This window comes from Stegostoma tigrinum, chromosome 4 (assembly GCF_030684315.1).
Source record: "Stegostoma tigrinum isolate sSteTig4 chromosome 4, sSteTig4.hap1, whole genome shotgun sequence".
In the NCBI taxonomy this organism is placed as follows: Eukaryota; Metazoa; Chordata; class Chondrichthyes; order Orectolobiformes; family Stegostomatidae; genus Stegostoma; species Stegostoma tigrinum.
The window spans coordinates 90,460,889-90,589,518 of NC_081357.1; the positions used below are offsets into that span (position 1 = coordinate 90,460,889).

At 41.7% G+C, this 128,630-nt stretch overlaps 1 protein-coding gene across 1 annotated transcript; it reads left to right on the forward strand.

The window, feature by feature from the left end:
* Positions 1-1,307: 1,307 nt before the first annotated feature.
* Positions 1,308-74,320, forward strand: lgsn (lengsin, lens protein with glutamine synthetase domain). Its single transcript, XM_059645526.1, has 4 exons — positions 1,308-1,349; positions 64,270-64,999; positions 67,710-67,882; positions 71,429-74,320. The coding sequence occupies exons 2-4, from the start codon at positions 64,357-64,359 to the stop codon at positions 72,605-72,607; spliced, it is 1,995 nt and encodes a 664-aa protein (XP_059501509.1). The 5' UTR covers positions 1,308-1,349; positions 64,270-64,356; the 3' UTR covers positions 72,608-74,320.
* The last annotated feature ends 54,310 nt before the right edge of the window (positions 74,321-128,630 follow it).

Consider the following 128,630-nt stretch of genomic DNA (forward strand, 5'->3'; position numbering starts at 1 on the left):
TCAGAGTTAGAGTGAGTGGTAGCCCTGTGAGTGTGATAAAGCAGAGAGGCAATAGATGCACTGATCAAAAGATCATTATCTTTCTTCCTTCAATGCTGAGCATCCTGCTTCATCCAGAACAAAGCACAAACCTGGACACTATCTGGATCCAGAATATTTGAGTGGTATGGCTTCCAGTGGCAGTTCAAAGAACAAAGAACAGTACGGCACAGGAACAAGCCCTTCAGCCAACCAAGACTGCTGGTACATGATGACTATCTAACCTAAAAACCTTTTGCCTGTATGCAATCCGTATCCCTCTACTCCTGCCTAATTATATATCTGTCAAGATGCCTTTCAAACATTGCAATTTTATCCCCATTTCCATCTCCTCTTCGCAGCCATTTACCACCCTCTGTATGAAAAACTTGCCTGTTGCATTTCCTTCAAACCTAGTAACTGACATTTCTCACCTGAGAAAAAAACTCTTTCTATCCATCCTATGCATGCATCTCATAATTTTGTAAACTTCTTTCAGGTCGTCCCACATCCATCGACATTCAAGTGAAAACAAAAACCATGTCTATTCAATCTCTCCTCATTGCTTATTCCCTCCAAACCAGGCAACATCCAGGCAACATTCATTTCTATACCATCTCCAAAGCAGGCAACATCCTTTTGGTAATGTGGTGACCAGAACTGCACAATATTCCAAATGTGGCCTCACTGAAGTTCTATTCAGCTGCAACGTGACTGACTAATTTTTAATCTCCGTGATTTGACCATCTTGCCATGTTGACTAGCTTATCTACATGTGTTACTACTTTCAAGGAACTGGACCTGCACACCTAATCCCTCTGTATTTTGATGCTACTAAGAGTTCTGCCATTTACTTCCCTCCCACATTAGAACTTCCAAAAAGCATCACCTCACATTTGCCTGGTTTAAATGCTTTTTGCCATGTCTCCAGCCTGTCTATATCCTGGTGCATCCTCTGGCACTCCTCACTATCCACACTCCTTCAATCTTTGTGTAATCTGCAAATTACTAGTCAGATCACCTACTTTCTCCTCCAAATCACTTTTTACATAGGTAGGGTTCCAGCACTGATCCCTGCAGAACACCACTGGTCACAGATCTCCAGTCAGAAAAACACCCTTTCCTCACTACTCACTGTTTTCTATCACTAAGTCAGTTCTGTATCCATGTTACACACTTACTATGGAGCTTGGAGCAGGGGCCTGTCGGGAAGCTGGTGAGTCACTGTTTTTAAATCTATAAAAAGCTTACCTCGAGTGTCAGTGCCTTCCATTTCTGGTTGCAGCAGCAGCACGAGCGGGAGCTTGGAGCAGGGGCCTGTTGGGAAGCCGGTGAGTCACTGTTTTTGAATCTATAAAAAGCTTACCTCGGAGCTATATAACTGATCGTTGTGTAAACCCGAGACCCTACCCCTGTAGGGCCTCCCACCCATCCACCTCCTCTAACCTTATACACCAGGGACAAATCAAGGTAAGCTTCTCTTTTTTTTTACCTTCTGTTTAGGGGATTAGCAGTGCAGGTAGAGGAATGTTCCACCTGCATGATGTATGAGGTGAGGGACGCCATTAGTGTCCCATCCAAATACATCTGCAGGAAGTGCACCCAACTCTTGCTCCTCCAAGGCTGCATTAGGGAACTGGAGCGGGAGCTGGATGAACTTCGGAGCATTCGGGAGGCAGAGTCAGTGATAGACAAGAGTTTCAGGAAAGTAGTACCTCCTAAGCGTGAAGAAAGCTGGGTAACTGTTAGAAGGGGGAAGAAGCAGTCAGTGCAGAGATCCCCTGTGGTCATTCCCCTGAAAAACAAGTATACCATTTTGGATACTGTTGGGGGGATGACTTACCAGGAGCATGCAGTAGGGTGCAGGTTTCTGGCACAGAGTCTGTCCCTCTTGCATAGAAGGGAAGGGGGGATAGGAAGAGAGTCATAGTCATTGGGGACTCAATAGTTAGAGAGACTGATAGAAGGTTTGCTGGGAACAAAAGAAACTCACGATTGGTGTGTTGCCTCCCAGGTGCCACGGTCTGTGATGTCTCAGATCGTGTCTTTGGGGTCCTGAAGGGAGAGGGTGACCAGCCCCAAGTCGTGGTCCACGTAGGCACCAATGACATAGGTAGAAAGAGGGATTGGGATGTCAGGCAGGATTTCAGGGAGCTAGGGTGGAAGTTGAGAGCGAGAACAAACAAAGTGGTCATCTCTGGTTTGTTACCCGTGCCACGTGATAGCAAGGCAAAGAACAGGGAGAGATTTCAGCTGAACACGTGGCTGCAGGGATGGTGCAGGAGGGAGGGCTTCAGGTACATGGACAATTGGGGCTCATTCTGGGGAAGGTGGGACCTCTACAAACAGGACGGTCTCCACTTGAACCAGTGGGGCACTAATATCCTGGGTGGGAAATTCGCTAGTGCTATTCGGGTGGGTTTAAACTAGCTAAGAAGGAGGATGGGAAACTGAGGTGTAGTCCTAGTACACAGGAGGTTGAGCATAGGGAGGACATGGTCAGGACCTCACTGTCACAGGAGTGTGCTGGCAGACAGCAAACTGGATTGAAGTGTGTCTACTTTAATGCCAGGAGTATCTGGAATAAGGTAGGTGAGCTTGCAGCTTGGATAGGTACCTGGGACTTCGATGTTGTGGCCATTTTGGAGACATGGATAGAGCAGTGTCAGAAATGGATGTTGCAGGTTCCAGGGTTTAGATCTTTCATTAAGGTCAGGGAAGGTGGTAAAAGAGGGGGAGGTGTGGCTTTGTTGGTCAAGGACAGTATAACGACGGCTGAAAGAACCTTTGAGGACTCATCTACTGAAGTGGTATGGGCTGAGGTTGCCGAGGAAGGTTTGTCGACTGAGTCAGTATGGGTGGAAGTTAGGAACAGCAAGGGAGCAGTCACCTCACTGAGGGTTTTCTACAGACCCCCAAATAGCAGTAGGGAGATCAAAGAACTCATTGGCCGGCAGATTGCTGAAAAGTGCAAACATAGTAGGGTTGTTGTTATGGGTGACTTCAACTTTCCCAATATAGATTGGAACTTCCTAGTGCCGATGGTTTGGATGGAGCCGTTTTTGTCAGGTGTGTTCAGGAGGGTTTCCTTACTCAGTATGTGGACAGGCCGATGAGGGGGAGGGCCATTTTGGATTTGGTGCTTGGCAATGAGCCAAGACAGGTGTCAGATCTCGTGGTGGGAGAACACTTTGGCGACAGTGACCACAACAGCCTCACATTTACCATAGCCATGGAAAGGGAAAGGAACAGTTACCAGGGGAAGATATTTAACTGGGGTAAAGGAAACTGTGATGCTATCAGACAGGAGTTGGAAAGTACAGATTGGGAGCAGTTGTTCCACAGAAAGGGCACAGCAGACATGTGGAGGCTGTTTAAGGAGCAGTTGTTGCGAGTGATGTATAGATTTGTTCCTCTGAGACAGGTAAGAAGGGGTAAGATTAAGGAGCCTTGGATGACGGGTACAGAGGTGCTTCTTGTCAAAAAGAAAAAGGCAGCGTACGTAAGGTGGAGGAAGCAAGGGTCTAGCACAGCTTTAGAGGATTACAGGCTTGCTCGGAAGGAGCTCAAAAGTGGACTGAGGAGGGCCAGGAAGGGGCATGAAAAAGGCTTGGCAGGAAGGATTAGGGAGAACCCGAAGGCATTTTACTTATAGGTGAGGAATAAGAGAATGATCAGGGACAAGGTAGGGCTGATCAGGGATAGCGTAGGGAACTTGTGTGTGGAGTCTGAACAGATAGAGGAAGCCCTAAATGAGTTTTTTGCTTTGGTTTTCACTAAGGAAAGGGACCTTGTTGTGAATGAGAACTTTGAGGAGCAGGAAAGCAGGCTTGAACAGATCAAGATTGAGGAAGTTGATGTGCTGGCAATTTTGGCAAACATTAAGATTGATAAGTCCCCAGGGCCAGACCAGATTTATCCTAGGTTGGTCCGGGAAGCGAGAAAGGAGGTTGCTAAGCCGCTGGCGAAGATCTTTGCTTCCTCACTCTCCACGGGAGTGGTACCGGAAGATTGGAGGGAGGCAAATGTTGTTCCTCTTTTCAAGAAAGGGAATAGGGAAATCCCTGGAAATTACAGACCAGTCAGTCTTACGTCTGTGGTTAGCAAGGTTTTGGAAAGAATTCTGAGGGATAGGATTTATGACTATTTGGAAAAGCATAGCGTGATTAAAGGGAGTCAGCATGGCTTTGTGAGGGGCAGGTCATGCTTTACAGATCTTATTGAGTTCTTTGAGCAAGTCACGAGACAGGTTGACGAGGGTCGAGCACAGGATGTGGTGTACATGGACTTCAGCAAGGCATTTGATAAGGTTCCCCACGGCAGACACATTCATAAAGCCAGGAGGTATGGGATACAGGGTGATTTGGCTGTCTGGATTCAGAATTGGTTGGCAGACAGGAGGCAGAGAGTGGTTGTAGATGGTAAGTATTCTGCTTGGAGGTCAGTGCTGAGTGGTGTCCCTCAGGGCTCTGTTCTTGGGCCTCTGCTCTTTGTAGTTTTTATAAATGACTTGGATGAGGAGGTTGAGGGGTGGGTTAGTATGTTTGCTGATGACACAAAGGTTGGAGGTGCCGTTGATAGTATCGAGGGCTATTGCAGGCTTCAACGACACATTGACAGAATGCAGAGCTGGGCTGAGAAATGGCAGATGGAGTTCAACCTGGATAAATGTGAAGTGATGCATTTTGTAAGGTCGAACTTAAATGCTGAATATAGGATTAAAGGCAGGATTCTCGGCAGTGTGGAGGAACAGCAGGATCTTGGTGTTCAAGTGCATAGCTCCCTCAAAGTTGCCACCCAGGTGGATAAGGTTGTTTAGAAAGCACATGGTGTTTTGGCTTTCATTAACAGGGGGATCGAGTTTAAGAGCCGCGAGGTTATGCTGCAGCTCTACAAAACCCTGGTGAGACCACACTTGGAATATCATGTCCAGTTCTGGTCGCCCTATTATAGAAAAGATGTGGAGGCTTTGGAGAGGGTGCAAAGGAGGTTTACCAGGATGCTGCCTGGACTGGAGGGCTTGTCTTACGAGGAGAGTTGACTGAGCTTGGACTTTTCTCTCTGGAGAGAAGGAGGAAGAGAGGTGACCTGATCGAGGTGTACAAGGTAATGAGAGGCATGCATAGAGTCGATAGCCACTTTTCCTCTGGGCAGGATTGACTGCCACGAGGGGTCATAGTTTTAAGGTGTTAGGAGGAAGGTATAGAGGAGACGTCAGAGGGAGGTTCTTCACCCAGAGAGCTGTGAGTGCATGGAATAGTTTACCGGTGGTAGTTGTGGAATCAGAGTCATTAGTGACATTTAAGCGACTGCTGGACATGCACATGGACAGCAGTGAATTGAGGGGAATGTAGGTTAAGTTATTTCATATTTGGATTAGGAATATTCCACAGCACAACATTGTGGGCCGAAGGGCCTGTACTGTGCTGTACTGTTCTATGTTCTATGTATGGATCCCATGTGACTTCTCCTTTTGTATCAGCTGCCATGATGGACTTTGTCTTTAGCCTTGCTGACATCTATTGCCCTGCCTTATCAATCATCTTTGTTACTTCCTCCAAAAACTCAGTCAGATTTGTGAGACATGACCTCCACGCTCAAGGACATAGTGCCTTTTTCCCAAATGTGAGTAAATCCTATTCCTATGAATCCTTTCCAACAATTTCCATATCACTGAAATAAGGCTCACTTACCCTTTCCCTAGCATCCCTCTTGCTCCTTATATTTGTATAAAACCCGAGAGATTTTCCTTAATCTTGTTTACTAAATAGCCTTTTTGGCCATTGTAATTCCTTGTATGACTTCATACCTGCTGTCACTGTATTCTTTGAGGGCTCTGTCTGTCTTCCTAAACCTTATGCATGCCTCCTTTATCGTTTTGATAAACTCTCAACTTTTCTTGTCATCCAAGATTCCCGACTCCTGCCATCCTTATCCTTCATTTTCACTGGAACATGCTGGTCCTGAACTGTAATCTACTGGCCTTTAAAAGATTCCCACATGCTGCTCTCTTTTTATAACATACTACAATTATAGACACCAATTTACCTTCAAACAACTGCTCCAATCTATATTCCCCAATTCCTGTTTAATATTGTAGTCATTAACCTTCCCCGAATTCAGTTTTTTTCACCCGAGGACTGCACTTACTTTTATGCATAAGTAACTTAAAACTTACAGAATTATGGTCACTGTTCCTGAAATGCTGTCTCAATGAAATTTTGATGACATGTCTGGGCTCATTCCCAAAACCGACTCTAGTATGGCCTCTTCCCTAGTTGGACAATTCAGATATTGTTACAAAAAAATGTTCTGAACACCTAACAAATAGTACTCCCCATCCAAGCCCCGGCACTAAGTGATTTCCAGGCCGTATGGGGGAAGTTAAAATCACTCACCACAACAACCCCATGGTTTTCAATTTTTGTCCACAATCTGTACACACATCTGTTCCTCTATCACATTCTGGCTTTTGGGAGACTTGTAGTACAATCCCATCAAAGCAATGGAAGGTCTACTCATATGGTCTCTCTGGATGACTCCTTGATGTGTTCTCCCTCGTCAGTAACTCAACTCCCTCACCTCTTTTTCATCCCTCAATATCTCACCTGAAACATTAAGCTGCCAGACCTGTCGGTGTCTCCACTGAGCTACAACATCATAGCTGTTTGTATTAATCCAAACTCTAAGTTCACCTGCCTTACCTGTCAAACTCCTTGCATTAGAAGAAAACTCTTCAAACCACCAGTCTCATTGTGTCCAATTAACCCTCCCCTGAGAGGCCATTCCTCTTGGTATCTAAAATAATACACCTGTTTGAGAGGGGATGGGCACAGGTGACTCCTGCACTGTTTGCCATGCTTGCTCATCTTCCTGGTGGTCACCTAACTCTTCTCTGTCTGTGTAGGCCTTACTGGTTTGTGACCAGTTCAGTAATTGTGCTACCAATGACATTCTCACCTCAAGGACACTCCATAGTGAGTCCGTCTGCAGCTCCATGCAACAAATCAGGAACTGCAGCTGATCATATTTCCTGCATACATAGTCATATAGTTGGGAAGTGTCCCTGATTTCCACATATTGCAGGAGAAGCATTCAACAGGGATGAGTTCTCCTGCCATTCCAAACCTAACTGACTAAATCAACGTTATTAACCACAGACAATAATCCAGGAATTGATCACACAATATTACCCACTCATCACCAAAATCAGGTCTGTCACTGCTGCTGCCTATTCCTAGCAGACCACAACTACAAAAATTATGTAAATAGGAACATAGGGAGTTGGAGTAGACAATTCACTTTTTGAGTCATGATGTCACCTTCAGAGCTTCACTCCTGGATTCAGTTCCGTGCTGTCACTGCTTGGACTGACCTTAGGACAATGAACTGCCTTCCTCTTTATCACCCCATCTGTCAGGCCTTCCAGGCCTCTGTCTGTGAAGCAGGGAGCAAGCTTCCCTTTCCTTTGGGTTGATCCTCACAGGGTGAGGGCCGGATCTTGGCTTGCAGCATCTAAAGTGATACAGCTGGACTTTAAACATGGCACCACTGGCGCACTTGCCAGATATTCCTGGCAGGAGTGGGTATTTCTGCCATTCCTGCTATATGATTCCATGCAAAGGGTGCCAAAGAGCCATGTTGCATGATTAAAGACATGAAGAAAAGAAAATCATATGAGAAAAGTCATTCTGTGCCATGGCAAATTGAGCTCCAGATCGAACATGTTAATTGCAAAGGAGAAAATTCTGCCCTTGTGTTTTGTTACCTCTTTGCAAAAAGATGGACAGTCCGTTCTATGATCCTCATACAGCCATATACCCAGCCTAACAAGATCAATATAGTATAATCAAGAAGGCAGCCAACAAAGTAAATGGGATATTTAAGGTGTGGAAAGACCAAAGTTTAGAAAAAAAAGATATTATGTAAAATGAATTACATCAGAAAACAAAACAATTTTCACCAAATATTTCATGTTATTAGCATTAAAGAGATATTGTTTAAATTTTAACCAGAACCAGTTTCGTGGTTCTACCATGTTAAAGGTTGACATTTTAAAGCATAATTCAATCATATAATGTCTTTATCCCTGAATGACATGAAAAACAGGTCAAGATGGCACACAGTATAGTGCATGTCTCTGCAAGACAATTAATGCTTTAATAATTCTAAAACTCTTCCTTGTAGCTTTTCATTATTATCTGTGACAAAAATACTGAAAGAAGAAATCTTTTTTATTAAGTGCTTCTATCTTACTGAGAGGCTTCAGGCTAATCCCTAATTAACAACCTGCTTTGAAAACTTAGCTTTCATTTTGAAAGCGGTGAATTCCACCAGAGATCTGTCTGAGACAATCCACAACATTCTGAAACAATCAGATATCTTCTTTAGAAAAAAATATCAATTTTACCTATCCCCCAAACTTAATGGGCGAAAACACTTCCAGGATTTGGATCTGGATCTGCATATTTACCAAAACTGAACAGTTCTTCCTTGAGCCGTATCCTGTCTGTGTACCATGTTTCATTGAATTTTATCCACCAGTTTTTGAAATATATTGTTTACACACTAATAGACTAGCAGAGGTAAATGCACTGTCTTTGCCCAGCTTCAGTAACAGAGGTAATGTCTGACAGAAAAAAGATGTACTGGACCAACTAACACTCCCACTCTGCTATGCTATAATGCCATTCCTGCCTTAGTGGGTAATGCTCTTGTTTCTTTACTTCAAGCTCAAGTCTCATCCCAGAGACTTGAACACATAATTCATGCTGACACTTCAATGCAGTGCAAAGGAAGTGCTACACTACCTGAAGTGACATGTTCCAGATGAGGCATTAAACCAAGGCTCTCTCACGTGAATGTGAAAACTATGCATTTATTTCAAAGAAAAATAAAAGGCAGGGAGTTTACCTGGCTAATGATTATCCCTCAAGCAATATCACTAAAATCAAATTAAATGGTTCAATTAAGTCTTTGCTGTACATCACATCTTAAAGTGTATACTGTATTTGCTGTGTTTCCTATTGTACAATAGTGACTGTAGTTCTGAAAATGTTTAACTGTTGGTAAAGAGTTTAGTATGAGCTGAGTTAAGGAAAGTGTTTTCTGAATCAACCTATTTTGTTCTTTGGCACATAATGGCATGTACACTCAAAAATAAATTGCTTTTGTTTTGCACCTAACATAGCAATATTTTCCATGTACTTCAGACAACAAGGTGCAGAGCTCGATGAACACAGCAGGCCAAGCAGCATCAGAGGTGCAGGAAAGCTGATGTTTCGGGTCCAGACCCTTCTTCAGAAATGGGGGAGGGGAACAGGTTCTGAAATAAATAGGGAGAAAGGGGGAGGCAGGTAGGAGATGGATAAAGGAGAAGATAGATGGAAAGAAGACAGACAGGTCAAGGCGGCAGGGTTGGAGCTAGTAAAGGTGAGTATAGGCGGGAAGTTGGGGAGGGGATAGGTCAATCCCAGGAGGACAGACAGGTCAAGAAGGTGGGATGAGGATAGTCGGTAGGAGATGGGGGTAGGGCTTGAGGTGGTAAGAGTGGATAGGTGGGAGGACAGGTTAGGGAGGCAGGTACAAGCTCGGCTGGTTTTGGGATGCGGTCGGTTGGGGGGATATTTTTGAAGCTTGTGAAGTCCACATTGATACCATTGGGCTGCAGGGTCCCCAAGCGAAATTTGAGCTGATGTTCCTGCAACCTTTGGGTGGCATTGGTTTTGTGGAACCAAGCGGAGGCTTGGGGATGACTTTGTGGAACATCTACACTCGGTTCGCACCAAACAACTGCACCTTCCAGTTGCGAAACATTTCAATTCCCCCTCCCACTCCTTGGATGACATGTCCATCCTGGGCCTCCTGCAGTGCCTCAATGATGCCACCCAAAATTTGCAGGAACAGCACCTCATATTTTGCTGGGAAGCCTGCAGCCCAATCGTGTCAATGTGGACTTCACAAGCTTCAAAATCTCCCCTCCCCCCGAACGCATCCCAAAACCAGCCCAGCTTGGACCCACCTCCCTAACCTGTCTTCCCACCTATCCACTCCTCCCACCCCCATCTCCTACCTACTAGCCTCATCCTGCCCCCTTGACCTGTCCGTCCTTGCCGAACTGACCTATCCCCTCCTCACCTACACTCATCTTTACTAGCTCCTGCCTCCTTGATCTGTCTGTCTCCTCTCTACATGTCTTCTCCTTTGTCCACCTCCTGTCCACCTCCCCCTTTCTCCCTATTTATTTCAGAATCCCCTTCTTCTTCCCCATTCCTGAAGAAGGGTCTGGACCCGAAACATCAGCTTTCCTGCTCCTTTAATGCTGCTTGGCCTGCTGTTTTCATCCAGGTCTACACCTTGTTGTATTAGATTCTCTAGCATTGGCAGTTCCTACTATCTCTGTTCCATGTACTTTACAGGACAGCAGTCAAAAAAAAGTTTGGTGCTGAATTACAAGATTAGAATCTTAGAATCAAAAACTGGCCAAAACCATACATTTGAAGAAGCTTTATAAAAGAAATATAGGAACACAGGAACTCAGCCCCTCAAGTCTTTTCTTTCATTCATTGACAATATGGCTGATCTGAGTTCGAACTCAATATACCTGCCTTTGCCTCATATCCCTTAATATCTGTGTTTAACAAAAAATAATCTATCTCAGATTTTAAATTGATATTAAGATGTGGAGAGATTTCCAGAAAGAACTACAGTGTTTTAGGACCAAACAGCTAAAAGTATGGAGCAATGAAAATCAGGAATGTACAAGAAGCCAAAATTGGAGGAACACAGAGACCTGAAACAGATGTAGGACCAGAGGAATTTACTGAGATAGGGAGGAGCAGAGGCTATGGAGGGATTTAGAGATAAAGATGTGAATTTTAAAATTGAGGCATTGCCTAACTGGTAGACAAATATAGAAGTGATCATGAATAGAATACTTTATTGCATAGAGGAATAAGAAGGTAATTTGTAAGTATAAGTTAATACAAATGTGTTAGTTTTGTTGGTGAAGTATGCCAATTGATTCAATTAACAGTGACTAAATTGTAGTTCAGTACGAGGAAGATTAAGGTACAGAATTTAGCTCAGATCTAAAAACTACACAGAATCAACCAAATACAAGAATATCTTCCTCAATAATAATTATTTTATTTTACTGTTACAATTCTATCATTGCTTGTAGTCAAAATTTTCATCATTAACAGAACAGTAACTTGATTTCAGAATTTGCATTAAATGGGTTATTGAATTGAATTAGCTTTATTATTTTAGAGCCGTAGAGTCATAGAGTTATATAGCCCTTTGGCCCAAACTAGTCCATGCTGACCATGGTGCCCACTGAGCTAGTCCCAGTTGCTTGGATTTGGTCCATATCCCTCTAAACCCTTCCCATCCTTGTACCTATCCAAATGTTTTTTCAATGTTGCTATTGTACTTCTCTGCCAGCTTATTCTGTATACGCAGTACTCTCTGCATGAAGAAGTTGCTTCTCAGGTCCTTCTTAAATTTTTCCGATCTCATCTTAAATCTATGACCTTTAATTTTCAATTCCCCATCCCTAGGAAAAAGTCTATATGCATTTGTCCTATCTATGCCCCTCATGATTTTATACACCTAATAAGGTTACCCTTCATTCTCCTACTTTCCAAGGAATAAAGTTCAATACTGGCTAACCTCGCCCTATAATTCAGGTTTACTAATCCTGGAAACATCCTCGTAAATCTCCTTTTCACACTTTCTTGTTTACCTATGTCTTTCTTATAACAGGATGACAAAAACTGTCCACAATACTCCAAGTGCGGCCTCACCAATGATAGTAATATAACATCCCAACTCCTATATTCAATGCTCCAACTGATGAAGGCCAGCATGAAAAAATGCCTTCTTCACCACCCTGTTTACCTGAAACGACACTTACAACAATCTATGTACTTGTACTCCTAGATCCCTCTGTTCCAAACGCTCGTCAGGACCTTACCATTTACTGTATAAGTCCTTCTTGATTTGACTTTCCATAGTGCAACACCTCACACCTCTGTGCTATCAACGATGCCTCCTAGTTTTGTATCATTGGCAAACTTACTAATCATGCCTTGTGTATTCACGTCCAGATCATTTATGTAAGTAACAAATAACAAAGGTCCCAGCACCGACCCCTGTGGCACACCACTACTCATAGGCCTCCTGTCCGAGAAACAACCTTCAACAGTCATCCTCTGCTTCATACTATCAAGCCAATTTTAAATTCAATTGCCTAGAACTCCCTGGATACCATGCAACCTAACATGTATAACTAGCCTGCCATGAAGGACCTTGTAGAAGGCCTTACTAAAGTCCATTTGGACAAAATCCACTGCCCTACCCTCATCCATCCTCTTGGTTATCTCTTCGAAAAACTCTAAAAAAATTGTCAGACATGACTTTTGACAATCCTTAATTAGATCTTGATGATCCAAATGTTGGTCGATCCTGTCCCTCGGTATCCTGTCAAATAATTTGCGTCCTACTGATGTCAGGTTCACTGGTCTGTCATTCTTTGGCTTGTCTTTGCTACCTTTCTTAAACAATAGAACAACGTTAGCCATCCTTCAGTCTTCCAGAATGTCACCAGTGGCTAAAGATCTCTGCACGGGCCTCTGCAATTTCTTACCTAGCCTCAAGTATGGACATGATCAGGCCCAGGCATTTATCCACCTGAATTCATAGAATCCATAGAAACCCTACAGTGTGGTAGCAAGCCATTTGGCCTATCAAGTCTACATCAAACTTCTGGAGACAATCCCACCCATACCCATCCCCTACCCTATCACTGCAGTTCTCACCATAGATGCAGTGGGCAATTTAGCATAGCCAATGCACCTAACCTGCACATGTTTGGACTGTTGGAGGAAACCGGAGCATTTGGAGGAAACCCATGCAGACACAGGGAGAACGTGCAAACTCCACACAGACAGTCACACTTTAAGGCTGCAAACGCCTTTCTAGTTCCGGCTGTGAACATTTAATTCTTTTTGTTTACTAGTGATTTAGAAAGTCAAAAAGTTTGCTAGTTTTCTTGGCATTTTTGTGGAAAATCTGTTTTATTGAGTTCAATTCAGTATTACAAGAACACAGCCTTTGTTGAACTCAATTGACTGAACACTAATATGCAACTTCAAAGATTAAAATATGTCCATTTGTTTTTTAATCAGCTTTTGAGTAGTATGGCAGTATGGGTTCCTATTTTCTTGACATTTTAGATGTGGTAATGTAAATATAATGTACAACATAATGTACACCTGGTTAGCAACTAGGATTAAAGCAGTTCACTCTTGCTCTGTACTTTGCTGGGTCTGCCTCTGGGTCATGTAATCTTTCTTTCCTTTTCCTATTGTTAACACGCTTTGTACATGTTTAAACAGTTAACATCCTGCCCTTGACATTATGCCATGTAATATCACATGCAAATACTTTCATCTGCTATTTGCAGTGGATGTGCCCACACAGTTGAGACAAACAGGTTTGGTGTCTGCACTTGTTAAACAAACTTACAGTCATACTGCACCATAAATTAACTGAAATATGGCAAGACCTTTCACAGGAGCGTTACATTAAAAAATTGACAACATGTCATACAAGACGATATTAGGTTAGATGACCCAAAGTTGTATCAATAGTTATGTCAATTAAGACAAATCTTCAAGGAAGAAAATGAGATAGAGAAGTCTAGGGAGGGTATTCTGGAGTTTAGGGCAATTGAATGCATAGACCCCAAAGGTGAGGTGATTAAAATCAAGGATGCTGAAGATGCTGACATTAGAGCGAGCACAAGTACTTCAGTGTTTGTGGGTCTAGAGGAAATTACGGAGAAAGGGAAGGGTGAAGCCCTTGGAGGGATTTGATGCATGGATGAGAATTTCAAAATCAAGACATTACTTAACTGTAAACCAACATGAGCGCGTAATGTTGTCTGACAGTTTGAAGGATGAAGTGCTACAGAGTTGGAAGTGCTGCCTTTTGATGCAATTTTACACTGAGGGCCCACTTGCCTTCACAGGTAGAAGTGAAAAAAATTCCATGCGCCATTTCAAAGAAGAGTACGTGCATTTTCTCTGTTGCTTTCACTATTAGATCCGTTTTAACAAACATTACAGGTATTTTCAAATCAACCTGCTCAGAGATGTTATTATGCACTTCTAAAGCAGGTAGTACTTAAGCCTGGACCTCTTGGTTCATAGGAAGGAACATTACCACAGCGTCTTACCAGTTATATTGTTGGCTGTGGGGGCTTGCTAGCTATCACATAAATTGGCAGCTGTATTTTCAACACTGCAACAATGACTATACTTCAAAAGCACATTATTATCGCACTGCAAGGCATCCTCAGCTCATGCAAAATATGTTTTTTCTTCTTAAACTGTGAGGTAAGACAAGGTAACCCATGTTTAAACAAGTTTAAATTATACTTTTAGGCTTTCATTTTGGGATCTTGTCCAGTAGTAGATTTCCGTTAGACAATCCTTTTTTACACAAAGTCTGATCAGCATCTCGTAAATTATTATAGAGGAAAATGAACAATTTCTATGTTTTCTGTGGCTTTTCTGTAAAATCCCTGCATGAATATACCCTGTCTGATTTTGAGGCGGGAGGAAATGCTAAAATTGAGTGCTCTTTTAAACCAAAGCAAGCAAGGTCTAATTATGATGCAAGCTACTTTACTCAGGAGTGACCTTGTTTGCTGAAATGATTAAATGTCACAGATCCAACTAAACTCAACGTAACCAGACTGAAAGTTACTGGCAAACCACCTTCGTTTGCACGTGGTCCATTGCATATTGATTGCTTCATGTTTTTACTGACCTAAACATCAAAGATTTGCCATTCTGTAAGCTTTCCTTGATGTGTGGGACTCTGTTACATGAAAAAGGAATGACTTTCATTTTATAACATTGAAGGATCCTTAAGTATTTCATTGTCAATGAAGTACTTCTTGAAGCGCACTCACTGTTGTGGTTTTGGAAACATGGAAGCCAGTTAAGTACAGCAAACTTCCACAAACTGCAGAAGTACAGTTAAGGTGTATCTCAGTACATGTGACAATAATGAATCAGATCAAATCAAGATCTCCCTCAAAATTGAGGCTAAGTGCCAAGTTTTTTAATGCGTTTGAACAATTTCAGTATTTGAAGAAAGGGACTGGAGGCCTTTTTACATTTCACTGTGAAATGAAATGGCCTATGGAAAGCTGGACACTGCTAATGCAGAACACAATACCAGCTAAAGCTATGAGGTTTATGCCATGTTTTTGGAGGAGAATTTCACAGATTAGGAAGTGACTATTCTCATTGGTTATGATTTGGTCCTGAAGCTTACAGACAGCCATTTTAAAACCTTTGTAAGCAGCTCAAGCAGACTTACAAGAGTTTGAGAGGGCAAAACGACTGATGGCTGCAGACACTTAAAGTAAATACCATGTACAAAAGTCTCATGAAGATAATTCACCTTGAATAATGTCAATTTTTTTCCTATTATGATATGTGCAGAAAACCAAAAGTTTTTATAACCTAGATAAGTAACTCATGTGACTGTTGATTACAAGCTTGTCCAGAAATCCTTATCTGAATGAAAACCCTTTTACCTTCACTTCCACAAAGCTAAGGAGGACAGAATTGGAGGCTGAAAGCAAGGTGAACATCTAGGGTCAAGAATTGATGCTGGGAACACTGTCGACTTAACCACATCAAGCTCTCATAAACTGTGTTGTATTAATGACCAGAAAGTATAGTTTTAGTGATGTGAGTCAACAGATAAATGTTGGCACGGACACTGGAGAGAACATCCATGCTGTTCTTTCAAATAGAACTACTGCACCACACTAGAATACTAGTCTTAATTCTGTCTGTTTGTTTCTGGAGTGGCATTTGAATGTAATTTCTTTTATTTGAATTAAGAATAGTATGCATTGGGCCAAAGCTGACGCCACTAGAGAATCGATAGTGTAAAACTTGGCACCAAATAAACTCCTGAGCTTTTTTTTAAGCATTTTTTTTTCTCAACTTAAGGTGTGGAAATTCCAGATTCGCTTTGTGCTTGCAAAATTTAGTCACCCTCGTAATTTACCATGAAGCCAGTTGATTTAAATTCCTCTAAATGTTTAAAATTTTGCTGCATCATCCATGAAAGTGAAAATTTGTGCAAAATTTATTGATTATGTTCTGTTTACAATCTTGTGTGAGAATCAGTGGATAGAAAATGAAACAAAAACAACAGCTGTAATCAAAGGACTAGAAATTTCAGTTTATTTCAAAGGATAAGTTAATAATTATTTCAGAGGATTAGTTAATAATTATTTCTAGCAGTATTAATGTAATGGGATCTCAGTTATCTGTAAGAATAATAGGGTGGTAATGGTAAGGCATTTCAACTTTCCAAACATAGACTGGGACTCCTATAGTGTTAAGGGATTGGATGGAAAGGTACTTGTGAAGTGTGTACAAGAATATTTTCTTATTCAGTATGTGAACGTACCTACGAGAGAATGAGCAAAATCTGACCTTATCTTGGGAAATAAGGCAAGGCAAGTGGGGGCACTTAGGGGAAAATGATCACAATGCTATTATTTTACAAATAATTATGGAAAAGGATAGACTTCTTTTGGAGAAGTCCAAAAGTTAAAAGCTCTAAATTGGAGGAAGGCCAGTTTTGACGGTATTAAGCAAGAACTTTCAAATGTTGATTGGGGCAGATATTCACAGGTAAAGGGATTGCTGGAAAGTGGGAAGCCTTCAAAAATGATATAATGGAAGTCCAAAGACACTGAGTTCCTGTTAGAATGAAGGGGCCTCCTATCTGTAGAACTGCAGGAGATGGGTGAGATACCAAACAAATATTTTGCATCAGTGTTTACTGTAGAGAAGGATATGGAAGCTAGAGAATTTGAGGAAATAAGCGGTGATATCTTGAAAGGTGTCCATTTTACAGAGGAGGAGGTGCTAAATGTTTTAAAATGCATAAACATGGGAACCTAAGGAATTGATTGTTGGGCCCGTTGCTGAGATATTGATAGTCATGGGTAAGGTGCTGGAAGACCTGCTGCCATTATTTAAGAAACGAAAAGCCTTTCCTTTCTGGCTTGCAAGGTCAGGTTATTATTGTGCCTGCGTAATAGGATCCAGAGTGTTGGACATAATGCAAGTTGACTTGTGTCAGCTAGTATATAAAGTTGTGGCATGGTGACTCAGTGGATAGCTCTGCTGTCTCACAGCGCTGGGGACCTGGATTTGATTTCAGCATTGGGCAGCTGCCTGTGTGGAGTTTGTATGTTCTCCTTGTGTCTGTGTGGGTTTCCTCTGGGTGCTCTGCACTCTTCCCACAGTCTAAAGATGTGCAGGTTAGGTGGTTTGCCTATGCTAAATTGCCCATGGTATCTAGGGTGGGAAATGCTGAGACAGGATAGGGTGTGGGCCTGGGTGGGAAGGTCTTCAGAAGGTTGTTGTGGACTCGATGGCCTGATTCTACACTGTAGGAATTCTATAGACTGATGAGCCTCACATCAACGGTGAGTAAGTTGTTGGAAAGGATTCTAAGGGATAGCATTTACATGTATTTGGAAAGGTAAGGACTAATTTGGGATAGTCAACATGGCCTTGTGTGTGGGAAATTGTGCCTCACTAACTTGACTGAGTTTTCTGAAGATGTGACAAAGAGGATTGATGAAGGTTAAGCAGCAGACATGGTCTATATGGACTTAATAAGGCTTTTGACAAGGTTCCACGTGGTAGACTGGTTATCAAGGTTAGATCACATAGAATACAGGGAGAACTAGCCATTTAGATACAAAATTGCCCAGAATGTAGGAAACAAGGGGAGGTGTTGGAGGGTTGCTTTTCGAACCAGAACCTTGTGACTTCGTACTGCACAATAAGGATTTGTGCTGGGTCCACTGCTGTTTGTAGTGGTGGAAGAGTGTTTTTTAGGCTGGAGATCCATGACTAATTGTGTTCTGCTGGGATCCTGTAGTATGACTTCTGCTGTTTATGATAAATATAAATGTCTTGAATGAAAAGGTAGATGTGTGGTTAGTAAGCATGCAGCTGATACAAAGATTGGTGAAGTTGTGGATAGTGTAGAAGTTTATTAAGGGATACATTGGGATATAGATCGGTTGCAGAAATGGGCTGAGAAATTCCAGATAGATTTAATCTGGATAAGTGTAAGGTGCTGAAGCTTGGGAGATAAAATGTTAAGGAAAAGTGTACAATTAATGGCAAGACACTGACAGAGGGATCTTGGATTCGAGTCCATAGATCCCTGAAAGTGGCCATGCAGGCAGATAGGGTGGTAAAGAATGCATGTGGCATGCTTGCCTTTATTGGTCAGGGAATTGAGTACAAGAGTCAGGTTGTCATGTTGCAGCTTTATAAGACTCTGCAATGTGGAAACAGGCCATTCGGCACAACAAGTCCACGCTGACCATGACAGCATCCCATCCAGACCCATCCCCCTATAACCCACCTAATTTACACATTCCTGAATACTAGGGGCAATTTAGCATGGCCAATCCATGGCAGCAGCTATGTCAACATTGATAGTATCATGGAGAGATGTGGCTGCTGCTCAGGTTGATGTGCTTTCAAAGGGTGTGTCATTCTTTCTCGTTTTGGTGCACCAGAGCCATCTAGATAGGTGTCAGTAATTGGTGGATTGAACCCTCTAATAGTGGAGGATAGTCAGAGGTTGTCAGAGAGACACCCCCACCATGGACCATTGAGCAACCATTAAGCTTCCTCTGCCACTTCCCACACCCAAGAGAATTGCTGAGAGGGAGCCTGGCTGTATTCTGGGAAGTTTAGCCATTGGGTTGGGGGTACAATCTGATGGTAGTAGAAGACCAATGGGATTTTGTGTATCCAACGTTAACTCTACGCAAGCAGGCATTCGGCTCAAACCAGGATTGAAGAGAAGTGTGGATAGCAGAATTTGACTGAACTCTGGGAAATTCCAATGGATTTCTAAACCATTGCCTGAACCTTTCAGCCGTATCCACAGACCAAAGAATGTCAGCAGGGATATGGTAAGTGATTGTTTAGTAGCTAGTCAATCTACTCTGTCTTTGATCATTCAGAATATTCCATGGCAACAGGAAGACATCACATTTCCAAAGTGGCCTTTGTCTGCCACTTTAAAAGGTCTCCTGTTTCTCAACTTGTTTCCAGAGGGCTGGTGAAACCCAGCTCGACATGCTTAAAAAATATTTAATTAGCCTAATTAGATGTATATGAAAGGTACAGCATAAATAACTCTTTAGATAGATTTCTTGATATAAGTTAGGAAATAATTGTGATATATAAGAAAGACATGTCAATTGCCATCCATTCTTGGCTCCTCCTCTTCCAGACTAACATTCTAATTACTTTCAAAATCATCCATGCAAGTTCTGACTTGTGCACCAATGACTCCTTGTTGTATCAAAGATAATGGGAACTGCAGATGCTGGAGAATCCAAGATAACAAAGTGTGGAGCTGGATGAACACAACAGGCCAAGCAGCATCTTAAGAGCATAAAAGCTGAGGTTTCGGGCCTAGACCCTTCATCAGAAAAGGGGGAGGGGGAGAGGGTTCTGAACTAAATAGGGAGAGAGTGGTATGCGGATCGAAGATGGATAGAGGAGAAGATAGGTGGAGAGAAGACAGAGAAGTTGAAGAGGTGGGGCTGGAGCCAGTAGCGGGGCTGGAACCAGTAGCGGGGATGGAGCCAGTAGAGGTGAGTCTCCTCTCCACCTGTCTTCTCCTCTATCCTTCTTCAATCCACCTCCCCCTCTCTCCCTATTTATTTCAGAACCCTCTCCCCCTCCCCCTTTTCTGATGAAGGGTCTAGGCCCGAAACGTCAGCTTTTGTGCTTCTAAGATGCTGCTTGGCCTGCTGTGTTCATCCAGCTCCACACTTTGCTATCTCACTCCTTGTTGGATCTCTCTACTAGTTCTCTTCAAACTCCTTTGCCACCACCCCAACGCCAACCCAACCCCCATCTCCCCACGAATTCACTACTGGATCATTGGATTGTTTTTCTGATCATCCAGTCCTACATATAATGTCTGCCACTAAAGCATTAGGAAAAACTACCCCTTCAGTCCTCAACCCAAATATCATATATTGGTCACCAACTCCAACTTTATTCACTCTTGGTCGTAATTTAGGTTGACTCAGACAAGTTGTACTGTTGACTTCCCAGTTTGGCTCCAGTCTTACATATTCTCTTATCACAATGACCACTTACTTTGTACACATCAGCATAATGAGTGTATGTCAGACCATTTTATTGGTGGAGTAACATTTTTGAACATTATAAAGTTGTGAAAGATTCCATGTAAATGCAAGTTATTTCTTTTTTAGATTCCAAAAATTGCTGGGAATTTTGTTTGCTTTTAAAGGTTAACTTGCTGGCCAATCAGCACTTATTCCTTTTGTAGTGTAAATTCATGTGATTATTTGAAACTTGGCATCCTTGCATTTGTTCTGATGGATGCAACAATAAAGTCTTCAGCAGTGTGTCTCTCTTTTCAGCAATGTCTGAGTTCTGTACCACTAAATAATTACTTTAATGATATTTTAGGAAAGGAAATGTTTCTTAGTTATGAAATGTTGGAAGGGGGAAGGTGTGATTTTAAATTACTCATCATTGAAAGATTGCATTTAAACAACCTGGAAAATAAAATTCACTATTTGTTTCTGAACCATTATAAAATGGGAAATGCCTATAATGGTTATGGGATATCCACACAGCAGGACCAGCTAGGAAGCATGCATTTTTACACTAATGTGAGAGGAGAATTTAAGGAATACGGCGGGGGGGGCGGGGGGGGGGGGGGGTGGTGGTGGTGGTGGTGGTGGTGGTGGTGGTGGTGGTGAAGGGAGTTGTGCATAAGGTGAAATTGAATTTGAAGATCAGCCACAACTTTTTTGAATGGTGGAGCAGTCTCAAAGGTCTGAATGGTCTGCTGTGATGTTTATTTTTTATGTTCTTGTGCAGGGATCAAGGATAATCATTTATTTTGAAGTACTGACAGGGCGAGAATGGTGATTAAGTAGATCCTTGGTCTCAGAGCCATGTGGACATTTTTGACCACTTCTTGGAGCCATGTGGACATTTTTGTCCACTTGACTGCCACAAGATGTGGGTTTCTCAGAGGACTGTAGCAAGCAAGCATGTGTTCAAATGCCTTTGCCAGTGGCTTTAGTGCCCAAGAGAACTTGAGTTTGCTGGAATCTTTGGAAACAGAGTTGTTTTTGTTTCTTTGGCACTATCTGATACCACAGCTACACTTCTACTGTTAATGGCTCATTATTAAAAGAGCAGAAAAATCTTTAACTGGAATTTTAAAAATTAAACCTAAACATTTCTATTGCAGACTAGCATGAGTATGCTAATCAGTCTCTGAAGCCTGTTACACTGGTTGATATGATCAACGCTATTTAGTATCTTAAGTCCATTTGCTCACCTTGGTTCCCTACTCCTTAATACACTTACCAAACAAAGGTTGTGTATTTCAGTTTATAACTTTCCAATTGACCTCCAAATTCAACAACATTTTACAGGATTGCTCTTCTAAAGTAGTCCAACATTCAATAGATACAATGAAAAACAGAAGTGTCAAACATCTGCGTGGGCCATCAATTTTCAACCTTTGTAATAAGCTGTTAAAGCATGCAACCACTTGTGAGATGCTGACCAAACCGGTTCTGTGGTGAACTCTATTAACCCACTGGGAATTATTTATTGCTTACTTTCCAAAGGCACACTGTTTATTCGCTTCACAGTTACTTATGGATTAACTATCTCCAACAACGGAAAATCTTGTTTGGAATAGAGCCCTATACCTTGCAGTCTGTGACTGTGCCTAAATAGCTATTAGGAAAAATAATACAAAATGTACAGGGAATTGGAAAGAGAGTGAGAAAACAGAACTGAGGCAAAATATGACAATTTTATTTCTTAAAGCGTGCTTGAATGCCCGTTTGCCTTTGCTAATCTTATGTGAACTACAGCCATCACTGTAACTCTGCACCACCAGTCCCAGATCTCCCAGGATCCTCCATTTCTCTGACAATGTCCTTCATGACCCAATTACATTCACCTCCTCATCGATCAATATGCTCTTTTTCTGTAGATTCTCTGTCTAAACCCCACCCACACCATTCCATTTTCCTCTCCCTCACTTTGGACCCCCTGAATATCCCAGTTCTTCAATCATGCCTTTAACTACTGGCATTTGGTTGGCTTTTCAGATTCTCACTTAGATATCCCTTTGAAGAACATTGGGACATTTTTCTGACTCAAGGGGTCTGGAGATATGAAAGTTATTCTTGTGAAAGTATTTTTCATACGTACAGGAGTTCCTCATGCCTGTTCATACTATCAGGTCTGACCAGGTCTTGATATCATTTATTCTGGTGGTTTATTGGCCTTCCTTCCTCAATTTAGTGGTGCCAGCTAATTAAGTGTCTAGCACTGGAGTTTCCTTCCTATTCAGTTAAATTAATCTGGTGGGCTGTTGACATTGTAGCTTTTAAACCATGTCAGCCTAATAAAATGGTTCTCAGTAGGGCCTTGGCATATTTAAATTGTCCATAAGCTACCAATCCTTCTGTTGATATGGGGAGTCACAACTCCCTGCAATTTTGCATCTGCCCTACAACTTCAGCTTCATTCTTGCTGCCTAGGGGGCAGTAAAAGTAGTCCAACATTCAATAGATGCAACTAGAAACAGGAGTGTCAAACATCTGCATGGACCATCAATGTTTAACCTTTGTACCAAACTGTTAAAGCATGCAAACACTCATGAGATGTAAAATTGTCTCCAAAGAGTGGGAAGGAAGAGGTATATTCTCACAGGAAGAAAAAAGTCATCAAGGAAATGACTAGATGTTAGTTTTTCACCCCCCCCCCCCCATGGAATGAATTACACATTTGATTTCAGTATGTCTAGATGGCTGCGCCTTTGTCCTTGAGGCTGAAGAAGCTAACTTTCTCTTAAGCTTCAGGAAAATGATTCCAAACTCAATGAAATGGTAATCCTAAATTTGCAGACACACATATAGTATGCTCTTTCAAGATCACATTGGTAACGAAAAGTCTTTTTTCACAGAATCCCTACAGTGTGAAAACAGGCAATTTGGCTCAACAAGCCCACACCGCCCCTCCAAACAGCATCCCACCCACCCCATTCCCCAACATTTCCCATGTCTAACCCACCTAACCTACATATCCCTAGGCACTATGGGCAATTTAGCACGGCCAATCCACCTACCCTGCACATCTTTGGACTGTGGGAGGAAACCAGAGCACCCAGATGAAACCCATGCAGACATGGGGAGAATGTGCAAACTCTACACAGACAGTTACCCGAGGGTGGATTTGAACCCATGTGCCTAGTGCTGTGAGGCAGCAATGCTAACCACCATGCATATCAAAGATTAGAATTTTCTCCTCCCTGATGTGGTGTGAGTAACAGCGTGACAGGTGAGAGAATGCAGTCATGGAATCATATAGTACAGAATTAGCTACTACTACCTAGATGACTCCTACTTTCCTGCAATAGGCCTACAGTCTTGAATGTTTCAACACTTCAGAAACTCATACAAGGACATTTTAACGATTGTCATGTTTGCAACCTCAACTATCCTTTCAGGCAGTGCATTCCAGACCCCTACCACCTTCTGGAAGAAAAAGATTTTCTCCAATCCCCTCCAAATTTCCTACCTTTCATTTTAAAATTGTGCTATAGTGGGAGTGAAAAGTTCTGATTCTTGACATGGAAACAAAAGTTTCCCGAATTTTCCTCGAGTCTTAATTAGTGACTCCATCATCTCAATATTGAGTGTCAACTAGCTTATTTCCATTAATGTGCATTTCATTAAGGCCCCAACTCATCTTATTTATAAGCCACTTCCAATTCTCCTCTCCATAAGGAATTATATGGTGCAAATTCCTGAATGTATGCCCTAGCAGGCAGTAATGACTGTGGCTTGCCAAATCTTTGTACTGGACAACATGCAACCACTGGTTCACAGCACATCCCTAGAAACTCCATGAATACCATCCTCCCTGAACTTTTATCTTTGCAAGTCAATAGTGGCAATCCACCAGTTTCACCACATCATAACTGCTCTCATACTAACCCACACAGCACTTCAGCCTTTCAACACTTGATCTGGAGTTCAGGAGCACCTATGAGTTGGGATTTGCATGCATTTGTAAGATTGCATTCTGTGCAAGGACAGATATGTATTTCATGAATCTGCACAAGATGCATCTTATGACTGTTACTTTGATTTCTTAACAGTCATTTGCTTTATGCTGATTTAGGGCCTGTCATCATCTGTCTACAACATATTGATTTCTTAGTGCGCACTCATGGACTTCAGAACTGACCTAGACTGCCAGTCATTGAGTGGCTCACACTGCTTTCTCAGTCCATTGTACTCAGTTGAAGGCTGCTAGTCTTCACGGTTAGCATTGCCTTTTAGGACAGAGGGTTGGTCAGACAGCTTGCGATAGTGCATCTCAATGAAGCAGTGCTTGTCAAACTGAAATTGAGTCATAGCAGACAATATCCTAGATTCTGGAAGCCATTGTCACAAACAAAAAGACACTTCAACTCACCACAGCTAGAAGTCCTCTTTTCTGTAGCCACTGTATGATGAAGATAATCCTGTGAAGCCACATGGATAATAGCAGTTTGAATGTGGCTTGACCACATCAAATAGTTGAGGCAAATAATGTAGGTGCATTTAAGATGAAGCTAGATACATCCATGAGAGAGGAATGAATAGAAGAATATGCTGATCGGGTGAGATGAAGAGCAACATGAGGAGCATAAATAGTAACACATGCCTATTGGCCCAAGTGGCCTGTTCTTCATTGTAAATTTTGTACATTTCTACATACATCAGGCAGCTGGTGATGGTATGAAGTGCTGAGCAATCAATTTACTAGTTTGAAAGGGGATAGACATGTCACTGTGTGGCTTTGTAGAACATCAATGTCAGACAGCAACATTTTTGTTTGAAAATTGTGTGCCAAACACCTCTCCTCCATCCTGTCCACAAATATCTCTGGGTCTGTCACAAAACAAAGAATGAGCTTTTCTCAACGACGTGTGTTTGGTAAGAATACTGGAGCACTACAGAGTCAAGGCCAGTTCCTTCCTTAGAGCAAATGAAGTTATGTGAGATTGGATTTAAAATATGACACCTCTGATGTGAACATCAGATGACACTGCAGCTGCGGGCACTTCTGCCGCACCTGTTGTAAAAATTCCTTGAGAAGGGCACCCAAGGACAAAACTGTATAATGAATGAGGTGAAGACAAAAAGATTGTGAAAGAAACATCACTCCAAACCATGGTGAATTGGGTGCCATGATTCTCACTTGATGAAACACTAACTGCAGATGGAAAGATTATACTCATCTATCTGCTTTTGGGATGTGCATAGACATGTGTAAAATGTACAACAAGGAACAGGCCACTTGGGTCAACTGGCACATGCTACAATTCATGCTCCAACTCTGTGTCCTCATGTTGCTCTTCATCTCACCCTATCATCATATCCTTCTATTCTTTTCTCTCTCATGCATTTATGTAACTTCATCTGAAATGTATCTACATTATTCGCCTCAACTACTTGAACTGGTCCAGCCACATTCAAACTATTATTATCCATATGACTTGCACAGGATAATCCTAATCACACAGTGGCTACAGAAAAGAAGATTCTTAGCTCTGTTGAGTTAGAATGCTTTTGCAACAGTGGTTTCCATGAGCTGGGAATATTGTCTACGATGACTTAATTTCAGTTTGAAAAGCACTGCTTCATACAAACCTCCAATGAAATAGTAGCTGAACATCTTTGAGGAGATATGTAGTAAAATTTTGTATAATGATCTGATTCTCTGGCAATAAAAACAAATGTCTAGACATTTTGTTGTACATTAGATTTATTTGCCAGACAAGCCTTTATAAGTTCAAACATTAATAGCTGTGGCCCATGTTTTGTACAAAACATATTACAAGAAGAATGTTAAAAAGACAGACTTTAATACAGGATGTAGGTGATATATACTGCTTGAGTTTTAATTTAGCTTCATGACATAGTTCAAACCCTTGATTGAATTACAGATTGTATCGTGGTTTAAAGCAGCTGTTACTCTATACTTTATTCTATATTTAATCGTTAACTTGTAGTTTACTTCTGACTGTTCTTTACGAGCAGGCCAAGACTCAGACAGTGCCACCCAACAGTTTGATTGACATTTTAATATATTTGTGGTATTTTTTATGGGAAGGAAAACTAGGAGGCTAGGAGGCTAGGAGGAGGTTTCAGGAGAGGAATTAAAAGCTTAGGATGGAGAAATCAAAAAGTTGCATTGTAAAATGCCTCAGATGGGCTCAGAACAGCTCAAAGAAATTTCCAACCAAGTAAGGATCTTTTGAAGTATAGTCATTTGTATTGTAATGTAGAAAATGCAGCAGCCAATTTGCACATAGCAATATACAGTGAACAGAACTGGGCTAGTCAGCTGAACACCTATCGTAGGGAAAACATTTAAATTTCTTATTAAGACTATAGGAAAGCAGTTAACCAGAGTCAGCATGGTTTTGTGAAAGGTTAATTGTACATGATAAAATTATTAGAGTTCTTTGGGAAAGTAACAAACAACATGAATGAAGAGGAACCTGTGAATGTTCTTGAATTTCCAGAAGGCATTTGACAAGGTGCCGCATTAAATATTATAAAATACAATGAGAGCTTGTGGTGTAGTAAGTAATGTATTGGTGTGAGTAGATGATTGGATGGTTAATAGAATACAATCGGCATAAATGGGTTATTTTTGGATTGGCATGCTTTCATGAGTGGTGCATTGAAGGGATTGATGCTGGGATTTTAACTATTTACAATTTATATCAATTACTTGAATGAAGGAACTGACTGAATGGTGGCTAAGTATATGATAACACAAAGTTAAATAAGAAGGAAGAGACGTAGAAGTCTACACAGGATATAGAATTGATATGTAATTGCATGTAAGGTTGTCAGATCGAATATATTGTGGAAAAATGTGAACTTGTCTTCTTTGGTAGGAAGAATAGAAAAGGACCATGATATAAAAAGGGAGGGAGACTACAGAACTCTGAGGAAGAGAGGGATCCAAGTATCTTGGTAGGTGAATTACAAAATTAGTATGCAGATGTAGCAAGGGATTAGGGAGGAAAAAGGGATACTTTTTCTTTTCCTTTATTGCAAGGGAATGGAATATGAACAGTCTTTAAAAATAAATGGTTATTATGGTTGTACAAGGCATAGGCATATAATTTTGTTACAGAGATAGTAGGAATTGCCATGCTTGAGAATCTGAGATAACTCAGTGTGAAGCTGGATGAACACAACAGGCCAAGCAGCATCAGAAGAGCAGGAAAGTTTGACGTTTCGGGTCAGGACCCTTCTTCAGAAAAGAATATAATTTTGGTTGCTTTTCTAAGAAAGGGTATAAAAACAATCTGGAGGAGGTTTATTTGTCTGATTCCTCCGATGAGGGAGCTATCTTACGAAGAAAGGTGAGGCATATTGGGTCTTATTCATGGATAATGGGAACTGCAGATGCTGGAGAATCCAAGACAACAAAATGTGAGGCTGGATGAACACAGCAGGCCAAGCAGCATCTCAGGAACACAAAAGCTGACGTTTCGGGCCTAGACCCTGCTCTCTGATGAAGGGTCTAGGCCCAAAACGTCAGCTTTTGTGCTCCTGAGATGCTGCTTGGCCTGCTGTGTTCATCCAGCCTCACATTTTGTTGTCTTGGGTCTTATTCATTGCAGTTTTGAACAATGAGGGATGATTTTATTGAAACATGTAAGATTCTGATGGCATTTAACAGGGTTGCAGCTGAAAGGATGTCATTAAACACCCTCACCCCTTGTAGAAGAGATTAAAACTAGGGGAAATAGCTTAAAAAGAAAAATTTACCTATTCAAGATGGAATTGAAGAGAATTTTACTTTCTGTCAGACAATCATGAGCCTTTATAATTCACGTTTCCAGAAAACAGTGGAGAGGGAGTTATTGAATATACTTAAAGCAAAAATAGATTTTGAACTAAAGGGAGAATCAAAGGGTATTAACGGTTATGCAGGAAAGTGGAGTTAAGGCTACATTCAGATCAGCTGTGATCTTATTAAATGATAGTTTAGGCTCAAGGGCTGACTCCTGTGCTAAATTATATGTTCATGTCTGTTAATGACTGGATAAGCAGCAGTTGATGTATAAACATTGGCTAGGGCATCAAAGAGACTTCCAGCACTCCACTCTTTGTGTTCAAAATGCTGCAGAATCATTTCAAGCCATCTGCAAGGGCAGAAAGCACTTAGCTGTAAGGTGGCACATCCAACAGTGCAGCATTTTCCCACTGGGCACTGACTCACTTAAAAGGAACCATTAAGGTAGATGAACAATAGCTTGTTCAAAAGATGGGTTTTAAAAGTGCCTTAAGGAAGGAAAGAGAATGGAAAGCAGAAGAAGTTTAGAAAAAGTAGAAGAAGTGAAGAAATTCCAGAGCTTAGTAACTTGGCAGTTACTGAGGGCATTAGTGGCAGAGCTGTAAAAAGTAACGAATGATGCACAAGATCCCAGAAGTGGAAGAGCGCAACCCTCCAAGACATGTAGGATGCAACATGTTCTAGAGATAGGGAGGGGGCAAGAATAGATTAGACTTTGAAAACAAAACTAAGGACTTTAAAATTGAAGCTGTTAGATGGGAACCAATGTAGGTCCGCAAACACATAGATGATGGGCGAATGGTCTGAATTTATATGTGGCATCTCAAGTTTATGGAAGGTAGAATGTAGGTCGTCTGTCCAAAACACTAGATCTGATATGCTTGCAGGTGACAAAGGCACAGATAAAAGTTTTAGCAGCAGCTGAGCGAGATGCAAAACTAAAGTTGAGTAATGTTATGGAGTTAGAAATAGGTAGTCTTTGTGCTGGCATGAATATATGATCAGAAGGTCATCTTAGAGTCAAATTTGACACCGATGCTGTGAATAGTTTAGTTTAGTCTCAGTCAGACAGCCGGCGGGGAGAAAGATTGAGCCAGTGACTATGGGTCAAACTTCACAGCAGATACCAGAAACAATGGGTTCAGTTTTCCTAATATTTAGTTGGAGGAAATGTCTGCTAGCCCAGTGTGGAATGTCAGGTAAACAGTCAGATAACCTAAAGAGAATGCAGGATTCAAGAGAGATGCTTCTCAGGTAGAGCTGGGTACCATCAGTATACATGTGAAAATGAACCCAGTTCTTTCAGGAGATGTTACTAAGTGGTAGTAGTCAGGTGCAAAAGAGGAAATGACCAAGGTTAGATCCTTCGGGTACTCCAGAGGTAATGATGTAGGAGCATGAAGAGATGCCATGGCTTGGACATGGTAGATAAAAGTGAAACCAGGCGGATGGTAGTGTTATGACCGATGACTATGAGAAAGGATTGGAAGAGGAGGTATCATTTGTTTCAGAGTCTGAAGAAAGGTTGTGAAGAGCTCATAGGCTGCAATCTGTGACTTGGGTAAGTGTTGTTTCAGTAGAGTATCAGGGATGGAAACCTAATTGGAATAATTCAAAATACAATTCCAGGAAAGATATATGTGGATTTGGGAGATGGTGATACATTCAAGAGCTTCCTAGAGAAAAGGAAATGTTGGAGATCAGGAGGTCAGAACATAAAAATGACAACAAGAGTATATTATTTGGCCAATTAAGCCTACTCTGACATTCAATGATCATGCTGGTGTACTTCTCCACCTGCTTTCCTCTCAATAAAAAAAATCTGCCAATCCCACCTTGAGTGTACTCCTAATGATCCATTTGGGTTCACAAATATTTGATTCCAAAGATTCACAACAATTTGAGTGAAGAAATGTCTTCTTATTTTAATCCTAATTTGTTGTCTTCTTAACTGGAGACTGTGCCCACCTGTTCTGGATAAGGCTGAAGAAACAACCTCTCAGTGTCTACTGGATGAAGCCCTGAATTTTCTTTAATATTTCAATGAGATCATCTCTCATTTTTAAAATCTAAAGAATACAGGTGCAATTCTCATAGCCTTTCACCATATGAGAGTCCTCCCCACCCAGGCCTAATTTAGTGAACTACTTCCAGTGATGTATATCCTTCCTTAGATATGGAGATAAAACTGCCCACAGTAATCTGAGAAAGGTCTCATCAAAGGCCTGATAAACTTCTTACTTTTAAATTGCATGCCCTTTGTAATATAGGGTAAAATGCCACCTACCTTCCTAATTGCTTTTTGTTTCACATGATAACGTTGTGTTCCTTACAGTTGTACCCCAACACCCAAATCTTTCTGAACATTAATATTTCTAATTTGTGTCTTTTAAAAACTATTCTGCCTGTCCAGTATCGTTACTGAAGCCCATAATCTCACAGTCAAAAACAGAAGTTGCCAGAAAAGCTCAGCAGGTCTGGCAGCAAATGGACCTGAAACATTAACTCTGATTTCTCTTCACAGATGCTGCCATACTTGCTGAGCTTTTCCGGCAACTTCTGTTTCTGACTTATAGCATCTGCAATTGTTTCAGGTTTTTATAATCTCACAACTCTTGACATTGTACTCCACCTTTTGCTTTGTTACATAATTACTTATGCTGTCTATATCTCTTTGAAATTTCTGCGTGCCCTCTTCACATTAGCACCCTTACTGAACAAAAATCTATCAAAGATAACGGGAACTGCAGATGCTGGAGAATTCCAAGATAATAAAACGTGAGGCTGGATGAACACAGCAGGCCAAGCAGCATCTCAGGAGCACAAAAGCTGACGTTTCGGGCCTAGACCCTTCATCAGAGAGGGGGATGGGAACAGGGTTCTGGAATAAATAGGGAGAGAGGGGGAGGCGGACCGAAGATGGAGAGAAAAGAAGATAGGTGGAGAGGAGAGAATAGGTGGGGAGGTAGGGAGGGGATAGGTCAGTCCTCCCACTTCCTACAGACAAAGGGGGTGGCCATGGGTACCCGCGTGGGCCCAAGCTATGCCTACCTCTTTGTAGGTCATGTGGAACAGTCCCTCTTCCGCACCTACACAGGCCCCAAACCACACCTCTTCCTCCGTTACATTGATGACTGTATCAGCGCCACCTCTTGCTCCCCAGATGAGCTCGAACAGTTCATCCACTTCACCAACACCTTCCACCCCAACCTCAAGTTCACCTGGGCCATCTCCAACACATCCCTCACCTTCCTGGACCTCTCAGTCTCCATCTCAGGTAACCAGCTAGAAACTGATGTGCATTTCAAGCCCACCAAGTCCCACAGCTACTTAGAATACACCTCGTCCCACCCACCCTCCTGCAAAAATTCCATCCCCTATTCCCAATTCCTCCGCCTCCACCGCATCTGCTCCCAGGATGAGGCATTCCCGTACATCCCAGATGTCCCAGTTCTTCAAGGACCACAACTTTCCCCCCACAGTGATCGAAGACGCCCTTGACAGCGTCTCCCGCATTTCCCGCAACACATCTATCACAGCCCGCCCCCGCCACAACCGCCCCAAGAGGATCCCCCTCTTCTCACACACCACCCCACCAACCTCCGGATACAACCTCCAACACTTCCGCCATCTACAATCTGACCCCACCACTCAGGACATTTTTCCATCCCCACCCTTGTCTGCCTTCCGGAGAGACTACTCTCTTCGTGACTCCCTTGTTCGTTCCACACTCCCCTCCAACCCCACCACACCCGGCACCTTCCCCTGCAACTGCAGGAAGTGCTACACTTGTCCCCACACCTCCTCCCTCACCCCATCCCAGGCCCCAAGATGACTTTCCATATTAAGCAGATGTTCACCTGCACATCTGTCAATGTGGTATATTGTATCCATTGTACCCGTTGTGGCTACCTCTACATTGGGGAAACCAAGCGGAGGCTTGGGGACCGCTTTGCAGAACACCTCCGCTTGGTTCGCAGTAAACAACTGCACCTCCCAGTCGCGAACCATTTTAACTCCCCCTCCCATTCCTTAGACGACATGTCCATCATGGGCCTCCTGCAGTGCCACAATGATGCCACCCGAAGGTTGCAGGAACAGCAACTCATATTCCGCTTGGGAACCCTGCAGCCCAATGGTATCAATGTGGACTTCACAAGCTTCAAAATCTCCCCTTCCCCAACCGCATCCCAAAACCAGCCCAGTTCGTCCCCTCCCCCCACTGCATCACACAACCAGCCCAGCTTGTCCCCTCCCCCCACTGCATCCCAAAACCAGCCCAGCCTGTCTCCGCCTCCCTCATCTGTTCTTCCTCTCACCCATCCCTTCCTCCCACCTCAAGCCGCACCTCCATTTCCTACCTACTAACCTCATCCCACCTCCTTGACCTGTCTGTCTTCCCTGGACTGACCTATCCCCTCCCTACCTCCCCACCTATACTCTCCTCTCCACCTGTCTTCTTTTCTCTCCATCTTCGGTCCGCCTCCCCCTCTCTCCCTATTTATTCCAGAACCCTCTACCCATTCCCCTCTCTGATGAAGGGTCTCGGCCCGAAACGTCAGCTTTTGTGCTCCTGTGATCTGGCTTGGCCTGCTATGTTCATCCAGCTTCACACTTTGTTATCAAAAATCTATCAACTTCAGTTTTGTCATTTTCAAATAACCGCCAGCCTCAACTGCCTTTTCAAAAAGGGAGGTTGAGAATTCCACTCATATGAAGAAGTGCTTCTGGAACAGTCCAGTTCCAGTTTCTTGTTCTGGACTCACCACAAAGAATAGTGTCTTTCCATTCACATTGCTTGAGTGTTACTTTACCAAAGGGCAAGGTGGGGATGCAAAGCCAACAACTGCCTCATTCAGTACAGGGATGGTATAATGTTGGCATTAATCTACACCACACCCAAACCAATTGAGCTAACCAACTATTTATCTGTGATGAAGCAAATTTCACCACAGTTCTTCAGATATATCATCCTTTTTCGTCAGCCAAGGATTTCCCCATGGACGAAACCCTGAACTACTTCCAACACATCTCTTACATTTCTACTCTCACTCTTTCATACCAGCTTGGATCATGACAGGGTTTGCCTTGCCCTTTAGCTCTAGCACAATGCTATCAACCAAACACAACATACACTTTCTTCCCCTACTAGCATTCTGAAGGGACCATTCTCTATGCAACACACTGGTCCACTCTCAATCACCCCAGATGCCTTATCCACTTCCCAGGTACTTTCTGACACACACAGAAGAAGTTTAACATTTGTGTCGCATTATGGTCTAGTTTATCAGCCATGAGCATTTTGTGATTCGATAGAATGACACCATCAATCCTCCTTTCTACTCAGAGTCGTAGAGTCATAGAGCTGTACAGTATGGAAACAAACACTTCAGTCCAACTTGTCCATGCTGACCTGATATCCTAAAAAAATCTAATCCCATTTGTCAGCCTTTGGCCCATACCCCTCTTAAACCCTTCCTCTTCATATACCCATCCAGATGCCTGTTAAATGTTGTAACTGTACAAGCCTCCACCGCTGCCTCTCGCAGATCATTCCATACATGCAACACCCTCGACGTGAAAAAGTTGCACTTTAGTCCCCTTTAAATCATTCCCCTCTCACCTTAAACCTATGCCTTATAGTTCTGGACTCCCTACCCTAGCCCCAGCATATTCCGTCTCCTCCACCCCTGACAACATGCTTGTAAATCTTTTCTGAACCCTTTCAAGTTTCACAACATTCTTCCGATAGCAGAGAGACCAGAATTACTTGCAGTATTCCAAAAGTGGCCTAACAAATGTCCTATATAGCTTCAACATGACCTCCCAACTCCTATACTCAGTGCACTTACCAATAAAGACAAGTATACAAAACACCTTCACTATCCTATTTTCCTGTGACTCTACTTTCAAGGAACTATGAACCTGCACTCCAGGCTCTCTCCCAGGACCTTAGCATTTAGTGTATAAGTCCTGCCCTGATTTACCTTTCCAAAATGCAGCACCTCATATTTATCTAAATTAAACTTCATCTGCCACTCCTCGTCCCGTTGGCCCATCTGATCAAGGTCCAGTTGTACTCTGAGGAAATCTTCTTGGCATTCACTACGCCATCAATTTTGGTGTCATCTGCAAACTTGCGAACCCTCCCAATCCTTGTAGTGCACCTCTGGTCACAGTTCTCCAGGCTCAAAAGCAACTCTCCACCATCACCCTCTTTCTCCTATCTTCGAGCCAGTTCTATATTCAAATGAATATTTTTTCTTTAAATAAACATTAAACATGTTAAATAGCTACTCATGGACACCAAGTCAAACTGTTAATGGAAACTTACAGAAGCATATCAAAATGCCTTTTGCTGAGTTGACGATACAGCTCAATCCTCTTTTCTATGCTGGGACAAAATGCCTGTCTAATTATCTGTGAGACAGAGTAGACCACTGCAGGCGCTTATTGCATGATAGGTAGGTATACATTACATTAACTAATTGGGCAGAATTACTTAAAACTATCAGGAGCCGGAGATGGCACATCTGTTGCCAATGAGACCTCACACAAGATTGCCCAACCTCCACCCCATGACTATGTGATGTGATCAGATTTGGTGAAGCTTAATGCAACTTCATAATACCTCTTTCAAAACTATTATCATATATAAAATCCCTGTTACCTCCTGTCTCCACATCTTCCAAGGCTATAAACAATCCTTCCAAGTAAAGCAATGTTGCAGGTTACATGAAACAATCCCTCTTCCGTACCTACACTGGCCGTAAACCCCACCTCTTCCTCCGTTACATTGATGACTGTGTCGGCATCGCCTCGTGTTCCCATGAGGTGCTTGAACAGTTCATCCACTTCACCAACACCTTCTACCCCACCTCAAGTTCACCTGGACCATCTCCGACACATCCCTCACCTTCTTGGACCTTTCTGTTTCCATCTCAGGCAACCACCTAGAAACTGATATTGATTTCAAGCCTACTGTCACCCATAGCTACCTAGAATACACCTCCTCCCACCCACCTTCTGCAAAAATTCTATCCCCATTCCCAATTCCTCTGCCTCCGCCGCATCTGCTCCCAAGATGAGGCATTCCACTTCCTTACGTCTCAGATGTCCTAATTTTTCAAGGACCGCAATCCCCCCCCCCCTCCCCCCCCCAACCCCGCAGTGGTTGAGAACACCGCTGACCGTGTCTCCTGCATTTCCCAGCAACTCATCCCTCACACCCTGTCCCCATAATAACCGCCAAAAGAGAATCCCCCTTGGCCTCACATACCACCCCACCAACCTCCGGATCCTCCGACACTTCGGCCATCTGCAATCCGACCCCACCACCAAAGACATTTCTCCATCCCCACGCTTGTCTGCTTTCCGGAGAGACCACTCTCTCCGTGACTCCCTTGTCCACTCCACACACCCCTCCAACCCCACCACACCCGGCACTATCCCCTGCAACCACAGGAAGTGCTACACTTGCCCCCATACCTCCTGCCCCACCTCTATCCCAGGCCGCAAGAAAACTTTCCACATCAAGCAGATGTTCACCTGTAAATCTGCCAATGTGGTAAACGGCATCCGCTGTACCCATTGAGGCCTCCTCTACGTTGGGGAAACCAAGCAGAGGCTTGGGGACCGCTTTGCAGAACACCTCCGCTCGGTTCGCAATAAACAACTGCAACTCCCAGTCAAAGAACAAAGAAAATTACAGCACAGGAACAGGCCCTTCGGCCCTCCAAGCCTGCGCCGATCAAGATCCTCTGTCTAACCTGTCATCTATTTTCTAACGGTCTGTGTCCATTTGCTCCCTGCCCATCCATGTACCTGTCCAAATATATCTTAAAAGATGCTAATGTGTCTGCGCCTACCACCTCCGCTGGCAACACGTTCCAGGCACGCACCACTCTCTATGTAAAGAACTTTCCACGCATATCTCCCTAAAACTTTCCTCCTCTCACTTTGAACTCATGACCCGTAGTAATTGAGTCCCCCACTCTGGGAAAAAGCTTTTTGCTATCCACCCTGTCTATACCCCTCATGATTTTGTAGACCTCAATCAGGTCCCCCCTCAATCTCCGTCTTTCTAATGAAAATAATCCTAATCTACTCAACCTCTCTTCATAGCTGGCACCCTCCATACCAGGCAACATTCTGGTGAACCTCCTCTGCACCCTCTCCAAAGCATACACATCCTTTTGATAATGTGGCGACCAGAACTGTACACAGTACTCCAAACGTAGCCGAACCAAAGTCCTATACAACTACAACATGACCTGCCAACTCTTGTACTCAATACCCCGCCCAATGAAGGAAAGCATGCCATATGCCTTCTTGACCACCCTATTGAACTGCGTTGTCACCTTCAGGGAACAATGGACCTGAACACCCAGATCTCTCTGTTCATCAATTATCCCTAGGACTTTTCCATTTACTGTATTGAATTTGATCATCCAAAATGCATCACTGTGCATTTGCCCAGATTGAACTCCATCTGCCATTTATCTTCCCAACTCTCCAGCCTATCTGTATTCTGCTGTAATCTCTGACAGTCCCCTTCACACAGTCGTGAACGATTTCAACTCCCCGTCCCATTCCTTAGACGACATGTCGATCCTGGGCCTCCTGCAGTGCTACAACAATGCCACCCGAAGGTTGCAGGAACAGCAACTCATATTCTGCTTGGGAACCCTGCAGCCAAATGGTATCAATATGGATTTCACAAGCTTCAAAATCTCCCCTCCCCCCACTGCATCCCAAAACCAGCACAGCACGTCTCCGCTTCCCTAACCTGTCCTTCCTCTCAGCCATCCCCTCCTCCCACCTCAAGTCGCACCTCCATTTCCTACCTACTAACCTCATCCCGCCCCCTTGACCTGCCTGTCCTCCCCCGACTGACCTATCCCCTCCCTACCTCCCCATCTACATGCACCTCTACAGGCTCCATCCCTGCCCCTTTAACTTGTCTGTCCTCTCTCCGCCTATCTTCTCCTCTATCCATCTTCGATCCACCCCCCCCTCCCTTTTTATTTCAGAGCCCTCTCCCCCTCCCCCATTTCTGATGAAGTGTTCAGGCCCAAAATGTCAGGTTTTGTGCTCCTAAGATACTGCTTGGCCTGCTGTGTTCATCCAGCTCCATGCTTTGTTACCTGTAATTGTTTATACTTTATTCAATTTATTACCCTGCATTCACGGCTCACACTGCAGTCTCTTCTACAATGGGGAGACAGAACGTGAGTTGAGAGACTAATTTGCAGGACATCTCTGCTCTGTTTGTAAGACTCAGCATTGTGTTCAACAATTTCTGATCATGAACTCTATCACCACAGTTTGATTGTACGCAATCTGAATTGTGTTTGTCATGCTTTTGCTTTTGGAAGGAGTCGTTCACTTAATCAGTCGCTTATGTTCACTCTGGATCAATGCTTGGTTTCTTAACTCCAACCACTAGCTTTGCCTTTTGTTCCATGACATCTTTATCATTTAATCTCTTCGACTCCATATTCTACAACTTCCCATTTTTCTTCCCCTTTTCCCATTTCAACTGTATAAAACTCACCATATGTCTGCCCTCCTTCACTTCTGAAGAGCCAATGTGTGATTTAACTTGAAACATCCACAAATGCTGCCAGACCTGCTGATCTCTAACATTTTCTAGTTTCATTTCTTTGAACGAACCAACCTCTTCTCTCACTGCCCCTTCAAATCCTTTTATCATCTTATGCATCTGAAGTAGATCCCCTATTTAATCTCCTGTACTCAAGGGAAAAGAAACTTCATTTATACATCCTGTCTTTATTTAACCCTTGAAGCTCAAGATCTATTATAATTCATCTGAGAAACTTAACACCGTTCAGTTATTTCTAATAAATGTTACACTTTGGGCTGTGGTCTCCTGCTTTCAAAATTCTGTTGCCTCAGCCAATCAATGGATTTGACCAGTTGTGGGAAAAAGTTGGAGAAAATCAATGGAAATGAGATATTATTGACCTTCCGACTGCTTGGGACTCATCACTCTCTTCAAAGTTCACAAACACCTTGTCTGATCACTCCAAACCCATTCTCCCTTTCTGCTGGACTAACAAATGCTATAAGTGGGGGATAGTATAACCCAGTTCCTCAATACAGACTGTGTTGTCACAGAAATGACTCTTTTCTAATTAGCTCATTAGATGTATATATCAATAATGGGGCTAGCATTTATTGCTCATTCTTAATTGCCCTGAACAAGGTGGCGGTGAGCTGTTTTGTTATGTTGCTACAGTTCATTTAGTGTATGCAGAGTCACAATGTTGTTAGCAAGGGAATTCAAGAATTATGACTCAGTGACGTTGAAGGTGCAGTGACATACTTCCAAGTCAGGGTGGCATTTGACACGGAGAGAAAGGTACAAGACTTGCAGGCTCCCATACATACTAGAGCTAAAAAAGTTACATTTTGAGGACAGATTGCATGGACCGCACCAGTATTCGTTAAGTGTGCAGCATTATAGGGGGAATTGTTCAAGGTGTTCAGGATGATCAAGGGATTAGAAAGTGTTGATAGAGAGTTTCTATTTCCTCTGGGGCAAAGTCTAGAACAAAGGTACATAATTTAAAAATTAGAGCTAGGCTGATCAAGAATGATAACTAGAATCATTTCTTCATACAAAGTCCAAAAACTTGAAATCTAAAACACCCCCAAAGTGCTGTTGAGGCTGAGGGCAGTTGAAAATTTCAAAACTGAGAATGCTGTAATTTTGTTAGGCAAGAGCTTTCCTGCTTACAGAACCAAGGAGGATAGATGGAGTTGAGATCAACCTTTATCTAATTAAACGGAGGCATAGGCTTAGACCATAAGAACATAAGACCACAGAAATAGTTGTTATGTTAGGAAGACCTACTCCAAGGAAATGGAGTAGGTCTTCCAACATCTCAAGCTGTTCCACCATTCAATAGGATCATGGCTTATCCAACACTCCTCATATCCACTGTCCTGGCTTGTCCCCACAATGCTTTGACTCTCCTACTGATCAAGAATCTGTCTATCTCAGCCTTAAATATACAAAAAGACTCTGGTATCACAGCTCTCTGTGGCAAGTATTTTCTCAAACCCTTTGAGAGAAGAAATTCCTCTTCATCTCAGTCTTAAATTGACACCCCTTTATTCTGAGACAATGCGTTTTAGTCCTGGATTCATTCATGAGAGGAAACATCGTCTCAGCATTTACCCTGTCAAGACCCTTAGGAATCCCATATGCTTCAATGAGACCACCTCTTGTTCTTCTAAATTCAAATGAATAGAATCCCAACCTGATTAACCTTTGGTCATAAGGCAGTCTCTCCACATTAGGGATCATCCTAGGGAACCTTCTCTGAATGCCTCCAATAAATGATATATTTTCTTAAAATAAGAAGACCAAAACTACTCACAGTAGTCCAGTATGGTCTCATTAGCACCTTGCACAGTTGCAGTAAGAACTCCCCACGCTTATACTCCAAACCCTTTGAAATTAGGAGCAATATTCCATCCACCTTCCTGATTACCAGCTGCACCTGTTTCATGCGCAAGTTTCCCAAGTTCCCTTTGTGTTGCAGCTTTCTGTAGCATTTTTCCATTTAAATAATACTCTATTCTTTTGTCCTCCCCTCAAATGAACAACTTCATGTTTTCCCACATTATACTCAATTTGCCAGTTTTTTGCCCACTGACTTAATCTATCAATATCTCTCTGTAAACTGTGTGTATACCTCTCACAACCTGCCTTTTTCACTATTTTTGTGTTGTCTGCAAATTTGGTCACAGTACATTTGCTTCCTTCCTACAAGTTATATTTTGTTAATAGTTGTGGTCCCAGTACTGATTCCTGTGGAACCCCATTTGTCGCAGGTCACCAACCTGAAAAGGAATCCCTTAATCCGACTCGCTGTTTCATGCTCATTAGCCAATTCTCTACCCATGTCAGTACACTACCTCGAGCACCATCAGCTCTTATCTTATAACATAACCTTTCATGGTTTGAAAGTCAGAATGATTTCTTTCAGTCCCAATGTTCCTAAATCCAGGTTTACAGTTATCTCCTTCTCTTTGTAGTCCATTCTGCCACCAATGAAACTTACATTTTAAACTCGTGAAATTTCTAACAATTTGTGTATCAGAACTTTTAGTCTATTGTTTCTGAGATATTGCCACAAACAACTATTTTGTTTGTAAACAGCGTTGCCTGCTCCAGCCCTGACAGACTACCTATCACCATCTGAATAATTTCAAACAGATATTTTGTTAAAAATTTGGAAAATGTCTTAAAGGGAACAACAAAAAAGGCTTTGTGAATGACAATAATAGAAACTCACCATTCTGCTCTCCTTCAAAGAACTCCAAAGTGGAATCTGGGTACTTACTTCTCATTATAAGATAACAAAGTGTGAAGCTGGATGAACACAGCAGGCCAAGCATCATCTCAGGAGCACAAAAGCTGACGTTTCGGGCCGAGACCCTTCATCAGAGAGGGGGATGGGGAGAGGGTTCTGAACTAAATAGGGAGCGAGGGGGAGGTGGATCGAAGATGGATAGAGGAGAAGATAGGTGGAGAGGAGAGTATAGGTGGGGAGGGGATAGGTCATCCGGGGAGGACGGACAGGTCAAGGAGGCGGGATGAGGTTGGTAGGTGGGAAATGGAGGTGCGGCTTGAGGTGGGAGATGGGGATAGGTGAGAGGAAGAACAGGTTAGGGAGGCAGGGATGAGCTGGGCTGGTTTTGTGATGCAGTGGGGGGAGGAGACGAGCTGGGCAGGTTTTGGGATGCAGTGGGGGAGGGGGAGATTTTGAAGCTTGTGAAGTCCACATTGATACCATTGGGCTGCAGGGTTCCCAAGCGGAATATGAGTTGCTGTTCCTGTAACCTTTGGGTGGCATCATTGTGGCAGTGCAGGAGACCATGATGGACATGTTGTCTAAGGAATGGGAGGGGGAGTTAAAATGGTTCGCGACTGGGAGGTGCAGTTGTTTATTATGAACCAAGCGGAGGTGTTCTGCAAAGCGGTCCCCAAGCCTCCGCTCGGTTTCCCCAATGTAGAGGAAGCCACACCAGGTACAGTGGATACAGTATACCACATTGGCAGATGTGCAGGTGAACATCTGCTTAAAATGGAAAGTCATCTTGGGGCCTGGGATGGGGGTGAGGGAGGAGGTGTGGGAGCAAGTATAACACTTCCTGCGGTTGCAGGGGAAGGTGCCGGGTGTGGTGGGGGTGGAGGGGAGTGTGGAGCGGACAAGGGAGTCACGGAGGGAGTGGTCTCTCCGGAAGGCAGACAAGGTTGGGGATGGAAAAATGTCCTGGGTGGTGGGGTCAGATTATAGATGGCGGAAGTGTCGGAGAATGATGCCTTCTATCTGGAGGTTGGTGGGATAGTATACGAGGACAAGGGAGATTCTCTTAGGGCGGTTATGGCAGGGGCGGGGTGTGATGGATGTGTTGCGGGAAATGCGGGAGACACGGTCAAGGGCGTTCTCAACCACTGTGGGGGGAAGTTGTGGTCGTTGAAGAACTGGGGGGACATCTGGGATGTGCGGGAATGCCTCATCCTGGGAGCAGATGCAGCGGAGGCGAAGGAGTTGGGTATAGGGGATGGAATTTTGCAGGGGGGTGGGTGGGAGGAGGTGTATTCTAAGTAGCTGTGGGAGTCGGTGGGCTTGAAGTGGACATCAGTTTCTAGCTGGTTGCCTGAGATGGAGACAGAGAGGTCCAGGAAGGTGAGGGATGTGTTGGAGATGGCCCAGGTGAATTTGAGTTTGGGGTGGAAGGTGTTGGTAAAGTGGATGAATTGTTCAAGCTCCTCTTGGGAGCAAGAGGCGAAGCCGATACAGTCATCAATGTAACAGAGGAAGAGGTGGGGTTTGGGGCCAGTGTAGGTGCGGAAGAGGGACTGTTCCATGCAACCTACAAAGAGGCAGGCATAACTTCGGCCCATGCGGGTACCCATGGCCACCCCCTTAGTCTGTAGGAAGTGGGAGGAATTGAAAGAGAAGTTGTTGAGGGTGAGGACGAGTTCGGCTAGTCGGATGAGGGTGTTGGTGGAGGGGGACTGGTCAGGCCTGTGGGACAGGAAGAAGCGGAGGGCCTTAATGCCATCTGCATGAGGAATGCAGGTGCATAGGGACTGGACGTCCATGGTGAAAATGAGGTATTGGGGGCCAGGGAATTGGAAGTTCTGGAGGAGGTGGAGGGCGTGGGTGGTGTCACGGACATAGGTGGGGAGTTCCTGGACCAAGGGGGATAAAATGGAGTCCAGGTAGGTGGAGATGAATTCGGTGGGGCAGGAGCAGTCGGAAACAATAGGTCGGCCAGGACAGGCAAGTTTGTGGATTTTGGGAAGGAGATAGAAGCGGGCAGTGCGAGGTTGGGGAACAATGAGGTTGGAGACTGTGGGTGGGAGGTCACCAGAGGTGATGAGGTCTTGGATGGCATTGGAAATGATGGTTGGGCATTCAGGGGTGGGGTCATGATCAAGGGGGCGGTAGGAGGACGTGTCGGAGAGTTCATGATCAAGGGGGTAGGAGGATGTATCAGAGAGTTCATGATCAAGGGTGTGGTAGGTGGACGTGATCAAGGGGGCGGTAGGAGGACTTGCCCCCACACCTCCTCCCTCACCCCCATCTCAGGCCCGAAGATGACTTTCCATATTAAGCAGATGTTTACTTGCACATCTGCCAATGTCGTATACTGTACTGTACCCAGTGTGGCTTCCTCTACATTTGGGAAACCTCTCTGATGAAGGGTCTAGGCCCAAAACGTCAGCTTTTGTGCTCCTGAGATGCTGCTTGGCCTGCTGTGTTCATCCAGCTTCACACTTTGTTATCTTGGAGGCTTGGGGACCGCTTTGCAGAACATCTTCGTTTGGTTCTCAATAAACAACTGCACCTCCCAGTCGTGAACCATTTTGACTCCTCCTCCCATTCCTTAGACAACATGTCCATCATGGGCCTCCTGCAGTGCCACAATGATGCCACCCAAAGGTTGCAGGAAACAGCAACTCATATTCCGCTTGGGAACCCTGCAGCCCAATGGTATCAATGTGGACTTCACAAGGTTCAAAATATCCCCCTCCCCCACTGCATCCCAAAACCAGCCCAGCTCCTCCCCTCCCCCCACTGCATCACAAAACCAGCCCAGCTCGTCCCCGCCTCCCTAACCTGTTCTTCCTCTCACGTATCTACCTCCTCCCACCTCAAGCTGCACCTCCATTTCCCACCTACCAACCTCATCCCGCCTCCTTGACCTGTCCGTCTTCCCCGGACTGACCTATCCCCTCCCCACCTCCCCACCTATAGTCTCCTCTCCACCTATCTTCTCCTCTATCCATCTCGGTCCGCCTCCTCCTCTCTCCCTATTTGTTTCAGAACCCTCTCCCCATCCCCCTCTCTGATGAAGTGTGTAGGCCCAAAATGTCAGCGTTTGTGCTCCTGAGATGCTGCTTGGCCTGCTGTGTTCATCCAGTTTCACACTTTGTTATCTTGGATATTCCAGCATCTGCAGTTCCCATTATCTCTGATCACTTGCTTCTCAACAAATTGGATTTGATGAGGTGAATGTGGAAAAGCCACAGGGAAATGTGACCAAGATTAATCGAAATATTTTTGAGTTCTGGAATGGACAAGCAGTCTGGCACAAAAAAACTCAGGTCACGCATTAGAAGATGGAAGCTTCAGCACTGAGTTGATTGACGCCCATTTGCTAAATTTGTAGAATGTCTGCTGCAAGGTGATGCATCCCCTCAGTGTCTATTTTAGCCCCAGTCTATGCTTTAAAGTTCATTTTATGCCCAGTGGTGTGCTTCACCTTGATACCATTGGCCATTCATATCCAATAATGGCCTCTAGCTGACTCCACATCTCCAGCTATGTTGTATCAAAGTTCAAATTTTCCCTAACTTGCTTCTCACTGGTTATATATTATATAATCTTCGTGGATTTGCCCTCTATTGCAGTCTCTCCTGATACGTATTCCTATATATTCTCTTCCTCACTGGCCTTCATTAGCTTCCCATTCTCCTGTCTTTCTGCTAAAATGTCAAACCAAGGCTGCAGTTACCCTTGAGATAAATGGTAAAGGCCCTATTGCCATTACTCCAATGAGGAACAATGGTATCCTGGCTAACGTTTATCCTTCATCTGACACTTAAAAGCAGATTATCTGATCATTATCATATTGTAAGTGGGAGTTTGCTGTGCACAAATTGGGTTCTGCATTTTTTACAGCGGTAATGCTTCAGACATTGTTCATTTGGCATGAAATGTCTTGAGACTTCCTGAAGCTATATAAATGTGGTCATTATTCTTCCTGCCTGTAAGCCTATGAGAAATAAATGTCAGTTTTGAGTGTAACTTGTTTGTGAATTGATTATGCATATCAAAATGGCTAGATTTGGGAAATGTAGAGAATGATAAATGCTGTAGATAACATAATACCAGTGCATGAGACCAACATATCACGTTGACCTTCATTGAATTTAACAGTGAAGCCTAAAGAACATAATCCTGATTACTGTATTGGTGACTCACTTCAAAATGACTTAAAAAGGCAGCATCTTTAAGCCTGTTATAAGCCTCTTAGTTGTCCAACTGACATCTAGATATTATCTGAGCTGGCATAATTTGAAGTTGCTCTGTCAGCAGTTATTATCATAATCACTGTTCACACCTTTACTTAATTTGTTGGGTGTGATTACTTTCAAACAAAGTACCCCTTTCTACCCAGGAATATAGATAACATCTCTCCAGCTGACTTCCATTTAGATAGATTCCTTGATCTGAAACAAAATGATGCAGAAATGCAAAAACAGGAGGAGGTCATTGAGCCCCTACAGCCTGTTCCACCATTCAGTTAGTTCCTGGTTGATCCGTACTTTGGAGTTTACTGTGCAGTTTAAAATATTGATCCTCTCATTTCTCAGCTATGATCAGTGGAAGAAAAGATGGAAGCTTGTGGGTTCAGAGATGTGCCTATAAAATCCAAATGGACACTCAGAATGCAGATGTGGAAGGGCTGCTGTCAGCTACTGCTGCTGCTGCTCATAAGAGTTCTTTCTCCTGGCAGGAGTAGCTGCCATATTATCACAGAATCACAGAATTGATGTGGTGTCAAAGGAGGCCATTGAACCCATTATGTCTGTGCCAACTCTCCAAATGATCATCATGATTTAGTGCCTTACACTTTGTATTTATTCAGATAATCATCTAATGCCCTCTTGAGTGCCTTAAATAAACTGGCCTTGAACCTGCTAATTAGTAAATCTGCCAATTGAAAGCAGTGATCTGCACCCTTTTGTTCTTGTTTTTTTTACAAGTGGGAATAGTTTCACCCTTTCTACCCTGTCTAGACACATTATTCACCTATCCTCACACATCCACTGTAGGCTTGTCTGTAATCACTCTGACATTCCTTCAACTATGCTTAGATTGCCCTTCTTTCTGCTGCCCTTCGCTTTGCCCACTAGAAGAGATCTCTTTCTACTTTCAGCTCTGATTAAGTTATAGAATCATAGAACCCCTCTGGTGTAGAAGCAGGCCATTCAGTCCATCAAGCCCACATTGACATTCCAACAAGCATTCCCCCAGACCCACCACCCTGTAACCCTGCAATTCCCATGGTTAATCCACCTAATCTGCACATCCCTGGACACTGTGGGCAAGTTAGCCTGGTCAATCCACCTAACTTGCACATCTTTGGACTGTGGGAAGAAACTGGAACATCCAGAGGAATCCTGCAAAAATCATTGGCAGAATGTACAAAATCCACACAAACAGCCACCTGAAGCTGCATCAAACCCATGTTCCTGACAATGTAAGGCAGCCGTGCTAACCACTGAGCCATCATGCTGCCTGTAAATGGCAGAAGTACAGACATTTTCCTTTCTGGATGTCACTTATTAAAACTCTTTTTGCTCTGAAAGTTTCGAGTCCCTCATGATTTCTCTCATTGTCTGGAAATGGAATTTTTAGTGTATACCTTTGTATCCACACTTTCAGTCACTTCTCCATATTTTCTTCACAGAGATTATCTTAGTTTCTGAAGTGGCTAAGAAAACAGAGTGCTGTCAGAGGTCGAATGAGTTATTTATCCAAGGCCCCTTCTTTCCTCTCAAATGAGTGTCAAGGATCTTTAAGATACTAAGGAAGGAAAGGTTGGTACTGTTGATATGTCCTGGTCAACATTTATCCATCAACAAAGTTCATTAAAACAAGGAAGGATCTGGTTATTCATTACAGGACCGTTTCTGTAAACTTGTGCAAAACTAGCTGTTGTGTTTCCTACATTAAAACTGTGGCTACACTTTCCAAAGCACTATAATGGCTGTAAAATGTTGTGGGATGTCCTGAAGGCATTAAAGAAATGTTGATCCTTCTTTCTACAGGAGGTAGCTGGCCACAATGTAATCATGATGAGCAAAATCAGCAATTGTCTTTGTTTCATTAAGGGTTCTAATTCTGTACTTGAGCAGCTGTTTTACGTGGAAGTCAGCCTGATTACTTGAATCCTTAAGGGCCAGTGTGGTTGACTTATCAAAGAGCTCCCTCTGCTGCAAAGTATGCTCAGAGACAGCTGAAGGACAGTCATATTTGTGTTCAAATATTGAAGACAAATATGTGCACACTGCGAGGAGATGGGAAGAAAAAAAAATTGGTGTTAGATTTTAGGTGAAGATCTGTCATCTGAACAAATGATGTTAGAATTGAGGTGTTGACCTGTTGAAGCCACAAAACAACACTGTTTGTGTGCCAAACAGTGACAAGTTATGTTAAAATTGAAAAGTCGCCAGTACAAGATCAAGATATTGATTGTGGTAACATTAGAAGTTGCAAAGGCACTAGCCACAAACTTCAAATTCTCCTTGGTTGCTGGCATGGTAGGTCTGAGGCCAGAGATGTCCTACATATTGTAGATGTTACATCCTTGGTCAAAAAGTAGTGTAAGGATAAGTCCAGCAATTAGAAGCTAGTCAGTTTAACTTGGTGGTCGGAGATCTGACAATCCAGTGTTAAAGTAACAGTCACTTGGAAAAATGTGGGTTAATTGAGAAAAGCCAAGATGGATTTTTTCAGGCCAAACCATGTTTGAATGATGTGAAGAGTATGCATTTTTATTTTGTGCTTTTTAACAGACTGTGGACAGAAGTGAAGAAGAGCTATTTTAAAACCAGTGGTTTGAAAGAGTGGTTGTATGTTTTGAATGCAAATAATCTGACACCCATTTCAGGCATTGTATAAACAACTGCTTGAATAAGCAGTAATTGAACTTTGAGTTGCAGATGATTTACAACTGAGGAGATAGAAAGGTGCAGCTTTTGTTGACAACAAGAAGTTTATTGGCCCTGGAGTAAAAATCAGTTATCAATGACAGAGACTTTTTTGCCCATCAACAACTGTGTAATTGGTTCTCCGGTAGCGAAATACCTTGGAGCTGGGTCCAAGTTACAGAAAGAGAAAGAAAAAAATGTCCAGTTCTTCCCCAGCTCAGGAACAGTCTTGCTGTTCTCTGCAGTCAAAACTAACTTAAATCCTGAAGAAATATACTATATCTTTCCTGCATCATTTCTTGTGACTTTTAACTGGTACATCAGAGACTCTTTATAAGTGAACTAGTCACCTTGTGTCTCTTGCCAATTAGTGAAAGAAAGATGATTGAAGCAACGTGCTGACCAGCATAAGAGTAGGCAGCGGGGTGGTTCAGTTGTTAGCACTGCTGCCTCCCAGTGCCAGGATCTACCTTTGATTCCACCCTCTGGCAACTGTCTGAGTGGGTTTAAGCTGGGTGCTCCAGCTTCTTCCCACAGTCCAAAGATGTGCACGTTAGGTGGATTGGCCATGTTAAATTGCCCATAATGTCCACGGATGAGGAGGCTAGGTGGAATAGGTATGGAAGCTGCACAGTTACAGGGATAGGATGTGGTGCTGTGTTTGGGTGGGATGCTCTTGGAGGTTTGGTTTGGACTTGATGGGCCAACTGGCCTGCTTCCACACTGCAGAGAATCGAGAAGAATCATAAGGATCATCTTGACAACAGAACCTGAGAGCAAATTTACTGGAAGCTCTTTCCCCTCTACCCGATAACCTAAATGTGTGTGTGTGTGTGTGTGTGTGTGTGTGTGTGTGTGTGTGTGTGTGTGTGTGTGTGTGTGTGTGTGTGTGTGTGTGTGTGTGTGTGTGTATAAGGGTGAATTTAGAAGGGATTTAGAGTTATGAGTCAATGGTCTACAACTATTTACCTGTAGCAAGAGTTTAATTACTTAGAATAAATAGTAACTCTTGTTCAATACAAAATCCTGGTCAATGCTTTTTATCAGCCTGGGTCTGAAAATCAGGTAAATTGGCGAACTTTCCCCACTTTTTAAACCTTTAATTTTTGTGGTGATTCCAGGAATAGCAGAGCCTAATTTTCAGCATGTTACCTCAGTAAGACATAAAAATAATTTTCTCAAGTTGTTTTTTAATGAGGTAGCAGAGAGGGTTAATGGACGTACTGTGATGCGTGTGGGTTTCTAGAAAGTTTTTAATAAAGTGCCAACATAATAGCCTGGTCATCAAAGTTTAATCCCATGGACAAAGAGGGAAAGTGGCAACATGAATATGAAATTGGCTGAGCAAAAGAACACAGGATGAAGTTTTTTTTGCAGCATGGAGGAATGAGTATAGCAGGACTCCTATTGATGGGTTGTTAGGACCGTTGTTTATCTTGATTTATGTTAATTTCTTACACTTGTGCATACAAGAAGCAATTTCAAAATTAGCTGTTGACATAAAACAAGGATCATAAACTATGAGAGGATTGCAAGCAACTTCACAGAAATGTAGACGAGTCAGTGGAATGGGTGAGACACGTTGCGAGTGAAAGTTGTGACATGTTTCAATTAGATAGGAAGAGGAAGAGAAGCAATATTAAACAGATACTTTTCAAAAGGCGATACTATGGGTGAAGGGGTAGGAAATGTGCACAAATCATTGGAGTTGGCAGGACCGTTCGAGAAACAGGTTAATGGAGCATAGGAGATCCTGAGTTTTATGAATACAAGCATGGAGTACAAAAGCAAGAATATCACAGTAGACATTCATTAAACTCCAGTTCAGCTTCATCTGGAGTATGATAGGCAATTCTGGGCACAGCACTTTAGGAAAAATATCAAAGCAGAAAATATTGAAGAAAATGCTTCCTCATCACTGGAAACAAAGTTAACATGGATAGATTAGAGAAGCTGCAGCTGTTCACCTTGGAGAAGAGATGACCAAGATGAGATTTGATAGGGGTGTTCAAAATTATGAGGGATCTGGAGAGAAACAGTAAAGAGGAGCCATCCCATTTGATGGATGGGTAAGGACCTAGATGACAGTGACTTTAAAAAAAATGCGATGAATAGTTAGGATCTGCAGTACGCTACTTGAGAGTGTGCGAGGCAGATTCAGTTTTGACTTTCAAAAAATGTAGGATCTTTAACTGAAGTGAAACAATCTGCAGGGCCACGGGGAAAGGGATGAATGGCCCCCTTCATTGGATGTTTTTATTCAATGAAAAAATGCATTAGTCCATTCAGCCTGTTCCTGGAGTAGGGAATGTATTTTTATCCCTCAATATCTACCTGGGAAGGGTAAGAGTACCAGATAAAAATAACAGATAAATACCAGATAGTGAATTAAAGAGGAATATATGGAAAAATCCCATTTTGATTATTTAAAACATCCTAGGAGATCCCCAATTCATTTTACCATGGTAATTATCTCTCGTGTGATGTTCTCTTTGTCCCAATCAAAAACAAGCATTGTTCTTACCTGAAAATCTCAAAGAATCACTGTTTAGCACACAAGCTGCCAACCAGTGCAAATCTTAGAACAGTCTCTGACATCCAACTTCATTCTTGTCTTTCAAACCATGGAAAAGTAACCCTTCATTCTTCCTAACCTATTCAGTTGAAATAATCAGCCAACACAAACACAGTCGTCAAAGCTCCATCATTATCTGATGACCCTTGACCAAATCAACTGCAAGACTGCAAGTGCAGAATTCTGATGCTTTGAGCCTGTTTGGTCCACAAAGAAAGGTTAAATCGAGAATTAATCTCTGGCTGTGAAATTAACCTCTATTTTGCTTTTATTGCTGCGGCTATGAAGTTCCAGTGCAGAAAATAACATTTACTTGCTGTGTTTGAGGCTTTTTCTGATATGGCAGTAACAGACTAATGTTGGAGGGGCGTCAGGCAAACTTCAGTCCCAGCTAAAACTCTTGATGTTGGAAGATCTGTGATGTCAAATCAAAGCGTCCAAGCAGCATGTGGAACCTTCCCTCTCAGTCATTTAAAGGGATGGGTGGCTGAGGTATTTCCACCTCATGACTTGATCCATGACTATCACATGCCTAAGTGGGTGAGTGGCCTTTGACAGCTGACTGCTGCAAACCACCTCGCGGGTATGGGTTCTGGGTCAGCTTTCAGGTTTTGTGAGATGATGCAGCTTAAAATGGCTCTGGAGGGTCTTACTGTGACAAAGTGATTCTTAATGAGTTATAGAAAGTATATTTCACTAAGCTTAAAGAACTGGTCTCCCTTGCCCTGTGTATCAGATCTCTGGCTGCTCTCTAAAACATGAGAAACTTTAACTTTATAACTTCTGACCTAAAACATCAATGTGAAAATTCATTGGCTGCTAAAACAAGTCAAACGTTAGTCCACATTTCCATTGGGATGCTGGCTTGCCAGGCCTCTGATGACTAATCAGCCAACAAGTCTAAGCTCAGCCCAATGGACAAATTGTCCTTGAAAAATTACAAAAAATCTTCAACTTTCTTTCACAGAATCTCTACAGTGTGGAACCAGGCCATTTCGCCCAACAAGTCCACATCTCCCCTCTGAAGAGCATCCCATCCTGACCCATTCCCCTATCCCTGCATTTCCCATCTCTAGCCCACCTAACCTAAACATCTCAGGGCACTATAGGCAATTTAGCATAGCCAATCCACCTAACCTGCACATCTTTGGACTGTGGAAGAAAACTGAAGCACCCAGTGGAAACCCATGCAGAGAAGGGGAGAATGTGCAAACTCCACACAGACAGTTGCCCAAGCCTGGAATCAAACCCAGATCCCTGTTGATGTGAGACAGCAGCGCTAACTACTGAGCCACTGTGCCACCCTGAAACAGAGCAAACCCATACAAGCACAGTGAGAATATGTAAACTCCACACAGACAATTGCCTGGGGTTAGAATTGAACCTGAGCCCCTGGCACTATGAAATAGCAGCGCTAACCAAGGCACCACCATGCTGCCCTATTGGAAGGGTGTTAGTCATGATCTGAAGTTGAAGCCGACTTCCTGCCTCCTTTAGGAAAATCTCTTGCCCCATCACAACAATGCATTTTATTTTGCAAAACATCCTTAACTTTTTTTGACCACTTACCTTAAATTTGCACCCAGAGAATGATGACCCTTCTACTGTAAGAAAGGGTTTCTGCTTATTTATCCCATGAAAGCCCTTTGTAATTTGGTGATATATAATAGGAGTGAAAATTACAGCACTGATGAAGACAGGTCCTTCGAGCTCTGGAATGATGGAAATAGATCTGTTGATGGATACAGACAAGAGCACCATCTGGTCCCCTGCACCCCATCCCTTCCCTCACTATTTCTCACCCTTACAAATATCACTGGTACTGGGAATGAGGCAGCAGACCTCAGTACTAGCAGGAGTAGTCCTTTCAGTCAATGATCCTGCATCACCATTCAGCTTGCATGGATGGGTGCAGCACCAACAACATTCAAGAATCTTGATACCATCCAGGACAAAGTAGCCCATTTGACTAGCACCATATCTACAAACATCCATTCCCTCCACCGCCAACACTCAGCAGCAGCAGTGTGTACCAGCTATAAGATGCATTGCAGAAATCACCAAGGCACATTTGACAACACCTTCCAAACTCATAACCACCTGTATCCAGATGGACAAAGTCATTATATACACTGGAATACCACCATCTACAAGTTCCCTTTCAAGTCACTCACCATCCTGAGTTGCAAAATCACTGTTTCTTAAATGTCGCTGGGTAAAAATCCTGAAATGTTCTCTATGATGACATGTGGGTTTACCTACAGCATGTGGAGTGCAGCAGTTCAAGAAGGCAGCTCACCACCATCTTCTCAAGGCCAAGAAATGTCTGCTATCTTCACAAACATCCTGAGATTGAATAGAAAATAATTAGATTACAGCTGATCACCTATGGCAATGCCATTTTCTTCACTTTCCCATGTGCTGTGAATGTCTTTATTTAAAAAAATCAATCCCAGATAGTTTAATATTCACTATTACTGAGATTAACATCCAATTCCCAATTTTTCTTAGTTTGTTTTAAAATTATCAGAAAGTTTTGAATTTTTCCTTAGAGCACTAATCTGGGATCTCTGGATTATGATTCTCGTGATAGTTTTCATTGTACCACCTCTTTCCTCCAGAGAGCCTCTAAAGAATTGAATAAAAATAGGAATGATGATGTAAAATGGGTAAAGATTTGCTATCATGCTATTGCGCAAATTTGCAAATGCAAAGTTGGATCCTGCAGTGTTATAACCTGTTGTATGACCCATTTTGCAAAATGCAGCTTAACCTTCATTCATTTGTTGTTGAATATAGAATTTTCACTTTGGAAACAGATAGAAACTCAAATGTCCCAGTTATTCCACCGATTCTTTAATCAACCGTATTTTTCCCCATCACAATGTTATACTGTTTTGCTGAACAGTACTCAGGCTTCTGGAAAACTCTGCTGTGGTTCTAGCGCATGTCAGCAGGATTAGTCTCTGCATTTGTTTTAAGGGAGTCAGATGTTTTTGGGAGGGACTAAATTTCTTTCAGGCTGTCACACTGTTACACTGCCTAGTCAAAAAGTCACTGATTAAATGAAACACAGAATATTCTTTTGATTCACAATTGTCCTGCTATCTATAAATATTCAGCAGATGACATATTTTCTTTCAATATTGTGCCCAATTCTGTGATGTTCAATGGTGAGTTGAATGGAGGAAATGCAAGAGGAAGACTACATCCTCAAAGTGACAGTAAGCAACAAAGTAATTGCTTATATTGATTCAGGCTCCCTGATTGGCTCAATAAATTTACCTTGTGAATACAGATCAGATGGACCCTAAATTTATGTGCTGTGTGGTATTTGCCAAGTTAATGACTGCACAAGGTACTGCAATTGGCCCTCAGCATCCCTTACTGAATAAGGGGGAAATCATTCAGTATCCTTGTTTCTGATCTCCATCTGGTGACCTACCCTTCCTCTCCTGGAAGAGACTGAATGTGAATGAGGGTGCAGAATAGATTGAGGGCTTGGCGGTGATACTTTGGTAGTTGAACAGTCTATTGACCCTCACTATTGGTGATGGTCCTTTGGGTGAGACCATATTTTCAGGCACAAAAGTAAAGTATGGTCACATCTCTGGCTTTTTCATTGCAATTTCTTTGCTAATTAAAACTTCTATCCTCATTGAATCCTGTTCTGTATAATCTTTGCATGACACATAATTCTTTGAAGAAGTCAAGCTTAGGTCACATTAAGCTACCTCAATTGCAGGTCCATAAATATATCTGATGTGTGTGAATGATGAAGAAATAAGGGGGATCTTATGGCTCTTCTTGTAGCACGGGCCTAATTGTCAACACTGACTTACACTTACTTTGTCTTTGGCAAATAGGTTGGCGTAAATTAATTTGAAAATGATGTGGATGACACTGGCCTTAAAAACAGGAAAGCCTGAACATTTAGAGGGGGAGGACACATGTTATGTTGTGGTGAGGTAGGGGTTCGGTATGTTGGTATGCTGACCTGACTGAAGCCTTTAAAGTCCAAAAAAATTTGCTCGGGTAGATGAGGTGAAACTTTTTCCATTTGTGGCAAAATCCAAAATGTTTAAGCACGTAACTAACAAATCTAAGAGGTGTTACAGACCAATCAGAAATGCTCATAGATGTGGAAGACGCCAGATACAGAGTAGTTGATGTGAGTACCAAAGGTTCATTTAAAGGGACAATAGGTAAGAAAAGGAGGGAGAAAGAAAGGAAAGATATGTTGATAGAATGAGATTACGTGGGGTGTATGAAACTCTTGGCCACTATAAACACTAGCATAGACCAGCTGGACAAAATGCCCTCTTTTGGGCTGTACAGTCATTATAATTAGCTTAATGCCTTTCTTTGGTGAAAAATGACAATTTAAATCTTGAGGTTTGGATGTGATTCTAGTCCCACTCCTTTGGTGGGAATAGCAAATTACAAATTTAACCAGTGAAGTGATAATAGTTTCAGATTGTTTCGGGTTCAATGTCAGAAAAAGTCAGCCACATTTGTTTAATCAACTGCAAATAATTGATTTATGACAAAAGTAATTTAAACAAACAAACAAAGATCATTGACAGATAGAAAAGCTTTGACTGTGCAATGACAAAGTTGCTGGAAAAGCTCAGATAACAAGATGTAGAGCTGGCTGAACACAGCAGGCCAAGCAGCATCATTGGAGCAGGAAAGCTGATGTTTTGGGCCTCAACCCTTCTTCAGGAATGGGGGAGGGGAAGGGGGTTCTGAAATTAATAGGGAGAGAGGGGGAGGTGTATAGAAGATGGATAGAGGAGAAGATAGGTGGAGAGGAGACAGAAAGGTCAAAGAGGCAGGGATGGAGCTAGTAAAGGTGAGCGTAGGTGGTGAGTTAGGGAGGGGATAGGTCAGTCCAGGGGGGACGGACAGGTCAAGAGGGCGGGATGAGGCTAGTAGGTAGGAGACGGGTGTGGGGCTTGAGGTTGGAGAAGGGGATAGGTGGGAGGAAGGACAGGTTAGGGAGGTGGGGACAAGCTGGGCTGGTTTTGGGATGTGGTTGGGGGAGGGGAGATTTTGAAGCTTAAAACTAGTTCCTGAGGAAAGGTCACAGTCCTGAAATGTTAACCCTGTTTTTTTATCCTTCACAGATGTTGCCAGACCTGCTGAGCTTTTCCAGCAGCTTTGTTCTTGTTCCTCATTTACAGCATCCACAGTTCTTTTGGTTTTTGTTCAGACTGTGCAATGATTAGTTCAAATTGTATTCTAACATCTCAATCTTAAACATGAGGTCAAACTCCACTGAACACAACAAAGAGCAAATGAGATTAAATAGGCAGATCCTGTCGACTTCCCAACAATTTCCCCAAATATTAATGACACAATGGATTATTAAATCTCATTAAATGTCACAAGGAATTGCAATCCTTCACTTCAACAACATAGCTTTGAAATTCTCTCAAATTCTTTGAAATTCCATCATACCCTGCTTCAATGATGGTTTATGTTCTTGTGGTCTGTCATTTTTTTCTGTGTTTGTGCTCTCCTGGATTCTAGAAAATTGTAGTCATGCATGCATTCATAAGCATTTCTCCAGTCTTTCATAAACAGCGATTTTCCCCAAGCCAATTGTCCTGAACTCTAATCTTGCTCAGTTGCACAAAGTAATTTGTATTGTCTGAGCTTTCAAACTCTTGGTGTCTGCTGCCACGGCACATGTCTTCTTCTGAGTTCCCAGTTTCCAGGACTCTAATGGGGTTATGACCCCAATACAAAGCTACCTACTAACTCCTAAGTTGTAATGGTACAGAGACATCCAGATGCCCTTGGTTTCTCACTGAGTTTCCAATTACCCTGACTTCATGTATTTCAGTTGTTTTTCATGCAGGGCCAGATTAATACATCAATGCATGGTGCCTGCTTTTCTCTGTCTCCTAGGACTTTCCGGAGTCACGACTACACAAATCCATTCAATTGCTCCAGCAATTGCGTGAGATCTCAGAATATACAAAACTTGTGTAGGTCCACAAAACTCATGTAGGTCAGCTAACAGCAGCCCTATTCAACATGGAGTCTCCCCTGTGTCTGCCTCTTTCTCAACTGTAATATGTCCCCACAACTTTTCTTCTTGACCCCGAGCTGACCTCAGTGACCTATCAGAAACCTTGCAATGAGTTTTGCCCCTGTATCTAGGTCAAATTGAATGAAATTAATTCTGTGAATCAATGGGAGCAAACCCTTAGATCTCTCTGTACAGCTGAATGATAATGTTGCCGTTTTCACAGAATGCTAGCTTTTCAGCGCAAATTACATATAGTGAAGAAAAGGATGTATCATAAGTGCCACAATCTTCTGTTTGCCAAGTTCATGTTTCAAGCCACGAGCTTTGAATTTCAAGGCCATCTTGTTGTCGGGTATAATGAGAATTTCCAAGGACAAGAATTAAAGAGGCGGCAAGTTCAATGTCAAGAAGACTATCTATTAATAATCTCTCCCAAAGCTAGTTTCAATCTCTACCCCTTTGTCGGATTGTAGTATCGAAGAAAGAAATCTAAATTGCTTTAAAACTGCCAGCATTATTAGTAACCATTGGTAACAGGCAGCTTTTCTTCACTTGTTACATTTAGAATTGAACTGTGTGCTGTTCGTAATCATTATAACTGTTTTGCTGCTTCCCTGAGCTCTGTCCCTATATCCACCCGCCACCAAAATGACCCATTTCCATAGCAGCCACTTTGCTACTCTCCACACAACCTAACCCATTGCCTGCTGATCCTTTATCCATGCCCTCTTGGTTGGCCTTCCTCTGCTCTCTTCATAAGCTTGAAATCGTCTAAAACTCTGCTGCCCATTTCATAACTTACATCAATTCACTCAACACCCCTGAGCTTATTGACCTAGACTGGCCTCTAGTTTGGCAAAATCTTCAGTCTGAAATGTCTGAATATCCAAACGCTTCCGTGGCCTTGTGTCTCCTAACTTTGTAGCCTCCTCCAAATCCCTCCAACCCTTTCAGAGTGTTTCCTTCACTCCACCAGTTGTGGCCATGTTATCAATTCTCCTGGCCTCAAGCTCCTGGAAGGGTTTACCCCTTTCTTAACATTTCCTTCTCTCTGTCTTCCCTTAAGACCATTTGACCAAACACTTGGTCACCTGTCATAATGCTCCTTCATTGCCTCACAGTCAAATTTTGGATATTGTCCTAGTGAAGCACAATTTGCTACATCAAAGGCACTCCATAAATGTAAGTTTGTGTCTTAAGGCCAAGATACTGAAATACGTTCATTGTTTATTAAACAGGTGGAGTACCTCACATGGTCTTGGAGATAGAGATCTAAACTTGCTTACAGGCTGAAGATGTTGGCCAAACAGTCCAAATTGCTCCAGTCTTGTTGCCTGCAATGAAAGTGTGGGGAAAGCCATAACTGGTCTCAAAGTGTGGGTGCTGGAATAATGATTGATGATTAGTCTGTATCCTGTCCTGTTTTGGCACAGGAGGCATTAGTCCAGAAGATAGATGGGAGGAGATACCACACAGAGACCAAGGATGGAAAGGGAGAAGCTGGTCAGAGAGGCTACGCCTCCTGAAATCTCTGTGATACACAGTTCTGTACATCATGTGATAGGCTATGAAAGAGCCTATTTCATCTGATGTCACTGAGATCATTCAGGATGAAGATATGTTCCTGTAGGATGTCCCTTCTCAACTGCCACTTTACCTTTATTCTGTTATCTGGCATTATGTGTACTGCAGATGGTGTGAACAGGTACTTCTTACTTTCCATCCCATATCCACATTTCTGTCTGAAATCTCCACTTCTTGTTTTCTGCTTTTGGGGACTTAAAGAACTGCTAGTGGCCAATCACAGCAACCTCATAAGGAATATAAGAACAGAAGGTAATAGGCCGGAGTGGCTTCCAGGACCTGCTTCACAATTCGGTATGTTAGGTTGTCTTTCTGAGCTCCCTTACCCCTCCCCATTTCTGAAGAAGGATCCCGACTTCAAATGTCAACTTTCCTGCTTCTCTGATGCTGCCTGGCCTGCGGTGTTCCTCCAGCTCCATACTATGTTATTTCTGACCCCAGCATTGGCAGTTCTTACTATCACTTTGAGTGAAGTTATTTCTCTTTATCTTAATCCTAAATGATTGGTGCCTTATCCTGAGACAGTGTCCCCTTGTTCTGCATTACTCAGCCAGGGAGAAGAAAACATCTCAGAAGCTATCCTGACCAATGTTTTCATAATCTTATACAACAAGGTGTAGAGCTGAATGAACACAGCAGGCCAAGTCATGAGAGGAGCAGGAAAACTGACATTTTTGATCTAGACCCTTCTTCAGAAAAAATCTGAAGAAGGGTCTAGACCCGAAACATCGGCTTTCTTGTTCCTCTGATGCTGCTTGGCCTGCTGTGTTCATCCAGCTCTCCACTTTGTTATATAAGATTTTCCAGCATCAGCAGTTCCTACTGTCTCTTTTCATAATCTTGACTGTTTCAATGAGATCACCTCTCATTCTTCCAAAGTCCTGAGAATATAGATACAATTTACACAGCTGTTCATCGTAAGTCAACCCTCTCATTCCAGGGACAAAGGTGGTGAACCTTCTGCTGTCAATGCAATAAACAGAGAGCCAGAGAATATACAAAGTACTCAGGCTGTGGTCTCACCAAACCTTGTATAATTGTAGTCAGAATTCTTTAATCTTATATTATCCTTCCAGTTTGCGCCAGCCTCCCTCAGTCCATGTCTCTGTTATTCACTCATGTAATCTTCCTTCTCCTTCAACTGTTTTTATTCTCAATTTCTCCTTCAGTTGTTGCCAGGACAAGACTGTCATGTTTTCATTTACAATGTTCTTGCATGACTATCTTCCTCTCTCTAACTACTAAGGCTTACTTAGCCATTCTTCTGATTTCTGAACTTATTCATTTGTATTTCTATTCAACCAGCTGAGTTTGAGCATCTTTTGCCAGCCACATTGGTCACATTGGACACATATCTATGGATCTATGGAGGTTGCTATGATAATGAACTATTTCTGTCATAGTTGTAAAGAGATTAATATTAGCTAGGACACTGTGGAAATGCCTGCTCTCCCTTAAAAGGATACCAGCCATGGTATCCTTTATGTCACTTGAGAGCAGACAGGGCCAAAGTTTAAAATGTAATAAGAAAGGCAACGCCACTGACAGTGCAGAACTCCCTCAGTATAGCTCTCCCTCAGCATTGCACTGGAAAATCAACTTACATTTTGAGTTCAAGTCTCTGACATCAAGGAGTTTTACCAATGAACCATAGCCGACACCAATGACAAATGGCAGTTCTAGACTGCTTCCAACTGTAAAAACATCGAGTACAGTCACTAGTGTGGACTGTTGCATCTATGGAGGCAAGAGTTGGTCTCTGAATAAAGAAGATGAGAATATCATTTTTTTGAAATGTGTACCAGGCACTGGACGCTCAGATTCTGCTGGATGATTAGAAATACAAATGAATTAGTTCAGGAATCAAAAAAGTGGCTACGTACAACCTTGGAGAGAGAGAGGAAGAAAGCTAAGTTTAGACATTGTAAATGAAAACGTAAGAGCCTTGTCCTGGCAACAATTGAGGGACAAATTGAGAATAAAAACAGTTGAAGAAGAAGAAAGATGAGGTGAGTGAATAACATTGAGACATGGACTGAGGAAAGCTGGGGCAAACTGGGAGGATGAATACAATAAAGAAATATTGCTGCAATTGCACAGGATTTTGCTGAAACCACAGCTTGTAGGGCCATGTGATGCTCAAATGGGATGTTATATTTCCTACAGTTGTGTTTACACTGAAATATTTAATTTATCTGTAAAATTCTTCAGGATTCCTTGACATCATGAGATGCACTAAACAAATGTCCGTATTTCTTTCAGTAGTTTGGGTGGATTCACTCCAACGTCACATTATTTGAAAAGCATTTAAGAGGATCTTGTCGTACAGTGGTTTTTTTTTTTGCCTCTCAACTAGAAGGTCTGTCTACAAGTTCCCCCCGGAATAATGTATCAAGTAAATTTATCCATACAGATTAATTAAAAATAATTCATTCAGTAATAGAGAGTAAAGAAAGGTTTTGAGCAACTGAACTGTATAGTGACAGACAAAGAAGGGGTGCTGGTAGTGGTAGAGAAGTCGCCAGGCCCTGATGGGATGCATCATAGATTTCTGAGAGGTAAAGGAAGTAATTGCAGAGCCATTCACAGAAAGTTTCTAGGTTTCTCTGAATGCAGAATTAGTCCCAGGGGATTGGAGAATCGCAAATATGATACCATTGTTTAAAAAAATGGCAAAGGATAATTCAGGAAACTACAGATCTGTCAGCTTGACTTCAATAGTATGAAACTGATGGAAGCCATAATACGGGGTAAGGTAAATTTACATTTAGAGAAAATTAAGTTAATACTCGAATGTTTTTAGGGTTTTAGACAGACAGATGAACAGGCAGGGGTATGGACCAGTTGCAGGCAGATAGGATTAGTTTAGAATGGCATCATAGTCAGCACAGACATGGTAAGCCAAAGGGCCTGTTCCTGTGTCGTATTGTTCTATGCTCTATTACAGTCAGGAGTGCTTTGTCAAGGGTAGATCATGCCTGACAAATTTCATGATGATATGACACAGGCAGTGGATAAGGGTAGTGCTGTGGATGTTGCACTTTCAGAAAGAATTTTAATATGGTGCCAAATAACAAGTTGGTGATAAAATTAGAATTGTTTGTGAATGAAGTGTCCATGGCAGCACGGATTAGAAGTTGGTGAAAAGATAGGAAATTATGGTAGGTGTAGATAGGCATGTCTCAGGTTGAAGATGAGTTTAAAGTGATGTTCCCCAGAGATCTGTGTTGTAACCCTTGCTTTTTCTGATTTGTATTAAAATTTGGAGCTGGGTGTTGAGGGCAAAATCTCTAAATTGCTGATGATATCAATCTAGGGAAAGTAGTGAATTGTGAGAATGACACTGAGTGACTTCAGAGGGACATTGACAAGTTGGCCAAATAGGCAGATACCCTGCAAATGAATTTCAATGCAGAGAAGTGTGAAGTAGTTCATTTCAGTAGAACAAATGCAGAGAGCCAAGGCAGGCTCAATGATACAGCTTTGCAGAGAGTACAGAAATAAAGGTATCTTGGGCTTCACATATATGCATAATTCTCTGAGGGTGACCAGGAAAGTGTAAACAGTTGTTAAGAAGATTTATAGGCTCCTTGGGTTTACAAATAGAGGCAAAGTGCATAAAAACAAGAAAGAGATGCCATTACCTCTACAAATCATTGGTCAGACTGCATTTGGAATATTGTTTTCAGTTCTGGGCACTTTACTTAAGGGAGGATGTTAAAATCCTGGAGACAGTGCAGAGGAGATTTACTAGAACGATTACTGGAATGAGGGATTTTAAATATTAGGAAAGCTTTGAGAAATTAGAAACAAAAATGGAAATTGTTGGAAAAGCTCAGCAGGACTGACATCACCTGTGGACAGAAATCAGAGTTAGCATTTCAGAGATGGTAGGAACTGCCAATACTGGAGAATCTGAGATAACACGGTGTGAAGCTGAATGAACACAGCAGGACAAGCAGCATCAGAGGAGCAGGAAAGCTTGACGTTTCAGGTTGGTACCCTTCTTCAGAAATGTGGGAGGGGAAGGGGATTCTGAAATAAATAGGGAGACAGGGGGAGGTGGATAGAAGATGGATAAAGGAGAAGATAGGGTGAGAGGAGACAGATAGGTCAAAGAGGCGGGGTTAGAGCCACTGAAGGTGAATGTAGGTGAGGATTTAGGGAGGAGATAGGTCAGTCCAGGGAGGATGGACAGGTGAGGGGGGGTGGGATGAGGCTAGTGGGTAGGGGTGGGGGTGGAGTTTGAGGTGGGAAGAATGGTTAGGGAGGTGGGGACTAGCTGGGCTGGTTTTGACATGTGGTCGGGGGGAAGGGAGATTTTGAAGCTTGGGAAGTCCACATTGATACCCTTGGGCAGCAGGATTCCCAAGCGAAATATGAGATGCTGTTCCTGCATCTTTTGGGTGATGTCATCGTGACAATGCAGGAGGTCCAGGATGGACATGTCGTCCGAGCAGTTGAGGGGGGAATTGAAATGGTTTGCGACTGGGAGGTGTAGTTGTTTGTTGTGAACTGAGTGTAGGTGTTCCACAAAGCAGTCCCCAAGCCTCCGATTGGTTTCCCCGATGTAGAGGAGGCCACAACGGGAACAGTGGATATAGTATATCACGTTTACAGATGCGCAGGTGAACATCTGTTTGATGTGAAAAGTCTTTTTAGAGCCTGGGATGGGTGTGAGGGGGGAGGTATAGGGGCAGGTGTAGCACTTGCTTCGGTTGCTGGGAAAAGTGCCAGCGGTGGTGGGCGTGGAGGGGGCAAGGGAGTCACGGAGAGACTGCTCCCTCCGGAAAGCACATAAGGGTGGGGAGGGAAAAATGTCTTTGGTAGTGGGGTCAGATTGCAGATGGCGGAAATGTCAGAGGATGATGTGTTGGATTAGGAGGTTGGTGTAGTGGTACGCGAGGATGAGGGGGATTCTGTTTTGGTTATTATTGCAGATAGGGGTTGTAACGGATGAGTTGCGGGGAAATGCAGGAGACACAGTCAAGGACATTTTCGTTGACTGTGGAGAGGAAATTGCGGTTTTTGAAAAAAGAGGACATCTGGGATGTTCGGGAGTAGAATGCCTCATCTCGGGAGCAGATGTGGCGGAGGCAAAGGAATTGGGAATAGGAAATGGCCTTTTTACAGGAAGGTGGGTGAGAGGATGAGTGTTCTAGGTTGTTGTGGGAGTTGGTAGGCTTAAAATGGATATTGGTTTCCAGGTGGATACCAGAAATGGAGACAGACGGGTCCAGGAAGGAGAGAGAGGTGTCAGAGATTCTCCAGGTAAACTTAAGGTTGGGGTGGAAGGTGTTGGTGAAGTGGATGAACTGTTCGAACTCCTCATAGGAACATGGGGCAGCGCCGAAATAGTCATCAATGTAATGGAGGAAGAGATGGAGAATAGGGCCAGTGTAGCTTTGGAAGAGGGATTGTTCCATGTATCCTAAAAAGAGGCAGGCATAGCTTGGGCCCATGCAGGTACCCATGGCCAACCCCTTTGTCTGTAGGAAGAGGGAGGAATTAAAGGAGAAGTTGTTGAGCGTGAGGATGAGTTCAGATAAGTGGATGAGGGTGTCAGTGGATGGGGATTGGTCGGGTCTGTGGGACAGGAAGAAGCGGAGGGCTTTTAGGCCATCAGCATGGGGAATGCAGGTATATAGGGACTGGATGTCAAGAGTGAAAGTGAGGTGTTGGGGACCAGGGAATTGGAAGTTCTGGAGGAGGTGGAGTGTGTGGGTGTGCCATGGACATAGATAGGGAGTTCCTGGACCAAGGGGGAGAAAATGGAACCCAGATAGGTGGAGATGAGATAGCATTTCAGGTTGAGTGACCCTTCCTCAGAACACTTTCCCAGAGAAATTGGGCTTCCTCCTTGGAGTAGAGAGGATTAGGAGATGACCTTATTGACATGTTCAAAATAATGAATAATTTTGACAGAGTAAAGATGAATATTCTGTTTCCACTAGTATTAAAGTCAATAACTACGGGTCACAAATTCAGTATTTTCAGCAAGAGAGTTGGTAGTGAGAAGAGGAGAAAATTCTTCACTCAGGTAGTTGTTAGGATGTGAAATGCGCTGCTTGGGAGAGTGGTAGAGATGGATTCCATACGAGATTTCAAAAGAGAATTGGATATATAGTTGAAAGTAACAACTTTTGAGGGCTATAGAGTGGCTGGGTAGCTCTTTTGTGAGCTGGTACAGACATGATATGCCAAATAGTCTCCTTCTGTACTGTAAATTCTATTGTTGCATAATTGTTCCAACTTTATGATATTAGTTTACTCTGTGAGTTGGAAATTTATTGCTTTCACAGAGTGACGTTCTGATCGGAGAACCAAGGAATGATAGAGGCTGGAGGAAGCTATCATGTTTATGCTCTCTGTCCTTGAAAATTGAAGCAAACTTTGATATGCTGTTCTTATTTCAATGATAAACATTAATTGATATAAAATTTGCATCTGGCAAACAACTCATTCAGGTTGAGATGTTCAAATTGTGTTTTGAATTGCTGCTTTTCTCTTTCATGGATGAGGCTGTCCTCTTCCAGCCTGGTTCAGTCAAGCGAGATAATGGGAACTGCAGATGCTGGAGAATCCAAGATAATAAAGTGTGAAGCTGGATGAACACAGCAGACAAAAGCTCTTGTGCTCCTGAGATGCTGCTTGGCCTGCTGTGTTCATCCAGCTTCACACTTAATTATCTTGGTTCAGTCAAGCGATTATTTCTTCCACTTAGTAAAGCTATACAATATCTCATTGATAGGAAGCAAATGATGGAACAGATGAAATCGATGGCAGTGGAATATCCTTTACTCGCCAGAAGAGGGGCATCAGAGTCAGTGGAAAGTTCATGCCTCCCCTGGACTGGGAGAGAGTTGAGAGGAAATACATATCTAGGTCATTAGGTCATTCCTATCTTCCCAAATCAGGCCTGTCATTAGTCTCAGGGACGCAACTTCACAAACCAGCTAGAACCTCAATGACAGATGAACAATGTGAGAACAGAAAATGTAATCAATATGGTGATAACAATAAAAAACAAGAAGAGAGCAGCATAGAAGGCTGGGAAACTAACAATGAGGAAAAAGCTCAAGGCATATCTGTTTCAAAAATTGGGATTTCAAAGGAAACAATGGATGAACTGAAAGCCGTTCTAAAGGAGAGTCCTTTAATTACCAGCCGGCAAAAAGTGAACAATATAACTAGTTGTTCTACCTCTGATTTAAATGGACAGAATCTTGAAGAGAAACCCAGAGAGGAAGAGGGCAAATCCCCCATCGCCTCAAAAGCACAATCCAGCAGCCCCAGAGAGCAGACAGCACAGAAATCAAGCAGGCAAGTTGCTGGCGATGAGCTGCTGAAACAGGTGGTGGCTATTTCCAATACCCAAAACTCAGAGAACATCAAACCATTCGTTTTGAAAGCATCAGAATTACCCAGCCATGTTGACAGTGGGTTAGACACAAAGCACGACCCAAGTTCATATGTTACAGGTTAGTACTTTGTGGTGGTGTGTTACAGTTCATTGAGGAAATTCAAATTCATGGCAGTGTGCACTTTAATTCACATTTTGCAGCTATGCTAGAGATTTTACCATTGTTTTCATCACATGGCTGACTAGAAATCACTCACTTTTGCAAGTAAATCCTCAACCTGTTTAGTCAAACAATGTGTGTACCTTCCTTGATAAGTACTTCATGAACCCAGAGCTTCTAGATCAGAGTCAAAGGCTAGACTTCCATGTTATTACAACCAGAGTTTGGGTGAGGTTTCCCCAATTTATTTCAGTTCTAGCCAGATGTCCTGACTTATCACGCCCTTGGGTGAGGACAGATGAAATATGCACCCCTTCTTTATTCACCTGTCCTCTCGGTTGATTATAACATAGTAAATTTATAAAGAGTTCCTTTTCTTATGGATCTATTTTTCTAAGACCAAATGAATTTGTGTTTTAAAAGGAGTTATTTTAACCGGGCTTTCTTGAATTCAGAAAAGAATGAGTTTATTTGTAATTAAAACAATGACAAATAATAAAACGCCACACATGCATATGCACAGACTAGGAACTAAAATTGCAATCGAGAAGTTGAGTCGAAAAATGTATAGTTATAAGATATATGATTATTTTTCTGCATCACTTGTGAAGAGTAGAGTAAAATGTTGATATTTGAGTAGCTGGTTTTGAGAATTCTTAGCTTAGCAGGTTGATTGAAATTCTTTTTCCCTGTTTTCTTTTGATTTATTGGGCTTTCTGGATTCTAGTACTCAGAGCGATAGACTCCTTTCCCTGCAATAAAGGGGCCACTAGTGGGTGGTTTTTCAAATATGATCTACACAGCACATTAGTGCTCGAATCCAGGATAGCACACATGTATCTCTATTCAATAGCAAACTCTCTTTCACTGGCTCGCACTGACCAGGACTGAACTAGTTTTTTACTCCCAGTCAGTTGTATTCATGAGAGGTTAGACTCAAAACAGATCTCTCAATCAGAATACTGTCTTTTTTCCACGTTTACCATCTGAGATAACTTGCAAGAGATTATGGCTCACTTTGCAGTGCATCTTCAACCTTTTAAAGCTTCTGTGACACCTGTAGGTGTGACATTCCAGAAATCCTCTCCAAACAGCCACAGTCATTTTAGCGGTGTCAGTCTTATCTTAAAACTCATATTTTGGAATTTCAACGTTTTTTATATTCCTAGGTGATCCAGGGTTATGAATTGAGGTTGTGACAGTGCTTAAGACTTTACCCCTCTATTAACCAAGTAGCTAATTCAAACACAATGGAACGTCTAAGGGGAGAATTTCCATGGAAATTACCTGACCTCCATAACAGCCACAAAATATATTTATATGATGGCTTCACAGGACCATTAATAAATAGAATTTGAAACTGAATCATAGAAGGAGAGATTAAGTTAGGTGAATGTGGTCAAAGAGTTAGATTGTAAAAGAAGAGAGAGGTAGAAAGGTAAAGGGATTTTGGGAGGTAATTCCAGAAGATTTCTGCCTTGGCCTGTTGAGGACACAGCTGCTAATAGTGGGATAAAAATAAAATTGAGGATGTAAAATACATCAGATTTGGCCAAGTGCAGATTTCTGGGAGATCTGTAGGGCTGGAGGAGATTACAGAAATAGGTTGGGGGGCTTGGGGGTAGGTTGGGGTGGGGAGGGCGTTGTGGGCATAAGCCATGAAATGCTATATTCTGACATAGACTTAGGAGAAACCACAGAGAAATGTTGTTAAAAATCATTTGTCCCATTTCTCCACTTACAGGAGATGCCAATTTGTCCTTGACAGAGTTGTCTAGCCTAAGCTTCAAAGAAAGTACTTAAAGCTGGCTGAGATAACTTCTTGCAAAAGGAACTTCACTTTCAAAATGAGGAGATGACCTTTTGGGTTTGGTGTGATCAGCCACTCTCAATTTTACAATACTTTCAATCCCTTCAATCCCAGGCAATAATTTCTGTGCAGCTAACAATTCCTTTAATTATTTTAAGCATTTCAAGTAACATAACTCCTCCAATTGTTTTGCTAAAGGAAATATAACCTTAGTCTGTGCACTTAGGTGCTGTTCCCCTCTCACAAATTGATGATTGGCAAACTTGGTATGAAGGAGATTTAAAGAGATGTGCTCATGGAGCAGTTCCTCAGAGACAACAGTTTGCCATGCTGGTAACTGTGACAATAGATAATACATTTTCATTTGAGTCCAGGAAGATGTGGGTTCCCAACCAGAAACCTAATCACAGAATCCAGACTGACAATCCAGTATTGTATAGAGAAATGAGCTATAACTTGGAGATGCTGTCTTTTGGATAGGATATTAAGCCAAGGTCCTACCCCTGCAAGTATAAGAACATAAAAGAGCACCGTATGTTATTTCAAAGAGAAGCAGACTTTTCAGCTCTCATCAATATAGCCTATATCTCACAATTATTAAACATATTAGTTGATTTTTTTCACATTGCTAGTTTGAGGGAGCTTGCTATGCATGATATGGTTGCTATTTTAACTGAAAATTTCAACAATAACAACTGTTGATTGCAAAAACACTTAAAGATGTTCAGTTATCATGAAATAGCCTTTATAAATGTTAAGAAGTTTCTCATAAATATAAACCTGTTGGACTCCATGACCTACTCTTGCATTTTGTATTCTGTTCAGTTCCATGTAATGTAGTAATCTCTTATGTTACAGTTAACATGAGAGACCTGCCTATGATTAACAGTGTAACTCCCTCACAAACAAGTACCACTGTCGAGCAAGTGAAGCAACAGATCACAAGGGAAGACATACGATTTATCCGTTTTGAAGCAAGTGACTTTCATGGAATTTCAAGATCGAAAACTATTCCATCCCGTTTTTTTCAGGTATAGTCTGCTATTTACCTTTAAGTGGATAATGTAACATGCTGATTACAGAAAGCCTTAGGTAACAGAATCAATTGCCTTCCACATTTATACCATCAGTAAACAATTTGTTGCAATTTCATTTTAATGGTAACAGACAAGCTTTGTTGTATATTGATTTTATTGGGAACATTCTTACCTCTGAGTGCAAATGCTGTGCAAAAATTCTATGTCTGGGTTGAGCACAAAAACAAACCTACCCCAGTACAATGTTATAAAATGTGTAAACTATCAAATAATACACTAAACTCCGGTGCTAAAGTAGTGTTTAATTTCTCTGCTATAACAAAGTGTGAAGGTGGATGAACACAGCACGCCAAGCAGCATCTCAGGAGCTCCTGAGATGCTACTTGGCCTGCTGTGCTCATCCAGCTTCACAGGTTGTTATCCTGGATTCTCCAGCATCTGCAGTCCCCATTATCTTTAATTTCTCTGCATTTGATTATCTGAGTCTGGGTAATTGATCCATATTTATTGTCCTTGGTTGATTAAGGCAAAGTAACATGCCTCATATATAGAACTGGAAGCTGTTAGATGAGTGAAAGGATAGGTATTTTAAGGTTTGTTAAGAAGTAAATAAGGTTTAATAAGGTCTGTAAGTAATGTTCCTGTACACTTCGAAACTACCATCATCTCTGCATAGACAAATAGGTGCTGCAGAAAATCAGGTCTGGTAGCATCTGTAGAGAGTAGCAGAGTAGCTAGAGCAGAGTTAACATTTCAAGTTCAAATGACCCTTCTTCAGGAATGAAAATAGTTGAGGAGAGGTGGTATTTATGCTGAAGATGGGGTGGGGTGGAAGACAATACAGTACAAGGAGATGGTGCCTAGGGAGAGAGAGAAAGAGAGAGACAGTTTAGGTAAACAAAGAGGTCACTGATGATAAGCCAAGAGGGAGATAATAGCTAGAGTGTGCTAACAAGAAGTATAAATGGCATAGCTATGTTGGCAGCAGGCTGTGCAACAGGATTTGGGGGTTTGGGCAGAGGTAATGAATAAGGAAGGCAGAATTCGTGTTCAAAAATTGTTAAACTCAATATTGAGTCCTAAGGCTATAAGGTACTTAGTTCGAAGATGTGGTGTTGTTTCTTCAGCTTGTGTTGAGCATCACTGGATTACTTTAGAAGATTGGATACGGAATTGTTGGTATGGGAACATCGTGGTGTGTATAGAGGGACGTGAATGTCCTGGTACATGAATCATAAAGAATTAGTATGCAGATATAGCAAGTAATTAGGAAGACAAGTGAAATGTTGTTGTTTATTTCAAGGGGAATGGAGTAATAAAGTAAGGGAGTGTTGCTGTAACTGTGTAGGGTATTGGTGGACCACATCTAGACTACTGTAGAGTTTTTTTTTTAATTTAAAAATGGATATAGTTGCATTAGAAGTTCAGAAAAGGTTCACTTCATTCATTCCTGGGATAAATGGCTCATATTATGAAGAAACACTAGATAGCTGGGGCCTCTATCCACTGGAATTTATTAGAATGAGAAGTGATCTTCTTGTGATTAAACCATATAAAATCCAGTGGGATCTTGATAGGGTCAAGTTTCCTTTTGTGAGGGACACTATAATTAAGAAATTTAAGAATGAGAGATTGTGAAGATGAGAACAAAGATAAGCTTTTACTGTCAGATCATTGTTACTCTGTGGAATTCTCTTTTTCTGAAAACAATGGAGTCTGGACCATTGAAAAATTTCAAGACTTTTTTGGATAGATTTTTGATAGAGGAGGGAGTCAAGGGTTATGGTGTGCAGACAGGAATGTGGAGACGAGTCTTCAGCCAGGTCAGCTATGATTCTTTTGATTAGCAGAGCAGGCTGAGAGGGCAAAATGGCCTACGCCTGCTTCTAAATAAATTGTTCCTATGTTAACACTAATCAATCGGCTTATCTTACTAGCATTTTCAAACAATCTATAAGGAAGAACAGTCCTGATGTTTAATGCATTAACAGATGTTAGCAAAGGGAGATTTCATCATAATGGATCTGATTTTTCAACGGTCAGATTGTCTTTATTCCAGTGCAGATGGGAATTGCTCATGGGGACTGTCCGGAATCCCAATTACAGCAGACTTTGAAGAAAACATCTGGCAAATTGAACTTTCTCCTGAGCAGTTCCTCAATGCTTGGAACCCCTGAGAATCTCCATATAAATCAGAGACATCAGAGAGTTCTGATGAAATTAGGTAAAACAGTTACTTAGGAAAAGTTAAACTGCTAAATACATAGTCTAACTCCGAAGTAACTATTCAACTGAACACACATATTCACTTCATATTTACCAGCTGCATCTCCCCAGATTAGTTACATTGCCCAGAGCCTAATCCAACATCCTCACCACCACATGTGGGAAACGCCCCTTCTCCATCCACCAGATCTAACCCAAAGCCCTTCTCCTGCACCCCACCTTCAGCCACCGCCTGACTCTTCAACTGTATGATTGGAATGGATTTGTGGTCTAAATGGTCCATTCCTGTTCCTATGCTTATTTAAGCATTATTTCTCAGCAGGGTAAGGAAATGGTGTGTTTGGGGAAAGTATTAGATTGTTGGGAAAGGGTGAGCTGACTAAAGGAAGGAGGGTAACGAAGGAACTCAGAGGGTGTGCAGGATATGACTGAATGGCTGGACCATGAAGACGAATGGATTTTCTGGAGTGTAATTGAGCTCTGAGCATTAGGAATATGTGCATAGTGTTACCCAGCAGCAGAGTAAAGGACTGACATAAAATCCATTGTAGGAATAACACTTTGGGGTTCAGAAGATATTTACCAGTTGCCAAGTATGGAAGGTTTGAGTTATAAAGAAGGGATGGATAGGTTGGAACTTTTGTCATTAGAACATAGGATGTTGAGAGGTGACCTTCATGATTTTATAAATCTTCTATAAGGGTACAAATAGAATTAATGTTAGGTGTCTTTTCCCTGATATGGGGATTTCAAGGCTAGGGTACACATTTTTAACATGAGAAGAGAGAGATTTAAAAAAAAGAGATGATCAAAATTTTTGCACAGAGGGTGATTTGCGTGTGGAATGAACTTCCTGAGGTGGTTGTGGATGTGGGCAAGCTTACAATGTTTAAAAGAGACTTTGCTAAGTACATGAATAGGAAAGGTTTAGAGGGATATGGGTGAGGAGCAGGCATGTGGGACAAGTCTAATTTGGGATTATGTTCAGCATGGACTGGTTGAACCGAAGGGTCTGTTTCCATGCTATCTGACTCCATGACTTCATGACTCTATTGATCTAAAGAGAGTTCTGACCTAGTATTTCTTAGATTCTGAAAGAGTCCTGGGTTTAACTAGTTTATTGTCCAGACCCAATTAAATGAACTCCCTGTCCAGTTTGCCTGACAGGTTTATATAATACTTCAACTTTTGCAGGGACTTAAAGACCAGGAGTGTTGTTAGTTTGTTCTAAACTGGTGACCCAAGTATTTATTTAAATCACCAACATGAAATTGCATGGAAATTAACTTGGCCAAACATGTGCTTCTTATACAGGAGAAAGCGTTTCATGGGGTGCCTCTTCCAAGAGGTTACCTGGAAATAGCTTTGGACCCAAAGGAAAATGGAATGAATCATCCTAGTTTCAACAGTGACATACTCTTAATGCCCGATATCTCAACTTTCAGAATCCTCCCCTGGGCTGTCAAAACTGCAAGGATCATTTGTGATTCTTGCTCAATAACAGGAGGTCCTCTTCTGACATCCCCTAGACAGATAGCAAAGCTTCAACTGAACCAGCTCCGGGCATATGGCTTCACCTTGTATTCAACATTCACATATGAATTTTGGCTTTACAGTTTCACTCAGACATTAAATACACCGGCATCTTTCCCTGCTGCAACTCTCCTGAATAACCATGACCAGAACTTTGTACAGGAGCTATTCAATGACATGTATGGTGCTGGAGTTGATATCGAAAGCTTTTCCTCTTCCTTGGGGCCTGGCCAAATGGAGGTCTCCATCCGAGCTGAATTCGGAATAGGTGCAGCAGACAATGCCTTCACATTCAGGACTGGCATCAAGGAGCTAGCAAGGAAACACAATAATGCTGCCAGCTTCTTCACACCCTCAGGTTTTGGCAACTCAGGCACATTTTCCCATAGTCTGTGGGATGCTAATGGGAGGCAGAATCTCTTCTGTGATTCAACGGCAGCTCAAGAGCTGTCTGGCATTGGGAAGAAATGGCAAGTTGGCCTGGTGCAGCATGCTGCTGCCCTCAGCTGCCTGGTGGCACCTGGACCCCGTTGTCGCCAACGCTATAGTGCAGGGAAGCATGAAGGGGTTGTCGACGTGACCTGTGGCTCTAACGACAACAGCTGTGCCTTTAATGCCAAATTCCATGGTGGTGGGGGTGCCCGTCTTGAAAACCGACTAGCATCAGCCATGGCAAACCCATATGTCGTCCTCGCTGCCACTGTGGCTGCGGGTCTAGATGGCCTCAGGAGAGATTCCTCTGAAAACTCAACACAGGCTGCGCCCATTCTTCACCCACTGAAACCCTGCAGCATTCCTGTTCGGTTGGAGGATGCTCTCATTGCACTGGAACATGATTACTGCATTCGGAGGGCACTGGGCGAACCTTTCATTCAACATTTCATTGCTGTTAAACGTTTTGAATTGAAGACACAGACATTAGATGGTGAGGATGACAAGTACCTACAGTACTTCATCTAGTAAAATGGCCATAGCTGTATATGTTATATCACGTGCACATTACCATTCTCCATGTCAAACACATCAAACAATAGAGAATATATAAGTGCAACATGTACAAAATACCACACACATAACACCATGTAGCGTATAATTGAGAGTACATACTTTAAAATATATAATATACATAAAAACCATATATCATCAATAGTATACCATGAACAACATGCTATACATTTTACATCACTCAGAGATTATATGTAATAATACATAAAATACACTATGCATTATATTTGATACATTATACTCTGTAGTATTCAAGATTTATACAATATATTGTAACTAATTTATCACATGCCATATAGACAATTCATCTTACTGGCAAGTTTTCAAAATTCTCCATTCACAAATTAAGTCCTCATTCTTTAATTTGGGGTCCACTGGCACTGGCAGGAAGGGGTAAATCCTGATGTTAAGAGTGCATACACCATTTGACTTAGTGTTGAATAATCTGGATAGTTAGCCTGATCATTGGGAAGGAAATCATTTTCTTTTGAATCCTCCTCTGGTTTTGTTTTGGAGGCATAAAGTTATGGATGCTTATATAGTGCAACAGAATTTTGTGTGATGTGATCTTTTAAATGGAGTTTGATCAATTAAGGAGATTGGAAATCTTAGGTTTTATATTTTCCTTTCTAATTTATCTCAAAATTATTTTTAATTAAAGTGGGACTTTTCTTGCTTTCATACCAGGAGATAGATGAGAATCTGTAACCTATACCTTCCCCCAGGTGTTAAGTTTAATGAAACAGTTCTCAGGAGTAAACAGATGAGCATGGATGCCAGAAAGCAGGAATAGATTCCTCATTTAGCAATGTCTCTGAGTCTTACCACCTTCCTAAAATGGTCAAGTGAGGTTAGAAATGTATGAGTTTTGTTGTGCATTTTATGGAGAAAACAAGTCCCGAGGCATTTCTGTATCCTTGTATAGGCACAGCTTGATCACCTATGGAGTCCTAACTCATATTCAATCTAGGCACAGGTCATAGGAAGGAAAGGTGAGGTTTTGATATACCATATTTGTGCAGCACTAGCAAAAATGAATTGCACAGAGGAGGATGCTTCAGCCTGATTGAGTAGGTACTGAAATCTTTTCAGTTATCATCAGGACAAAAGGCATCTGGAGGGGTATTTGATTAGAAAGGTTTCAGAGGGACATAGGCCAGATGCTGGCAAATGGGACTAGATTTATATGGGATATCTGATTAGCAAAGAGAAGTTGGACCGAAGGGCCTGTTTCCATACTATGATGCTAAGAGTGCTCTGGAACATACAGGGAGATATAAAAATATCCTCAGCAGCTGACCAATTTTGTGTACTCATTCTTGGGCTATAGGCATCTCTGGCACTTATTGTCGATCTGTGGTTCACTTCAGAGGGAATTGGACCACTGACAGCTTGCTTGCAATTTTCCAAGTAAATTCTTTTCTGGAGTAAATAGGTGATTTATGTATGTGCACAGCTGGTGTAATTTTTCTGTGTTTGGTAATTTAAAGGGGCAGTCTTTTGCACAGTCTGTTTGGGGACTAACTGTTTGACTGACAGGAACAGAGAATGTTGCTTACTGGCCCAATCCAGAAGGCTGGCAAGTGTTAACAACATTGATATGGAACTGGAGTCAAAAATAAGTCCAGCTCATACATGGTCAGCCTATCTGTTTCTTGGAAGGGTATTAACCTGTTGGTGGGGGGGAGGGGTGGGATGGGCGCGGTGGTGGTGGTTATGCATTCACTTAACTATTTATTTCAAGGTTCTTTGCTTAAAATGCAATTATAATTCTCATGCTGCGGTGACAGGATTTGAACTAACTGGATTGTCTTTTCTAAATCGAATTGTGATACTAACATCAGCTTCCACTGCAGATCAACAATCTGGAAGTGGCTGATTGGTCTGGATTTTCCTGGAGATACTCAATTAAGAATGCTCTGAGGAAGGGTCACCATACCCGAAACTTTAACTCTGTTTTTTCCTTCACAGATGCTGCCAGACTTGCTGAGCTTTTCCATCAACTTTGTTTTAGATCATAGAAGGCCAATTTCTGATGAAGCTGAGATTAAATAGTAGGTTTTGATTTGAAGGACATAGCCCCAGTTGATAAAGTTGTTCAAAAAAAGCACATGCAATGCTGAAATTTATAAAGAGAGTCATTGGGTACACAAGGAAGGGAACTCACTAAACCATTCTGTAATACAGGTTAGACTATAAATCAGGTATTGTGCTCAATTCTAGGCTTAGTCTTTAGAAAGGATGTCAAGCCCTTAGAAAAAGTACAGATTGGATTTAACATAAAATGGAGTTGGAATGAAAGACTTCAGATGAGTGGAGGAACTGAGATTGCTCTCCTTGGAGAAGAGAGCTTGAGAGAAGGGATAATAGAAGTATTCAAAACCATGTGGGGTTTTGATATATTGGCAGGAGGATTGGTAAAGGGATTACAGAAGTTTAATAAAAAGAACCTGAGGGGCAACAAGGCTGTCTTTTAAATCAGTGAAGTGTTTTGATTTGGAAACACTGTCTAACAGAAAGACGAACGCAGATTCAATAGCAAGTTTCAAAAAGGATTCAGACAAAGACTCGAAGAGTAGCACTGTGGGAAAAATGCAGGAGTGGTAAGATTTATTGAATAGCCCTTCAACACTTACAAGCAATCAAACAAGACCAAAGTGAAATAAGGATGGCTCTCTGCCTTCTCCAAGACATCAGTTACCACACAGCTTGAGCTGATAACATCTAGCCAGGTCCTAACAGTTCCAGCCAAAGAGCATAAAAACAAGGACTGACGATGCATTTCAACCTTCAGTAAAACACTACTATGTTCTGTTGGACCTTCTTACAATCTTGCAAATTTCACCTATTTTAATTGTTCAGACTTTGGTCAGAATGAAAGATGTTTAGCTTGGTTAACTTCTGTGTGTTAATGATTGTTGTACAATAAAATATGAACAGATTACAAGACATATTAAAAGGGCTACGGTTTTGTTCTGCAAGTGTATGTGGTACATAATTTGTTATAGATCCCCTTTTTGGTATGTTTCTGTGTTGTGATAAAAATCTCCATTTTATAAGACTTTTCTATTTTTTCAGAAGTCACATGACATCAGCTAACCGTCTAACAGATTTAGCTGAAATTACAAGCTTTCTGAGCACTGCTCCGTCATCAGATGAAGTCTTCAAGGATCAGCGCTCTGAAATCTTGTGACTTCAAATAAACTTGTTGGACTATAATCTGGTGTTGTGTGACTTCTGACTTTGCCCACCCAAGTCTAATACCGGCATCTCCACATCATTTCTATTTGGTCGTATATTTTTAAGTTGTGGTATTAAGTTGTAATATATGTTTCTGCAATGTGTGTGTGTTTTGTTTGCCTTTGTCCACATTGGGATCTCCAGTTGTCAGATAATCAGAGGTTACAAGCTCAACCTAGCTGCAGTAAGCTGTGCATAATATAAACAACTTGTGTTGGCATGCAGCTGTAAGCTATTAGGCAATGAATGTAAAATGTTCTGGACAAGAAGACTGAAAATACAACTGTAGGTAGAGGGCAGCACCTTGACAGAGTCTTGGTAGTAATGTTTCAGTCTGCAAAGGAATATTTCAAACAAACATAGGTGCCAATAGAAATGATAGGAATTATGAACACTTCTGCTGCTTTGATTGAGCATTAAGTAGGGATGTGCTGAGGCTGGCTTATGGTAAATTAAATTGCAGACACATGAGGTTGAGAACGTGTGAATCATTTCCATTCTCCTGTCATCCCTGTACTTAACCCCAGTCTACCAACACGTCAACTTAAAATTCTCCCGATCTGAACTGAAGTTAAGAGAAGGACATTCATAGAACAGACATCAACAGCAAGCACAATCTTTACCGTCAGTCTGCAAAGGAATATTTCAAACAAACATAGGTGCCAATAGAAATGATAGGAATTATGAACACTTCTGCTGCTTTGATTGAGCATTAAGTAGGGATGTGCTGAGGCTGGCTTATGGTAAATTAAATTGCAGACACATGAGGTTGAGAACGTGTGGAAGGAGGAATCAATTTGCATTCAAATAGCATCTTTCAAGACTTCAGGATGTCCAAAATCATCTTCCAAAAAATGATGTATTTTTGAAGACTAATCACTGTTATCATAGAGGAAATATTATGCTCAATATTCTTACCGACTGCAATGTAATAATGACCGGATTAGTGCTCTTCAACATTGGTTGTTGGTGAGTAAATATTTACTTGAACATAAAGGAAGACAATCCTGTTCCACTTCCTAATTGTGCTGTCGGATCTTTAAGTTCCACCTAGTCAAAAGGTTGACTTCGCTTGAGAATCTGTGTGAATCATTTCCATTCTCCTGTCATCCCTGTACTTGACCCCAGTCTACCAACACCTCAACTTAAAATTCTCCCCCTTGCCCTCAAACCCCTCAGTGATCTCCACCCTCCACTACTACTGGAATCACCTGCTTCCCTCACCCGTCTCATCCCTCCCCCACTACATTTACTATATTTTTGTCAAAATTTTAATTAGTCAAATAAAAGAAACGAAGGGTGGATCTGGATGGACTCTGCTTATCCTGACAACCTCCACAACAACCTAACAACCTTGGATCTGACACACCCTGTTCAAAATCCCTTCCTAGCCATCAACCCATGCTGGCCTGACATCTCTGAATTCCATTATCTCCTTACTCCACTGTCTCCAAATCAGTCATTTTTACACCCAGGCCTCATACTACTGTCCATCCTCTGAGTCAACACCAACCTGATTTTCCCTCACCTGACACTGAACTGATCTGAACTGACATCTTTCCCTCTTCAAATCATTCACCACTCCCACTCCTGTCCTGATCTTTGACCTACCTAAACGTTAACTCACTTACCTAGTACCTTACCTACCTGTTCCTAACCCACTTCACATACTTGGCACCTTGGCTATCTGGCACCCAATCTACTGGCACCCTATTCCTCCTCAACAAACCCTATCCAACTGGCACCCTATTTCCTAATGCACTCACCAACCTTACACCACACTTAGCTTACATCCTTATTGTTTCACCGGAATATAAAAGTCTCTGTTTTTGCTGCTGGATATTTAATTCACAGAACAGGACACACTGGCTGCTGCAAAAAGGGAATATGGCTACAATGATCTTCTTCCAGGAGGCCTCTGGCTCCAAATTTCCAGTGCTGAAGTCAGTAAAGGGGAAATGGTAAAGTGTTAACCCCATGGTCAAAAATATCTGGGCTATGGTTATGTGGGCAAATAATTGAGGGAAGTCAGCATTTTGTTGAACCTTGTTTAAGTAACTTGATTGAGTTTATTTGATAAGGTGGGTGATGTTAGTAAAACAGCTGAAGCAATATACATGGATTTTAAAAAGGTTTTGATTATGTGGCAGAAAATAGGCTTATCAGCTAAGTTAGAACACATGGATAAGAACTTGAATAAGGAAGCAGCGAATAATGGTGAATGGATATTTTTGGAATGAAGGAAGGTATATAAGTGTTTGTCCTGGAGGATCCACCAATTTTCATAGATTTTAATGGGACATACTTGAGTATACAGGGCAGAGGTTCAAAATTTACAGTTGAAAAAACTTGAAAGTGTTATGAACTGGAAAGAGGAGAGTGAGGGACTCCAACAGAACATAGAGAAGATGGTGGAATGGGCAGTCATATAGCAAATGAAATTTAAGAAGTATGAACTTATACTTCTAGGCAAATGAATTTGAAGAGGGAATACATAATAAAAATTCCAAAATAGGGAGAAAGAACATAGGGACAAATCATAGAAGGTGACAGGGAAGAATGAAAAATCAGTTTAGAAAGTATGCAGGTTTCTGCCATCTCTAGAAGCAGTGAGTATAAAATTAAGGAAACTAAGCTAAATCTTCACAAAACTCATTTTCAACCACAAAGATACACAAATATACACAAGATAATTCTGAGGACCCCACTTTACAAAGGATGGAAGGTTCTAGAGAGGGTGCAGAATAGACTTACCTGACTTGTTTGAGGAACAAGAGTTATGTGAAAATGGGGACCTGATAGCCTAGTGGTATTATCGCTAAGTAATTAATTAGGAAACTCAGCTAATGTTTTGAGGGCCTGGAATCAAATCCCGTTATGGCAGATGGTAATCATAGAGTCACACATTTGTACGGTATGGAAACAGACCCTTCAGTCCAACGTGTCCATGCCAACCAGATATCCTAAATTGATTGAGTCCCATTTGCCAGCATTTGGCACATATCCCTCTAACCCCTTTCTATTCATGGACCCAACCAGATGGCTTTTAAATGTTATAATTGTCCCAGCCTTCACCAGTTCTCCTGGCAGTTTATTTCATATTCACACAACCCTCTGCATAAAAAGGATGCCCCTTATGTCCCTTTTCAAACTTTCCCTCTCATCTTCAACCTATGCCCTCTAGCTTTGGACTCCCTTACACTAGGGAAAAGACCTTGACTATTCACCCTATCCATATCCCTTATGATTTTATAAACCTCTATAAAGTAACCCCTCAGCCTCTGAAGCTCCAGGGAAAATAGCCCATCCTATTCAGCCTCTCCTTATTGCTTAAACCTTCCAACCCTGGTAACATCCTTGTAAATCAAGTTTAACAACATCTTGCCTGCAGCAGGGACACCAAAATTGAACACAGTATTTCAGAAATGGCCTAACCAATGTTCTATTCAGCTACAATATGACATCCCAACTCCAATACTCAATGCACTGACTAATAAAGCAACCACACAAAACGCCTTTTCACTACCCTGTCTACCTGTGACTCCACCTTCAAGGATCTATGAATCTGCACTCCAGGGTTTCTTTGTTCAGCAACACACCCTGGGAACCTAACATTAAGTATATAAGTCCTGCCTGATTTGCCTTTCCAAAATGCAGCATCTCACACTTATCTGAATTAAATTCCTTCTGCCACTCCTCGGCCCATCAATCCATCTGAGCAAGGTCCCATTGTATTCTGAGATAACTTTCTTCACTGTCCACTAAACCGCCACTTTTGGTGTCATCTGAAAATTACTAATCATTCCTCTGGTATTCACATGCAAATGATTTATATGAATGACAAAAAGCAGTGGGTCCAGCACTGACTCCTGTGACACACCACTGTTCACAGGCCTCCAGCCCAAAAAACTAACCTTCTACCATCACCCTCTATCTCCTACCATCAAACCAATTTTGTATTCAAATGGCTAGCTCTCTCTGAATTTCACGTGACCTAACCTTGCTGACCTGTCTATCATGTGGAACCTTGTCGAATATTTGAATTCAATAAATAACATCTGGAATTAAGAATGTAATCATGGCTGTGAAACCATTGTTGATTGTCAGGAAAACCCATCTAGTTCATGAATATATTTCAGGTAAGAAAATTTGCTGTCTTGTCTGATCTGGCCTACAGGTCATAACAGAGTCATAGCAATATTTTTGACTGTTAATTGCCCTCTGAAATGGCCTAGCCAGCAACTCAGCTGTACCAACCACTACAAAGTCTCAACAAAAAAAAAATGAAACATAGCATCGCCCTAGGGATTGAAGACAACAATGACATAATAGCCCTGTTGACTCTGCAAAGTCTTTAACAATAACATCTGGGGACCTAATGCCAAATTTGTGGAGCTGTACCAACCAGTAGTCAAGCAACAGTTTAACAGTCATACTCACAGAATCATATATTCCAGACAATGTCTAAGACACCATTTTCACCATCCTTGGATACATCCTGTCCCACTGCCAGGACAGACCTACCTGAGGTGGTAGCACAGTGATATACAGCCAAGAAGGTGTCCTCAACATTGACTCTGGACTACATGTAACCTCATGGCATCTGTTTAAGCATGAGGAAGGAAACCTCCTACGGATGACCATGTACCGTCCTTCTTTGGCCAACAAATCAGCATACCTGCATGTTGAACAATGCTTGGAAGAAGCACTGATTGTGATAAGGGTGCAAATATATTGTGGGTGCAGGATTTCAATGTCCACCACCAGGAGTGGTTTGGAAGCTATACTATTGATTGAACTGGCTGTGTCCTAAAGGACATAGCTGCTAGACTGGGTCTGCAGAATATAGTGAGGCAACCAACAACATACTTGTTCTTATCCTCACCAATCAGCCAGGTGCAGATGCATCTGTTCTTGACAGTAATAGTAAGAGTGAGCACCATATAGTTCTTCTGGAGTTGAAGTCCCATCTTCACGTTGAGAATACCCTCTATTGTGTTGTGGGAACTATCACCATGTTAAATGGGACAGACTTTGAACAGATCAGGGCATCCATGAGGCGCTCTGGGCCACCAACAACAGCAAAATCATACAATCTGAAACCCCCACTCAATGATAATCATTAAGCTGGAGATCAATCCTGATTAATGGAGAGTGCAGGAGGCCATGCCAGGAGCAGTAACAGGCATACCTGAAAATGAGGTGTCAACCTGGTGAAGCTACCAAATAGAACTACTTGTGTGCTAAACAGCATAAGCAGCAAGTGATAGACAGAGCAAAGTGTGGTCAAACAACCATGGGTCCATAATTGGACATTCTAAGTTAACCCACAGAGAGATGTGACGTAACATAAGATTGACCAAACTAAATTAAACAGTAGCCAGGAGGTATCAATTATAGTGAAAACCAAATTCAAAGATGTCACAAAGGTTCAGGGAAGCCAATTACAACCAGCCTGTTGACTGTGCATTGGAAACGATTGATAGACTTTCTGGCACCTTAACTTCCAGTCAGTGCCTGAGGATGCGTACTTTACGTCTCTCCAGCATGGCAGCAATGAAGAGTGTTGGCATGACCCATTGCATGCTTTGAACCCAGACCATGACCCTATTGGCCAAAGGCAACCAAACATTTGGGAAGGTCTGGGTGAGGGGAATAAAAGAACACAACCAGATGCCGCCACCACCTCAGAAAAGACTCACAGAAAGATTCATCATGGAAGACTGTGCAGCAACCCAAGAGGAGCTCTGCCCTGACTTGCAAGATCTACCTTCGTGGAAGAGAGCCAACCCTACACTGGGAGAAAGAAGATTCCAATGGCCCAGCTCAAACACTGGATTTTATTGAACCTCATTTCCTTTTTCTGTTGGGCAGAGATAGATAGAGAATAAATACAGTGGGAATTTGGGAAATGTTCATGTAGTCTTTTAATCAGAAACATTTTGTCAATAAAATTGAATTGAACTGCAAAGCGAATTCTGTGGCCCTTTGTCCACTTCACTGACGAGCAATTGGGTAAAGGCTTTCTAACGTAAACTGGCCAAAGTGTCCAAGCGTGGACAACATTGGCATCCCTGGGCGTGCTTTGATTAGGTTTCTTTGAACTCTTGGACATCCAACCTGAGCCTGATTTAAGAGGGGCAGCTTCCCCATGTGAAGGTGAGGATTCAAATGGGTGAAAGAAGGCGAAGGTTTCTGACCGATGATTGGGCGATAAGCTGAGTGCTTGTAATGTGAGGAGGACAAACAACCAGAGTACAGAACTAGGATAGTCCAAGGTGTGTGTGCAATTAGACAAATATAGTGAGAGCCAGGCCTGGTCCCCATTCAACTCCTGGTAAATGGAACTCTGAAGAATTACATTGCATTTATTTCAACGCAAGTGGTCTTACAGGTAGGGCTGATGAACATAGGGCATGTTTAGGAATATGAAATTGGGGCATCATAGCTATTACAGAAACTCGACTGCAAGTTGGTCAGGACTGGTAGCTCAATGTTCTGGGTTTTAGATGCTATAGCAAGGATAGGAACGAAGAAAAGACAGGAGGGGAAATGGTGTTTTTAATTAAAGAATGCATTACTGATTTAACTAGAGAAGATATTTCTGAAAAATCATCCAGTAAAAATATAATTGGTAGAAATTAGAAATAAGAAAGGCACGATCAACTTGATGGGATTGTACTGTAGGCTACACAATGTCAGAGAAAAAATGAAAACAAATATGTTGGGAGTTCTCAAATATAAGTAAATATAATAAGATTGTAATAATGGGGGATTTTAATGTTCAAAATATTGACTGCGGCTACCATAGCGTTAAATGTTGGAATGGTAAAAAATTTGTCAACTATGTTCAAGAAAATTTTCTTTATCAATATATGCATGCTCCTACTAGAGAAGGAGCAAAACTAAACCTTCTTTTGGACAACAAGGCAGGGCAGGTGACTGAAGTAAACTTAGAGGAACACTTTGGGTCAAATGATCATAATTCTATTAATTTCAAAATGGTTATAGAAGAGGATAAGCCTTCCATGAAGGTTAAAGCTTTTAATTGGAGTAATACAAATTTTAATGGTATACGACAAAAACTTTCAAGTTGATTGGAGTAGACTGTTCCCAGGTAAAGGGATGTCTGACAAATGGGACGACGTGAGTTCAGTGTCATTATATTCCTGTTAGAGTGAAGGCCAAAGTTGATAAGATTAAGGAACAATGGATGAATAAAGATATTGAGGTTCTAGTCAAGAATAAAAGAGAATCTTACTTTGGATACAGACAACTTAGTTCAATTCAATCTCTTATTCAATATAAAGAGTGGAGGAGTCAACCATATTGCTGTGGGCCTGGAGTCACATGTAGGCCAGACCAGACAAGGATGGTAGTTTTCTTCCCTAAAGGGCATTAGTGAACCAGATGGGTTTTTTCCAACAACTGAAAAGGATTCACGGTCATCATTAGGTTTTTAAATCCAGATATTTATTGAATTCACATTTCACCATCTGCCTTGGTGAGATTCAAACCCTAGTCCCCCGAGCATTAGCTGGGCCTCTGGATTAACAGTCCAGTGATTATACCATTAGGCCATTGCCTCCCCTTTAGATAAGCTAAAGTGATTCAATAAGTACATTTAAGAGTAAGAGCGTAACTGGAGAGAGTGTAGGGGTCCTTAAAAATCAAGGGCATTGTCTTTGTGTTGAAACCTGGGAGGTGGGAGAGATGCTAAATGAATATTTCACATCAGTTTTTACTCTGGAGAAATAAATGGAGAAATGAAGGATACAGAATGAAAGCAAATACATTTTGATGTTTTTAAAACAGTTTAAATTACAGAAGAGGAAGTTCTGGACGTTTTAGAGAATATAAAGGTAGATAAGTCTCTGGGACCTGATCTAATGTATTCCACAACATTATGGGAAGTAAGGGAAGAAATTATGAGACCCTTGCAGAAATATTTGCATCATCTATAACTACAATGAGGTGCCTGATAACTGGAGGGTAGGTAATGTTGTACCTTTGTTTAAGAAATGTTGTAAGGAGAAATCGAGGAATGACAGACTTGTGAGTCTGACTTTTTTTTGGTGAATTTTTGGAGGTGGTTTTAAAAGATAGGATGTATATACATTTAGATTGGTAAAAATTGATTAGGAATAGTCAACGTGGCTTTTTGCAAATAAAATCATGTCTCACAAACTTCATTGAGTTTTTTGAGGAAGTTACCAAAAAGATTGTTGAGGGCAGAACAGTCAATGTTATTTATTTGGCATTTTGTAAAGCCTTCCATGAGGTTCTGCATGGTAGACAAATTAGTATAGTTAGGTCACATGGCATTCAGGGTGAGCTTGCCGATTGGATATATAATTGACTTAATGGCAGGAGAGTCATGGTGGAGGGTTGCTTTTGGACTTAAGACCTGTCACCAGCAGTGTTCCACAAGGATCAGTTCTGGGTACTCTTTTATTTGTCATGTAGAAAATGATTTGGATGAAAATATGGAAGAAATGGTTAGTAAGCATGTGGAGGACACCAAAATTGATGGCATAGTAGACAATGAAGAAGGCTTTCCAAAATTACAAAGTGATTTTGATCAAATGGCTCAATGGGCTGAAAAATGCTAGATGGAGTTCAATCTGGATAGATGTGAGGTATTCATTTTGTTACAACAAGGGTAGGACTTATACAGTTAATAGTAGCGTCTTAGGTAGAAGAGAGGGACCAAGGGGTGCAGTTACATAATTCTTTCAGGTTTGCATTACATATAGACAGGATGGTTAAAAAGATGTTTGGCATGCTTGCCTTCATTGCCTTGTCCTTTGAGTACAGGAATTGGGAAATCATGTTGATGTCGTGCAGGACATTGCTGAGGTCTGTTCTGGAATACTATAACCAGTTCTGTTTACCCAGTTATAGGAAGGATATTGTTAAGCTGGAAGAAGGTTCAGAAGAGATTTACCAGGATGTTGGCCGGTATGGAAGGTTTGAGTTATTAAGAAAGGCTGGAACGGCTGGGACTTATTTCACTTAAGCTTAGAAGTTTGAGAGGTGACGTTACAGAAGTTTACAAAATCATGAGGGGTATAGACAGGATTTATGGCAGGTGTCTTTTCCTAAGGATGGGGTATTTCCAGATTAGAGGAGACATTTTTAAGGTGAGAGGGGAGAGCTTTAAAAAGATATAAGGAGCAAATATTTTTACACAGAGGGTGGTTTGTGTGTGGGGTGAACATCCTGAGGAAGTAGAGGCTATGAGCACAATTATAATGTTGAAAAGAATTCTGGATAAGTACATGAATAGGAAAGGTTTGGAGGGATATGGGCCAGGAGTAGGCAGGTGGGACTAGTTTAGTTTGGGATAATGATCGGCATGGACTAGTTGGACTGAAGGATCTGATTCCGTGCTGTCTGACTATGAAAGGAAACAGCAGGAGAAATGGCTCAGTGCCCAGAATGGGAGGAGGTACTAAGCAAGTACCTAAATTAGAAGTGGCCCAGGTAGGTCAACCATTTCAATGAGCAAATATGAGTCCAGGATGTGCTTTAACCTTCAGTAAAGCAAGAGCGATAGCCAACTGCATGGAGCAGCTGAAAGGTAGAGACTGGAAGAGATGAAGCGAAGTGAAGAACTGGAGGAAATGAAACAGGAAATGGAGAAAGTAAGGTTCAAAAGAGAAAAGAAGGAGCAGACAAATCAAGTGAACATGATATACTTAGGGCACTTTCAGACCCAGTGCAACAGAGTATGCCAGGAGGCACAGTGCTGGGTCAGTAATCAGGATGCACCCAAAAAGCTGTGGACAAGCTGACTGATAAATGATAAAGCCTACAGGTTGAGCTGTGAGTCCCGCACCAGGCAAGTAAAGAAAACAGAGTCCGCTCTGTGGATCATTCAAAATACCAGTATGAGGTTGAATAATTAAAGTCCCAACTTTCTGTACCAAAGGAAATGACATGCACATCTGAGACAATAGATTCAGGTAAGGACAGCCCCGAAACCATGATGAGGCAGAGTCATGGCATTGCAGTGAAAATTACAGAAGTGCCCACCTTCCTGGCTGACAATTTGAGCTGTGGTGGAGGAAGCCATGAGTATCGAGTAGTTGCTGCAAATGTCCCCAAAATGGGGGAAGGTCCAAGAGAAACAGTGGAGCAGAAAAAAGAGCTGCCCCATAGGAATATTGGTACACGATCCTTCACGGAGGAGGATGTACACTGAAAGATAGATGTAACTTATATAAATGGAGAACCACAGAAGTGAACTCCTATTTGAGTTAGTGCTCAGACTCCCCAAATAAATGAACACACTCTCTGAAATGTGAAGCTGGGGTCCCAATTCTCTCTCTCTTAGACACACATACACACGCACACACACAATCTGCCAGGCCATACAGTGTAACAGTAACATATAATGTGATAGATAGCAATTTGGGTCATCTTCATCCTTTGGCCAATTTCCATTCTGTCAACTTCGTCTTATGCAAATATAAAACCATTTTGTCTTCTGTCTACTTTTCATCTCATCAGCTAAATATTAATCATCCTGAGCTCTTACTGTGTCAACACATTGAACCCCCATTTGAATTAACAAATGTCAGCCTGAAGTGAGACCTGATGCACACACAACTGACTGACAAAAAGGGAATTGAGAGAATTCAGTAAAAGCAAATTTTGGGAGGAGTTTGGCCAAGCAGGGGCCACAGCCAGTGTTTGAGAAAATCTCCACAGGTGGAGAAAGATGGGGACGTACCTAAACTTGGTCTGATCTTACATAATGGTAAAAACAAATGCCACCTTGATTCCCTCTCCAGGATGACAACATATAGCCTGTTAGTCTGCATCATCGGCTAGATTGTTAGGATGTAATCATCGGAGGCTCTAATTGGGGAAGAGTATATACATCCTAGCTGTATGTGGTTTGCCTCATCGGAGGCAGGTGATTGTGAGGATTATATTTTGTGGGTCCATTCCAAAAAAATTCATCAGTTTGGATGTAATAACCAATAGGGTTATGTCTAGGAAGATAAATGGGAGCTCAGATTGTTGCTAGCTGAGCATAGGCTGCATGCTGGAGCTTTTCCATAAACGAATGGACAAAACTGGGATGTTTGGTTACTGGACAAGTGAACGGGCTAGAAATTGGGCTCCAGGAAGAACTTAGGAGGAGGTACATCCTGTACAAAATTAGAAATGGGCTAAAACCAGCCAGAAGTGCAATCCAAATGTTTGTCAAACAACTACCCAGGACTACAAAGTGGGGTGGTTTTAAAATACACAGGCAAAATTCTGTATGACAGCTTACACCATGAATTAATGCTAGTGTGGATATAGAGTCATAGAGGTGTACAGCGTGGAAACAGACCCTTTGGTCCAACATGTCCGTGTTTACCAGCTATCCTAAATTAATCTAGTTCCATTTGCCAGCATTTGGCACATAACTCTGGAAACCTTTCCTATTCATGTAACCTTCCAGATGACTTTTAAATGTTGTAATTGTACCAGCTTCCACCACATCCTCTGAAAGCTCATTCTATATAAGCACCAACCTCTGCGTGAAAGGGTTACCTCTTGGGAACCTTTTAAATCTTTCCCCTCTCACCTTCAGCCTATGTGCCCTAATCTTGGACTCACCCAGGATAAAAGACCTTAGCCAATCACCCTATCCATGTCCCTCATGACTTTATAAACCTCTATAAGGTCTTCCCTCAGCATCCGATGCTCCAGAGAAAGTAGACCCAACCTATTCAGCCTCTCCCGTGAGCTGAAACCCTCCAATCTCAGTAAAATCCTTACAAATATTTTCTGCTACATTTCAAGTTTAACAACATCTTTCCTATAGTAGGGAGACCAGAACTGAATGCAGTATTCCAAAAGTCCTGTACAGACCATAGCTCATGTCCTGTGCAGCTGTAACATGACATCCCAACTCCTATACTCAATGCACTGACCAATAAAGGCAAGTATACCAAACCTCCTCTTCTCTACCCTGTCTACCAATGATTCTACCTTCATCTGGAATCCATTTGTCAGAGTGATGCCCTTCCCAAATTCAGAAATTATACTTGTATTTAACCTATCTGATATTGGAACTAAAAATAGGGATTGACATGAGGGAGGTCAGATCCAGGCTATTGGGACATAGTAAAAGTGATATGTTGAATGATTTGGCAACAACAGGAGTGTCTACAGTCAATACTCTTGATTTGGCTAATTTGGATAATAATCTCATACTTTCAACCGGGCCATGTAAAACAAACCATGGATAAAAGTAATCTGGTTGGTAAGATGACAAGGGAGGAATAAAAGAAAATCAGACAGATCAACACCTGTGAATGGTGGTAGAAGGGCAGCCAGAACCATAGAATAGAATCCCTACAGTGTTGAAGCAGGCCATTCTACCCTTAATGTACACATCAACCCTTTGAAGAACATCCCACCCATCTCTGTAACCTTGAATTTTCGAGGCTAATCCACCTAGCCTGTAGGTCCCTGGACACAATGGGCAATTTAACATAGCCAATCCACCTAAACTGAACATCTATGGACTACAGGGGAAAGCCAGAACACCCAGAGGAAATGCGGAGATAATATGCAAACTTCACACAGACAGTTACCTGAGGGTAGAATTGAACCCACGACCCTGATGCTGTGATGGAGCAGTGCAAGCCATTGAGCCACCTGCAACCAAGATCATCCAGGACCAGAAACAAGATCATCCAGGAAAAGATATTTGGTGGCAGTAGTCAATAGATTAGAAGACTGTGCAGCATCTCTGGCCAGTGGATGACTAAACAGTTGAGGGAGAACCTTGAGTAATGTGGGCAAGGATAGGACCAAGCTTTGAACAATGACAAGTGGATAGAGTACTTGGTCCACGGAAAGAGACAACCCAGTATTTCAAATAGTCAATTATGGCAACTGACCAAGATCTGGCTTAACAAAGATTGTAAGGCCCTGGTGATGATACTGGGATCCTGATCATGACACAAATCAAAATGGATTACAAGTCCTCAAGGTGGAAGATATCAGCATTATCCAAGAGGGAGTGTGGTTAGAATACAATGGCACCTTTCTCTATGCTGTTGAAAAAGTGGGAAGGCTCATAAGTTCCACTCTGGGTAAATATCAGCAGACAAAAGAAGTAATTGATGCCCTTACTCTATATATTCAAATGAACATGCCTTGTACGGTTTTTCGACAAAAATGATTCTAAAATGTGCTGCAGAGATCTGGAGTCTGGACACAGACATTACCAATGATAGCATATAGGGGAAAGGGAGAATACTGCATTACAACTTCCTGAAAGCAATACCAGTACAGGATCTTCACAGGTAACATCCGAAACACCACCTTTTGTAATGCTACACATACCAGCCAGGGTAGGCCCAAGCAAGCTCACAGACATCCACAGGAGAAGAGAGATCTTTGTCAGTGCCAGTGACAAATTCAGTCAAACGAACTGTAAAGGATTATTGGGAGATATATGACACTGGCATTTAACTTCTACCAGAAATATTATGTGATGGAAGGCGTCATCAATAGCTCTATCAAGGAACAGACATTGGTGATGCCTAGTTTGGGTTTCACCATCACCACCTAGCTCTTGATCTCTTTACAGCGTTGGTTCAGACAGGGACAAAGGAGCTGAATTTCTGAGGTCTGATGAGAGTGACAGCCTCTGACATCAAGGCTATACTTGACCATGTGTGGCATCAAGGAGTCCAAGTGAAATTGTAATCAATGGGAATCGGGAAATCTGATCAGTGGTTGGAGTCATACCTGGCACATAAGAAGATGATTGTGGCTGTTAGAGATCAGTCATCTCAACTCCAGGAGATCTCTGCTCAAGTTCCTTAGAGTAGTGTCCTAGGCCCAATCATCTTCAGCTGTTTCATCAATTACCATCCCCTCATCATAAGGTCAGAAGTGAGATTTTTGCTGACAACTGAACAATGTTCAGTACCATTGGCTACTCCTCAGATACTGAAGCAGTCCATTTTAAATGAAGCAAGACCTGGACAATATCCAGACTTGGGCTGAAAAGTGGAAAGTAGAATTAATGCTACACAAATGCCTGGCAATGACCATCTCCAATAAGAAGCAACCACACCACTGCCCCTTGAAATTGCCATCACTGAATTCCCCCACAGTTAACAACCTCTGCATTACCATTAACCAGAAGCTGAACTGGACAAGGAATTTATTTAAATATGACTGCAAAAGCAAGTCAAAGGAATAATTCAGTGAGTAACCGAGCTCTTAACTCCCCAAAGCTTGTCCACCATCTAAAAGGCAAAAGTCAAGACTGTGTTGGGATACTTCCCATTTTGCCTGGATACATGCAGCTCCAACAATGTGCAAGAGGTTTGACACCTTCCAGGCCTGCTTGATTTTCACAGCATCGACAAGCAATATTCCCTCCGCCAACGACACTCACTAGCAATAGTGCATACTATTAACAAGAAATTTGTCCAATATCCCCAGACAGCACTTTCTAAACCTGCAACAAATATCATCCAGAAGGACAAGGGCAACAGTCCTTGTCTGCCTGCAAGGGTAGTACGGTGGCAAAGTGGTTAGCACTCCTGACTCACGGTGCCAGGGACCTGGGTTCAATTCCACCCTCAGGCAGCTGCCTGTGTGAGTTTGCACATTCTCCCTGTGTCTGTGTGGGTTTCCCCTGGGTGCTCTGGTTTCCTCCCACACTCCAAAGACATGCAGGCTATGTGGATTGGCCATGCTAAATTGCCCATAGTGTTCAGGGATGCCTAGATTAGAAGGATGGTTCTGGGTGGGATGCCCTGAGAGTATGGACTTGTTGGGCTGAAGGGCCTGTTTTCACACTGCAGGTATTCTATGATAATTTCCTATCCAAGCCACTCATCATCTTGACTTGGAAATATGATGTTTTCCCTTCATTGTCATTGGGTCAAAATTCTGAAATTCCCTCCCTAACTGAATTGTAGGTCCACAAACAGTGAATGGACTGCAGCAGTTTGAGAAGGCTGCTCACCATCACCTTCTCATGGGCAACTAGGGAAGGTTAATAAACACAGTGACACACACGTGTGCTGTGAAAGAAAAGGAAAGTTGGAGAAGGTGGAATTGTTTGATTTAGAGAAGAGAGGAGATTTGATTGAGATTTTCAAAATCACAAGGGATCTAGATTGAATGGACAGAAAGTTATTTACATTGTTGGAAGGGTCTAGAGATCATAGATTTGTCATCAAATCCCAACTAGCTCATTACTGCCTGTATACTGGAAGTCTGCCATCCTTCCCTGGTCTGAACCACGCGTGACTCCAGACCCACAGAAATGGGCTTGACTCTCAACTGTTCTCTGAAATGGCTTAGCAGGCCACTGCAGCAGATAGGGGCAGGCAACAAATGCTGTCTTTGCCAATGATGCCCTTACCCTTTGAAAGAATAAAGAAATTTTTTTGTCAGTTTTTCCACTAGTTAAAAAATTCCCTCAGATAATTATATCAGTAGAAGAAAACTCAGTAGTAGAAATTGTTCATGGTTTATTTAAAGAAAGTAGTCTGCCTATGCTGATGTGTTTCTTTTCCTGGGAACCCTAAGGATCTACTGACTGCATAATCCACAGATTTGGACTCAGGTTTTAATTTGTTATTAATGACACCCCAGTAAAATGTTGTACCACCTCTTCACTGTTTCTGTGCTATCTGACAGCTTCCCTGATATCCAGTCTTTAGTGAGCTGTGACTTTGAACATTGGAAAGACTAGAATCACCACATTTGCTTTACCACAACTCTCTACTCCTACAAACAACTCCATTCCTGCCACCAGCCACTCTCAGCTGAATCAGATTGTCTTAACTCTGACGTGATGAACTATGCCTCCATGCACATATTTTCTTCAACCACAGGTCTGCTTTGAATTCTATAATATTTTATCTTTCACTCACATATACCATTGTCACATTCATGGCTGAAAATTCCAATGATCTCATGATTGACCTCTCAAGTACTGTTGTCAATAAATTTTAGCCCCACTTGCAGAACTCTACTGAGTTCACTCTTAAGATTAGGTATTTGCCCCTAAGACAGGAGCTCAGAGATGCAACATTTTCACAAAAAGCTAAGATTTAGAGGCCCAGAACTTCGGATTTCTGTTCCAGGATTCCTGGCATTTATTGGGGGGTGGAGAGAGAGGGGCTGTGGATATGGAATGCATATCTTGATGCATTGATACTCTGTGGAAAAATTAATTACTACTGCCTTCCACCAAAATAGGGGTTGACTTCCAGAACTGCACCCTTTTCATGACAGCCTATGCCCCTCTGTGCATTCTCATATTTCTCAAAATGTTAATGCCAGTCTAATTCCCAGTCACACATCCTCATAGATTTTTATAGCTCTGATGTCAACTTAGTTCTAACTCTTGACAACCCATATCCCCAGTCCACCACCTGTCACTTTTGGTGGTAACTCACCTAATATCTACAAAGGAGAGATCTCAGGAGCCTTGCTGACATAAAATGAAATCATTGTTATCGGATATCTCGACACATTGATAAGAGGATTCAGGAAATTGGAATAACAATTTTTTTTCATAAAATTTGCAAGACAAGCTAGTCTTGTTACTGTGAAGTGTAAAACTAAACTCTAGTAAGTTACTATAAGGTGTAGGAGCAGGAGTAGGCCATTCAACCCATCAAGTTTGTTCTACCATTCAATGACATCATAACTGCACTGAAAATCCTCAATAAAAACCAAAAGAAGTGTGGATGCTGTAAATCAGAAACAAAAGCAAAGTTGCTGGAAAAGCTTAGCAGGTCTGGCAGCATTTGTGGAGGAGAAAACAAAGAACTGCTCTGAGGAAGGATCACCAGACCTGAAACATTCACTCTGTTTTCTCCTCCACAGATGCTGCCAGACCTACTGAGCTTTTCCAGCAGCTTTGCTTTTGTTTCTGATAATCCTCAACTCCACTTTCCTGCCTTTCCTCTGTAAACCCTGATTCCCTTCATTGATTAAAAATCTGTCCATCACAGCCTTGAACTTTCTTAAATGATCCATCCTTGACATACTTATCTGTAAGGTACTTGACTTCCAAACTATTTTTATGTCATCTACAGTTTTGGCTATAATACATTCAATTTCTTCATGCAAGGCATTCATATGTTGTAAATAATCATGGTCTCAGCACTGATCCCTGTGGCATTCCACTGGTTGCAAGCTGCCATCCTGAAAATGTCCCCCATATTCCAAATCTGTCTTCTATTAGATAGCCAATCCTCTATTAACCTACTATAATGCCCAAAAAACTCTGGGCCTTGTCTTATTAAGTAGCCTTATGTATGGTATTTTAAATGAACATCTTTACAAAATCCAAATAAGTTGCCTCCACAGCTTCCCCTTTTATCTATCCTGCTTGATACCACCTAGAAGAACTGCGATTAGATTGTAAAGTATAATTTCCCTTAATGAAGCCATGCTGACTCTGCTTGATTAGATTATGCATTTCTAGTGCTCTGCTATTGCATCCTTTATAATAGATTCAGACATTTCCCCAATGATAGATGTTAAGATAACTGGACTGGTTAGTTTTTTTTGTCACATCCCCTTTTTGACTAAGGATGTTACGTTGGTAATTTTCCATACATCAGTAACTTTTCCTAGATCTTAAATCCTAAATCTTAATATTCTTGGAAGATTACTATTACTGTATTCACTATTCCTACAGCTACTTCCATTAAATTCCTCAGGTGCGATAAATTATGTCTTGCTGTGTAAGACAAATCCCGAAGATGTTGACTTGAAACATTGACTGCTCCTTTACTCCAGATGCTGCCTGACCTCTTCCAACCTCCTGTTTGTCTACGTTAGATTCCAGCATCTGCAGTTTTTTTTTGACTGTAAGACATGTGCCTTTTTTTGTAAAGGTTCAATAGTGGTTTATCTGCTACCGTGACTGACTCAATAGTCCTTTACACTCATTTTAGGAAGGAGAATTAGTTGTAGCACTCTATGTTGGCCACAAACCACCAGTGGTTGTTTTTGCAACATATAAGAAGAATAAGCCTGTGATTGGTGGAGCAGCTCTTCACCAACTCAATAGATTCTGTTCATGGGGTGACATTTTGCCCATTGATCACCCTCATGTTTGAATTTTCTTGGGTGCAGTTAGGAATTTTGGGACATTTGTCCATCACATTTTGAAGTAGTCAGAAGGTCAGTCACTCATGATGATTACTCAAAATTATTACTGGTCAATGGTAGTTTCTAGGGTGTAAATGGTGTGTGCTTAAATAATTGTAATGTTGCTGATTGTCCAGGGGAGATGACCGTAGGCCTTCTCTAGGCCTTGGAGATAGCTGTTGCCTGGTACTTGGGTAGTGTGAAAGTTACTTACCTGTTCAGGATAGAATGTTGTCCAAGTCATGTTGCCAATGAGCATGTGCCATTTCTGTATGTGAAGAATTGTAAATGGGAGAAAAAAGGATAAGGGCAAGGCTATGACATTTTAAACTATAGTTTATGATACCTTTCGGAAAAAGCAATGAAAGAAATAAGGAAAATTGGCACTTTTGCGACGTTTGTTACAACTTTCTGATGTTCCAAAGTGCGTTCTAGAAAAATAAGTTTTGTCACACATATATTGTGAGAATCATTTGTATGCAGCAAGCTCCCACAAGCAGCAATGATATGATGAGCAAATCATCAATGCTGATAGATGTAAGAATGTTGGCATTCACAGAAGCAAAATTGAAACAATTACATTGATACCATGGCTTCAAATGCAGGATAGAAGATTGGAATTCTGTAACATGCAACATATCTCATGACTCCTCAAAACCTGTCCATCATCTATAAACCACAAGTTCGGAGTGTATTGGAATACTCCCCACTTGCCTGGATGAAGGCATCCAACAAATAAAATGTGACTATAAATAAATAATGATTCTGTTGCCAGCACCTTTCAAATCCATGACATCTTCCACCAAGACAGGCCAGTAGATAGATAGAAACACAACCGTCTACAAGCTCCCTTTCAAATCACTGACCATTCTGGCTTGGAAATACATTGCTACTCTTTCACGGTCATTGAGCCAAATCCTGGAGCTCACTCCCAACAGCATTACAGATGTACTTACAAGGACTGAAAATTTCAAGAAGGCAGTTCATCTTCAACAGAGCAAATAGAGATAAACAGTAAATGTTGACCTTGCCTGTGTTGCTAACATTTTATGAGCAAATAAAAAAAGAATATGAACCCTCAATTAGCTTAAAATGGAGATGGAGCAGCCAGTGAGATTCTAAGATTAGCAACTGATTTGAACAATATGCAATCTGGTTCATAAATTAATCTAAATATAGTTACAGTTATTTATTGTTGACCTGCACGTAAGGGCAGTTAATGTACAGTGACAATGAGAGAAATGGTGACATGAGTAAAATACACTGCAATGACTCACCAAATTTCTTTCAACAGCATTTTCTGAATCTGTGATCTTTACCACATAGAAAGACAAGAATAAGGGAATGCCACCACCAGCCAGACTCTTCTCAAACCACTCACCATCATGATGTGGAAATACATTGCTGTTCCTTCACTGTCATTGGGTCAAAATCCTGGAATCTCTCTCTAATAGCACTGCAAGTGCATATGGACTGTAGAAGTTCAAAATGTCAGTTCACCACCAGGTGGCACGGTGGCTCAGTGGTTAGCGCTGCTGATTAACAGCGCCAGGACCCGGGTTTGATTCTAGCCTGGAGCGATTGTGTGGAGTTTGCACATTCTCCCCATGTCTGTGTCGGTTTCCTTCGGGCGCTCTGGTTTACTCCCATGGTCCAAAGATGTGCAGGCCAGGTGGATTGGCTATGCTAAATTGCCCATTGTGCCCAGGGATGTTTAGGTTAGGTGGGTTAGAGATGGGAAATGCAGGGGTAGGGGAATGGGTCTGGATGGGGTGCTCTTCAGAGGGGAGGTGTGGACTTGTTGGGCCAAATGGCCTGTTTACACAGTATAAAGATTCTATTCTATGAAAATTCTCAAGGCAGCTACAGTTGGGCAATAAGGGCTGGCCCAGATGGTGTTACCTACCCAGAATTAAAGTAAAAATCAGGATAATACTTCATTCAAAGGGGAATTTAGGGATGATAATGTTCCCATGAGCATGTGGCTTGTATCCCTCTAGGTGATGGAGATTGTGGGCTTGGTGTTGACATTTAATTTGTGCTTGGGTGATGTATGAATTAGAGTTGGGTAATCATGCTGTTTCCATAGTTAAAGTACTGTGATGCTGCTGTAGACCTCAGCCTTCTCGTGGATGAAAGTCTCCATGATACAAATAAAAAAACCTGCCCATAGCTTAGTAGTTCAATTTGGAACATGTGTGGAATATATTTCACAGGAAAAAGAAAGACCGCACTATTCCAAATGACTAACAACTGAGATAGTTTATAGCCTGTGAGTCCCATTTAAGAGGAAACCCATCATTCTTAGCCACATTGACAAAAATGTTTAGAAGAATGTAAATTTACATTCATAAAGGTCAGTTTTAACTCATAAGGTGGAAGATAAGATCTGTAGCTGACAGAAATATGGAGTTACTGAAAAATTCATAGTTTCTCATCGCTAAGAACTTACACAGCACTTCTTACAAATAATACTGTAGAGTTTCATGATATCAGATTTGATCTGCACCTTTTAAAAGTAACACTTACAACAAAATTTCTCCTTTTTCTCTCCTCTAATCTTCTCGTGCTACTCTTTTCTCTGCTTTCCCTTTTTCTCCTTCTCCTCCCATCTCTTCCCTTTGCCCTCCATTTCTCTCCCACCTTCCTCCTGCATACCTATTCTTTTCTGCTTTGAGGATTTATACAACTCCCATTCAAAAATCTTTGCCATTTATCTCAACCAATCTCATTGGTCGTGAATTCTGTACTCTCACCACTCTCTGGGTACCAAAAAAACTCATAAATGCCTGACTTAATTGTATTAGTCTGCATCTTATAGTTATAGTCCTTGTTTATTTATGGCATATTGACTGAATGTCACCCTTCATCCTCCAGTTTGTACAACATGAGTTCAACTATGTGAAATCTTAATCTGATTGGGGTGCACACCAAATTTCCAGATGGTCTTAAATCTTAGACTGCTGTAATTTTGGAAAGTATTAACATATTGCTCCGGATGACGATTTCTGCTACTTTGTGGTATCTGCCACCTTTATCAGAGTGTGATATTGGGTAAGGGTTGTTTGAGGAAATTTATTATCATCAATCTTCCTCTATCTTTCTTCGTCTTTGACTTAGGTAGTAGAGGTAGATGATATACCATTGTAGAATAATTGTATCTTATAGACAAAGGTAGAGACAGAGATGCTTAGGCTCATGTTCTGGGGACATGGGCTTATTCCTACCATAACACTTGATACAATTTGAATTCAATTCTGGAATTAAAAACTAATCTTGTGATGGCCACATAACTACTGTTGTTAAAATCTGGTTTGCCAATAGGGCAGGAAATCTTGTCATCCTTATCTGGTCTCATCTACATGTGACTCCATGTCCACTGCAATGTAGTCAACTCTTAACTGCCCTCTGAAATGGTCTAGAAAGCCACTTGGCTGAAGCACATTAAAAAGCCTCAAAGGAATGAAATTGGACAAATCTGGTATTAACTAAGGCACCAAAATCATTACGAGCATCCACAGCCCTATCAACCCTGCAAAGTCCTCCTTACTAATATCTGTTGCCAAAATTGGGAGAACTGTCTCACAGGGTAGTCAGGCAACATCATCATCACCATCCTGGGGTATGTCCTGTCCCACTGGCTGGTCTGACCCAGCAGAGACGGTGGCACAACGGTATACAGTCAAATGAGAGTTGCCCTGGGAGTCTTCAGCATTGACTCCAGATCACATGGAATCTCATTGCATTAGTTCAAACATGGAAGAGGAAACCTCCTGATGAGTACCATGTACCACAGCCCCTTGACTGATGAATTAACACTCTACTATGTTGAACAAGACTTGGAGGAAGCATTGAAGATGGCAAGAATGGTATTCTGGGTGGGGTTTTTTGGATTGTGGGAGGAAATCAGAGCACTCGGAGAAAAACCCACTCAGACACGGGGAGAATGTGTAAAATCCTCATAGACAGTCGCCCGACGGTGGAATTGAACCCTTGTCCCTGGTGCTGTGAGGCAGCCGTGCTAACCACTGAGCCACCATGCCACCCCATATATATGTTCTGTGCCATATATACATTCCGGCTGATTTGCCTTACCAAAATGCAACATCTTGTATTTATCTAAATTAAACTCCATCTGCCATTTCTTAGCACATTGGCCCACCTGATCAAGTTTGCATTGTACTTTGAGATAAACTTCTTCACTGTCCACTACACCACCAATTTTGGTGCTATCTGCAAACTTACTAAACGTTCCTCCTTTATTCACATCCAAATAATTTATATAAATGACAAAAAGCAGTGGGCCCAGCACGGATCCTTGCAGCATATGGCTAGTCTGAAAAGCAATCATCTACTACTACCCTCTGTCGCTGACTTTCAAGCCAATTTTGTATCCAAATGGCTAGCTGCTCTTCCTGGAACATCTGGATAACAAGGATACCAACATCAGGATCCTACTCATTGACTGCAATTCTGCCTTGAATACCATAATTCCAAACAAACCCATTTCTGAACTCTGAGACCTAAGCCTTGGATCCCCTCTCTGTGACTGGGTCATTGACTTCCTGACCCCTAAACCACAAACAATAAAAATAGATGACAATACCTCCTCCACCACAATCCTCAACACCATTGCCCCACGAGGCTGTGTACTCAGCTTCCTACTGTACTTCTTTATATATTCATGACTGTGTGACCAATTTTAGCCTCAACTTTACTTACAAGTTTACTGACAACTCCATCATTGTAGGTCGGATTCCAAAACAACAACAGAATACAGGAAATAGATTGACTGTTTAGCGGCATTGTGTAAAGTCAACAATCTCCCCATCAATGTCAGCAAAATGAAGGAGTTATTGACTTCAGGAAGAGGAGTGCAGGAATGCCCCTGTCTGCATTAATGGTGCTGAGATGAAGATTGTTGAGAACGTCAAGTTCCGGGGAGTGATGATCACCAACATTCTGTCCTGGCACACTCGTGTCGTTGTGACGGTCAAGAAAGCACAACAGTGCCTCTGCTTCCTCAGGAGGCTAGAGAAATTCAGCATGTCCACAAGGAGTATTTTTATAGATGCACCATAGAAAGCATCCTATCTGGATGTATCACGGCATAGTATGGCAACTGCTCTTCTCAAGATTGCAAGAAATTACAGAGAGCCGTGAACACAGCCCAGTTCATCAGCAAACCAGCCTTCCTTAAGTTGTCTCCATCTACACTTCCTGCTGCTTCAAGAAAGCAACCAACCTAACTAAAAACACCTCCACCCTAGATATACTCTATTCCATCCTCTTCCATCAGACGAAGATATAAAAGTTTGAATACGTGCACAAATAGATCCAACAATAACAGCTTCTTCCCTGCTTTTATCAGTCTTTTGAAGGGACAACTGAATATTAATTCTAATCTCTTATTCTGTGCCATCTCTGTTGCTGTAACATGGTGTTCTGCACTCTGCTCTGCTACCCTGATGCACTTTGTATGGTACGATCTGTCCATATAGCATGCAAGACAACGCTTGGTACATGTGATGACAATAAACGAATCAAATCAATCAATCGAACTACTAAAAAGTAGAAGGTCTATTGCATGTTTGCAATAAGGACAAACATATTTGATCAAGCACAATTAGTTTCATATTAAGGAGCTACTACAGGTACATTTGCTCTCTCTGAAAGCTGGCATCGAACACTGTCTCCACAGATTCTGTGACATCAGTGGAATAGGTGGAGCCAATGTGACATGAACATTAACCCCTTTAGAACCATTATCTTCTAAAATATGACTGACCACCGATGCTGCGTCATCACTGCAAGGACATCTATCAATCACATTCTCTAATTTTATTCCACTAGCTAATTCTCTCACAGGGAATTACCCTTTGAATCTTTCCCACTTTCACCAGTCACTGTTCATTATCGAGCAATGTCACCTGCTCCAAATTGATAAATAAACTGACCAATTCATGAAAGGGAAGCTGAGAACTGGAGATAATGCTGACAGACAGAATTGCATCTATCATGGATCTAATCAGAATGTTTGTATGTCCTCAGATAAAGTAAACACAAAACTGATCCCACAGAGATTAATTCTTCTATTAGATCAATAGGCATATTTATAAAACACCAAGATGAAAAGATAAAGTCAACATGCAATGTAAAGACCAGCCAGTTACATACATATAATATGCCAGCTAGAATCTGAAAGAACAAGCTGGATTAATACTTAGTATGAGGATCCTCTTCGCTTCTTTTTGAAAATAAATGTCTAGATTGGGAATCCCTGTTGATAGTCAATGGTGTCAGGAGACATGACTGACTGGCAATTGGATGGATAGGATAGAACTTCGCAGAGTTGTGTCAGTCAATTGTTGTATCAGCAGTGATCCCATGTTGAGCTAATGCAGGATGAGGTTGTTTTCTGCACCATAGTGAGAAGTAAGATGGGTAATTTCGAACACATGAAATGATATCTGATTGGATCGAAGCCAGCAGAAAAATTTAGCACCAAACTAAGATCAAAGCCAAGTTTTTCTTATTTCTTTTTCTTAATTCCTTTCTCTTTTTTTAATGGTAGACTCTATATTATTTTATGCTTTAGACTTTGGCTTCCCATGGGGAAAACACCTAAAAGATCTTAAATGATTGCATGAGGTCTCTAACTCTCTTTTTACCCTCAAGACTCTCCCTAAAAGCTCCCTTTCTGACTGAGCTTTTGGTCATCTGCCTAATATCCTTCAATGTGGTTTAGATTCAGATTATGTTTGACTTTGAAGCTGTGAGGCACCTTGGGATGTTTTACAGCATATACAGCACTATATAAATTAAAGTTGCTGTTGTACACCACAATGTTTCAGGATGTTTAATTGTTGAGAGAATTGGTTTGACAAATTGAGTACATTATTCTTCATAATATTGTTGAAAAATGAATTTTATTAAAGCCCGTCATCTTGTACTCCTCAGACATTTTCCAAGAATACCATTCAAGTGGAAACCCAAAAGGTATAGGGCTCAAGAGGAAATTACCATAAGACCATAATACCATAAGACATAGGAGTGGAAGTAAGGCCATTCAGCCCATCAAGTCCACTCTGCCGTTTAATCATGGTTGATGGGCATTTCAACTCCACTTCCCTGCGCTTTCCCCATAGCCCTTGATTCCTTGTGAGATCAAGAATTTATCTCTGCCTTGAAGACATTTAACGTCCCGGCCTCCACTGCACTCTGTGGCAATGAATTCCACAAGTCCACCACTCTCTGGCTGAAGAAATGTCGTCTCATTTCCGCTTTAAGTTTATCGCTCTAATTTTAAGGCTGTGCCCGCAGGTCCTAGTCTCCCCGCCTAACGGAAACAACTTCTCAGCGTCCACCCCTTCTAAGCCATACATTATCTTGCAAGTTTCTATTAGACCTCCCCTCAACCTTCTAAACTCTAATGAGTACAATCCCAGGATCCTTAGCCGTTCATCATACATTAAACCTACCATTCCAGGGATCATCCGTGTGAATCTCCGCTGGACACCCTCCAAGGCTAGTATGTCCTTCCTGAGGTGTGGGGCCCAGTATGGCAAAATTAAAGTCAATAGGAAGAAGGGGAAATTTCTCTGCTGGTTAGAGTGTTTCCCAGCACAAAGTAAGATGGTTATAATTACTAGAGACCAATTATTTTGTTCCTGAATATCACTGGGGGAACACCTTAAGGCAATACCTTATGTTCAACCATCTTCGGTTACCTCGTCAATATTCCCTCAGCATAAAATCAGAAGTGGGGATGTTCACTGATGATTGCAAAGAGTTCAGCATTAAATGGGTTCAACTACGAAAGCAGTCTGCATCCACATGTGGAAAGAACTTGAAAGCATTCAGGCTTGAGCTGATAAATGGTAAGTAACTTTTATGCCACAAAATACCAGGCAAGGACCATTGCCCACCAAGACAGAATTTAACCTTTCCCCTTAACATTCATAATCATTACCATTGCTGTATACTACACTATCAACATCTTGGGGGTTATCATGGATCAGAAACTGAACTGAACCAGCCATATAAATACAGTGACTACAGGTCAGGGGCTAACAATTCTGAAGTAATTATTTCACTTTTTGACTCTCCAGTGTCTCTACACCATCATTGCTAGCTGCAGAGTGAAACACTGGGAGTTGAGGTAGGTGTGGGAGTTTAAATATATAAATATTTTTTTTTGCCTTCTTAAAATCTAACAAACTGCAGATTAGTGAAAGGTAAACATCCAAGGTTCCTTTTTCCTTTCAGGCCTAAGGAAACTTAAAATCTCACACAAGAACACACAGAGGGCAGCTAATTAAGCTGATTAAGTGAATTAAGTAAACTAGTTAAATCTGGTTCTTGAAGCAAGGTAGGCCAGTTGTATAGAAAACAGGGCTAAATTTCTTTCAGTATGGAGTGCAAGGTGTACAGAGTGAAGTTCCGGGAGTTGAGGTAAATACAGGAGTTTAGGGAAGTGGGGAAAGGATGCTGTGCTGTGTCTTGTTTCCCTTACCAGTTCCACAGGTCCAGTGGAGGTAGGAATAGACTAGATGTTATAGTTTGAAAAGGGCATTGCAGTATTGACTGCCAAGATAGCAAAGATGTGTGTTGGAGATTTGAAAAGACTTAAAAAGGTCTGTAGGATGTAGTTGTTAGTTTCACCAAGATAGGCAAATGCATGGTAGGGAATGAGCGAAGACTGATGAATTAAACTGCATTTATTTCAATGCAAGAAGTGTAGCTTCAACCTGGCTAATCAGTGAAAAGCAGGCAGGTGCTAGTGGACTGGCCATTTTGTTTATTTTGAGAGGGGCTTTGCAGTGGAGTACTGCTGCTAGGTCTCTGTGTAAGATGAGATGAATACTGGGTTTTGTTGAGGAGAGTGAATAGCAACAAGGTAACAACAAGGTAAGGCTTTTTTTCATATTTCTGCTAATTGTGAAAGGATTGGAGATGGTAGTGAGTGGAGTAGTTTCTCCCTCCTGTCAGATGTGGGAGATAAGGGAGCATCTGAGGGTCCCTGGTGACTATTTCTGCAGGAAGTATGTCCAGTAGCAGCACTTTGCAGACCACATAGATTGGCTAGAGTACAAAGTGTGAAGCTGGATGAACACAGCAGGCCAAGCAGCATCTCAGGAGCACAAAAGCTGATGTTTTGGGCCTAGACCCACATCTGATGAAGGGTCTAGGCTTAAAACGTCAGCTTTTGTGCTCCTGAGATGCTGCTTGGCCTGCTGTGTTCATGCAGCCCCACACTTTGTTATCTTGGATTCTCCAGCATCTGCAGTTCCCATTATCTCTGGATTGGTTAGCGTGACAGTTGGACATACTGAGGAACATACAGAAGGCAGAGAGTGTGATAGATAATAGATTCAAGGAGGTGTTCAGACTGTAGGTACAGTTAAGTAGATGGGCCTCTGTCAGGAGAGGCATGTGGGTAGTGCAGGCATCTCCTGTGGCTATTCCCCTCCCAAACAACTACAGTTTTGGAAATTGTTGATGGGAATACCCTCTTAGAGGAAAATGGTAGCAGCTAGGTCTGTGGCATCATGATAGGCTCTGCTGTAAAGCAGGGTATGACAAACTCCAAGCAACAATTATGATAGGGGACTTTTCTGGTCAAGGGTACAGACAGCTATTTCTGTGGCCTTGCATGAAACTTCAATATAGTATGTTGCCTCCCTGGTGCCTGGGTCAAGGATATCTTGCAATGGTTGCAGCCAATCCTCAAAGTGGAGCTGATTAGATTAGATTAGATTCCCTACAGTGTGGAAACAGGCCCTTCAGCCCAACAAGTCCACACCGCCTCTTGGAGCATCCCACCCACACCCATCCCCCTATAGCCCACACACCCCTGAACACTATGGGCAACTTAACATGGCCAATCCATCTAGTCTGCACATCTTTGGACTGTGGGAGGAAATCGGAGCACCTGGAGAAAACCCACGCAGACACGGGGAGAATGTGCAAACTCCGCACAGACAGTTACCCGAGGCTGGAATCGAACGCGGGTCCCTGGCGCTGTGAGGCTGCAGTGCTAACCATTGAGCCACTGTGCTGCCCCTGATGAAGGGTGTAAACCTGAAGTGTTAACTTTCTACTGCTGAGGCTGCCTGACCTGCTGTGTCCTTTCAGCTCCACACTGTATTGACTCTGCCTCCAGCATTTGCAGTTTTTACTATCTCTGAGAAGTTATCGTGTGTGCTGGTACCAATTACAAAGGTAGAAAAAAGGAAGAGGTCCTGTAGAGGAGTTAGGGAGGAGGTTCAAAAGCAGGACCTTGAGGGTGGTAGTCTCTGGATTATTCCTGGTGTCATGTGCTAGTGAGACTAGGGATAAGATGATAGGATGGATGAATGCACGACTGAGGAGCTGGTGCAGGGGACAGGGATTCAGATTTTTGGATCATTGGGCTCTCTTCTGGGCTACATGTGACCTGTACAAGAGGGATCGGTGACATCTGAACTGGAGGCAGACCAATATCCTGGTGGGGAGGTTTGCTAGAACTACTTGGGAGAGTTTGCCCTGGTCATATAAAGGTGTGGGACCCTAAGCAGTAGTGAAACAAAAGAGAATGTTGAAACTAATACAAAAGCTTAAGAGCAAGTTAAACGGACAAGATAGGCAAACGCATGGCAGGGAATGATGGAAGACTGATGAATTAAACTGCATTTATTTCAACACAAGAAGTGTGGCAAATAAGGTAGGTGAATGCAAAGCATGGGTGAAAACATGGGGCTTGGACATCTTGTTGATTACAGAAACATAGTTGAAGGCATATGTCAGATATACAACTGGGATCCAGTGAATCCCTTTTGGGGTATTGGATGTGTGAGAGTACACTTGAGAGGCAATTCAGGAGGCCAAATTGGGGACGTGAAATAGCTTTGGCAGATAGTAATATAGAATCCAAAAAGATTCTACAAGTATATTAAATGCAAAAGAGTAGGTAGGGAGAGTGTTTGGTCCCTTTTAAAGATCAACAAGGCCATTTGTGTGGAACACAGGAAATGGGTGCAATCCTAAATGAATATTTCTTCTCCGTATTTGATGTGGAGAAAGACATGGAAGCGAGGGGACTTAGGGAAATAAATAGTGGTGTTTTGAATAGAATCTACATTACAGAAGAAGATGTGCAGGAGGTCTTAAAATCTATAAAAGTAGATAAATCCCCAAACCTGATCAAGTGTGTTCCAGGACATTGTGAGAAGCTAGGGAAATACAGAGTCCCTAGCAGATATATTTGTATAATTGGCAGCTAGGGGTAAGGCACTGGAAGATGACTAATGTTGTGCCATTATTTAAGAAAGGCTGCAAGGAACTAAAGCAGTTTGTGTTAAAATGCAACAAGATCTGGTCAATAACCAGGGTTGGGCTGAAAAGTAGTAAGTGTCATTTCCACCACGCAAATGCCAATCGATGCCCATCTCCAATGAGAGACAATACAACTGCTGCTCCTTGACATTCAATTGGATTATTACCACTCTATTCCCCCCCAATATCAACATCCTGGGGTTACCATTGATCAGAAACTCTACTGGACTCACCACATAAACACAGTAGCTATAAGAACAGGTCAGAAGTGAGGAATACAGTGAAGAGTAACTCCCCAAAGCCTGTCTGCCAGCTACAAAGCACAGATCAGGAGCCTGTTGGAATACTCCTCACTTGTCTGGATGGTTGCAACTCCTGTGACACTCAAAGCTCAAAACCGTAGAGGAAAAGCAGCCTCCTTGTACATCCATAGTATCTCCTGCCTCCACCACCAATGCTCAGTAGGAGCAACGTGTATGATCTACACGATGCACAGCAGAAATTCACTGAAAATCCTTAGGCCATACCTTCCACTTCCATCTAGAAGGACAAGGGCATCAGGTACATGGGAACACCACCACAGACAAGTTCACCTCTAGGCCACTTACTCTCTTGACTTGGAAATATATTGCCATTCCTTCGATGTTGCGGGGATCCTGGAATTCCCTCCCTAAGGGACAATTACATGTGGACTGCAGTGGTTCAAGAAGGTAGCTCACCACCACCTTTTCAAGAACAATTAGGGATGGGCAATAAGTGCTGGCCAGCCAGTGACATCCATGTCCCATGAATGAATATTAAAAAAAAACTCCCTCCCTGTTGCGAGCAGAACATGCTGTTCTAAAAACTGATTGCAGAAACATCTGTGATCAAAGATGCGGTATTTATTTTTTTAAAGGAGTTTGGATTTCAAACTAATGGCATATGCTGGTCTGTTTTTGTAAAGGAGTTTAAAAATAAACTGGTTGATCTTTTGGAACTTTGACTTTTAAACTAGTATGTGCCTCCTGGAGTGTTAATGGTGTTTGTTTATACTGTGGGCTTTATGACCAGAAAGAGTAAACATAAGCCTCTGGTTTTGCAGACTGTCGGGTAAGCTGGTTTTATTTTAAAAACTAAATTATTTCAAATGCTTGTGGGGCTTTCTCAAAGGGAACCCGACTGAGGTATAGTCTCTGCTTGACAAGAAGGAATTTCAGTGCAGTAAAGGAAATTAGTTCTCATAGTGAAAGAGTATAGTTTGTGAAAACTTTCAGATCATGAATGCTTGGTTAGAAACCTGCATTGGTTATTCAAAGCTGAGAAAGTCTAAGATCTTAGTTGGGATAAGTCAAAGCAAAAGTGTTTTGCAGCTCATAGGGCCGGAACTGAGAAGATGCAGTGAAGTTTAAAGTTACAGATTTGATTGGGAAAGGAAATTTATCTGATGTCTTTGCAAGTGTAAAGAGATAATGTTGGAGAGTGGATAGGATATTGTTTTACCATATGTTTTGATAATTTTCAAAATTTGTTGTATATCACTTGATTCATTTGATCCAAATCCTCAGCCTGTGTGCTAATATCTCATTAAAGGACTGCCATGTTAAATGAAAAGATAACAAAATATAATCAATCAAACCTGATTTCAGTCTGGGCTCTGACTTGTCCAGTAATAACATTGATGGCGATCATAACACAATGTATAAACCCTTCATCTAGGCTACCTTTGCCTATGTGCCTGTAGCCTATTAAATTCCTCATGGCTATCAGAGTGCTTCCCTAACAAGCTCCCATCCTTTCTTCCATTATACTCCATCCTGTCACGTAATTATTGTACAGGGGCATGTATACTATTCCCTAAAGTCACTTTGTGCCTTTATCTTTTTCAGTTGCATTCAAATTGGTTCTACAATTAGAGAGAACTTGTATAACTCTGCTTAAGACTGGATGAATTTTAGAATTAAGAGTAAATTACAACAAAATATTAAATCAGAAATTTAGAACAAGTAGGATTTTAAAAATAAATTAAGAACATCCCTATTCATCAAACTCTCAGCAGTCTTCAAAATTGTACTCCTTACATTTCATTCTTTGGATACATTAGTGTGATTAAAGAATTCAATCTGATGTGAAGAAGTTATTTGTAGATATTTTTAATTTACATGTTTAGATGTGTTAGGGAACATATTTGGGGCAGATCGCTCTATAGCTTGTGTCCCTCAAATCTGTATAAGTTTCACTCTGTGGGTGTAATTTTCCCCTCCCTGGTCTGGCAAGAGTAATGATGAGTGTGATGACAAAGTAGGGTGGGAATTAAAACATCAAATTCTTGACATCAAAGAAAAATGTATCAATTTTACTCTCAAGCCTTAATTGACAATTTCAGAATCTTGCCCTTTAGCAGTGACTAGCTTATTGCATCTCACCAATACTTCAACTTGCCCTATTCATATCACATTTAGAATTCTACTCTGCTTCAGTAAGGAACTAGGTGGCACAAAATCTGACAGATCATACCGAGTGGGAACCTGGTGCTGCACTTTAACAAGTATCGGTCCGATCCCTGCCAGCTCCATGGCTATAATCCATTGTTTGTGTAACATAAACAAACCACCAGCCTCACTATATCATTATGTCTGTTCTCAAACCAACATAGCCACTCCTTCAGCCTTTCAATGCTTTACTTTAGAGCTCAGGAACACCTATGATGTGCATGCTCCTGCCAAGTTGCTTTGTATGCGGCGGCAGTCTTCATCTCATGCATCTGCACAAGGTGCTTTGACATGGCACGGATCTACTCATCTAATGGCTCTGAGCTTGCTTTCCTAGTATTCACTTTTGCATTTACTTTGAGGCTGCCAGCCTCTATTCACTTCACTTATTTAGCAAGCACTGATTTTTAGCACTGAGTTACAGACTGTCAGCCTCTACAGTTAAGCATACTTTTTAAGACAGAGGGAGAAGCAGACAGCTTCAGAGGGTGGGATCACTGAACAGTCAATTTATCTGTCTGTAAGTGGGTGGAGCTCATACTGTACGTGACTAACTTAAATCAACATCAGAGTTGCAGCAGCAGCTAATGTGGCAAACACATTGTCAGTTGTTTCTAACAAATGCGATGTGTTAAAGGCAAAAGGAAAATTAAAAATCCTTAGTGAAGTGAAAGGGGACCACGGTCAGTCAGGAGGCATGCCTGGTTACACCACACTGGGCAGTATGAAACTCACTCCCTACACATTAACTGCACATGGAAAATTCCAGGCCTTGTGTTATAATGTTTTAAGTCATGAAGTAATTGCATCTTTTACATAGCATTACATAGAATGAATTGTACAGAAATAAGCTTTGCAGTCTGAATGGTCTAGGCTGATGTTAATGCTCCACTTGAGCCTCCATGCCTCTTAGTTCATCTCAGCGAACCAATATATCTTTCTATGATAACAAGGTGTAGAGCTGGATGAACACAGCAGGCCAAGCAGCATCAGAGGAGCAGGAAGGCTGACGTTTCGGGCCTAAACCCTTCTTCAGAGATGTTATCTCAGATTCTCCAGCATCTGCAGTTCCTGCTATCTCTGAAACAATGTATCATTCTGTTGCTTTTGCCCTCAAATAGTTATCCAGCTTGCCCTTAAATACATCTAGACCCTTTTTGCTACCTCAAACACTTCTTGTGGTGATTAGCGCCACATTCTTTATTGAACTCCTTGGCGGATTTATTTGAGGCTCTCTCTTATTTATGGCTCCTTTCTAACATTATCTATATATTGTTGCCACACATTTTCCAGTTTGAAAAGACTGAAAGTGAGGCTTTAATGGGCAGTAAATTATGAATGCTCAGTAAACTTTCCTATCAAACAAATCTCTGTGCCAAGAACTCTGAACTGCTCCCTCTCATCTATGCCTGCCCTGCAAGTAAAAGTAGACAATTGTAGATATTTTTAGAGAGGCAAAGGAGTTTCAAATGTGGATTAAGGCCTCAATATGTTAGCTTTGTGAGAAAGTCATGGGAACATTCAACCAGCTCTTTTCCAAAGAATTGTCATAAGCACTTTCAAATTAAAGTATAACTACTGGCTTGAGATGGTCGACTGTAGATCAAACCAATTTGGTCACAATTTTATGGCAATATTTTTCCTGAGCAGAAATTGTTTCAGCACTCAGTGTCCAGTACATTTGAATGCACTGGGGTTTTGATCAGTTTGAAATCAAATCATAGGTTAAAAGAAATTGCATTTGTATCTTTCACATTCTCACACCATCCCAGAGTGTTTTCCAGCCAATGAAGCAGTTTTGAAGTGTTGGTGTATTGTAGTTTTGGACATGTGACAGCCAATCTATATTCAGCAAACTGTCATTAATGAGTAGGTAATCTACTGTTAAGGCCATGGAGCCTTTTAAGTCCAGTTGAGGGAACAGGGAGAGCCTTGGGTTACTTCATAGTCAATAGAAGGCATCTTCAACCAATCAGCGTTCAGCACTGCATCAGGATATTGAGCTTGAATATGTGCTTAAGTCTACTAACCAGATACTTATCTTCCAGCCTGAATGTACCCTGATGGACCTTTTATATTTTCAATTTCTGTTGGAAATGCTTCTCAGGAACTTGTACATTTTGCCAGGGTCCTAACGATATGCAAAAATGGGAATTGCTGGAAAATCTCAGCAGATCTGGCAGCATCTGTGGAGAGAAAGCAGAAAGAAGGGTCACTGGATTCGAAAATGTTAACTTTGTTTTTCTCTCCCCAAAGATGCTACCAGGCCTGCTGAATTTCTCCAGCACTTTGTTTTGTTTCAGATCGTACACATTCAGAGTTCTTTGTTTTATTTTCGTGTTTAACTGACTGCCACATTTTTCCCAGGTATATCTGCCTTGAGGAAGCTTTGCTCCACTCTCACAATATTAAAGTTGTCTTATTCACACTTGCCAAGATTTGACCACCAGATGTCAGTAATAGACTTACTCTGCTCTTGTGAAGCTGCTCCTACTGTGTCCAACCACAATAACAAGCTCTTGGTGTCACCGCAAGGCTTTTAATTCTCATTATATTTTACTTACCTCACCTCAAAGCTGAAATTATAGATCTAAAGCTCATGTATATTGCATGTTCAATCTTGGAGTGAACAGGTTTCGTTACAGTGGGCCCACAGACGTGGTCAATGTCAGAACACAGCCTTTGAGCATTTCACGATGACTGTTCTTTCCGTAATATAAGAAAAAATTTCATGCTGTAATTGGGATGCTATAAAGCAAGACATGGGTATAAATAAAACATGTCTTTCCATCAAAATAAAAATACTGCTGTCTTTAGTATTGGAAATCACAATCTGTTGATTTAAAAGCAGACCATTTTCAAAAGCGGCATATTCCATTTATGTCTGAGCCTCAAGGTCTGGAATTTCATCCCTAAACCTCTCTGCCTCTCACCCTTCTTTTGAAAAGGCTGTGAATTTGACCACACATTGGTGATCTGCCCTAATATCTCTGTCTCAAATTTTTATTTCAATAGTCTTGTGAAGTCATCATAGAATCCCTACATTGTGGTAACAGGCCATTCAGCCCAACAAGTCCACACTGACCCTCTGAAGAGCATTCTGCCCAGATCCATCCTTATCCTCATAGCCCTGCATTTCCCATGGCTAACACACCCATTCTACACATCCATGAACACTATGGGCAAGGTAGTACCACTAATTCACCTAGCCTGGACATCTTTGGACTGGGGGAGGAAACCAGGTCCTGGCAGAAACCCACACAGACACGGGGAGATTGTGCAAACTCCATACAGACAGTTGCCCAAGAGTGGAATCGAACCTGGATCCCTGGTGCTATAAGGCAGCAGCACTAACCACTGAGCTACCATGCCACCCTAAGGGTTGTTTTATTTTTAAGAGGGCTGTAAGAATGAAAGTTCTTTTTTAGTGTTAAATAATAATGGACTTGAAGCGTGGAAAATTTCATAATGCAAAAAGGTGGCTATAAAGGGGTTTCAGGGTTAATTTAAAGGAGGCTATATGGAAATCTATGAATCCTACTTACCGGTGTTCATCATATTTTTGAATAATTTACCATGGAAATGACTATGTGGAATTAAAATGCGAAATTTCTCATACATTTTTCATTCTCATCATTGGTGTAATTTTGTACTTGTACTACCATGTGGCTGAAACCACTATGCTAATATTTGTGCAAAATTACTTTTAATTATCACCAGATTTCCTTTCCTATCAGGGGCAATGGGATCCCTTAATTCATGCTGGTCTTTGGCATCCCATTTTACAGATGCAGAAAACCAGAGCAAACACATCAGTAATATAACAATTGCCCTAGATAACTGTCAATTCTCTCTCCACCTTCCTGCTGGAAAGTCCCAGGTTGAGTAGGAGAAAAATTATCTGAGTGTGAGGGGAAGAAACATGGCCTTATCCCCTTCACTCCCTATAACTTGGACACAGGTCAATAGAAAATATGGATAATTGAATTGCTAATAATTGAGGATACATAAGGAGGTGAGGAAAATTCCAGTAAGCAAAATTATCATCACCCTTTAAATGATCTTGGTGTGACGGTTTACTGTTTTCCTCCCATGGCCTTTAATGCACAGGAAACAATTGTAAAGAGAGGCTTGATAATCCTTTAGCTTGGATGAAACCTGATTTGCACTGTCACAGTGCGAGCACACATTTCCATGATGTGGGCATTGTTCACAGTGGGGTCTGATGCACATTATTATCTGTCATTATGTATCCAACAGCAGTCACTTTAATTGCAGTCAACTGATGGAGAGCTGCAACTGCCTGCTGCTCAGACAGCTGCCTAACACTTAACCTGCTGGATCAATGTCTGCCGCCTCGCTAATCTCCATTTGCCTTGCTCCTTGAACACAGTAAAATATTGTAAGGCACCACAAAGGAGCATAATCAGACAAAATTTGACAATGCACTGAAGAAGAAGTTACCAGTTCCAAAAGTTTAACCAAAGTTGTGTAGGTTTATTAAAGGGCAGCTTAAAGAAAGGAAAGAAGATATTGCATTTATGTTGTTCTTAGCATAACCAATTGAATGCCCCAGAGTGCTTGATACACAACAAAGTACTTTAGCATTGTGGTTATTGTTGGAAACATGCACCTCAAAGTGTCACAGACAGCAATGAAATGATAAGCAGGTTAGTTGCTTTTGGCAGTCTTAAAATTGGGTGAAGTCACTGCCGTTCTTCAAAACAGTATTAGGGATACTTGGAATAAAAAAAGGAATTCATTTTAATGTTGTATCCAAAGGACCAAATTCCCGGTAGTGCAACATTTTCTCAATGCTGCACCGGATGCCACTCTACCTATTGTGATCAATTTCTCCTGTAGGATTTTGAACCCACAAGCATTTGATTCAGACATGTGCATGCTATGAATTGCTGACATTGAGGTTAAAAGTGGGAATTTGTCAGATGTAGGGTCAGGTACAAAAAGCACAGCTGCTAATGTTATAAGTAAGAACGAGAAGCATGCACAAGGAGCCAGTGTTGGAGAAACAAAGGTTTTATACTCATAAAATAGACTGCTGGTTTCCGTTTGTTTTCTTATAATCCTTTTTACAAGAATCTAATTCTGCAAAGCAATTTGCACTTCAAAATGTCAATGCCAGAAGTGGTTGGGAAAGCAGTGAAATTTGATTTTGCTTCGGCAGCTGTCTCTCATTCTGTATGAATTTGATAAAGACAATTAATAAGGAAATGGGACAGTTATAAAAAAGCAAAAAATTGGAAAGGCAGTCTGAAATATCTCCACAGAGGCTATTATCCTGCCACCAACTCACCTGTTATTAAAATGTGGAGAATTCTTGACACTGAACCAGCTCCCTCAGAACTAGCTCTGTGTGAATAGAACATCTGACACTCCTGTTCTTATCTGTCAGCCAGGACTCCCTGATTGGGGCTGTTAATCTGGTCCAATCAGGGAACTCATATTCTATGTGGTCTGCCCAATTAAAATCATTACATCGCTCACAAGATTGAACCTGAAGACACAGACCAGTTCTTTTTAGTGCAGCTGCTCCTGTGTTGTTTTAGCATTGGGTCATGTTCCTCCAACTCTGCCTCTGGTACAGGTCGCACGTAACATACAGTAGTTTGCCTGTTGTGTACGGAGCACATTTGGCAAAGACATTGAGGCAGTGACTTCTGCCATGTCAATCTTAGATTCTGAAATATCTTCAATGCTTGATTGGGAGAGAGAACCCATGAGTTCTGAAACAGTCAGAAAGGCTGTCAAGGAGCTGGACACACTTTGCTCCAGCACCGTTTACAAGTTTGTAGCTTTCATACTGTCCACTGCTTGTTCAGGTCCATCAGGATCTTCATTTTGGAAACTCCTGGATGACACTGGTGGGGTTCAGCCAGTATCTGTGGTGATCTTTGCTAGGGACAATAATATGCCATCGTCTTTGGTGATCAGGTCTCCCTGGGTTCAAAAAGGTTTCAGTCCTGGTTGTGATAGCCCTTTGATTTTCCCCATCACCACCAGCCGTTTCAGTTTTGCCAGGACTGGATTTTTCTGCATCCAAAGTCTGATATTGTCAGCCGTGATTGCAAGTGTGTCCAGAAAATTTAAAACAATTACAGACTTTTCCAGTGGCAGTGCCACCGGTGGTGTATTTGCCAGCAGGAGGCGCTCAATGCATTCACATTCACTACGTGCCTCCTGGACGGGTTCCAACTTGTAATTATACGCGTTTAATATTAGAGCCCACCACTTAATTCAGCCTGAAGCTATGGGCAGCACTGCCTTTCCTCTTTATGTAGATGCAACAGGGGCTTGCAAGTCCATTATTATTACAAACGTATGTCTGTAAAGGCATTAGTGGAACTTCCAGACTCCAAATATGACTGCCAAACACTCCTTGTCTGTCTGGGCATCCTTACGGTCTGCATTAGCCAACATCCTGAATGCATACATTATTAGGCGTTCCTCTCCATTGGGCCTCCAATGAGCTAATACTACCCTAATGCCATGTGGGGAAGCATTACATGTCAATACCAGATCTCGGTTGGGATCGTTGTGTGCCAACATCCGAGAGGATGATAACTGTTTCTTCACTTCCCTGAAAGCTGTGGCTTGGTTACATAACTATTTCCAAGGCTGAACTTTTTTTAAGAGTTGATGTAAAAGGTTGCCAGGATGGATGTTAGTTATGCATGAACATTCAGTAACCATTAACCAGTCCAAGAAAAGACATGAGCTTCAGTACAGACATAGGAGTCGGGGCACCTTTGATCGCCCTGACTTCATCTTCAACAGGTGCAACCCACTCTTGTCAACTCTGTAGCCCAAGTAGATTACTTGGGGTGCCTGGAACAAACTATTTTCCCTTCTAAGGCATATGCCCACCTGGTAGAAATTTCTAAGGACTATGTCCAAGTTCTCTAAGTGCTCCTAATTGGTCATTCCTGTTATTTGCACATTATTTAGATAAATGGTGACCTGGGGTAGACCTTGTAAACTGTTCTCCATCTGTTGAAAAATTGATTGCACAGGCTGACAATATCCCAAATGACAGTCTTGTATGCAAACACAAACTCTTATCAGTATTAACTGTAACATACTTCTGGCAATCCCCATCTAACTGCAATTGCAAGTACACATGGCTCAGGTCCAGCTTCGTTAAGGACGGACACCTGCCAGCTTTACCTACAAATCCTCTATGTGAGGGATTGCGTATTTAGCCAGCTGCAAAAAGCAGTTTACCATTTGCTTAATATCCCCACAAAGGTGAACTGACCAGTTGCGCTTCACAATCATACAACTGGTGCTGCCCATTCCACAAACTGGACTGGTTTCATTATTCCCTCACCTGCCAGCTTTCTGTTATCTGCCTCCACTTTTGCCCGTAAGGCAACTTGCACTGGGCAGATCTTGCAGAAGCATGATCAACATGCAGGGTGGCCTTAGCTCATTTGATAGTCCTGAGACCTTCCTGAAAAATGGTTTATTTAATTAAGATTTCACTGAGGCAGCCATTTTCTGATCGAAAAGTGTCGAACCAATCTAGGTGAATCTTTCTCAACCAATTTTTCCCCATCGAGCTTGGGCTGAGCCTTTTGCTACAGTCAGTGTCAATTGAACCAGCTGCTTCTCATCAGAGACTGCAATGAAAGCTGCAGCCTTAATCTATAGAAGGTCTCCTGTACACGTTCTCAGTTTAGCCAAAGTCTTGCGCAAACTTAAGGATTAGAGTTGAGAATGAATTTTGTTAAAGAATGGTTCCGACTTTTTCTGCGATCGCTGAAGTAGCTGCGCCATTACTGACCTCCATCAGAACCGGGTGACCATTTAACCCGGCATTTATTTTGACTGGTTGTGATTTCAATGTTGCTAGGCAATTTAACTGTTCCAAACCAGGTGTAGGTAGACTCTCCAGGCCGTGCACTCTTCTGAATATTGGCCTTTTGTTCTCTTACTCCATTTAGGTAAAGTGAGATTCTTTTGCTGTCCAGAGTCTGCATACTGACAGTAATTGAATGGCTTGTTGGCCCAGATCCGGAAGAAAATTTTAACCGTTTGGCCGAGGCTTGGCTTTGTTTTAGGGTTTTGCTGTGGGCTGACCTAGAATCCCTCTGTTCAGGATATGTCCTGAGTGAGGCTATGCAATTGCGTTTATTCGAGTAGTGTTCTCCAAGCTCAGTTGGACTGGTGAGAGTGTCCACTTCCATTGTAAGCAACTTATACTCTCCGCTTGCCACACTTCCCAATGATAAATCCAAATGCAGTATCTGTTTGAATTTCAGTTGGGCTTCAGGTAGTTGGTGCTTTTGCATGGTTACATCATTAATCCCATATACCGAACGGTGTCTCAGAATCTCATTAAGGGTTAAACTGAAGTCACATGCCTCTGTCAGTCATGTTAACTTTGCCAAAAATTCTGACACAGATTCCCTGGTTCTCAAATTGCTGAGAAAAGCCAAGAGGTCTCAGAATTAGAGGAGGCTTGGTGTCACAATGCCTCTTACTAAATCTGTTGACTCTTGAAAGGTTTTAGAATTTGGTATCTCAGGTAAAGTTAAAGTTAGACTCCTAATAAATAAAATAGCTGAGGGGTACACAAGCTGTCAGGAGAATTACTCTTTGCTTTTTATCTGCATGAATGTCATTTGCCTGGAAAAATATTGCATTATTTCCACGCACATGACTCAGTCTTCAACAGGTCGAAGGAGCCAAACTTCTTAAATAATGGTATGATGCCAGACTAGTAAATTCCTTCAGGAGCATGCTTTTCTTTCATCACTATTGAAATAACTTCACAAAGTCCGGTATCCCATCACCAAATCGCCTTTTACTTACATGTGGAGAGTCCTTGACACCAATCCAGCTCCCTCACAGCCAGCTCTCAAAGTGTCAGGATGTTAGCCACGGCTCTTTGATTGGACCAGATTAATAGCCCTGGTCATGGAGCTTATATTCTATGATGTCCACCTGGCTGACCTTGTTACAATAACTACACAATCAAAATTGAAATGGAAATTGCTGTAGGCCCCATTCAGTTTCAGGCATGGATTTCCTGAAACTGGCTGCATACGGAAAGCATCACTTTGCAATATTCATCTTTGACAGAAAGTAAAGCAGGGAAGACTTAAATATGTTATGAACTAATGACAAACATCTCAAAGATGTGTGAAAGTACGTAAAATAAAACAAAAAAGAATAAGGATAAGAAAAAGCAAACTTGCATTTAGCTCCCACCTCTCAAGAATATCTGGACCTTCTAAAACTCTTTCAAGCCAATTAAATACTTTCAAAGTGTTGTCACTGATGTAATGTAGGAATCACAGTGGGCAATTATACATAGCAAGGTTCTACAAGTAGCAATGTGATTACAACCAGACCTTCTGTCCTAAGCAATGCCAAATGAACAATCAATATTCATAAGGACACCAAGGGGATCTCTCAGTTCTTCTTCAAAATAGTTCCATGGGAGTCTTGATGTTAACGTGAGAGGGCAGTCAATCTCTCAGCTGAAATCCAGCGCCTCTATTATCAGTTTGGCATGTCAGCTGAGATTTTCCTTTCACATGTCTTGGAATGAGACTTAACTCATAACATTCAGTGTCAGAATGAAGATATCCATGCACTAGTCCACACCTCTTAAGGCTTTCTACAGCTGTAACCATTATGTTTAGAGTCTTCTCAAAAAGAATTATTGAAAACATTTGCATGTACTTTGCTTAAGACTTCCTGACACAAATCATTCTCAAGTATTTTACTCATTGGTCCATTTTCTCTCAAGTTCCACAGTATTATCTCTTGATTTCATCAAAATTGACTTATGCCTCAATTCTGAGACTTCTGTTTCTTGATGCAATTCATTCATGTCCCATCTCCCTCTGCAATTCCTATCTATGGATGACAGATGAATTGACAATACACAGAGAGTAATTAATCCTTGTGCATTATGAGTGAGGGCAGAGTTGATTCTCCCACGTACGTGCTGTTCTTCTAATTAGGTTGTGCATGCCTCGTTAGCAGTGAAACAGAGTTTATTAGTAAAATTGCTATTTCGCAATTGTAGCTGATAAGGAAATTATATTCTTTTGAAAAGACAATGGATAAATAGAATGCAATTGTATTTAAGACCTCTTTACTTTGACTACATGAACCGCCAGAGTGAAAGGAAGTATAACAACAACAACTTGTATTTATAGAGGGTCTTTAACGTAGTTAAATGCCCCGAGGTCCTGTATTAGAGCATTTGCAAACATAATTTGACATGGACCACATGAGGAGATAATAGGTAAGGTGCTCAAAGCTTGGCTGAAGAGATAGGTATTTTTAAAAGTATCTTAAATAAAAAGAGATAGGAGGAGAAATATAATATATTAAACATACAGAGGAATTTTATGCCTTTTCTTTGCCTGAAAAACCCCGTTTTGCAAAGTGTTTGGAATCTGTAGTAAGGGCAGAATTCAAATATTTGATTCAAATTCCAAAAAAGAAACAATTAAATTTAAGATTATAGATGCAGGAGAATACCATTGAGCTGCTCCACCAATCAGTTTGATCTTGGCTGATCTATATCTAAACTCCATTTAGCTCCATATTGCTTGATTCCTGTATCTATCAATTGCAACTATGTAAACTCCAAGATTTCCATTAGACCTTAGTGTGGAGCTTCCTAATTTCTTTCATGAATAACATAGCACTAATTTTAAGATTAGGCCCTTTTAATTGAGGATAGCCCCCCACCAGCAAAGGAAATAATTGCTTCATATCCCTGACCTCAAGTCCATTCATTGTTGTAGGGCAGCATGAATCTAAAGCTGAAAAGCCATTAATCACCTTTATACATCTCGAATTGATTTTCTCTTTCTCCTTCCTCATTTCCACTTTTTTTCTCTTCCTAACTATCTTTTACATCTGCCTCACTGTTTTTAAAGTGGTGTGCATTTCAGAATGGCCATTGCACACAGATCCTGTAGCACCAACTCATTACACTGCTGAAGCTGTACTTTCAATAGATTCAACAGAATTTTGAAACAACAAGACTAAAGCCACATTTTTGTTCTTTCTCGTGAATTGTGGTGCATCTGCACTCTTCCTCCCTTGGTTTCAGGATTAGGCCAAAACACTTATTGCTGCATATCTGTCTAGATTTGGGAGAGAAACATGGATGAATACAACAGCAATTTTTTTTCCTGAAATGCTTCAAGCCAGTTATGAGTGTGGGAGATCTTTGAATAGATCATTTCCACAGGGTTGGTATTGTCATTTATAAGAAATGAATTGCAGTGAAGTTATTGAAAGCACCAGTGTTGTTAGGATGAAGGTTTTACTCCTCGTGTTTCAAAATGTTGCTATTTGAAATAAATGAAAGGGAGCTTGTTAATCTAGAATAGTATTTGACAGAATATGGATGCAAAATGCTTTGAATGCAATTCTATAAATAATTAAAGAACTGAGTAGGAGAGCGCGGTTGCCTCGTTAAACTACATAATGAGTAAAAGAAAGGGAGCTTTTTAATGTCTATAAAGAGAGACCTTGCATTTTGATAGCAGCTTTTCCTACCTCAAATTTCAGTTTACATGCATTGAAATACTTTTATTGCAGGTTAACAATTTAGCAGCCAAAGTGCACACAGCAAAGAACAGCCCACAGTTATATGGTAAGTACCAGATACTCTGTTCTCATGATGGATGTTGAAGGGTAACTATTGGCCAGGACACTAAAGAAAACACCCTCCGCATCTTCAAAATAACACCACATGATTTTTAACCTTTTAACCATGCATGCGTATGCTAACTTTCCTTCAACTAAGCTCATAGTCGACCATATGATGATGCTCACTACATTCCAGCACCAGGCTGAAAATGGATAACGTGTGGGAGAATCCTCAAAGTATTGCAGCAAGACTTTGGACAATATTCAAGTAATAAGTGCTGGTTTGGCCAATGAAGTCCATAACCCATGAATTAATAAAAAAAGTCATACTATCAATGCTGCCAGAGGAATATCCTAGCTAACTAATGGGAGGAACAAATATCGACAACAGTTTCTTCACAAAAGGCAGATACTCCAAGCTGTGAGGCTGCGATCATCCAGAATCAGCTTTCTTGTGTTACTTGGATAACAAAATGTGGAGCTGGATGAACACAGCAGGTCAAGCAGCATCTTCAGAGCACAATGGTCACAAAGCCTCTTTTTGTGTTATTTGTGTAGTTCAGAAGGTTGCCCTCTCCCAGCTCATTCAGGACGGGCATACCAGAGAAGGACACAAGAAGCAATTCGAAGATGTGCTGAAAGTCAACATGAAAAATACAACATTGATGTCAATTCCTTGGAAACCATCGCCATGGACCCAGTCAGTTAGAAGCAAAGTCTGCAGACTGATCCCTGCATTTTGAGATTCAATGATAATCAAATTAAGAGTAGCAGGGAGTGCAGCAAGAAGTGCAAGCTATAACTTGAACTAAGAACACGTCCAGACATCCTATGTGACAACCAATGCCATACATTGAACACAGCCTGCAGATTTTAAATTAGTCTCATTAGCCCTTTGGACTCATGGAAGGCAATCATCTTTTCCTATGAGTGATAGCCAATAATAATTATTATTTGGCATGGAATTGGGAGAACTTCTTCAAATTTATGGCTGAGATACTTTATGTGCCCTTTTAAAAAATCATCCATGGGATGTTGGTATCACTGGGTAGGCCAGCATTTATACCCCCTCTCTTGCCCCTTGATTTGAGTTGGACCAATTCTGCGGGCAGTTAAGAGACAACCATATTGTTGTGAATCTGGAGTCAACATGGAGGCCAGACTGGGAAGGGATAACCAATTTTCCTCCATTCAGGACATTAGTGAACCAGATGGGCTTTTGACAAATAGCAATGTTTCTGTGGTCCCCATTTAGCTACTTTTTTAATTCTAGATTTCTTCCTCCTGAATTCAAATGTTACCATTTACCATGGTAGGATTTGAACTCATGACCCCAGATTGTTAGCATGACAATCTGGATTACTAGTCCAATGACATTAACACGAGCCCATCTCTTGAAAGGATGGACACAGCTCTAGTTCATTGTTTCATTTGAGAGATGGCACCTCTGAAAGTACAGGACTCCCTCAGTACTGCCAGTTTTATTGGTGAACAGAAGTCTCTTGGTCATGACATTTAACTCAGGAGAGTGTTAGCACTACCTACTGCAACATAGCTGACATTGGAAAAAGGAGAATAAGTATTTGCTGCTAGTTGGATATTGATGATCCTATGATACTATTTCAAGGAAGAGCAAGGAAGATCTCCCTGGTATCCTGGTTAATCAACACCAAAGAAAGCAAGATGACCTGCTCATTGTCCAGCTGTTGTCTGTTGGAGTTTGCTCTGCATAAATTGACTACTGATTTTCATACAATGGTGACCACCCTTCAAAACTGGCATTGAAACACTTTGGAAGAACTGAGATTATGAAAAGTATTGTGGAGATATAGATCTCCATCTTTTCTTATGTTTAGTTTACACTTTTCCTCCTCCAGATAATTGTAACATCTGTTCTTTAAAGAATTCATTGTGTGTACACTTCAAGATACACCAAGTGACATTACTCCAGAAATTGGCTGTCAGAGTTGAAGTGAACACTGTTCCAATGAAGAGGTAAATGATGGATTATATGTGACAGAAAATTAGTATTTTTTATAACAGACTAAATCATTATATTTACTTCTAGAACTGGATTGACACACCAAACATTTGGCTTTAAACTTAACCCTGAATCTTGTCCAGGCTGATGCCAGTGAAGAAATCCATTTCTGTTACATCTGGGAATATGCTAAGAGATATGAGTTTGGACAGTCCTCATAGCCGAAAGCATACAAATCCAGACTTCTGAAGCCTTCTTTATTTAGCACTCACTCTCTCAGAAATCATAATATTGAGCAATAAAAAATGTCATGCTGTTGTAGCAGTTGTCGTGATTCTGACAGGAAATGTGAGTTAGAAATCAAGTCCCACTAGTCCACGAGTCATCATAAGTGTGAAATAAACTAATTGAATCTCTAGGATGTTTAATGCCTGACCGTGATTGCTATCTAAGATAAAAGAAGGTCACATCAGGTTTCATCAATGAACAAGGAAACAAAAGCTTATTTATCACAACAAACTAACCATGTGGCACTGACTAATATGGAAACTTAAACCATACCCCATTTGAAACTAAACACACACATTCATTCACACATCAATCAGACAGGCAGACAATCCAAACAATCTTTTTAAGAAGTATAATATTGGGAGATATATGGATAAAAAGGTACCAAGTTTCAAGATCAGAGTCCAAGCCAAAAGGGGCAGAGTAATGTGACTTTTCTTACAGATCTTTTTGTTTTTGGCTTTTGATTATGATATTACAAGGTCTCCAACTGCAACAGTTGTTAATTTGTCAGCCTATCAGTTGGTTTGAGTTACAACTTTTTTTGCAAATAATTTTATATTATTGGTTTTCCAATTAAGGTTTGGGGTGGGGGATGGTGTCAGTCAGCTTGCTTACAGGTTTGTTTGAGGTTTGAGTTCCAAATGCTCTCTCTCCTGTCACTGCACAAATGTATCACTTCCAACCAATCCAAGTCTCATTGCTGAGCAGTTAGTTATATTTTCAAAGACACTTTCTGTTAGCACAAAAATACTAAAATGAAACTTTCAGGAAAATCATGTGTGCTTGTGAACACGCAATTCAATTTTTCCTTCAAATTACCAAAAAAAACAAATAACTGCAGTAAAGCACCCCAAACAACCATTTTATTTCCAGTTTATATTTACAAATAAAACACATGTAGTCCTTACACAGGGAATGAAGAATCTGGCTGCAACATTGCATAACTTGCTGACCCTTAATCTAGTCACTTGGTAGTGCAGAGTTAATGTCCACAGTTTCCTGAAAGTTGCCACCAAGGTGGCTGGAGTTGTTAAGAAAGTGTATGGTGTGTTAGCTTTTATTAATGGAGGGACTGAGTTCAAGAGCCGTGAAGTTATGCTCCAGCTATACAAAAGCCTGGCTCAGCCACATCTGGAGCACTGAGCCCAGTTCTGGTTGCCTCATTACAGGAAAGATGTGGAAATGTTGGAGAAGGTTCAGAGAAGATTTACCAGGATGTTGCCTAGAATGGAGGGAAAGTCTTATGAGGAATGCTCGAGAGAGCTAGGGCTTTTCTCTTTAGAACAATGAAGGATGAGAAGTGACTTGATAGAGGTGTACACAATGATCAGAAGTACAGATAGAGTGAACAGCCAGAGACTTTTTCCTAGGGTGGAGGTAGCTATTACGAGGGGGCATAGTTTTAAAGTGAGTGGAGGTAGATATAGGGAAGATGTCAGGAGGTAGGTTCTTTACTCAGGGAGTGGCCAGAATGTGGAATGCATTGCTGGAGAGGTTAGTGGAGTCGGCCTCATTAGGAGCATTTAAGTGGCTATTAGATAGGCATATGGATGATAGCATAAGGTAGAGGTGGAGGTTAGAGAGACCTTAGGATCAGGGTAAAAGCTCAGCACAACATCGTGGGCTGAAGGGCCTGTGCTTTGCTGTACTGTTCTATGTTCTAATTCAATTATGCCAAAAAAAGAGACATGCTGTTGAAACTTTGTCATGCAATCATTATGACAGATGCAAGAATGCAAATTTCAAAGGGAACACCAATTTCTACTGCATACAAAAAGAATGCCAATTGCTTAGCAAATTAACTTAGATTGGTCAAGGCACAGCTACGAATTAAATAGAAGCATAAAGAGTAATGGTTCCCTGGGGTATTCTCCATAGCAACACTTCAATCAATTGGAAACAACTTGTCAAATAATCAGAACCTTTCATTCTTGGGATCTGAGTTGGAAGTAAGCTTAAAAAGTGTGAGAGGTGGATATCTACTCTTGGTACTGCCTCCAAAGTTTCTATATGCAATCAGTCTATGAATGGGTATTCAGCTGCTCCTTCACTTAGCATTCCAAATTTAATGTAAGAATGGCAAGACTTCTCAGAGGGCACACGGTAGCTGTCATGAGAAATGGAAAAATGTCAACCTGAGATAAGATTGTCAAAGTTGGAATGACATTATGCTGTCAAATCAAAATAGAGGGTATATCTTATGGGTCAGCAGCACAGAAACAGCCCATTCGGCCCTAAAGGTCAAAACTGCCATTTATCTTCTACACAAGTCTTTTTCCATTCTTCTCACATGATCATGCTTATACTTTTATGCTGTTTGTGCGTATCCATATTCCTCTTAAATGCATGTATATTATTCAGTGTATTTATTCCTTGTGATAGTAGGTTCTCCATTTTCATGAGTCTCAGAGTAATGAGGTATCTCCTGAATTTCCTATTGGATATTTTAGTGGCTATCTGGATTTATGCTCCTTGTTCTTAGTCTTTCACACAAATCCATCCTAACACATGGTTTCGTGATTATAAAAATCTCAATAAGGTCACACCTCGATGCAAAGAGTATGGTATTTAATAAATTTACCTATGTTATATTGAGTGTTTGATTACAATACTGTGTAGCAAACAGTGGGAAAAGCTCCGTTTTCCCATATTGACTTGCAAGATCTCACCAGTGTCTGAAATGAAAAACACCCAACTTTAATTGGTATCTTCACTGATAAGGCTATCTTGGGGAGGAATGTGTTCCACTACATCCTACTTTTCTTTCTGAAGTTTCACCTTTTTATTGGTAGTACTTACCTGTAAAGTTCTCAGTTGCTTCCGTGTATTCTTTCTCAATTCTTTTCGTTCCTCATCTGTTATCTTCATACCTTTATTGCCTAAATTCCATAGCCTTAGAGCATCACAACATTGCTCCTTTATTTTAATATCGTTGTCCCAGAAATTCTGATCCCAGTCAGAACAAATTTCATCAATGATAATCCTCATTGATTTTACCTATTTAACTCTTGATGATTTTTCCAGGAAGGATTCAAACTCTGGCTTGTCCCAAGTGTATCCATTAGAAGAAATCCCTCTGTACAAGAGTAGCTCTCTTGCTTATGGCACTTTCTGCCCTATTTCAGGAGTTAAAGATCTAAAAAGCACTTTGGCAATGATTGAGGAAACATAACTGCATTAAGGTAGGTGAGGGGCTGGGTAGCAGGTGGGTGAGGCTACTAGGGCGATAACTAAGTGGACAAATGCTTTTATTAGGCTGCGGAACTGGGTGGCACAGTTGGGACAGTGGTATAGTGGGTGTCCCGTTGGTACTGGAGAGATCAGTTGAGGTTAGGTCTCTAGTTAAGTTGAGTTTGGCAAGGTTGGGTCAAGGACCGGGGTGAATGCAGTGGGGGAATCACTGTTGAGATAAGCGTTTGATTTGAATCAGGAATTAGAGTATGTTTTTAATCTTTTAACCTTTTCTGGGTCAATATAGAGCCTAAGTGGCTCAAAACCCTGAGATTTTCTGACATTAGTAGATTTTTCAGAGGGTTCCAATCCAGGCACAGGGGAATTGACAAACACAAAATTCAATTTCCTTTGTAATTCCCATGGAATTAGCTACAATAGGATTCCACATGGCACCAATGTATAATTCCACCTGATATGCTGCAATGACCATCTGGCATATTGAGTCTTTATCTCTGATAGAATTTTCTCTCTTCACATGGAAAGTACCTAAGCCACACGTGATCATGATCTGTTATGAATACCTATTTTCTGTCTGTCAGACCTGCATTAGGATTTGAAGTTGTTTGGCATTTTTAAAGTCTAAGTAAATGTAATGGAAATGAGAGCTGAGAAACTAAAGAAATGAGAGGGAGAGAGGAGTGTTGAGATTGGAGGGAGAGAAGGTCTACAGAGCCCTTGACAGTTTTCGTAAATAGTTTGCAATGCGAGTTTTGAGAAGATTTGTAGCTCAGGTTGAGGCTCCGGATGTAAGTTTGCTCGCTGAGCTGGAAGGTTCGTTTTCAGACATTTTCTAACCATTCTAGGTAACATCATCAGTGAGCCTCCGGTGAAGCGCTGGTGTTATGTCCCACTTTCTTTTTATCTGTTTAGGTTTCCTTGGTTGGGGATGTCATTTCCTGTGTTGGTGATGTCACTTCCTGTTCTTTTTCTCAGAGGGTGGTAGATGGACTCCAAATCAATGTGTTTGTTGATGGAGTTCTGGTTCGAATGCCATGCTTCTAGGAATTCTCGTGCGTGTCTCTGTTTGGCTTGTCCTAAGATGGATGTGTTGTCCCAATCAAAGTGGTGTCCTTCCTCATCTGTATGTAAGGATACTAGTGATAGTGGGTCATGTCTTTTTGGGGCGAGTTGATGTTCATGTATCCTGGTGGCTAGCTTTCTGCCTGTTTGTCCAATGTAGTGTTTGTCACAGTTCTTGCAAGGTATTTTGTAAATGATGTTCGTTTTGCTTGTTGTCTGTATAGGGTCTTTTAAGTTCATTACGTGCTGTTTTAGTGTGTTGTTGGGTTTGTGGGCTACCATGATGCCAAGAGGTCTGAGTTGTCTGGCAGTCATTTCCAAAATGTCTTTGATGTAGGGGAGAGTGGTTATGGCTTCTGGGCACGTTTTGTCTGTCTGTTTGGGTTTGTTGCTGAGAAATCGGTGGACTGTGCTTATTGGGTACCAGTTCTTTTTGAATACGCTGTATAGGTGATTTTCTTCTGCTCTTCATAGTTCCTCTGCACTGCAGTGTATGGTGGCTCGTTGAAATAATGTTCTAATGCAGCTTTGTTTGTGGGTGTTGGGATGGTTGCTTCTGTAGTTCAGTATTTGGTCCGGATGTGTGTTTTCCTGTAGATGCTGGTTTGAAGTTCCCCATTGACTGTTCGCTCTACAGTGACATCTAGGAATGGCAGTTTGTTGTTGTTTTCCTCCTCTTTTGTGAATGTTCTGCCAGTAAGGGTATTATTGATGGTCTTGAAGGTTTCCTCTAATTTGTTTTGTTTAGTGATAACAAAGTTGTCATCTACGTAGTGGACCCAAAGTTTGGGTTGGATGATTGGCAGAGCTGTTTGTTCCGAGTCTCTGTATTACTGCCTCTGCTAAGAACCCTGATATCGGAGATCCCATGGGTGTTCCATTGGTTTGTCTGTAGGTTTTGTTATTGAAAGTGAAGTGGGTGGTAAGGCATAGGTCCACTAGCTTGATGATGTTGTCCTTACTGATGAGGTTGGTGGTGTCTGGTGTACGTGTCTTTGGTTCTTCTAATAGTGCAGTCAGTGTTTCTTTGGCCAGGTTGAGGTTGATGGATGTGAACAGAACTGTGACATCAAAGGAGACCATTATTTCATCCTCTCCTATCTTGGTGTCTTTGATGGTGTTCAGGCATTCTTGAGTGGAGTGAATGGAGTGGCGTGAGTCTTCTACTAGGTGTTTTAGTCTTTGGTGTAGTTCCTTGGCTAATCTGTACATTGGTGTTCCAGGTAGGAAGACTATGGGTCTGAGGGGGGCTCCTGGTTTGTGAATTTTTGGTAGTCCTTAGAAGCATGGTGTGTTGGATCCATCTGGTTTCATTTTTTGGAAGTCTCTCTTGTTTAATTCTCCAGATTTTTGAAGTTTTTTGAGTAAGGCTGTGATTCGGTTCTCTAGTTGTGGGGTCGGGTCTATTGCCACCTGTTGGTAAGTGTTGGTATCTGCAAGCAGTGCGTTCGCCTTTTCAATGTAGTCAGTTCGGTTTAAAATGACTGTCAAGCGTCCTTTGTCTGCAGGTAGGATAACGATATTTTTATCTTTTTTGAGTCCTTTTAGTGCTTTCCTTTCTGGTGTATTGAGTGTGTTTCCTTCCTTTTTCCTGCTTAATGTTGGTTAAGGAACCCTGACCCAACCCAAGGAAACCTAAACAGATAATAGAAAGCGGGACATAACACCAGCGCTTCACCGGAGGCTCACTGATGATGTTATCTAGAATGGTGACGAAACGTCTGAAAACGAACCTTCCAGCTCAGCGAGCAAACTTACATCCATAGTATTCAATATTTCAATAAACATTTGAAGAGGATTGCTCACTGGGCCTGGTTCGGTGTTGGACATTGTTTTAACAACAATTTGCAACCTCATGGCCTAGCATATCCACCACTCTGTCACTACCATCAAACCAGGAGAGTTCAGAGAAGCATACCAGAATCAGCACCAGGCTTCCTGAAAATGAGGTGTCAACCTGGTGAAGCAACAACATTGGAACCTCTGTATGTCAAATTGTGAATGCAACATATTATAGAAAGGATTAAGCAATCCCACAACAGATCTAAGGTCTGCAGTCCTGCCACGGCCAGCTGTGAGTGACATAGTTCAATTATAGAACTAAGCAGTGGACGAAGTTACACAAATATTACCATCCTCACTGATGGAAGACCGTAGCACATCAGTGCAAAAAGGAAGGCTGAAGCATTAATATCCACCTTCAGCCATAGATGCTGAGTGTATGATTCATCTCAGCCACCTCCTAAGCCCAGTATTACAGATGCCACTCAGCTGGTTTGTAACACTCCATGTGGTATCAAGACCTTTGGTGAAGGTAATAGATCATGAAATGTGACAGTTCTCTGGAAATATTACTGAACAGTTGTACTCCAGAACTAGCTGCACTTCTAGTCAGGATGTTCAAGTACAGTTACAACACTCGTTTACCTAGCAATGTGGAAAATTACCCAGGTACATCTTGTCCATAAAAAAGCAGGACAAAACCAACCTAATCATTTATCACATTCTCAGACTGCTCTCTCTCATCAGAAATTATTGATTTTTATTGTCATGTGTACTGGAATACTGTGAAAAATTTGTTTACGAGTGGTACAGGCAGATCACAGCAAGCAAAGGATGTACAGAT

What these genes read in the sequence shown, in the direction of transcription:
- lgsn (XM_059645526.1), top strand. Translation starts at nt 64,357, where the DNA reads ATGCCTCCCCTGGACTGGGAGAGAGTTGAGAGGAAATACATATCTAGG. An exon ending in CCCAAGTTCATATGTTACAG is followed by an intron (nt 65,000 to 67,709) that starts GTTAGTACTTTG and finishes CTTATGTTACAG; the next exon opens with TTAACATGAGAGACCTGCCT. An exon ending in TTCCATCCCGTTTTTTTCAG is followed by an intron (nt 67,883 to 71,428) that starts GTATAGTCTGCT and finishes CTTCTTATACAG; the next exon opens with GAGAAAGCGTTTCATGGGGT.